The sequence below is a fragment of the Ostrinia furnacalis genome, unplaced genomic scaffold (assembly GCF_004193835.3).
Source record: "Ostrinia furnacalis isolate ACB-3 unplaced genomic scaffold, ASM419383v2 OfSCF0534, whole genome shotgun sequence".
In the NCBI taxonomy this organism is placed as follows: Eukaryota; Metazoa; Arthropoda; class Insecta; order Lepidoptera; family Crambidae; genus Ostrinia; species Ostrinia furnacalis.
Genome location: NW_021130773.1, coordinates 94,371 through 238,549, shown reverse-complemented (window position 1 = coordinate 238,549; position 144,179 = coordinate 94,371). Strand labels below are relative to the sequence as shown.

Genomic DNA, 144,179 nt, shown 5'->3' with positions numbered 1-144,179 from the left:
ACAATATGGACCCAGTTAGGGCACAGCAACTTTAGAAAGAAGGCAGAACGATGATCTTAATTTTCAAAATAAATTACTAATGCACAGATTGTCGTCGTGTTCGAACTTACGCCCGTATTCATAAACGATGCTTGGTTAACTGATGCCACAACGACGTATTCCATTTAGAGCACCCGCCCAAATAGCACCTGCACGAATAGAACCCACACGAATAGCACCTGGCCTATTCCACTTAGAGTCTTAGAACTTTCGATATTTTGGGCAGGCACTATTCGTGGAATTAAAATATTTTTATTTCAATAGGTGCTCTAAGTGGAATAAGTTGCCACAACCACCTTTTTTCTAGAGATCACCCTACGTTTTCCAAATGAAAACATTTTAGGAGGCAATTTTTGTTTCATTAGCCTTTTCTGGAATCATTAATTTAACATTAATCCAAAATTAATAATTTCCAACAAGCAGCTTTTATGCTAGATTACAAATGATATACAGCCAAAGTTCAAGCACCAAGCAGAACTTTGCCTGGGTGCTAACTGGAGCGTGTCTAGATCTAGACCGTCTTTATCCGCAACTTCGGCTGCTACGAAACTTGGCCTGCGACTTGCATAATGCATACTTATGTAGGTAAGTATTGGCCATATTATCTTACATTACATTAGGAGACCTTTAATGCAGGGCCATAATATAGAGGTATTCTGTATTGTACTGATTAGGTACGCCTCATAAAACTGACAAAATAAGATTATAAGAAGAATACTAATATCTATAATGATGTAAAACAACAAAAGAAAGTCCGTAAACGAACTAAAGTCGCTGACATAGCCCAACGGAAATGGGCAGGGCACATGTATTGTAATACATAGTACGCAGAACTGACGGCCGATGGGGCAGCAAGGTTCTGGAGTGGAGGACGCGTACCGGAAAACGCAGCGTGGGACGTCCACCAACAAGGAAGACCGACGACATCATAAAGGTAGCAGGAAGGCGCTGAACACAGGCCGCTACCAATAGATCAACATGGTGTGGCGACTACGTCCCACTTACGCCTCATACCAATTAATTAAAATATACTTAATTGTAATACTTCTTGTACAAACTTAAGATGTAAATGCTTTGTTAGTTATAGCGTGTTAATTTTAGAGCATGGTAATTTTAGTTTCTCACACACCTGCAATTTTAGGATTTTATTGTCGGAGTGTTTAACTCAAATCTTTTTAGTGTTTCGCCTCATGGAAGCAGTGGACGTCCTATGCTGAAAGGATGATGATGATGAAAACAACAAAATTAGTAATAATTGAAGAGACCCACTGTAGTTGAAAGAAACTTTAGCATATTTCCATTCATAGCATAAGCAGTCGATTCTTAGTGTACCTATTGCCAACTAAAAAAGGACTGTGATGAAATGAATAAGTACAGGAAATTGCACCAAAAATGTTATTATCCTGTAATAAAACATTATCTTTGAACATTATTTAATGAAAAGCTACTCTTTAATAATAAATACGCAGCCATTAATTAAATCTGCTCTCTGACGAGGGTGATATTTCAGAGGAATAATTAAGATTCATAAGCTAACTGCATTAATCACCTCTAGGTTAATTAATTTTGGGAATTCTTATTATTCGTACTTCTGTTTGGCATTGAATCTGAGTTGAGGGTATATTATTTTCTTTAATGATTTAAGCATAAAGAGTGAAAGGAGTAATCCTACTCTTAGAAAGAAATACATTAATTTTAATAATTTAAATTACGTTTATTATAGTTATTAACACTGAACTTAGTTTTATGTTAACTTTGAAATAACAGCGCGTCCACATCTCGAAATCCTAGTTATGGCTATTTCGAAAATGCTCACGACTAGATATGGAAAAGAAGAAAAGCAAAGAAATTTATGGAAAAGCAAAGCAAAGATACTATAAAGTAAACGATTATTTAAAAGTGACAAGAGTGCGTGGATTTTACCTGCCTAGCTTGCACTTATTACGTGTCATGAAGTTATAAATTACTGTATTTGATTGAAAAAGAGTCAGACAAAGGTGACTGAGTTTCTTCCACCATTTCTTCTCAGCACCAGCCCATATGTTGTCCCGAAGTGGTGGTAGGGTAAGTTATATTTGGCACGTGTAAAGTGCCCTGGAAAGGGCCTATGTACAGAAAAAACTATTTCATTTTTTTTTTATGCATAACAAGGCAGGTATTTGACCACAATCGCACCTGATGTTAGTGGGATGCGGTCTAGGATGGTACATATCTGCCCTGTAAGTGCCTATTCACTCTCGCCTTGAAAAGGCCCGGATTATAGTTTTCGGGAAAGACAGCAACAGGCAATGAATTCCAGTCCCTAGCTGTTCGCATTATAAAAGAGTCATCGAAACGCTTAGTGCGAGCTGGTGATTTTATTTCAAAGAAATCCAAATTTTTACTCACTCTTAAAATTCTTCTACTGCAACTGCATATTTTTTAAACTACTTACTTGTGCACACAAAATGGTGGCCACACAATGTTAAATGAAAACTGTCTGGAATGTGTTGTAGGACCTGTCCAGCGTAGTGTGGTCTCTAAATCAGGGGACCACACGATTAATTACGAGGGGACAACCGCAAGCTCGGTTCGGATAGGGTGCCCATGCTACGGTGGGAGAGTCCTGTAAAAAATCTACATTTTTAAGTACGGATGATGGAGTCGATATTTTGTTATGCCCGTTTTCACCTTCAATCCCTTTTTAAGTGACCCCCTATGTAAACAAAATTCCTGTTACCATAGGGGTCTCTTAAAAATTAGGGATTGAGGTGAAAACGGCTATTAATCTTATTAATCTGTTCCATGGTATAGTCAACCACACCTCAGATATTTTTGTTGAAAAATGGCATCTATTTTTATTAAAACTGAATGTATAGAATGAGCGGCGTGGTGTACTCGTACATTGTGAAAGCTTGCTTTGACCTACAATAATATACCTCAGGACAATTGCCAGACAATAACCTAATACATACTCATTTTAGCCATTTCTGAGAAGAATCAGCGCAAAAAACTTAACCATTCCCGAAGTGTTCTGCTCCAGGGGCATGCAATTTTGTATCCCAAGTGCAGAAATAGCAGCCTAGTTGACCATCCTAAAATAGCTCACACTAGCACCCTTTCGACGGCAAAAGGTGTTCACAAGCCTTTGAACGCTTTGAGGAGAATCTTTGAAGGGAAGATCGTTTCCGTTCTACAAACAAGCATTTGCAGTTCATGTTTATTTTGCGGTACGGTTACAGGTCGTGTGGGAAACATCAACATTTATTTCTTGGCTTCCACCGCTCTTCCGCTGTAGTGATGGTATAGGACTCGATATATCGATACTTCTTCTTGGTTAGTCTACTTGTGATCACGACTGTAGCGACATAGCTGAAAGTTCAAGCAGTTATCATTACCTACCTACCGTTGGAGCTTCGTCGTTCTCAGTCTCAAATATCGACAACGTCGTGATGATTCCAAGAAGTGACTTTTTGTTGATTCTAAAATAGGTACTATAAATTCGAATAATTCGGAGATTAATCCTTCCATTCGAAGGGTCGACGATCTCGTGAAGGCTGTGGGATGCGATGCGTCTAAAATGAGAGACCCTGTAAAAATTTTAAGGAAGGTATTCGTCCAAATGGACGTCTTTTAGTTTATATCAGCTCTTAATCGTATCATTGCTTCTGAGCAGTAATTACAGTACTGAAAAGAAGCAATACGTATTATGAAACTTAGTCACTAATATATAGTAACAATGTAAGTAATACAATATGTACTAACAAGTCATGAGAATATCAGTCTAGTTACTTTGTTGCCAGTGGGTGAAAGAGCTTCTGCCAAAACTTGAATTTTCTCTCTTATCGATAAAATAACACACATCACTACTGGTCCATAAAACTCCCAGTTTGCACTGTAATGCAATAACTACATAATGGTACAATAGCATTCTGTTACAGCTGCAAGCTGCGAGCTTTGTTGGAAGGTTTATTTGGCACACTTTTATGTTTCTACAAATTAGGTACCTAGTTATTATAAAATGGTTTTAAAATGGCCAACAATATTGTTATAAATAATCAAACAACATTACATAGTATCTCAGTGATACTCTTCTATGTTCTATCATTGGGGGAGGCCTATGTTCAGCAGTGGACGTCCTATGGCTAAAAATGATGATGATGATTCGTCTATGTAAGTAGTACGTGTTACGATTTTGTAGGCATGTACAGTCACGGAATGAAAAGGTTCGTCAGTTTTCAAATTGATTCCTTCAACGAATCGCGAGCACATATTACCTTTTGAAACTATGTTATAGAATAATCTCGAGTTAGAGAAAATAATCTTTAACTGTTCCTCAGTAAAGTTCAAAATTATTCAGATCAAAGTTGTTTGACGATTTATCTTGTCAAGAAGATTATTATGATTGATAAACTAAAACCTTCTTGTTGGTTCAACCTGCCATTATTATTTCTTTTAAATAAAAAAAAACTATTGTCAATTGGTCAATGTCATCATTGCATTGCACTGATGGGATAGAAAAATAAACAAGCAAAACCTTATTCGTTAGCAAACGTCACATTTTTTTAAATGTTAGCAGCACTGTTTCTTGCACTGTTATGTTGGCAGGTTTGACTCTCACAGTACCTAGTGCAAGCGTAAACCGACACTAAGGTGACGAACCTTTTCATTCCGCGACTGTACATTATTAGTATTGCATGAATTAAATTAAAATCTGAATTCATTTAAAAAAATCATCGTCTCTATAGAGTCTATAGAACTAGCGCTTAAATCAGCCAGTGTCTGAGGTATAGATGACCCACGCTGAACTGTCCCGCCAAACTCAATGACAGGGGGGCGCTACCATCGTTCAACTATATGGTTTCCAACATGGCAAAAATCGGAACCAGCGATTCGGTATTGACGGTGGCGCCCCGCTGTCAATGTCATCGATAGGACAGTTCAGTATTTTGGAACTATATGCGACACGGGAAGGGTGACATTGATAGATTTTATGACGTGAAAGAGCATAATTATAAATCTGAAGGAGATCTGAAGCTGAAGTCCCGCTGGCGTTTGGACCTTACAAAAACAGCACGAAAAAGAGCAATTTAATGAGTTTTACTGAGTTTTTTTACAGCCTCCCAAACCTCTCCCCTACTTCAGGCACTAACTCACTTAAGTCCTAGACCCACAGTAAGCACGTTCAATTGTGGTATCCCTTTTTTGAGAGTTGCTGTATTGCTTGTAGGTTGGTTCGTTCGTTCGTTTCAGCCAAATGGCGTCCGCTGCTGGACAAAGGCCTCCCCCAAGGTTTTCCACAATTAACAATCCTGCGCTGCCCGCATCCAGGCTCTTCCCGCGACCTTTACCAGATCGTCGTTGGTAAATTGATGTATTGGTGGAGGCTATTTATTCACTCAAATCTATTTCCAGCCTATTTCCAAATCCAAACATCGAAGCTGAACTTCCTATAGAAAATAACAACAAGAATCTCCAACAAACTTCAATTCTCATAGACTTAGTTCGAACGAACGAAGCGACTCACAGATACAGGGATTAAAGTTTTACGGCAAAGATACGGAGTTTCCGAAGTTCTTTCTTCAGTGGGGCTACTCTGTAATTTATCCGCATTTCCAGCTCTGCTTTCTCCCTTACTCATGAACAATGTTCTTAGGAGCAAAAGAGAACGATAGAGGCAGTTGAAAGGAACTTGTGGACCTACACGTAAGACTTCCTGATTTATTGATGCAATGCGGTACTGGATTGATCTGGATATTCGAATAAGAACTGCTAAGTGGGTCTGAAACCTGAAGAAGTCTTGGGAGTGGATGGATTTCAATCAACACTATCTTATAGTATATGGTATGTTGGAAGGAAATTCAATCAGAGTGTGTCTCATCTGCAGTTTTGACAGCCAATAAAAACCCAACCAGTGAAGGTCAAGTTTGTCCCGGGGGAAAGTTAAACTGTCATGGGACCTGCAACGAAACTAAGACGAGCTATAAGAAGAGCTGGAAGTTAAGGTTTGACTTCCCTCCAGTACAAGCGGATGTGACAAAATAAAGGTTTAGTTAGTAACCTTTAAGAATAAGAAGCTTCGTTTAGTAGATATAGGTACAAGTAAAGTAGTATAGGTTTAAGAGCGTTTACGCCGTTTGGCCCAAAAACAGTACTTTTTCAAACCGTTACAATCATTATCCAGTTACATTACAAATATGTTATAGGCATAAATAAATTAGGCAATTTCGTCGTCTAAATAGTTAGTTGAGAAAATATTCCGATTAGTATAGTATTTAAGAATTATATCAAGATAATTCCACACAGGTTTTCAAATTTCCACTTTAGCGTCAGTTTACAAGCTGAAATTTTTATAAAAATACTGTGTTAACGATATAACAAACATTTATATCCTATAGCATAGGTCCTTAGGCAAATAGTTGATTGAGAAAATTCTTAGATTTAAGCATTTTACAATAAGAAATCACAAATTCAAAGAACGCGAAATACCCAAAAATCAAAGTGATTTTTACACCATTATTCTTCTTTAATTCAACATAAAAATAGCTTAATATAATAAAATAACATCTTCTTTAAAATATTTACTTTGAAACGATATATAATTCATTGTTATTGTTTTGCTATAAACATTTAAAAACTATTAAAAAACGCCGCGCGCGAATCATTTCCAATGATGCCCCTTGAAACGCCGCGCTTCGCGTACGTAAACGCTCATAAGCATCATTTCAGCCACTTGACGTCCATTCCTGAATATAGGTCTCCCCCATTGCTTGTTTACCAACACAAATAAATTGAACCACTTTTTAGTACCAAAGGTTCGATTTCCAAGTGGGACATGGAAATGGAAAAATCACTACACTATTTCACTATTATACTTTCCTTTTGGTCCTGATATTTAGGCTTGAATGTATACCTAATTGATTCTGTTTTCTGCTTCGCAAGGCACAGGTATTCTCAAATTCTCTCTGTAACTCCTAATTTCTAAATTGGTCTCAATTTAAACTTTACAGCGAACTTGTCTCTCATACACAGATAGGTAACGTATAATTACCATACCTAATTGGTTGCTATGTTGTAATTAGTACTTAGTGTAACAAGTTGTTTCTCATTTGGCAAATTGGACGCAAATTGGAGAACTGACATTTGAATAATGTCTACGTACTACATACCTACGTGGAATACAATTTCGTGTAATGTAAAACTGGTATAATATTGAGAATTTTTCATCTTTATTATTAGATCATTTAGTTTTTATTATAAGAGCTATAATTGGTCCAATTTTAAGTCTTATTTATTTGTTTAAAAACTTAATGCACACAAAGAAATTGAATTACAAAACTTAATTCCGTATGGCATTCTCAACCAGAACCATCAAATTGTATGCCAGAATTTAAACTTTAATGACTGGGAATAGAGACGCGAAATGTTTTCTGGATTGCAATTAATAAAAGTGATGTGAACTGCGGAATTATTAACCTTTGGGCCAAACAGAAAATTTGAGTAGGCGATGCCAACACTTAACTGTTTAAACGACCTTAATTTTTTTGAAATTGAGCCTTGATTTTGGCAGCTAAAGTTATAAAATAAATCTCCATCATAGATTTTTAGAAATGTCACTTTTTCTGGGTACACATTTTGTACCCCGTAACAACTTTTGAATATCAAAACTTGATTACATTTTCACTTTATTCAGATACATTTTACGATAATAGGGGTTAAATTACACCACATTCAGCTCATGAATAAGTACTCAGCCTTACGGCACAACACCTGCCTGAAATTTGGCAAAATATCTAGATTCTAGACCTCGTTTTGGGCTTCGTGTTACGCCTTAGTTAGACTTGGGTAAGGCAATATTATGTGTAGGTAGTAATGTTACCTACATTATGTTGAATATAAAATGAATATAACAAACATAGAAAAAAAAACATACGGGTCGAATTAAGAACCTCCTCCTTTTTTGAAGTCGGTTGAAAAACACCCTCCCGTGCCGCTTCCATACCTCAGGCACTGACTGAATTATGTACTAGTATAGTAATACATGTTTCATCATGTCCTCACATTTTCTCGTGACTTGTGAACATGTGAACAAGTTGCCGACGTGCATTAGGCTTGATTAATAACCCCCTTAATTCCATTACGAGTAGTGCGTCAGCCGAGATCAGAGCGAACTATCCATTTGTCTCTTATACAGGGTGTCTCAAATTGAATCACTTTTTTATTTATTTAACAATGTTGAGACAGCATTGAATTGTAAATAGATGCACAGAAGACACACTTTAAACATAATTAATGCCAATTAATTAATAAATTAATTAATGTATGTATTTACAAAAAAAAGTATTTAAGTATGTTTATATCCGTTGTCTAGTACCCATAGTACAAGGTTTGCTTAGTTTGGGACTAGAGGCGCAGTGTAAAATGTCCAAGTATATTTTATTTCTTTATTATTAATTAAATAAACATTTTATTACTACTAAAACATGGTAAAAGCTCATTGGTAATACCTAATGCACATCCACACGACTATAAGAATAGAAAAGGACGACTATGAAAATATTGGGTAGAATGGAGGCTTTAGAAGCTTTTATTATTTCATTAAACGATTTTTTTACGGTTTTATTATAGGAAAAAACTAATTTTGCCATGCAGACCTACGTCGTTACTAAAATTGGAGTGTCTGTTAAAATATATAGCTTTTTATTAAATACTTAAGAAAGTAATCACCCCTCTTAATTCCATTAGTAGGTACGTCAGCCGATATCACACCCCGAACTATCCATTTGTCTCTTATACAGGGTGTCTCAAAGTGACAGCTAAAAGAAAGTAGTACAACACCCGTATTCGTAAAGCAGCAAATCGAACGCACGGCGTTGAATAGAGCTCTTTGTTTGGTTCGTGTGTTATTATATTGTGTCAATACTTATTTTACATAATAATAATTTATCATATGACAGCTCAAGTGTGACATATTTTAGAAAAAAGTTATATCAAAAACAAAAATTCATAATGAACCCTGAAAAATTGCACAATAAATCACTTTTGACCAAAGTATCGCGACAGCTTGACCCCGGGACAAATCGACCCCTGTGACAACTTGACTCCTGCGACAACTCAACCCCTGCGACAACTCGACCCCTTTGACAACTCGATTAAATTACTTTTCACTACTACCTACTTCAAACGGTATCACGACTGCTCGAGCGTTAAGAAAACTTGACCCTTGTGACATGTCGATCTCTATTACAACTCGACACCTATGACTACTCATCACTCACACAAATGCAAAGTTCCGGCTCCGCTTACACCTCGCCACTGTAATGACTACAATCTGGCCTGGCTCACTCCGCGCGGTACAAACTGACGGACTAATTAAAACTCTTGCTTTTTGACCCAGGCTACATCCCCATTATGTACTAGTATAGTAATACATGTTTCATCATGTCCTCACATACAAAAAGCCCGACATTTCTCGTGACTTGTGAACATGTGAACAAGTTGCCGACGTGCATTAGGCTTGATTAATAACCCCCTTAATTCCATTACGAGTAGTGCGTCAGCCGAGATCAGAGCGAACTATCCATTTGTCTCTTATACAGGGTGTCTCAAATTGAATCACTTTTTTATTTATTTAACAATGTTGAGACAGCATTGAATTGTAAATAGATGCACAGAAGACACTATTTAAACATAATTAATGCCAATTACATACTTGGGCAGGGCACATAGTACGCAGAACTGACGGCCGATGGGGCAGCAAGGTTCTGGAGTGGAGGCTACGTACCGGAAAACGCAGCGTGGGACGTCCACCCACAAGGTGGACCGACGACATCATAAAGGTAGCAGGAAGGCGCTGGACGCAGGCCGCTACCAACCGGGAAACATGGAAAACATTGGGGGAGGCCTATGTGCAGCAGTGGACGTCCTATGGCTGAGATGATGATGATGATGAATGCCAATTATAGAAACACTTTCTTACTACTAAAACATGGTAAAAGCACATGGATAGTAACTACTGTAAATGCACATCTACGCGACCATAAGAATAGGAAAGAAATATTGGGTTGGAGTTGGAGGCTTTAGAAGCTTTTATTTTTTTTTTATTTTTTTTTTATCCACAACGAGGAAGCTCTTGGCCTGTATCTCACCTGATGGTAAGTGATGATCAGGCCGAAGTTGGATGCGAGCTTCTCCCGGAATCCTCAATCACTGAGGAACTGGCTATCTTACCACCAACAGCCGGAAAACAACAATGCTATTAACATTGTTGTTATGGCGACAGACTTAGATAAGATGGTGGTAGCTAGCCAGGCGGACTTAGAACAAGCCCTACCACCAACCAAACCGAACAGAAAAATCTGCCCCCACTGGGAATCGAACCCGGGACCTCTGCGTCTGAAGCAGGTGGTCTTACCACTAGACCACAGAGGCGGTTAAAGCTTTTATTATTTCATTAAACGATTTTTTTACGGTTTTATTATAGGAAAAAACTTACAAAAAGTAATTTTTCATGCAGACCTACTTCGTTACTAAAATTGGGGTGTCTTAAAATATATAGCTTTTTATTAAATACTTAAGAAAGTAATCACCCCTCTTAATTCCATTAGTAGGTACGTCAGCCGATATCACACCCCGAACTATCCATTTGTCTCTTATACAGGGTGTCTCAAAGTGACAGCTAAAAGAAAGTAGTACAACACCCGTATTCGTAAACTTGCTTAAGTGAAGCAGCAAATCGAACGCACGGCGTTGAATAGAGCTCTTTGTTTGGTTCGTGTGTCATTATATTATGTCAATACTTATTTTACATAATAATAATTTATTATATGACAGCTCAAGTGTGACATATTTCAGAAAAAAGTTATATCAAAATTAAAAATTCATAATGAAGCCTGAAAAAATGCACAATAAATCACTTTTGACCAAAGTATGGCGACAGCTTGACCCCGGGACAAATCGACCCCTGTGACAACTTGACTCCTGCGACAACTCGACCCCTTTGACAACTCGATTAAATTACTTTTCACTACTACCTACTTCAAACGGTATCACGACTGCTCGAGCGTTAAGAAAACTCGACCCTTGTGACATGTCGATCTCTATTACAACTCGACACCTATGACAACTCATCACTCACACAAATGCAAAGTTCCGGCTCCGCTTACACCTCGCCACTGTAATGACTACAAGTGTTTCGGAAAGATTTAGAAATTAGGTAAAACAGCCCATTTCTTCGTCGAGTTGGACCAAGAAATGGACCGGCTTCCGGTACCGGGAATCGAACCCGAGCCTCCTGGGTGAGAGCCAGGTATCCTAGCCACTAGACCATACCGGAGTTGACAGGATCGGTGAAATTTAGTGTGCTATTCTGAAATTATCGATTTCGTGAGGACTAAGCTGTTCCTAGATAATTCAGATAATTATTTCTACACTACTCGCAAAGTTGACCGAGTATGGTCAACAAACTTTTCCCAAAATATCACATCACATCCAAACCTAACGTTACCCAAATTTTCGTTTCCCAAAACAACGTATCGCAAGTTTTCCGTTAGCAAACCTTTTTTTTAGCAAATAATTGTTTGGTCTTTCTTTTCCCAAACAAGTGATCCTAAATGTTGAATTTCCCAAATTTTTTTGAAAATTAAAGACTAGCGCTCGCCGGCCGCTGCCGCGCCATGTTCACTTCTCTCGCATTATGTATTAATTAAAGGCTATTCAGTACTCAAGTAAGTACTCAAGCAAGTGCTTAAGACCTAAATCAATGTCATCTCAAACTCAAGACTATTAATCAAGGAGCACTAAGCGCAAACGTGAGTAACTCGAAAATTTACGTTGTTCGGAAACTCAATTAAATTGAAGTGTGTGGCACTTTCTGTAGTTGCCCTGTCCCCTTTATTAACGAGTTGTAACTCTATTCCGAGTTTGTCCCTTTGAAATGGGACACTAGTGCTGTTCTGACAGGAAAGGTTTAATTTTGTCGATAGAAGTTGCGATTGTTCTTTGCACTTGCTGTTCGACTAGGTACATACAAATAAAATTCACGTAACTACCTTTGAAGGAAGGCTCGTCGAGAAACGATGAACTAAACTAATGTAGGTTCAGGTAGGTAGGTAAAGGCTAAGTAGGCATACAGAATCTATGTTTTTCTGTGTAGTGACAAAAGTAACAGAGTGTCATTTTGGTTTTGTTTGACGTTGTGATATAAAGAAAGACTTTATTCAGTTTTTGAACAGAAAAAAAAATGGTTTGGAAGGTCGATTATTGCGTTTCTCCAACGTTAGTTTAGTACCAAGATTATGGAGAACTTCAAAAGACTTAAATGACAATATCTTCTCCAACTACCCTTTGTCTCAGACCCTGAGTAGGTAAGTGACATCTTCATCGATATGTCCAGCTTTTGCCAGCATTGTCACATCACTAGTTGATGGCGTCTGATTTGAAGGGTTATTCGGAATACTAAGTTGTGCTAACGATGTTACAGGAAATGTTGACCCAGACTATTTGAGTAGGTTGTTCTGTTGGTCCACCGATACGGATTATGCTGACCTTCGGATTTTCTGTGCATGACAACGCTGAGTAATGTGGATTTAGCAAAAACATACCAGATTTGCATTTGACGTTTGATTTGGGACACTATTCTAGTGAAATAGAGATCATTATAAATAGTGAAAACTTTCAGAAGCATCGCTGGATGAAAACAGCGTGAGAAAAATGCTTTTTAGTGCTCCTTGAAGTGCCGCCTACGTTTAAGGACTCTTTAAAATTAGACGTTTTGGCTCAAAACGTACGTCAAAACGTCTTATTTCATAGAGCTCTACTGGCTCTACTCGTAATAGTTGACTGTCACTTTTTTGTGACAACCAAACATCTCGAGGTTTTTATTTCTACAAAGGCCGACTGCAAGATATTGATAAAACTTGTACACTGTACGAAAGTATGTATATTATGTCTTATTTCTATTATTTTAGTGAATATTGTACATAGGTACGTATGTGCGATAGTGCGATGACAATTTAATTGAATATTTTTGTGAATTAGTAATAATTATAATTGCACAAAAAAGTTTTTTGCCAATTTATACCTATTGGATTATTAGAACAGGTTTTTTTTATTATACCTTTTTGTCCTAGTTGTTCTTAACTCTCTTTATAAAGAAAGTCTTCCAATCTCGCTCGCTTTTTCTGGTATATTCGAAGTATTTTGAAATGCCATTTCTTTTCGCAAACGTAGTGAATTTCCACAAATCACGTATGTCATGATAATTCCCGACTACCCTACAGCTAATGCATAAAATATTCGGCGTGTTCCGGCGAATACTCTTCGCAGTGTGTTCTAATATCGGATCCCCTACGGTTTTCAAATACATACGCTGGGAGAGTAACTGGTACAGTCAGCTGGATAAATCCTCGAATTAATGGTACTCCAATTTCAGTTAAAACAGATTTTTTTTTGCTTGGCAAAAGCCTGTTTAAGGTAGTTTAATATCAATCTAACAAATTTTCAGTTCTTTTTGAAAGTGTGAAGTATAAATTTGAGTCAATCCCTTTCAAGTGATTAGTGACATACCTAGTGAGACATTTTTCAAGGTATAAGGTAATGCAAAAATCTCGAAAATTTCTCGGCCGTTTACGCAACTGGAAAGTATGTGGAGAAACATTACAAACAAATAAATGTACTTACTTATTTATTTAGGATAAATTATGTAGTACAGATTTAATACAAGTATTAATTAGTTCAATCTCGACTTAAACATCTGGAGAAAGTGTATTTTTTCTTTAGTAAAATTGTCCAGAGTTTTTGATCACTAACCAAAAGAGAAAATATCAGTTTTCGCTTCATGTAACTGTACACTCTCTTTTATATTATTTAGCTTATGTAAGTAGCGAATGTGGAACATTTTCCAGAACATTTCCACATAATTATATTTACATAACCAATGCATGTAATGCTAGAGAGTTTTACCAAGGTTTTTTTTTAGTATTTCAGAGTAAGTTATGTGTATATGTACATTCTTGAGATAATGTTATTCCGTGTGTTAGAAGAAAAAGTATGATTTTCATAAATAAATAATTACTGATATTGATTCCTTGATAGAATAATCATATACTTTAGTTGTTTAGTATCTGTGATTTTATTCTGAGAGCGGCGCAGGACCGGTCTTTGTGAAACTCCTTGGGGGGGCCTTTGTCCAGCAGTGGACGTTATTCGGCTGAAACGAACGAACGAACGAAATTTTAAAAGACGAGTAACTTTCCCCGTGATTTTTGATAAACTCATCATTTTGAAGTCAAAAATAACTTTTGATTCGATTGTAATTGACAATTTCATTAAATTTTGATCCCTCGATGTAATTGTAAAAGGCGTCGATTAATTACGTCTTAAAATTTGTTTAATTTGTTTGACTTCCCTTTTGATTAAATTACTTTGGGACGGCAATTCGGAGTTAAACGGTGCAGGAATTTATGATGTTTTGATGGCTAGGCTTGGTGGTTTATGGATTGATATATGCCAGGCTTTTCATTTATGAACTGCAATGCAAGACATCCACCGCCAACATTGGTTTAATTTAAAATACAGTCCATTTTGAAGAAACGGCTTTTCATTTATGAACTGCAAGACATCCACCGCCAACATTGTATGTATGAATATTGTGCAGCGCCCCTAGCTACTTTCAAGAAATAAAATCTTCATAGAATTTTTTGACGTATTCGCTAGCGAGCACACCTAACGTAAACTCATGGTAAGCCCACAGATGTAACATTTTTCACTTTTTTTCCTGCTCGTAGGTACCCATAATGTGTTTCCATTTTCAAAAACAATATCTCCCAAAGCTAAAAGTCTCTTTTCTTTTACACACCCTCGTTTGTCTGGATAAAAACAATTCCCAAAAATATGTCTTCAAGCGACAATGTCCCTGGAGCTCTATTTTCTTGTTAGCTAGAAGGCATTGTTCAAAGGAAACGTAGAAATCCTCCATTTTCCTTAACTTCGTTTGAAGACATAAAAACGATGAAAGGTGATTACGTATCTTCCTACAACCTGACCAGCCCACGACGCATCTGGTGCTGTGGTACAAGTGGTAAGGGAATTCCCAAATAGGTACAAACTTTTTAATAAGTCAGGTTTAGGGAAAAGACGCACAGAAAATCGTCTGATGGTAAGCAAGTCACCGCCACCCATTGACATTCCTAAAGCCAAAGGAGTGATTTAAATTCACTGGCTTATTCGCTATTAGAGTACCTACAATAATATAAGACCGTCATTGTGGAAAACCTTGGGGGAGGCCTTTGTCCATTAGTGAACGTCATTTGGCAGAAACGAACGAATTATAGGACTGCATCCCTTTTTCCCGTGGATGTCGGTCGTTATAGGCGACGTACATATATATAAAGGTAAAAAATAAAGTCTCCCTAATTCGTCTGACCAGGCTTGGGAGTGTAATCGAAATCTTAAATTTCTGTCTGGCAAATTAGAGAAGGAAGGCTCCTGCAGTAGATACTAAATTATGATTATAAATCTAAGTGAAGCCGGATCATCGATTTAAGAAGATTTTTAGCTATGATTGCATAAATGGGAATTCAAATTTAGATAAAAATAAATTCTTGCTCATCTTCTGCAAACGCCACCGCTCATAACACAGCTCCAGCAAATTCCCAATCCCGCTTTGGATTCGGGACACGCATGTTCACGCGAGTTTTGAGAGAACGTTTACTAAGAGAACGTGACCTGCCGAGTGGCTGAGTTTAACCTTGTTTATCGGACTTCCGACAGCCTCTGTCTTAGTCCCGATTTCCACCAAGACGGAGCGGAGAAGAGCGAAGAAGTACCGGGTCGTCAAATTTTTCGGCGGAGCTGTGTGGAGCGGAGAGAAGTGATAAAGATAAAATCTGATTGGTTATTAATATCTACTTCTCTGCTTCGCTCCACTCTGCTCCGCCTTAGTGGAAACAGGCCTTAGTCCACGATCGAGAAAGTGCGGAGTTTTATTTCATAACTAGCTGACCCGGCGAACTTTGTTCCGCCTTAATGGCAATAAATAACGGGATAAAAAGTATCCTATGTCCTTCTCCTGGCTCTAAACTACCTCTCTGACAATTTTCAGCTAAATCGGTTCAGCCGTTCTTGAGTTATAAGCGAAGTAACTAACACGACTTTCTTTTATATATATAGACTAGCTGACCCGGCGAACTTTGTTCCGCCTTAATGGCAATAAATAAGCAGCCTTTTTTTTAAATTTCGAACGGGATAAAAAGTATCCTATGTCCTTCTCCTGGCTCTAAACTACCTCCCTGACAATTTTCAGCTAAATCGGTTTAGCCGTTCTTGAGTTATAAGTGGAGTAACTAACACGACTTTCTTTTATATAATATATATATAGATTTTGACACCTTAAATCAATGTACATATTATTATGTATAGTTTATCGGATTTCCGACAGTCTTGTCTAAGCCCACGTTCGCGAAAGAGCGGAGCTTGGTGCGGAACTCAAGACTGCTTGGAGCGAAACTCAAGACTGAACTCATTTTGAGATCATGCAAAGATATCCAGATACTAGTTTAAGGTTTTCACTAGATATTTTCGATTTTAGACAATTTATTCATAATACTCGTATGTTTCCTATTTGTCGTTATGTCCCATCCCAAAAGGGCCATTTTAAAATAAGTTAGTAAGTAAAGCCCTTCACTTCAGACTAAGTTTTATCACGTGATTGCATTTTTATGAGTAAATATTAGGCATACGACATACATTTGTCTCTCTGAAGTTTTTTACTTTCTAATATTTTATCGAAAATTTCGAATGTAACCGGCATAAGAGTTTCGATTAGCCCAAAACTTACTTGATTGGAGTACCTAATCAATGCCAAAAGAAACCCTATGAGTTGTGTTTCTTGAAAACAAACAAATGTTGACGTCAAACGCTCTGCTTAACGGTGAGTTTCGTTTGTGAATGAACATTGAACACTCACGTAGAATAGAAAGTAAGAAGATACATTTCCAGGAAAACTTTGTCACATGTTAGCAGAAACTTTACTTTGTTTTTCTTTTATCGGCCATTTCCACGGCGAATGGGTCATTTGTCTGGAATAACAAAAGTACGGCTTTTGAAGGAAAAAAAAGAAAGTGTGAATGAAATACTGAATGGTGTATTTGTCTCTGTAATCTCGTTTGGGATGGGAACTTTCAGCCGGAAAGTCCTTGCTTGGGTATTTGGAGTATTTGAAGTAATTTTTTCACAAATTGAGACAGTGTTTGTTAAAATTACGACCACCTATACCTACGAATGGAGTATCTACTAAGAAAGATACGATTCGTTTCTTTTATTTTAAAAGTTTTAACTGCATCTACCTACCTACATCTTTCAGGATACAATACTCGTAATAATTGTCTTTAATAAACTTAAACAAGAAATTTTAGATACTTAGGTAGGTACCTTCTATTCATAGAAACTATTAATTTACCAGAAAACGCAAGTATTTTTAATCAGGTCATTTACTTGTCTACTACAGAAGCACTACCTTTTCTCCTGTCTAATATACCAAACGGGACTATTCCCACCTCTCGTTCCCACCACTGCAACTCCTGTGTACCCAGGATCTACAGCTTGACCGCCATAAAAACCCAACCAATTAAGGTCAAGTTTGTCCCGGGGGAATGTTAAGCTGTCATTGGACCCGCAACGAAATTAATCAGAAGAACATAGGAGGAGTTCGAAATTAAGGTTCGACTTCCCTCCATTGCAAAGCGGATGACAGGTGACAAACAAAGGTTTAAAACCATCAGTAAAGACAATAAATATCAATTAAGGGGGCCTATCTTATGAGCAATTAGCAACTACCTGCCAATTATATTTTTCACAATAAAGTAGTCTAATATACCAGGGGCAATTTAATGGAAAACTAATACTAATAAGGCGCTGGATGCAGGCCGCTACGCAACCGGGTGATGTGAAAGTCATTGGGGGAGGCCTATGTCAGCAGTGGACGTCCTATGACTCAATTGATGATATTGATGAAATAGAAAACCACCCGACCAATTGCTAAACGTATTTAATTTTATATTCAAAACATGTAATTTTATCCTTAGGTCATGAGTCAGCCATTTCATTTTATTTTTCCCTCCCTTATTCCTCCATTTATGTTCTTTGTGAAGTTATAATTAATCATTTTGGGTACAAGTAAAGGGTACTGATAAAGAGTTGACAGTTTCAGATATTTGTTCTGGAATGTTGGGCGTTAAAATGTAAAAGCAATTTGGGATAATCAACTATAAAATACAGCTGTTTTTGAGCAAACAAATGAACTGTTTTTGAGAAAAAATAAATGGAGGTTCCATTTATTTACTCGATTGAAAATAAATAAATGGACTTTACAAAATGTTTTTTTTTGTTAGGAATTAATTGATGTTAAAAATGTTATTTGGTTCAAAATGATTAAATTAAGGAATAATATTAAAGAGCTCCCATTAGTTATACTAATTAAGAGTACCTACGTAATCTTTTAATGATTTTTAAATTAAAGAGTAGCTACTGTTACGTAAGTATTATAATGTTATTTAGTCGTAGTGTAGCAGAGGTTTATGATAATTTATTTATTCCTAACTTATTTTATGAAACTTTAACGTACGATTTTTTCAAAACAATGCTGGTTTATATGTATATCTGTAGTGAACCTGAAACCGGGCGATGTGGAAATCATTGTTGGAGAGATGATGATGAACTTAAAACTGGTACAACAAATGCTACTCGTAGTTTTAAAGTAAAATGTTGAAAACAAACTTAGACAATACTCTTTCATAAGACTTACAAAATTGAAACAATACATCTAGCGCAAACCTCATAATTCCATAACAAAAGAGCGCAGGCAGCAGACACTTCTATGCACTACTAGACGGGGTAAGTTATTGCTACAGAATAGAATGAATTATTATAAGTATTTAAATTATTTGTGGAGAGACTTACGATGGTCGAAGTAGAGGAAATAATCGGTTTTATGAAGCATTTTAAGGCATCGGGACTATCCCCACCTCTCGTTCCCACCACTGCAACTCCTGTGTAGCCAGGATCTACACCGCCACAAAAACCCAACCAATGAAGGTCAAGTTTGTCCCGGGGGAAAGTTAAACTGACATTGGACCCGCAACGAAAGGTTCGCATTTTAAGGCATGTGTGCATTTTTTACGTGACTTGAAGCTATTTCAGTATTTTTTGGCATTTAACCACCACCGACTTCGGATGGGAACAGTTGCGTGCTCTGGGGAGGTGTATTTCTTGTGGTAGGCTTTGTCGTTTTCCCAGGTTCGGGAGGAACACGAGTAACGGAGCACCGAGGTTATTTAGTAGTACCTCTGTCTAACTCAAGACCCCACTTGGTAGGTGCAAATTTAAAGCATTTTTTACACCAAGAAAGAAAAAAGGTAACCACCGCACGCCCGCAATTTTTTTCTGAATGGCATGTCTAATAGAATACTTAGAAGTATATGGAAGGCAGCGGGTGAATGCGCCGCCCTACAGTTTACGCTGTGAGTGTAAGCTCCGAGCTCTTTAGAAGCACGTTAAGATACGGTGCGTTTACAGGAACGTAGAAAACGTGGTTGAGGGATGTTTAGTGATAGAATATCAATAAAAAAATCTATTATTATAGATATTACCCTATTATTACAGAATACTCTAATTGCTTTGATATGATCATAGCTGGAAGTACCAGGGTGCGGGCAGCGTAGGACTAGATGTTGTGGAAATGCTTGTGGGAGCCGTTTTCAGCAGCGGACATCATTTGGCTGAAACGGACGACCGATAAATGGCTTGCGATTCGATGTTAATGGATTGTCATTGATGGTATGTCAAAGAAGACCTGATTATACGATCTCTTTACCCACAACGGAGAAGCTGTTGACCTACACTTAATAGAAAGTTATGATCAGGTCGAAAATGGAAGCAAGGTTGCCCAGGGGACCTTACTTTCAACTGCTAAAACACAACAATGCTGTTGACATTGTTGGTATGGCGACAGACTTAGATAGGTACCATGGTGGTAGCTAGACAGACGGACTTAGGACAAGCTCCATAACAAATCAAACTGACTGAGAAACGATCCCGGTATCTCTGAGTCTAAGATATCTATCCAAAAACCGCTCACTCTCAAGACTATGGCCTCTCCCAAGCCTTAGTAGCCAAGTGTTGACCCCGATAAGTGGATATTGTGTTATAACAGTCCATTCTTGCCCTGATGGGCCAAATTAATACTTGACCCCAAATTTTAGCTGGACCGCGATTATTTCAGCTGAACAGCACTATTTTGATAAGGTGCCATTTAGGGTTTCTGATTTCTCGAACAATTTTTTTTCTCGAGGCCAAAGTCTCGAGTTTTCTCGGGTCTCGAGTCTTTTAATGAAAACTGCTGAAATCGGTTGAAATTTAATAAAAACACAGGTTTTTTTAAACTAATATACCTACCTACTTTTATGCACACCAATCAATATTAGAATTTAGTACCACTTATTTTGGTAAGGAAATAAACAAAAACTAAAATCTTCTTCCATAATTAATTTTTACTAATTATCATAGCAAAAGTCATAAAGTCGTGTGTTCTATAAGGATAAATAACAATAAAAATCTGGAGCTACAATTGAATCACTTGTTTTCCAAAAAACACAAGTACAAATAGCAAACTTACGATAAATAGTTTTTTTTAAGAACAAAAAAACTTTGAATAAATTTTTAAACTTACAGATAACGACTTGAATAAACTTTACGAGGAGGCACGAGTACCTAACCTAACGTCTGTTAGGTGAGGTGACTGTCTAGCTAACATATTTTTCAGTCTTTAAATCAGTCAGATTAAACATACATAATAAATATGGCATACTCATTGGTGAACATTTTTACTTAGTTTCGACTGAGATCATTACTTCTTCTTACATCAAATCAGTGTGCCTACCATGAGTTTACGTTCGGTGTGCTCGCTAGCGACTGCGTAAAAAAATGACATTTAAATGTATGACATATTGTGCAGCGCCCCTAGCGGCTACTTTCAAGAAATAAAATCTTCATAGAATTTTTTGACGTATTCGCTAGCGAGCTCACCTAACGTAAACTCATGGTAGGCACACAGTTAAAAAAGGAAAGACTAGGCCAGTCTAAAAGCAACGTTGACCTATTAAATAATTAAAAACTTACTTTTGTCTAAGAAAATAGGCTTTCAAGAATATTAAAGCTTCAAAATCGAAACTCGAGAATTCTCGAGCTCCAGTAATTTTTTCTCGTCTCGAATGAAGCCAAATTTCTCGAGTTTTCTCGAGTTCGAGAAAGCTCGAGCAGAAACCCTAGTGCCATTGTTGATGTGTAACTTCTAGTTAGAAGTTGCAGTTTCGTTTCACCGTGTGTTCTGGGCCTAAGGGTTCGGCCAAACCAACGCGTGCAGCCTTCGTACGCAATGGCGATGGCGATCAGATGTCGTGTATGAATTTGTAGCGATGACACACCAACGTGTCCTGTCATTGGTCGTGGCGATCAAAGCACGTGCAGTGATCGCCATCGCTGTCGCCATCGCCGACGCGATCTGCACGCGTTGGTTTGGCTGAAGCTTAAGAATTGTCACAGCGCAGAATAAACTAAACTAAACTAAACGCAAACGTGGTCGCCCCAAGCAAACTTGGCGGCGCACTGTAGCAGACGAGGCGAAGAAAATCGGCAAGACCTGGAGCGAGATCAAGCGCGAAGCTCAAGACCGAACGCGATGGAAGACTTTGTGGACGCCCTCTGCCCCATCTAGGGGACATAGGACCTCAAGTCAAGTAAGTCAAGAATAAACTATCTCAGGCGGGACATGAACCCTCTTTCAATAACCGAGTGACTGCTCTATCCACTGGGCTATGGAGTCTTATAGAGACACTGCTAAATCTGTCGAAAATTTCAACTAGATAGTGTGTTAACGAAATTGCTACTTACGATGTGCCAATGTATGAAATTGCTACTTACCTTTCGTTGGTATTGCAGCCACCATTGGTTCAAGTTAAAATCAAGTTTAACAGAAACTAGGACAATCACTGTCAAACTTTATACTATTATTTTCTATTCTAGATCTAAACAGTGTCAAGGGCACTATTGAATATGATTACACAGTTAAACTGACTTATAGTGTAGTTCAAACTAGCCTTGTCCTAGTTTACTGTTACAAACAATGTAGAATAGTACATAGTACTTAGTTTAGTACATCAATGGGGCTTAAAAGTATAGACTAGGAATGTTATGGATATGTAATATGTGTAAGGAATAATATTATACCGATTTCGGTTACGGTTACGGATATTTTTTTATTTCGGATATCCGAAAGTTTCGGTTACGGTTACGGATATCTGTGCTTTAGAATGCAATTTGCAATAGTTGTCCAACACGGTTAGGACAGTAGGATAATTTATGACGATCTGTGACAAACTAAATTTCACGCGGGTGAAGCAGCGGGCAAAAGCTAGTAAAATAATTTTACATTATCCTTCCTACAAAGTTTATTTCATATTATTTCTTTTTGGTGAAATTTTGTTTTTCTGAGTATGAAATTAAAGTAAAAAAATAAATGAAATGTGTTGTAACTAAAATAATGCCGAACCTATGGGAATTATTTATTTCTGTTCTATTTATTCTTCTCAATTATGATAATTTATATACCAAACCACTGAACAAGAATAATCAAAGCATGTAGCACAATCCCATTGACAAAGACGTCACAAAAATTACGCTTTCAAACGAGAACCCAAAAACAACATCGGCGAGTGACTACGGAAATATTTATTAGAGGAAAATGAGCGGAAAATTTGTAGGAAATTACGGGATTAACGAACCGGTAGAGGGCAGGATTATTTTGAGGGTATGTCGCAAAAAGGTACACTTCAAATAAAATTGCGGAACGAATAAAATAGAGCTATAAAACGTTAAAATTGTAGGAGAATGAGGGTCCAATTACTAGTCTATCTGCCGACACGCAAAATATTTGGATAGGGACAACTTCGGTACCTCTAGCATGAACAACGTTCATCTTCGTATCGTTTGCTTACTTATTCGACAAAATTCGATACTCAACCTTCGAATTAAACGATAAACGGATCGTGTTGTTAGTAGCTCCAAAGATTTAGGTATTTACCTTCATAAGATGGGTTTTTGAATAAGATTTAAAATAGGATTTCGCCGGAATTCCTAAAAATATATTCGTATACCCAAAGGTTATTCAATAAATCGTCTATTTTTGGATTTTCGCAATTCAGAAGGGTCGGGTATCACGGGAACATGGTATGACATATCGTGCGCTGTTCTTGTAAGATTTCTTAAATGGACCCTTTGGAGAAAAACTGCTTAAACCATAAAACAGTAATGAATTTTGGGATTAGAGAAATATTTGACTTCGGAGAAAGACTAACGTTTTTAATAAGACAAATTGCGGGGTGAAATAGACGATGAAAAGTATGGCGATTCGCCCGTTTTCATAAACATTACTATGAGGTCTCATAGTAGTCATAGTCTCATTCAACGCTGTGCTGCTTCACATAAACAAGCATCGTTTGTGAATGTAAGAGGTAGAAAACTCTTAAATAATACTTTACCTTTTAAATGACCTTTAGTGACAGACACGCGAGTAAAGCCATGGCCAGAAGGTAATATTATATAACATAGATAACAAAATAAAGCAGAAGCTCATAAAGAAGAAGTGAAAATGTTTTTCTGACATAATTTCGTGAACTTCTAGTTACTGAAATTTCAGTCATTTCTCTCAAGTGATCAAAACTTCGTACTTATATTAAAATTTATAGCAGCGACATTCAGAGTACATTCGAAAGACTTCATTATCAACGTTTTCCAAACAACAGTTAACTGTTAAGTGATCTTGTTCAAGTTCCGAAATTTAAATACAAACAGCAATGAAATAAGATCCTTAATTTTCCTGTTCCTTACTTTTCCAATCAGTATTGTGTAACTTTGTAAAGTGTTCGGAGAAATGCTTGTTGTAGATACGAAATTTCTTTTTGATACAGCCTTTGATGTTTTACATTTCGATATTTAAATTGGATTTTTACAGTCAAGGATTTATTTGTCAGGCTTTAATTACTTTAAGCCTTTTCGGAATATAAGTATTATTTATTTTCTAATATAATATTTACGTAAAATATGAATATAAATGTTTCTGCGGGAATCGAAGCCGCAACCTCTAAAACTCATAAAAATCATTTATTTTGGCAAATAGGCTTCTAAAAAGCATTTTTAGAAAGATAGAAAGAAAGATACATTTATTACAATGGACATAACACAAATACAGGCAATTACATAGACATGACAGTGGCACATAATAAAGGAAGAAAAAAATAAAAACAAGAGTAAAATTTTACACGTCTCAGTATTAACCCTACCACTGCTTCGGGACAATAAAAGGGCCAGTGCTGAAAAGAAGCTGTGCAAGAAACTCAGTCTACTATTGTCAGACTTCTTTTCAAAGGTTTACAGTAGTAGTGCAGTAGGTACGAGAATTACCAGGCTATGTCCAGATCGTCAGAATAGAAAACATTTTCATACCAAAAGCTTTCAAAAATAAATATACAAAGCTCTGCTGCCACACTGAAACGAAACGTTGAGAATTTTAAATGAAAGTTTGCTAAAAAGCATCAAACAAAACCGAGGGCTAATTAAAACAGAATGCTTTGTGCAGCCATGCGAATGTTGGGACGTCATTTACTTCGTCTACGGTCATACTTAATTACAGAAATACAAAGAGAGACAACGTCGTTAAATTAAGTGCCTTTACTTAGCAACTTTAGTAAGTTAGCTTAAGTAAAAAATCTTTGCTGACGTGGTAGGTCCCTATAGTGAATACTTTACTTTTTGTGACCACTTATGTACCGGATTATTCCTACCTCTCTTTCCTACCGCTGCAACTCCTGTGTAGCCAGGATCTATAGCTTGACCGCCAATAAAAACCCAACCAGTGAAGGTCAATTTTGTACTACTTATGTACCTGGAATAACTCAAATAAAGAAATTTGATTTGATTTGATTTGTTAAATAATACATTCGTAGAAGTCATTAATCCTTTGTCTCCTGTGATCCAATTTGCGTTAGAGATTTTGTTTATTTGTGTGCAGACGACGGCATATCGAAGTTCGAAGTATAGTTGTAGCAATTCACGAAGGCGAGTGAGGTTTATATGTGTGGTGGCTCGCTACTGTTCGTTTTTCAAAAGTTTTGACAGACATTACACTATCGTTATGTGCATGTATACGTACACACACAAGTAAAGCTCACTCGCCTTCGTGAGTTGCAAGAACTAAAAGGGTGTAAAGACTGGATTATTAAGTATGTAGCTGTAATAATAATCCCACCAAAAACATTCTGTAAAAAACTAGCCAAGTCTCGATGGACCTGCTTGTTTATCTCTAAAAAGTAATGAAATCTAGACAAAGTCGTGCCAAGTCTATGGTTCCTTACTGCGATTTCTTTATTATTATAGTTAATGTTGTGTGACTTGGCCGTTGAACAATCTTTATTAAGATAATCATACATTATAAATACGCAGCTTTACTTTTGATTTTGTCTGATGTGCTGTCCACTGGACATACTGGCCTCAGGTTTCTTTGGCTCTTAAAATACTTATCTTAAAGAAGAACATAATTAACGTTTCAACAAAAAGAAGTCCACTGCTGGATAAAGGCCTCCCCTAAGAATTTCCACAACGATCAGTCCTGCCCGCATCCAGGTGTTTCCCGCGACCTTCACTAGATCGTCTGTCCATTTATGTAACATACTAACATACTAGACTAACATACGCATTTGTATGTAAAACTTCTCTGTCGAAGTGTAACACAATTAAGGGGTCTGGTAGCCTCTGAAACGTCGGTATACGACACCCTCATGCCAAACTCCTGAAGGTCTTTATGAAGGTCGACGGATATTCAGTGAGTTCAACAAACGAATTTAAATTTACATTGTGGCTTACGTCTAACCACTCGACACTCTGGGTCCTAATTTGTTTTTCCCATTTTAAAGCGTGTAAGTATAATTATACGTTAGACATTTTTATGTGTAATATTTATTAGCTAGAAACAAGGCGTGTAAGTTAGATAATTTTATGGAAAATACTGGCTAGAAACAACGCTGGCTTACAGAAAAATATACACCTATAAATGTCGACTTCGCTTGATCATTGGATCAGAGAAGTTGCCTGGCAAGCAAAAGGTCAAGGGTTCAGCTCCCGCTTGAGGCACGGGACTGTTCCCACCTCTCTTACCAACCGCTGCAACTCCTGTGTATCCAGTATCTACAGCTTGATCGCCAATAAAAACCCAACCGATGAAGGTCAAGTTTGTCTTGGTTTGGCAGCTCTTGGCCTGTATCTTACCTGATGGTAAGTAATGATCAGGCCGAAGGTAGAAGCGAGCTTCACCCGGAATCAAAAGGAACTGGCTATCTTACCTCTAACTGCCGGAACACAACAATGCTGTTAACGTTGTTGTTATGGCGACAGACTTAGGTAAGATGGTGGTAGCTAGTCAGGCGGACTTAAAACAACCCTACCACCAACCAAACTAAACAGAAAAATCTGCCCCCACTGGAAATCAAACCCGGGACCTCTGCGTCTGAAGCACGTGGTCTTACCAATAGACCACAGAGGCGGTTAAAAAATCGAACTGCCTAAGGCGGGAATTGAACCCACGAATTTTATAAATTACTTGCTTTGAGTTTAAAATGGTACATTCTATTGGTTAGCTCACACATTGTAAGTACTAGTTAGCCCGGTTTATTTAGCGAGCACCGTCCAACTTAGTAAAGAGTTTGTGCAAACACACGGTACCATGCAATGTGGTTATCTAGTTTGATTACACACTACGTTCACTAGTTTGTTTGTCAGAAAACTAACGGTATATTTGTTTAAGGTATTTGTTTTTCCGAGCCTATATTTCTAGATTAGTTTTACTGATTGCAATTTTTGGATAGCAAAATACTACACTATTCAGATTTGATCAATATTGAGCTGCTACTATGTTTATATTTGTAGAGATAGTGTTTTGTTTATGACGAAACACTGGCCAGTTTTAACAGTCATTATGTTTCTTAGAATGAGGGTTTTCGCGATTGAAAAATCCGCCAGATGGCAATACGTAGACGCGAGGTCCAAATGCTGCATTGCTGATTGGTGGATTTTGACATATCTGTCAATGTCATGTCAAAAATAACCAATCATGCATTATTTGGACCTCGCGTCTACGTATTGCCATCTTGCGGATTTTTCAATCGCTAAAACCCTAATTAAAAAAGAAACATATTATATGTATATGTCGCCGTAAAATTGTGAATTCTGTCAGATTATAATCTGACGTAGTTAAATTACAATCTAACCTAACCTAACCCACTGTTAGTTTACAATCTAACGNCTGCAATTCACCATTTTTATCGCAGCACGTTACTCTTCAATAGTGACATTTGGAATATGTCATTGGTGGCGCTGCAACTAGTTTTTATAAACTGAGTGAACCACTGGTCTACTTACATTGCTAGAGGGGATTGCCTGTCAGTTCCACTCCTGTTATTTCTGCTCTCTGTGCCTAAGGCGGGAATTGAACCCACGAATTTTATAAATTACTTGCTTTGAGTTTAAAATGGTACATTCTATTGGTTAGCTCACACATTGTAAGTACTACCTAGTTAGCCCAGTTTATTTAGCGAGCACCGTCCAACTTAGTAAAGAGTTTGTGCAAACACACGGTACCATGCAATGTGGTTATCTAGTTTGATTACACACTACGTTCACTAGTTTGTTTGTCAGAAAACTAACGGTATATTTGTTTAAGGTATTTGTTTTTCCGAGCCTATATTTCTAGATTAGTTTTACTGATTGCAGTTTTTGGATAGCAAAATACTACACTATTCAGATTTGATCAATATTGAGCTGCTACTATGTTTATATTTGTAGAGATAGTGTTTTGTTTATGACGAAACACTGGCCAGTTTTAACAGTCATTATGTTTCTTAGAATTAAAAAGAAACATATACACAGAAAAGTTAAGAATTCATTTGTTTTTTAAATCTGCTAAAAAGAACAAATGTTTTTTTATGTTTAAAATACACTAGTCACACAGGCCAGTTAGTATTGCGAATACAGACAGCTCTTTTGGCTCCTTGAGTTGAAAAGAAAAAAGAAGTAAAGAAAGAGAATTTATTACGATGGAACCTAACAAAAAGGCAAACAAATAACACACACACAGGTGGCACAAGTAAAACAAGGAAGGAAACACAATAAAACCTGTCAAGAGCGAGTCGGGTTTGGGCAATGGTTTTGCCTATCAACTTTCGCTTCTAGGTCAAAAGAAATTCCTAAATTCCCTTGCGAGTGTTGACAGACAGATAGACGACGGAGTGTTCCTATTTACCTAGACCCATTTCAGTTGTCTTTTTTTCTTTACGAAATCCTAACAAAAGAAAATTTCATTACGCTAAGAATGTCTGAAATAAACAATATGAAAGTACAGTAGGTACCTACCTAATTTTAATATTTTTTACAGAATTAAAGTATAATTCTGCAGTTTACAAGTAATAAATTAACTAAAAAGGTGCCAAATGCCCGTTTTCACCATCAATCCCTAATTTTTAAGTGACCCTTTTCATAGAAAACGAAATTCCTGTTATGTGTTACTATACTCACATAAAAATTGGGGATTGATGGTAAAAACGGGGCATAAAATCCTCTAATCTCTAAAGTAATCACAATTTTTATAAATTTAAACATACAAGGAGGTAAAGTGCTTCCTTCAGTTTTCATACAAGGCTCTTAAATTATCTAAAAAGGTGTACAATCCAGACCTCGCCCTCCAGTGGCACTCCGTCCCTCATTACCGGAGGATGTCTGGCTCCTTGAACACAGCCCTCGTTATTTTTGGGAGGAAACACTACATTATCAAAGGAAAAACAATTTGGAGATACGGTTACAAACAAGGTATGTAGGTAGGTACTAGGTGAGCAAGGTAGAGTGGAAACGTTCTGACCATGAGTTTACGTTAGGTGTGCTCGCTAGCAACTGCGAAAAGAACATAATGATTATACACTCGACATCAAATAAATCGCACCTCCCGCGACAAGCATTTTCAAACGTATGCATCCCCACTTCCCACCAATATTGGCACCATTTAAAAGCCTAGTTCTAACCTTCATTTCATTAAAGGAAAGGTTTTTACCCCAAAAATGTGTCTTTAGAAGGATCCAGAGTCACTTCTTCAAAAAATAGGTACTTACGGTTGAGCCTACTTTTATGGCTATAAAACTATTAAGTTGGGATTAATCGCTATCCATCTGTTAAAGAGGACACGTGAGATCCTTATTTGATTTTATAACCATAAAAATTGGTCTAATTGATCCCATAGGTGGGCCCAAAGTGAGGTACATATTTTTTCAATTCACATTTATGGTATATGTTAATCATTTATTAAGAAATTAAATGTGTTTTTCTTTAAGGATATTTATTGGGCTTTCAAATAACACCAATATTGTTGGGACACCATGATAGTGTCAGAAGAAAATCGTTAAAGTTCGCGTCGCGGAAGGTGCGGTTTATTTGATGTTGAGTATATTAATGTACTAGCTTTTGCCCGCGGCTTCACCCGCGTGGAATTTAGTTTGTCACAAATCGTCAATTATAGCCTATATGTTAATCTGGGTTATAAACAATAATACTGTAAAGTTTCAACAAAATCCGTTCAGTAGTTTTTGCGTGAAAGAGTAACAAACATCCAGACATCCACACAAACTTTCGCATTTATAATATTAGTAGGATATTAGTAGGATGACAAATTGTACACCTAGTGGCCACTTTCAAGTCTTTCACGTAAACAGACTGCTTTGGTGTTCTCTTCCTAGGATATATTGAAAAGTAGATCGGTTCTTTGTCTTATAATTAGACTAGAACAGTGGTTCTTAACCTTTAAGTCACGAGGGACCATTTACCAAATTTCTGTCTTGTCAGGGACCACTTTTTTTTTCTTCTAAATCCTACGAAAGGGGAGGTCGATTTCTCGCCCACTGTGCGCCGTTTATGTTGTGTTGACTTGACTCATTACGTCACGTCTCTTGTTTATTACGATGTCTTCGTGGACCACTTGGAATGCCTCCAGGGACCACCAGTGGTCCGCGGACCACCGGTTAAGAACCACTGGACTAGAAGAACTTTTTCTTAGTTATAATAATTTAATTGAAACTCAAGTTGAAAAAAGTAATTGTCCAATTTAACTAGATACCGGTGCAAGCTAAATGAACCAGATGGCCATCTTTTCACTCCTGTTGTACCTATTTTTATTTTTTTTTACATGCGTATCTAAGCACAAGGAAGATCGACCACCTCATAAAGGTAGCAGGAAGGCGCTGGATGCAGGTCGCTATACCAACCGGCCAATATGGAAATCAAAGTCAAAGTCAAAGTCAACATTTCTTTATTTGTTTAGACTAATAAATAGTTCTTACAAATCGTCATTTTGCTCTTAAGGAGCCTCTACATGTCTCATAATCTTTTTACCCTACCAGCGCTTCGAGACCAACATTTGGCAAGTGCTGAGAAGAAGCGCCGCAACAAACTCAGTCACCACTGTCTGCCGGTTATTGGGCGAGGTCTATGTTCAGCTATGTCCGTCCTATGGCTGAATTAATGATGATAATGATTAGCGGCTCTTATACACAGTGTGACACTAGGATCATAACATAACCCAAAAGTAAAGAAGTTTTGTTTATCACAAAGATTCATGCTGACTCAACACTTTCAAGCGTCAAGTTCAATTTACTAGAACAACAAAACATCGGCACCTTGAAATAGTATCGCGTTCCTCGCTGAACTTATTAAAACGATCGATTTCTTTAAATAATTGATATGCTAGCCGTGGCAACACGTGGTGAGGCCTCATTGGCTAAAGTTTTGCTGTTACCTAACGATGCTAACTTAAGGTTGACCGCACATTCAACCTGGAAAGGGATGTAGCCGCAACCGCGCCTGGAAAGGGATGTAGCAACTCGAGGCGGTTAGTATTCTTTGTATGAAACTCTACACTGCAACGCACACTTATCCGCAAGATAAAGTAAGCGCCTCGCCTCGCAATTGAGTGCGCGCGTAAGGCGAAGACAGCTCGCGAAAGGCGATACGGTGTTGACACGGGAGTTGATCCCTTTCCGAGTTGATAAGTCTGCTATGAGTTTTAATGTAACCTAACATAAGGCGACACGCGACAGCGACAGACGCGGCGACTAGACCCTGCGGCCGACAATTTCATAATAATATATTTTGTTCAAAAACTACGTACGTACACACTTACGGGACTATTCCCACCTCTCGTTCCCACTGCCGCCACTTCTGTGTAGCTGGCTCTCCTGTGTATATCCTAGGATCTACAGCTTGACCGCCAATAAAACCCCAACCAGCGAAGGTCAAGTTTGTCCCGGGGGGAAGTTATACTGTCATTGGACCCGCAACGAAATTAATCAGAAGAATATTGTTCGAGAGGTTCGAACAGAGTTCGAAGTTAAGGATCGACATCCCTCCATTGCAAAGCGACAGGTGACAAACAAAGGCTTAGTAACGGCATCAGAGTCGTGGAATCGCGAAAAGCAAATAATAAATATGAAATTGGCAAAAATTTGGCGTTTAGTCGTCGAGCTGTCACTGTCGCGTGTCGCCCAGTGTGCGGTGCCCCTAAACTTAGGTATAAAGCCGTAAAATGACAAATTTTAGGTATGTTACGTAAGCATGACTAAGTTCACCTCTATTCGAAAGTTAGTAAAGTATTAGTACGGTAGAATAACTACATACCTAATTAGGTAATTCAATGGTATCAAGTTCGTATTTTGGGGTAAACAGAACAAACCTTTTTTTAATGAAATTAAATATGACATTGAAACTGTTTTATATTTATGTTCATTCAATTACAACATGGGATTCCCAACTTTAATAATAGCTTTACTTATTCCATCATTTAGGAGTACCTAATACAGCATTGACCTTAAAAGTGTAGCAACCTGCACTGTAGCAAATCAAGCAGTGCATACTGCTTTATGAAATACAGTCGGAATTCATTTTGAAGCACTCTAGCTATTTGGCAAGCAACATCTTGCATGCTTCAATTTGCACTACGTATTCACTGAAACCGGAAGGCGACATGCGGAACTGACTTCCGGTGTGAACGAAATAATTTCACAGCTTGGATTTGCAACGGAAGCAGTGCTTAGTGAATTATTATAGCGTTTCTGGATTTGAGCTTTGAAGTTTTGTGTTGCTTTGAAAGCTCTGAAAAAGCTTTTAGGAGAAAATCGGATGAGATTTTTCCGTACACGTTTCAGCATAATAATTATAGTCAAATAGTAAAGAACTGAGAATTATAAAAATTCAAGTATTTTTAGTATTAAAATAACTAGTCAGTCTCGTATAATTTTTTTTTAGCGAATAGAGTAGCTTCTCAAAATTTAAACAAACAACTGAAGAAGTAAGGATTCGAGTCCTGCCTTAGGCAGTTCGATTTTTTCAAGTTGTTTGTTTAAAATTTCAATAATTATGAATATACTCAACATCAAATAAACCGCACCTTCCCCGACGCGAACTTTCACGATTTTCTTCTGACACAATCATGGTGCCCCAACAATATTGGTGTTACTTGAAAGACCAATGAATATCCTTAAAAACACACATTTAATTTCTTAATAAATGATTAACATATACCATAAATGTGACTTGAAAAAATACCTCACTTTGGGCCCACCTATGGGATCAATTAGACCAATTTTTATGGTTATAAAACCAAATAATGATCACACGTGTCCTCTTTAACAGATGGATTGATCCCAATTTAACAGTTTTATAGCCATAAAAGTTGGCTTTAGCGTAACTACCAATTTTTGGAAGAAGTGACTCTGGATCCTTCTAAAGACACATTTTTGGGGTAAAAACCTTTGCTTTAATGAAAATGAAGGTTAGAACTAGGCTTTTAAATGGTGCCAATATTGGTGGGAAGTGGGGATGCATACGTTTGAAAATGCTTGTTGCGGGAGGTGCGATTTATTTGATGTCGAGTGTATTTAATATTTTGAGAATCTTTCCCCAACTATGTAATGTTATTTTCTTCTATTGAGGTTTTATTATGAATTCACTACTTACAAATAATATTAATAGAGAGCTACATAGGTAGGTACATGACATGCATTATATGTATAGGCCTATATTTAAACCGTTCGAGACAGTTATTAAATTCTGCGACGAACGTGACAGTCGCATATGAAACCAATTTCAGTGCACCGCGGCTGCAATATTATTACTGCATAGCCTTCAGCTGTAGCGACACTGAAATGCGGTTTATTGCGACAATTAGAGCCAAAGCACACGATGCGTTGCGGCGGCGGTGCGACGACGGAGCGGTGTCGCTGCGTCGGCTATTATCTACTATATAAAAATAAGTTGGGTTTTCCTCCCTGACGCTATAACTCCAGAACGCACGAACCGATTTCCACGGTTTTGCATTCGTTGGAAAGGTCTCGGGCTCCGTGAGGTTTATAGCAAAGATGTAGTCCACGCGCGCGAAGCCGCGGGCGGAAAGCTAGTAGGTTATAGAAATATCTGTGGCACACGAGCGGCGTCGCTTCGTGTGCTTTGAATTAGAATGTTATTGGTATTTAATTTTTATTTTAGGAATTACAAACAAAATGTTCGTTTGTTCATTGAAACAAATTGGACAAAGGCTCACAAAACAAATTTTCACAACGGCCGGTCCCGCAATCTTCACCAGATTATCTGTATCTCACTCTTGTGTTACTTATACCTATTTATGTTACCTACAGTCAGCGTCAAATATGTAGTTCGTAACACCCAAAGTAGCCAAGAAATTCGCAACACGTCTTTGTTACAAATTGGAATAAGGTTGTCTTGTCAACTTTTTGGCCACTTTGGGTGTCACGAACTATTTGACGCTGACTGTACGAATAAACTGTTATTTTACAGTATTAGCCTGCTTAGTAATCATCTCTCTGTAATTACAACTTGAGTCGTAAAAAGCCTATAATAAAAGATTTAACGACAGAAGTTTCATTAGGCGTAATAATAATATACACGGCATAAGCGAAATGTCGCGCACTGCCGTGTATAATGAAGATATCCCGTTGGGGTTGGCCTAAATGAATGTGTGAAGCGACCATTATTGTTATAATATTTTTTACTACTACTACTCTGCCACTTGATTTTAGCAATCAAGTGGCAGTGGGCGGGGCACATAGCTCGTAGAGACGATGGCCGTTGGGGCAGAAAAGTTCTAGAGTGGCGACCACGGGCTGGAGGACGTAGCGTGGGCAGGCCTCCTACTAGGTGGACCGACGATCTGGTAAAGGTCGCGGGAAGAGCTTGGATGCGGGCAGAGCAGGACCGTTCATTATGGAAAACCTGGGGGAGCCTTTGTTCAGCAGTGGACGACATTTGGCTGAAACGAACGAACCAACTTTCGTTGCGGGTTCAATGACAGTTTAACTTTCCCCCGGGACGAACTTGGCCTTCACTGGTTGGGTTTTTATTGGCGGTCAAGCTGTAGATCCTGGCTGCACAGGAGTTGCAGCGGTGGGAACGAGAGGTGGGGATAATGTAGTCTCGTACGCCGACTTTACATTTTTGTTGCAATTTTGCACCCATGCCAACTATACAGTGTTTAATTAGATTCTGTGGGTGTCAAGATCAAGTAGATAATCATAAGTTAGGTATACAATAAATCAAACCAGTGCAGTTGCGCGCGTCCAATGTTAAAATAATAACTTTAAAAAATAAAAACCGACTTCAAATGCGTGAACACAAATAATATCTATTCAACAAAAAAATAATTGTTCAAATTGGTTTATAATCGGCGGAGATATTGCGTATAAAAAAGTTCATCATCAATTTTCCACCCTTGGGGGTTGTTTTTTTTATTATTAAATTTAAATAGGACCACCCTTGAGGTATTATTACCTATACGCCGAAAAAAGATTTTTTCAAATCGGTTCATAATTGGCGGAGTTATCGCGTAACAAACATAGAAAAAAAAACATACGGGTCGAATTGAGAACCTCCTCCTTTTTTTGAAGTCGGTTGAAAATTAAGAGTAGATAACTTTTGTAGACCTGATGTAACAGTCCTTTCAAGTCTATCCTTCACTGTCACTCACTCCCATATCTAGCTTTGTGTGACAGGGATGGAAACAATCAAACCTTAGGATCGCTTCAGCTTCTCTATTGTTCCACTTGATCTCCAGTAACGAGCCACTCAACCGTCAAAACGAGTCGCTTACACTCATCGACCCGAAGCTGTAATTAAACAGCCTTCCACCACTTTGGTAGACCCCTGCTCTGAACCAGCTACATCATTTACTGGACCAAATTTGAAGGACCAGGAGGTCTTGTTAGACTGGCCACAGCGTTTTATTGGCTGGGTATTCGGTAGATTATAGTTCTTGGATGTGACATCGAGATGTTCTATGATTATATTACTTGTGAAAGAGATTATTTGCCAATATCTGGGCGATGTTTAGTTGGGTAGAGGCTTAATTCGCGCTCTCGCTTGAGTTGGAACTAAAGTTGACGGATGTCTTAACGCATTCATATCAACTTTTGTGTTTGTAGACTGACAGCCAGTGTAACGTTAGCAATGGCGTCCAGTTAGCGCATGGAACTCCAAAACACATAATTTGTATTATACATAGTTGCCATAAAACATCCAACTTAAACTATTGAGGTCTTAATACATTAGGCGCCTTAGAATAGTCTAGAAGAGTAGAGAGATCATTTTAATGTTTAGGTAAAATAACAAACTCGATAAACTGTTGTGGTTTTAGTTGTTTATTATTCTCGACAGTTTAGAAGTCAGATTGATTTAGAATTCACTCAAAATTCATTCCTTAGATACTCTAGTTAGATACAAAACCACGAGACCAGAATTCTTTAAAAAAGTATTAAAAGAAATCACTTAGTTTTGGGATCTCCAAAATATTTTTATGCCTACTATCAAAAATATAAAAACCCTTGGTTCAGTACTGGTCTGACCTCATGCCAAGCTACGACAACCCCGGAAATTATGTGTTCAGACGGATAAAGGGGAAATATGAAAGCCAGCAAGGCTCTATTATGCTGATCCAATAAAGATATGCAAAGTAAACCCGGCGTTTATGTTTCAAATAATTTGAGAGTATTTCGTGAGGTACGAGTAAGTGGTACCAAGTTTACACGCGATAGCCCATCTGATTAGGTATATAAGTATACATTTTTGTTGGAAATAAATACATAGAGATGCAGTGAGTAGAAGCTACAGCTTAGGTATAGCGCTGAGATGCAGGAACTGACAATAGTGGCTGAGTTTCTTGCGCTGCTTCTTCTCAGCACTGGCCCATTTATTGTCCTGAAGCAGTGGTAGGGTTAATACTGGGACGTGTAAAAGTGCTTTTTTAAAGCCTATTTACAGAAATAAATAAAAAAAAGAACAGGTAGGTTTGATCGCAATCACACCTGATGTTAAGGGAGATGCAGTGTTCATAATGGCAAACAGCATAATAAACCTATTTTACCTATTGCACTGTTTTGTCACTTTCTATCAAATGATGACAGCGCCAAGTAGGAACGAGATAAAACAGTGTAATAGTTAAAATAGGTTTATTAAGCTGTTTGCATTATTATGAATAAGGGTATTAGATGGTACATACCTGTCCTGTTCACTCTTACCTTAAATAGGTCTGGATTATAGTGTTCGGGAAAGACAGGGGGAATCCAGTCCCTAGCTGTTCGTATTAACTTCTATGGTAACCCCTGAAGCACATTATTTTGAAGTCTCACTAAGGCTTGACAAAACAAAAACACAATTTTCCGAACCGCTCTACGCCGCAGGCAGGAACCTTCTAAGTTGAGCGTACGCCTGTTGTTTTATTATGTCTTAAATATTCGGGATATTGTTGCCATGTCCAGCAAATTGTAGATAGTCAAGTACAGATAAGTGTCAGTGTTTTTGGCGCAGCTGGACATTTTGTGTTAGGTTCCGGTTAATATCTTAAGGTCTATTTAGTCAATCAACTAAGTGGTGTTTGTCATCAAATAAAATTACTTATTTGTCACGTTTTACTTAGCACTTGGCGCCAGAGCCAGACGCTTTTTGCGAAGACGGAGGAGAGGCTATAATCCTGAAATGGTGACCACACGTTTAAGTGTCATATTTAGAAACTAGCTACTTGCAGTAAAATTAAATAAAAGAATTGAAATTCCAAAAATCTTTATTCTTTCACATACATTTTAGTACTAAGTAGGTATGTGAATTTTTCTGAGTTTTCAAATTAGGTCCCATTATTTTTTTTTGTGTTTGAGCTTTTTCTGATAAAATTAATAAATGCTGTCGCAAATTTTGCTAACTTCACAAGACCGAACGCGATGGAGGACTGTTAGTTGTGGACTCCCTCTGCCCCATCTAGGGGACATAGGACCTTAAGTCAAGTAAGTCAAGTCACACACAGCAAAAAATCTGTTCCTCATAATCCCAGAATAAGACAAGAATCAAACATGAGGATTTGTAGTCATCCAATTACACTGTAGAATCGCATTTGCAGGATCAACAAAGTTGCTAGTTGCTACACTGACTTAATTTAACCCCCTATAGCGATTTCCTCCAAAGTACACTGCACAAATAGCAAAGTGTTAATAATCTCCAGTCCAAACAATGGAACAAAACAAACCGCCATAAAACCGTGAGAGAACTAATTTGGTTTAATTAGAATTCTGACAGAGACATCGTGATAAATAACCGAGCTTAAAACAGGGTCCTCCCTTAATGAAATCTAAATGCTGAGGCGTAGAGTGGGGAGGACAGCCTAACCATTTGAAACTGAAGTCTATCTATCAGTATTAATATAGTAACCAGTCCAGTCCCAGCAGAGTAGAAAATGACCGACTCCACTCTTTCCGTGGATGTTTAAGAGAGAAATATGCGAACATTAGGCCTCTTTATCCCACTTGGAAAGCTTAAGGAGATCTGAGAGTCCCGGGAAAGGATAAAGGATAGTCATAATCCAGGTTTTTAAAACAGGGACACGCGCGATAAAGATTTTCAGTGAAAGACAAAATTTCACGCGGATGAAGTCGCGGACAAAAGCTTGTTAGATAATACCCACTAAAGAAAAAATAAACACAAACTAAAAGAACTTATGTTCACTTCTGCAAAAAATATTAAGGTTCTAATTTTTTCCGTCGCTTCGGCGCAAATATTTGACAAGTGCTAAGAAAAAGCACCGCAATCTTGACTGATCACAGATTGCGTCAGAAAAATAGATGCATGAATCTAAATAGTAATTAATCATACTTACCCGTTTCTTGGTCCGGCGTAATTGTCATGTTTAGTGAAATTTTAATTATAATATCCTTGGTACTATATTACTTATTCTGTGATAATATGTAAGGTGTTCATAAAACCTGACTGGCTGTTCTCTTTATACCTTGACTGAAGCTAAGCCTGCCATTTCTCGCCTTCATACAGACAGTACAATACAAACCACAACTACTATACACAACTGTACACACTTTCAACCGTAACCCATTCACTATAGAGATCAAATTCAACTTTTGCGAGCGCAATAAAAAGTTGGCAGATAGTGTTATGAGGGTAGTTGGAGAAGTGACTTATATCTTTGAAGCGTGTGCGCAAAGCATGGAGATTAGTCTTGTTTATGACGAACTGTCTTGTTATATGGCATGATTTAATTGCGGTGCAATGGAATAATATAAGTTAACTAGCTGTGCCCGCGTGAAAACCCGTTTTCGCAACATTTTTCATTTTTGCTCTGCACCTATTTACTCGTAGCGTGATGGTATATAGCCTATATACTATATAGCCTTCCTCAATAAATGGGCTATCTAACACTGAAAGAATTTTTCAAATCGGACCGGTAGTTCCTGAGATTAGCGCGTTCAAGTAAACAAACAAACTCTCCAGCTTTATAATATTAGTATAGATGACTCTCATTTTTTTACCTTTGAACATTTACTTCGAACTCCTCCTATGTTTTTCTGATTAATTTCGTTGCGGGTCCAATGACAGTTTAACTTTCCCCCGGGACAAATTTGACCTTCACTGGTTGGGTTTTTATTGGCGGCCAAGCTGTAGATCCTGGCTACACAGGAGTTGCAGCGGTGAGAATAGTCTCGTTAATTTTCTTTAAAGAGATCTTTATAGAAATCTTGTTAAATTAGAGAATCACGGTCTCAATGCAACATTTTTTATGAAGTGCCGACCTACATACCTTGACGTGTTCTATAGTAACACGGCCGCAACGTTTGCATGTAACCACGGCTGCTATAATAGTTAAGACTCGTGATTCACTATTTTAATTGTAATGGAACGCAAAAGTTTCTAATCTTATAATTATTTTTATTCGTTGAACTGAAATTACTGAAAATATTATCGAAACTACTAATTGTTACTCGTATTACCATAGGTATTGATATCATAAATACCGACTCCAAAATAGTGCTTTAAATGCTATTATTATGAAATAATTGTGCTAGGAATATAATGGAAACTACCTAAATTATTGTTATTTTGTACTTAATGACGGCGTTTTAATTATAGATACAATCTTTTATAGAGATAGGTACTAGACTATCCAATGGTAATAATACTCTACACAGTACATTTGACCACCTTAGATGCAATGAAATCAATCAATCTCAATATATTTAACTCAAAGCTCACTGACTGACTGACTGACTGACTGACTGACATAGTGATCTATCAACGCACAGCCCAAACCACCTGGACGGATCGGGCTGAAATTTAGCATGCAGGTAGATGTTATGACGTAGTCATCCGCTAAGAAAGGATTTTACGAAACTCCACTCCTGACGGGGTAAAACTGGATCCACGCGTACGAAGTCGCGGGCGGCCGCTAGTATTGTTATATGATTTGAACTTGAAATATGTCATAAATAAATTAGGCCTAATAGAAATACCATTTGTAAAGTTTCAGAGATTAATCTCCCAAACTAAAAACTTTCCCAAATTGTCTGTCAAACTGTTGTACGATACGGATGATTTATGTATATCTCAAACTTTGATCAGTATGAATAGTTTGATAAATTAAAGTACTCTACTTAGAAAGGGTCTGACATTCGCGAAACCTTCGTGAGATTGCGGTGGCGGGCATTACGCCCGTATTCACAAACATTACTATGAGGTCTCACAGTGCGCGTGGACGCACAGGGTGACACATGACCTAATCACAGAGCTCTATTCACAGCATTCGATTTGCTGCTTCACTTAAGCAAGCATCGTTTGTGAATACGGGCTTGTTACGGAGTAGGCAGTTGGTTATTAATTAAAATTTTCTCGGCAGATTCTTTTAATAAAGCACCATTTGGCAAGACACTGCCTTATTGCCTATGCGCCGCATGCTGGGAATGGCTTAAAATATGGCTTTACGTTGAGGTAAGGCTAGAGTGATGTAAAAGTAGAATATCAATTAGAATTATGGAAGTTACTGTAAATTGTAGATTTTTATCCCAAAATCTATGATAAATCATAGATGTTGCTTCTTCACAGCTCTGGCCCATTTATTGACCTACTCCTGAAGCATACTGAGACGGTTTTAAGTGCTTTTTAAAAGTCTACTTGAACTAAAAAATGATGAGCACACTACTGAGTGGGTGACCTCTTGGCAAAATTTTTTTTGTCTTTTTCTGTCCATTTTTTTTTTTGAACTTTATATTAGTTGTCAAATAAATAATATTTTCTGTCTTTCTTTCCTTCACAGTAACTAAATGCAGTTACTGCTTACATTTAGCTGTGTAGGCACTTTTTAGTCAGTATGTGTTATTTCTTTCAGTTTTTTCTTACTAATATTAGTAATGTTTTATTCTCATTTCACTCTTTTAAGTTCTTTTAATATTATTTTAATACCTTAAAGTGCTTAATCTCCTGAATAATTAACGAGAGCATCAGTCAAAAGCGTTTTAAGTCTAATCTTTACCTGTTATCATATTTTCCCTAAAATTCCCTTAATCGCTGCTATTGTATCAACAAATTCTTGTCATCTACCCTAAAGATGATCTAAAACTCATCAGTCCCCAATCTTTACCATTTTCAGATAGATTGCCTACAAAATGCTCCGTTTACATCGCCTTGCTATGAAAATAAGGCTTGAATAAATTGAAATCTTGTCAGCTGGCGATAAAGTGTAAATTAGGTTGAAGGTTGTCTTGATAAAGTTGCCCCAGAGTGATAAGCTTCAGGCAGTTTATTGAAGATGCTACGAAATGATCAAAGACTCTTGTTCCGATATTAAATATGCGATATTGGAACATCTTGATGGCTTTGTTATGGTAATGTAAAAGTATCGTACACAGATACAAAGATATGATAATAATAAATAATAATAATAACTAATAAAGTTTATTTGGACAAAGTGTTACATCTGGTATCTTGTAGTAGGTATTTTTGATTAAAACTTATTTTTTAATTTACATTATGATAATTATATCTTAATATAATTATCTTAATTTATTTACTTATGTAACCACAGAACATAACATAGAACATGTTCTGTATATGTTACTGTAACTGTGCTTTAACAGTCCGATATCTTTTATCTCAGGAATAAAATTGTCATTTCGACATAAAATATTTCCCATAAGAATCTGTCAACAGACCAATTTTATTCTTCAGTCAAAACTTATTCGATAGTTGAAAAATTGACCCTAAATTGGACGTAGTTATGCTACAACGTTCCAACCCACACGCAGGTCGAACTGAGAAAATCGCGTTTTTGAAAATTTGTGGTACGCTTTTTTTTGGTAGCGAGTTGAACTGAGTAGTATGTATCACTTCAACTAAATAAATAAACGTTATTTTATTACATACTTGTCATTAAAATTGACTAATATTTCTCATACAAATTTTGAAAAAAATGTACTTGGAACGTTTTTGCAAAAAGGCTTTTTGTATGAATTAGTTTTTACCTTACTTTGCAAAAACGTTCCAAGTACATTTTTTTTCAAAATTTGTATGATNTTGTCGGCTGGAAAAGGAATTTGTTTACTGTATCTTAAAAACTCATTTGTGTCAAAGAAAATTCGTTAAAACACTGTTTTGGTTAGTTGCTTGAAACGATACTATTTACTAGGTATAGTTCCAAAATACTGAACTGTCCTATGCATGACATTGACAGTGGGGCGCCACCGTCAATACCGGATCGCTGGTTCCGATTTTTGCCATGTTGGAAACCATATAGTTGAACGATGGTAGCGCCCCCCTGTCATTGAGTTTGGTGGGACAGTTCAGCGTGGGTCATCTATTATACCTACTTATTCTCTCTTTATTTCAGAAAATCCCAACCCCAGGCCAACGTGTCTGTCACAAGAGAAACATTTGATAAGAAAGGAGATGTTTTGTTTACACACTTTTACGAGGTTTGTACTTTTATAACATTAGTTCACAAGCTCTGTCACCAATATATCAGTTGGACATCAATATATCAATCAGACCTAACTTTTCCAATCGAATTTACGTCTAGTATTTAAAGTTTACGGTACACTTTTGTCTGATGCACACAATTTATTTACAGATCGCCAACTACGGCCCATCAGACCTGTATAACTTGAAAGTGGATTTTTTACTATCGGATGGTGTAAGATTTTTTATGATAATAATAATAAAAAATAAACCGGTATAAAACAGCTTAAACTCTGAATTTATTTATTTATTTTTATCTAAAACATTAGTGTTTTTCTCATAAACCTGACTTTCAACAGGTATGCCCAGCAAGCTCCATAGAAGGGTCGAGCTTTCATGAAAATAAGCTCTCGTTCGTTGCCGCAAAGCTCGAAGCTAATTCAACCACGGGTTACATATTACCCCTGCGATTTAACCATTCACAGAGCGGTAAGTTTGAATTTAAGGTGTCGAAGGATGTTAAAAAAGTCGAAAGAATCTGTCTACGAACTAACAACTTTAAGGCTGAGTTGCACCATCTAACTTTAACGGTAACTATGACGATAACCGGTGCTTTTTGTATGGAGTTAGAAAGATTTTTGACGTTTTTCAAAGTTAAAGTATGATGGTGCAACCCACCCTAATTAGTTGATTGTATTACTGGTAGAGCCCAAAATATAAGGAGACATGTAAAGTGCCCCTTAAGGGCTACCTTTTTTAACTGTACTTTACGTTCATAAGTGCCACCAGTGGTCAAAATTGAATAAAATAATTTTGATTCGATTTGATTTATCATTAAGTATCTAAAATGGTCATATAAATTAACTATTTTTGGTTTTAGGTGACAAGCTGAATGACGAAGAGACAATGAATGTGACTACCAAGATGTTCATTTACGTTCAAAATGGTAAAACAAAAGAAAACTGGTGAGTTATGTTTACCTTTACCTATGTTTTAATACTTAATAACACCGACCAAATTATATGCCTACTTTTCATTAAACGTATTACGGACCTCAGGAAATTCTAGAAATATAATCGTACCACCTAAACGCCAATAATATTTTGCAAAATTCATGGTTTACCAATGTTTTAATACAAATACAATGATTATGTTGGTTTTATTTTAGAAAAGAAATACGAAACATTACGCAGGAGATATTAGAATCAAAATATTGTTTGATTAGATTTTTTACAGCATTTATTTATTTATCATTTTGTTTTGTTTCACATGTTTTGCATTAATTATAAGTACCTATAATTTTATTTAAGGACAATGGAAGTGACCACTACATTATTACTGGAACCCAAGACTCCAATTTGGCCTCTGATTGTGGGTCTGGTGGCTGGTCTCTTAGTTCTAGCTGCCATCATAGCTGCTTTGTATAAGGTAACCAACTTTATTTTCTTACCTTCATGTTATTGCCTTCAATTTTTATTTCGTTAAGCGGTTATTCTGGTTCAATGGACTCCTGAAAAGAAGGCAGACTCTTCATTTAATAAGGTTCTACTTTGTTTGCGTAGTTGCCACGCTACTAAACTTAGAAACAGATTAAAGAATATAATAGCAATTAGTAAATACAAATGATCCCGTTAACCCCTCGTTACGAGTGGGCTTACCACGATAGTCGAACGGCGGCGGGGATCGAACGCGCGTTCCTCGGATCACTAGTCGGCTAGTTGAACCCTTCACTGTTTTGCTATCGTGGATTCAAATAATACATACGAATTTATTTCAAAATCTCACAGTTATTTCTGCTAATCTTTAAACTTTGAAATATTTCTTCTTCCAGTTCGGGTTCTTCTCTCGCCAAAAGAAGGAAGACCTGAAACAGCTGATTGAAAACCAAGCATCACAAGAAGACCCTGGGAACTCGTCCAACCCTTCAACAGTCGATACCGACAGCACGACAAGAGAACTGCTAGACATTACAGAGTAGACTATCCAGAAGACCTGGGTATCTTAACTTCTATGTCCCTGTGGGTTCTTCTTCGCTCTATCAAAAATTTCGCGACCAATTTATCACAAATGCGATTATTAAAATACTATCTTGAGCTGAAATGAAGATTAAAAAAAAACAAAAAGTTTCGGGAATGTGGAAATTTATTAAGTTGAATAAACTAGTCGATTAAGAGTCAATAGGACTTTCATCTCATGAAACCAAAAAATAAAAGAAATGTTTAGAAAACACTTGTAAATGAAAAAAAAGTGTTTAATTAGGTACATTTCACACGTTTTAGTTTAAAACTAGCGGCCGCCCGCGACATCGTACGCGTGGATCCCGTTTTACCCCCTTAAGGGTGGAGTTTCGTAAAATCCTTTCTTAGCGGATGCCTACATCATAACATCTACCTGCATGCCAAATTTCAGCCCTATCAGTCCAGTGGTTTGGGCTGTGCGTTGATAGATCACTATGTAAGTCAGTCACCTTTAAAAGATTTATAGCAAGCGTACATACGTTGTAATTGTACAATTAGCAACTGGTTGCTAAGATTCGTAATAACCACGGGTATGTGTAAAATGAGAACTTTTCAGGAGGAACAAAATTTACAAAATATTTTTTCTTGAAACGTTTTATGAAAAACCACAAATATGTCATGATGGAGTGGATGTGCATGTTAGGTTTAGTGTGCCTGACGTTTTACCTACTTGAAAAATTGAAAAAACAAATCACATGTAAGGACTGTCAGGCGCACTGAAGGTGCAGTATAGGGTTACAATTATAATTCTGTGATCTCAAGATATACTCAGGCTGGGTTGCACCATCTTACTTGAACTTTGATAAACGTCAAAAATCTGTCAAACTCCATACAAAAAATACCCGTTAACGTCATAGTTACGGTCAAAGTTAGGTGGTGCAACTCAGCCTTAATAATATCGTCAGCAGAACTTCAGGTTAGATGTTTGTAGCTGAATAGCCCTTAATAAAACTACATTACGAAGAATTCCGCCTGAGATTATGCCGTCGTTATTAATTTTATTTGTATTACGATATTTTTAAAAGTGAGAACCAAACACACGATGCGTTGCGGCGGCGGTGCGTTGTCGCTGCGTTATTTTACATACAACTTGATCGAGCTAACTGCGCATTTCACTGGAATGCGTCTCTCCCTCGCACCTCCCCGCGTTAGCCTTAGGCCCAGTTTTTTGATTCATAGTTAAAATAACTAATTGTTAAATTTTGCTACTAATGGTTAAATATTTACAAAATGTTAACGAATAGTTAAAAATGTACTAAAAGTCAAGCTAACCATTGTTCGAAAAACATTTTTTTCTGATATTTAACCACTTGTCATTTGACATCTGTCAAATTTGACCATTGGTTATTTTAACTACGAATCAAAAAACCGGGCCTTAGCCGTTAGGCGATGTGACGTCACGGCTACTAGGTACGCATTTAACTCTATCAAGTTGTACTTTTAGAAATATCTGTGGCAGGCACACGACGACGCCGCACCGCGCTCGTGCTTATGCTCTGGTGAATTAACTTATTCATATCTTCTGTCTTTTCTTCACTATCTTTTCTCTTCTTATAAGTTAAGTCTTTGTGTAAATACTCACCTTATAAAAATAAGTTTAAATTCTTTAATAAATAAATGTTATTTATTAGACGTGTGTTTCATTGTCATTTGCTTTATTGATGCCAAAATTCTGGGAATGATAAAAAAAATATTACGATAATTGAAAATAACATTAATTTGTCTGTGGTATTTGTGTGAGAATAAATTTTGAATAATGAATAAATCTAAAATAATTAATTTTAGACATTGTTTTGTGTAACGTTATTACCATGAGTTTTTTTCTTAATTTGATTCCACCAAAAATGCCAAGGCGAAAACATACAGTGAAAAAGTTATAAGATCTCATGTAGAGACAATCTCGCGTGGCAGGTCACCAATGCGCTGGACCGACCAAGTGAAAGCAGCAGTGGGAGACGGCTTATGTGACTGCACCAGACAGTCTGCCAATAGAGAGAGATGGCGGGAGATTGTGCGGAGAGTTGTATCCGCCTCTACAGCCGATGTGAACAACGCCTCAACGTGACCACGACCGCTCTGCCAAGAGCGTAACGAATAAGAAGAAGAGACAATCTTCATCTATTATATAACTCCTCGCTTAAATCAAGTGACAGTAGGTGGGGCACATACCTCACAGTGCTGATAGCCGCTGGGGCAGAAAGTTCTCGAGTCCGGAAGACGTAGTGTGAGCAGACCCACCACTAAGTGGACCGACGATCTGGTGACGGTAGCGGTAATGCGGGCAGAGTGCAGGAGCGGTTGCTATGGAAATCCTTGGGGGAGGCCTTTGTCCAGCAGTGGACGTCATTTGGCTGAAACCAACGAACGAATTCTCGAGTAAGTCGCGGTAAAAAAATGTGTGACAACGATTTAGCTGAAGTCGAGTGCTCAACTAGCTTTAATATAAATGCTGCAATATCAAATTGCATGGCAAGCTCTTATCTTAGAGAAACGGTCGTGCCAAAACGGATGGGGTTCACTCGTACCATAGTACAGGGAGAGTCAGTAAGTTATCTTTGCTTGCAAATATCTGTCAACATTCCACCAGCGTTCCGATAACTTTTTTATAATGCGAACAACTAGGGACTGGAATTCCCTGGCTGCTGCTGTCTTCCCGAACATTATAATCCGGGCCTTTTCAAGGCGAGAGTGAATAGGCACTTACAGGGCAGATATGTAGGGTAGGTATACCATTCTGCCGCACAATTTATAAACGCAGTAAGTAACACGTGAACAGTTTCGAGAAAAACGCGATCAAAGTTGAAATTTTATTTTGAAGTGTCTACAATTAGTTACGCAAATATTTGTAAAAAAATATATATGGGCTTATAGAGCTAAACTCAAAGTTTATTTTGATATGAGGTTTTTGTATTTTAATTAATATTTTGTATTTAAAATTATTAAAAAACTGTTTATGTTATGGATTAACTAAGTTTTCGTTCGATACTTACTACCCATGAATGCAGTATGATTGTTCCTTACTGCGTTTATCAGTAGTTTTCGTTACTTACGGTACATGTGTTAAATGATTGACTTAAATTTTAGTTCTTACAACGTAATATATGCGCCGTATCTTTACAACTTACTGCATTTATGAGTGGGAGTGTGAATCTACCTAAGCTACGTCCCTTCCAAATTTCAAGTGCCTACGTTTAGCCGCTTAGGCTGTGCGTTGATAAGTCAGTCAGTCAGTTTCTCCTTTTACATATTTAGATTTACAATGGCATACTTTTAAACTAGCAGAATTTCTTTTGGCAAAATTTCATTCTGAATAACATCGATTAGTATAACGTTTAATTAGTAGCACGATTATTTGGTACCATTCCACTTGGCATAATATGCAGATGGCAGAATTTCTGCAATATTGAAAATATTCTGCATAATATCGATTGCATGACGTTTATTTAGTATATCCTGTCCAGGAATGTTGCGGAAAACTAATTGTACTAAGTGTACTGTAACTGAAAACATCATTGATAGAAAGAAAGATACATTTATTACAATGGACATCACATCACACGCAATCTTGTATACCCACTCTTATAAGATACACCATACAAGAATGCATGGTAAATTCAGTGAATCGAATGTACCTACTACTACTATTTCTATTTATTTATATTAACCGGCAGACAGTGGTGACTGAGTTTATTGCGGCGCTTCTTCTCAGCACTTGCCAAATGTTGGTCTCGAAGCGCTGGTAGGGTAAAAAGATTATGAGACATGTAGAGGCTCCTTAAGAGCAAAATGATGATTTGTAAGAACTATTTATTAGTCTAAACAAATAAAGAAATTTTGGCTTTGACTTTGACACACAAATACAGGCAATTACATAGACTCATGACAGTGGCACATAATAATGGAAGAAGAAAAAAATAAATAAAAACAAGAGTAAACTGAGCAGTGCCACCCATTCACCAACAACATGCCAACTGCAACGGGACCCCACTTTAATATAATATGCAGAATGAAATTTTGCCAAAAGAAATTCTGCTATTTTAAAAGTATGCCATTGTAAATTCTGACATAAACATTCTATCAAACGATAATTAATATTTATTAGGTATCTATAATTATACATATTATAAATATTTTTAATTTTTAAAATAATATTGTTTCATTATTATACTTATTTTTTCTAGAATATTGTTATACTTATATTTAAAAAAAATGTATTTATATTAACTACCAAAATAATATTATAACAATTTTCACACATTGGAACGTTTTTGCAAATTAAGTTAAAAGCCACTTTCAAACAAAAAGTCTTTTTAAAAACGTTCCAAGTACATTGGAACATTATTTTTATTTTATTCAGTCCAAAACGAATTAANATTTTGCCAAAATAAATTCTATTTTAAAAGTATGCCATTGTAAATTCGGACATAAACATTCTATCAAACGATAATTAATATTTATTATCTATAATTATACATATACATATTTTTAATTTTTAAAATAACATTGTTTCATTGTTATACTTATTTTTTCTAAAATATTGTTATATGTACTTATATTTTAGAAAAAAAAATTATATTAACTACCAAAATAATATTATAACAATTTTCACACATTGGAACGTTTTTGCAAATTAAGTTATAAGCCACTTTCAAACAAAAAGCCTTTTTAAAAACGTTCCAAGTACATTGGAACATTATTTTTATTTTATTCAGTCCAAAACGAATTAAAAGCATACGATCCAAATGGAATGTCACTTTTTAACATTTAAAATTAGTTATTTGTAAAACGTTCCAAAATGATTGGATCATTATTTTCATTGTATTCAGTCCAAAACGAACTAAAACATAACGTTCCAAATGGAATGTCACATTTTAAGATTTTATTTAGATCTTTTGGATCGTTTTATCATTGGGACCGCTTAATTATTTCATTAATTATTGTCGTAAGAGAGTCAGTGTCTTCAGCACTAGATAGGGTGACCCAAAATACCTAGCTTGGGCTCGAAAACTCAATTTTGACCACCTTGCGGGTTGGAACGTTGTAGCATAACTACGTCCAATTGAAGGTCCTCATTTGCAACATAACTTTTCTATAAAATTCCAAAACAAATTGAGCAATTCAAACATAATTAAATAATATTAGTAAATATTAGGTATTTTTATTTAATTTTAGTACAAGAGTTCAAAATTAATCAACCTTAATCACCACTTAGTGGTTTATTTATTTAGCTACAAAACCCTGCGTCCGATGACAATACGTCATTTCATTACGCCATAAAAAGAATTNAAAAGAATACATTCACATTGTGTACCGACCAAACAATTCAGGGAACCAAGTCAAAGCAAACAAGCCAACTGAAAAGTAGCAGCCCCTATGGCAGAGTAAACAGTAAAAACCAACAAAGCGCCAAACATCAAACAACATTCAACACATAATTTTAATCGATCCGCAATGAAATAGCCAGTATCACTGGAAAACTAACAGTACATCCTACATGCATAATTAACGCCAAGAAATTACCAAGTGTTCACAATGGACGCCATATGGGAGTTCCCATGTGTATTATTACCGAAGACACCATTGGTCGACATGACTTTGAAATAGGTACACGTCAGTGCAAAACTTGTAATGACAATGAAATGTCAATCGATGGAGAGTCCACTACGTTTGAAGTACTAGTGGGAATCAGTCGTGTTTACCGTTCCTTGGGTCTGATTGGTGGGAATAAAGATGTAAACGGAATTACGGAAGTAATTCCGGTTGTTACAGCTGTTATTGATATTGTTTGAGAGAATAATAAAAAGCTTTCAAGGTAAAGAAGAAAAGTTTAAGAACTTAGTGACGCAGTAACTAATTAATTTAAAGATGGGGTTTTTGTAAATGACGGTGTTCTTGCAGATGATGACCAAAGTGAAAGCTCAGGGCCTCGTGTCCGATTTGATGCCAAACATCAAATTGATGCAGGCGGCTGGTCATTTCCTATTCAATTACCACTCAGGTAAATATTTTGTTTCAATTAAAATACGTTGTTGTTACAACCTTTGATTGTGTTTATTTAAACTTAATTATTAAGAGGCACGACCCTTGTTAATCAGAAACACTGTTAGGAAGAGGAAGAAATATTAATTAAAATTACGCTAATGAAGTCAAAATAATGATAAACGAGGGAAAACAATAAATTATTAATTAATGTGAAATTTCTGGAGGAAATGCGTAGATGAAACGATGCGCTAAAATAAAGTATATTATGAAAGGTAACGTCTCCGTAGTTCAGTGGTCCAGATCTCTGACTCATCAAACAAAATGCCATAGATTCAGGACCCATTTCAAGCCAATCAATCAAAAAAGTCAACCATATAGATTGATTTTTTTGATAGAAGATGATCATGAGTACTGAGTGGGTGATGAGTGGTACTTTTGTTAAAAAAATATCTGTGTTGGTATCTTTTGCTGCCAAATAAATATATTTTCGATCTTCTTTCTGTATTCATAATGGTTAAAATTTATAATTCCGTCTTATTTTCCCGTTTTGTGCAAAAACTGAACTGTCAAAATTGTTCCAGACAATTCTGGAATGACAACACTCTTGCGCAAGGTCTATTCCAGTGTCCATGCGTTCCTCATCGTCATCAACTACCTGTGCATGGCCGCCAATATGGCGCAGTACTCCGAAGAAGTCAACGAGTTGACCGCTAATACGATCACGGTGCTGTTTTTCGCACATTCGGTGATCAAGATGCTCTTCTTCGCTGTTAATTCCAAGAGCTTTTACAGGTGAGTATCGCAAAGAAGTGTGCTGGGTCCATTATTGATTTTAGAAAATATTTATTTAATTATTGATAATAGAATACAATATTACTTAATAACAATCGGCGTGAATTCTAAGAGCTTTTACAAGTGAGTACCTACCGCAAGGAAGAGTGTTGGGTCCAACATTGTAAATATACGAAAATACGTACCTATGGTTTTAGAAAAAAAAAGTAGTATTCGGTAAAAGAAATACTCAGGGTTATCAGGAAATAAAACATACAAAAAGTCTTTGGTGTTAAGTGGCAAAGTAAATATCTATTATGGCTAATCAATACTGTCACTTCGGTCCCGTGCTAGTCCAGCAGGTGTCCTCAAGGCTATTTTGCACCTGTACTTACGTATATCAAAGAAAGATAATTATAGGGCTCGGACATAAGAAAAGAGGAACTAAACAAAGACAAAACAATTTTGTTACCTATTTTGTATAATGATACATATTATTGAATAAATCTTTTTATATTTCTTTAATTTGCAACAGTTTTAAATTGATTTTATTTTGACCTACGGCAACGAAACAGTCTGCTTTGATTCTAAAATCTTAATTCATTTCTTTATTTGTTAAGCGCTCGTACCAATCGTATGTTATCCTTACCAGTATCTATGTTACGGCTAAAGATAGGTGTGAACATAAACTTAAGATTAGCCGGCTAAACTTAAGTTTATCTTCGACGAGGTGTTAATGTTAGTTTCTTCTATCTTTAGCCGGCTAAACTTAAGTGTAACCGTAGGCCCTTGGCTGAAAATGTAGAAGGAAATGGAAAAGGAAACAATGTAATAATGTATATTATTTTGACACGAAAACTTTATTAAAAAATAATCACTTTCATTACACATACTTTTATGTACCTATATAGGTATTCAAAATTACAATTATTACAATAACAAAATATTATTTACCTAGTTAAAACAATAAAGTCTGCCAAATCATTAAAATAAAATAATAAGGAACCATTTGGTCATTACAGAATCTTCTGTAGGTATTTAAAATGACAAAATAAAACTTCTTCAGTGTTAATTACTTAAAACAATATCTAGTCACAATTGTTAATATGGCCGGCCTGGCGCGCCCATCGAATACATTTTTAGCCGTTTCGTTTTGGCTAATGTGCACATTAGCCGGCTAAAGGTGGAATATCACGACGCAAACTAACATGTTATCGAACTTTAGCTGCTTCTCGAAGATAAACTTAAGTTTAGCCGGCTAATCTTAAGTTTATGTTCATACATATCTTTAGCCGTAACATCTATAACAAATTCAAAATGAACGCTTCGTAAATCGAATAACATTATTATAAATTCTTCCTCCCTTAGCACTCGTAATGGGAAACCTTTTTAACAGCTTTTACGTGTTCCCCTCACTCTAAAATTAACATCAATCACGCTTGTCAAGGAAAAAACTCTTTTATATTTATTCTGAATCACTTCTTAATGAATCATGAAAGAATAAGTATTGCGGGAACTTTTTAATTCTTAAACTTTTGTAATATTTTACTTAAGTTAACAGCAGCCAGCAGTTCACAAATTAGGAACGTGGACTTTTTAGAAAATTTTAGGTGGAAATTTCCTTGCGTTACGAGATTAAATAATGAACTGAAACAGAGCTAACAACAAAAGCCTTTGATACCATATATTTGAGCTTAGCGTGATAGAAGCGTGACAGCGTGACAGTGGCATGTATCCGCGACGTGAGTACGACAAGCTTTTCGATTCAAAATGAAACACGTTGATTCGTTGTAGCAAAAACACATGACAATACATGTGACACGCTTTATCGTCAATATCTGAGTGCGACCTCCCAGTTTTATTACGCTGCAAGTGCTGAGAGATCGTCAGTCCATCGAGCAAGAGACGTCCCACACAAGTTTGTTGAAACCAGCCCGCTTAGTGTAACGTAGGTGATAGTTTCTTGGTCCATCTTCCCACAGGAATTCAGTGGTGCAATTCCACCAAAGTCACGTTTGACTTTTATTTACTATACCAACACAGTAGCTACTACACTAAAGTAAATATAGCCAGAAAATATTCCAGGAGTAAAATTCAGGTATATATTTTTTTCACCTGTCTTATTTTTCCGCACCCTCCATCATGGCAAGCTGTCCAACTTTCACAAGATACTTAAAGGGACAAGATAGAATCTCTCGACACCTCCTGCGAAGGAATGTCGCAAATAATACGTGGCAGCTCTAAAGGAAATTCATTTCCACCCAATTTTAATTTAACAAGCGAATACAAAGGCCTTTTGAATAGAAAATAATTTTCTCTCGCCTCCTTTTTATCACGGCACGCCAGTGTTACAACGGAGATACGCGGAGTAAACCCATTGTGTTTTAAGCTGAGGGACGGAAGCGGTAAATGTGTGAATGGCCGAAAAAGAATCATGAATTACGTGTTCGTTCGTTTCAGCCAAATGACGTCCACTGCTGGACAAAGGCCTCCCCCAAGGATTTCCATAACGATAGGTCCTGCGCTGCCCGCATCCACGTACTGGGGTACTGGGGGACCTGTCCACACTACGTCTTCCGGCTAGTGCTCGCCACTCAACTTTTGTACTTTAGCGACCATCAGCTCTGCGAGCTATGTGCCCCGCCCACTGTCACTTGATTTTAGCAATTTTGCGGGCTATGTCGGTCATTTTGGTTTTATGACATGTACCTACATGGGTTTCAATTTATCACTACCTGAACCCTTAAGAAGAAAATATCAGTGAACCTACTTCATACTCTTCCGTGCTCGTAGCTATATGAACTTCTACAGAATCTGTGCTATCTTAAAAGCTGCCTTATTTAAGATCTTTTGTAAAGGTGTTGGGGAACGGAATATAATGGAGCCAATGAGCTACAGGGGAAACTTAGTAAACATGGATGCTACACAATTTGAAGTAAAACTTTCGTGCTATTGATTTAAATAAGCAAATACTTACATAATAAACCTGAAGATACTTAGCGAACACAAGTTGTTTTTTTATACAATATAATTTCTCTCGCTGCCGCTCGAAGGCGTTGGACGCAGGCCGCTACCAACCGGGCAACATGGAAAGCATAGGGGGAGGCCTATGTTCAGCAGTGGACGTCCTATGGCTGAGATGATGATGATGTTGACAGATGATGATAATTTCTCTCATCCATATTGATTTTGAACAGATCATAATAATAGCGTGCCCTTTCTCACCAAAAATAAAAATGTATAGCTAGTCTTAATAAAGGACTTTGACTGTACCTAAAACCACAATAATGAATGAACTTTACTTCATACCTTCAATATAAGGTCCAAAATCAAGTTGAGTAGTATTACGAGTAAATTTTAATGCTGTGATAAATAAATTGTTCGTTCGTTTCAGCCAAATGACGTCCACTGCTGGACTAAGGCCTCCCCCAAGGTTTTTCACAATGAACGGTCCCGCGCTGCCCGCATCCAGGTTCTTCCCGCGACCTTTATCAGATCGTCGTTCCACCTAGTAGGAGGCCTACCCACGCTTGATAAAATAAATACCTGGCAATAAATCAAAATACCTGTATTCATTGGGCCTATTGAATTTGTGTATCTTACAGCAAACTCATCTCGCTGTGAAGGTTTTATTTAATTTACTTATGAATATTTTTTGAGTTGTCATTGAAGGGTTAAACGGTTAAAGTGTTCGCAATTTGCCTTTCTTTTTACGCGTCAAAGATGAAAGCTAAATGAACGTTTAATGAATTTTTAAATGAAATTGTTATTAAAGTATCGCTCAAATTAGAAATGGTTCATAATACGACCCAATTTAAATAAAAATGAGATTTAAAATATGGAAGAGTCCTAGAACGCTTATCTTTTTTGAGAATGATAATAAATATTTTTGGATTTTAAAATTAAATGTACTTAAAAATTGTCTTGTATTTTATTGCACACAGTCAAAATGAAGAAAATACCTTTTCAAACTAAACTTAGTGAATTCAATAAAAATATTAAACCAACATAATTTTGTTGTACTGGCCTACTTGTCTTACTTTTAGTGATAATTATGTTTTTTGCAAAATAACATGAATCTAAGAACATTGATAAAATATAAGCTACAGCGATCAAGTCATTGTTTTAACGAATTATTATTGATACTTCTTAAAAACATAGCTCTTCTCTCTGCAGTAGGATAAAAAACAATATGCTTAAAGAGGTCTTTGAATAGTATTACCTGAATGTTTTACAGATTCAAGGGCCGCGTTTTATGGGCTTTCTGCCTGATTGATAAGACCGAGGATGTCGTTTGGTGCAAGATAAGATAGATTTTATGAGGGATGCGGGTTACACGTAGATGACATAAAACGGGCGGTTGTGACTGTCTTCTTTCAATATATTTTACTGTGTACAGTAGGTAATAAATTTTGCACGAGAGTGTGTCAACAAAATAACAGGATGTGGCGCAACGTGATCACAACTTTAACTAAGCGCCGTTTTCTAAAATCAATACCAACGATCTAGCCTTTTTGCACCGCCTTACTTTGTCGGCTGATCCTCTATTTGACTGATTGAGAATATCACCCGGCATTAAGTCTACCACTGTACAATTATTATGAGCAAGATGTTAAATAAATAAAATAAATGAATCTAAAAGGTCCAGGGAAGCACCTGGATGCGGTCAGCGCATGCATGACCGGTCGTGGAAATTCTTGGAGGAGGTCTTTGTTCAGCAATGTTAGACTGAGTTGCGTCACCTAACTTTGACCGTAAAGCTATGACGATAACCGGTGTATTTTGTATGGATTTTGACAGATTTTTGACGTGTGTCAAAGTTATAGTAGGATGGTGCAACCCACCCTTAGTTGATAAGAACAATATTTATTGTCGACGACATTCTGCCATGATCAAAATAGAATAAAACTTGAACCGTCTTTTCTTTCCATGTCGATTGTGTGAAATTAACAACCTTCTGTTTTTACCGTACTTTCGTAGGACGCTCGCAGTATGGAACCAGTCGAACAGTCACCCTCTCTTCACGGAGTCTGACGCCCGGTACCACCAGCTCGCTCTGACGAAGATGAGGAGGCTGTTGTACTTCATCTGTGGGGTCACTGTCTTGGCTGTAATGAGTAAGTAATAGTTTAGGTGATCTGATGGTAGAAAATTTCTACTTACTGCTCTTCTGCGAGGCTTCTACTTAAGTTGTAATTATAATTATATGGCCCCCTTTTTAGGAAAAACGTCCTCTTTTCCGTTCATCTTTATCTAAACTAGATTATTAAATGAAGTCTAATCTTCTATTTAGTACGTAGGCCCTTGCCAGGACGCTTATACACGTCCCAAATATAGCTTGCCCTACCACCACTTTGGGACAACATAATAAGCCATTGTCAGCCTCTTTTTGAATTATCTATCTGTTATTCAGACTTTTCTGCATTCCTGGCGGGCTACCATAATCATCTGCCTAGTGTTATTCTGTTGTCTGCTTTTACACTTTTCCAACTAGTTAGCAAATATCTCACCTTTACCTCAGTAATAATAATAATTCTTATTAATTACATCTATATGTTACAGCAGTGAACGTTTACCTGAAATGATCAAGATGAATTTCATGAAACCATCCCCTACTACCCTTGATATTTTCCAGGTTGGATAACAATCACGTTCTTCGGAGAGTCAGTCCGCATGATTGCCAATAAGGAAACCAATGAGACCCTGACGGAACCAGCTCCGAGGCTGCCTCTGAAGACGTGGTACCCCTTCGATGCTATGAGTGGCACTATGTACGTCGTGGCTTTTGTTTACCAGGTAAGTAAAATGGGACATTTATGAGGAAGAACCTTCGTATGAAACCTTATGAGTCAACACGGATAGCCCTAGGCACTAGTAATATCGATTAGTGAAGTTTGTTCAAGGCTGTATCTAAAAGATAAAGATGGAAGGTTTAAGTACTGGTTTAACAACACCCAGAGGCCTTGGACCTAGAAATCTGGATTTTCTCAGGTTATTTTAAAACGTAAACGAGGAATAAAGAAGCTTTGAAATAGGGATAAGTTTGTATGAAATGACGCATCTGTAACTGTAGGAAATTTCAAATATAGCAAAGATAATATCACTGTTATATTTAAAATTTGCATCTTCCAACGAACTGAACTGAACATTATTTTGACAATATTATTATCGCCAAGGTCGAATTATTTTAAGAATTCGGTCAATAATGAACCCTTTTTCTCAAAATTCGCATTCTCAACAGGTCTACTGGCTGTTCTTCTCCATGGCCATAGCGAACCTCATGGACGTGATGTTCTGCTCCTGGCTCATCTTCGCGTGCGAGCAGTTACAGCATCTGAAGGCCATCATGAAGCCCCTGATGGAGCTCAGTGCTTCTTTGGATACGTACAGACCTAACACCGCTGAGCTGTTCCGTGCTTCTTCTACCGGTGAGGACTTATTCTTCTAGCATTTTGCAGACGAGAAAAATTACTTGGCTTGACCATCAAGTTATAGAATGAGAACTGTCACTTTGTAGCATTCTGATTCTTTTTAATGACCAAAAAATGTTGTGTAATAAAATCACCCAGGTCAATTTTACAATAATTTTGATATGTTATAAAATTTCCCCTCTAATTCTAACATCTTCACTTGATCAACCGTTACCTTGATAATTCATGAGTAATCACGCTTGAGCACCAATGGGTCTATAATCTTCTTTTGATTCTGCCTGATCTGATACATATTACGCGGGTCTAGGATATTTCTTCAGATCTCAGGATTTATCTAGATTCTACATACACCAGGATTGCACTCCCCTTCGTTTTTAAAGTGTAACCAATTCCTTTTTGATACTGCCAGAAAAATCAGAGAAGATGCCAGACACAGTGGACATGGACATCCGTGGCATCTACTCCACGCAGCAGGACTTCGGGATGACCCTTCGAGGAGCTGGTGGTAGACTCCAGAACTTCGGGCAGCCGAACCCTAACAATCCCAATGGATTGACACAGAAGCAAGAGATGCTGGCCAGATCTGCCATCAAGTATTGGGTGGAGAGGCATAAGCACGTCGTGAGGTGAGTGGTTTGGAATGTAGCGCAGGGAAAGATAATACTTACGCCCGTATTCACAAATATTACTATGAGGTCTCACAGTGCGCGTGGACGCACAGGGTGACACATGAACCAATCACAGAGCTCTATTTAACGCTGTGGGTTCGATTTGCTGCTTCACTTAAGCAAGCATCGTTTATGAATACGTGTGTTAGTAAAACAAACTCCATAGTAGGTACTTTGACTTATAATAAAAAATGTCTAATACAAAAGAGCTTAATTAATTCTCTACTCCGAAATTACAGTACTTTGATATTAAAAGGAGACTTTTGAAATGCTATTTTTAGATGTCGGTTATCTAATTTAGAAAGAAAGGAATATTTTTTATTTAGGGCGTGACAAATAAACGAGTTCCATCAAAATTTTTCATAAAATAATCAAATCTACTGGTTGGACTTGAGTCCATTAGTACCTATCGCTTACCAGGTTTAATTTTATGGAGATACTGGTAGACCTCGTTTTTACAAGTTTTTGAGTATACCAATAACATACTACTACCGCNGGTGAGGAGTTATACATCTAGAATTTTGCAGATGATAAAAGTTATATTGCTACAATATAATTAAAGTGTGATTGGAGAACACTTGATAAAATAAAAATAATTTTAATTTTAGAATAATTACTAATATTAACAAATCCTCTTGGGCAAACGTTGCATGCCTTGAAAGTACTATCACAAATTACTAAAAAGTTACTATGCTCACGCTCGAGAATCATTGAGACTTCTTTTTCATTCAGTCCTGCAGGATTCTTCTTATACCTTGAAGAAAATAGCTAGACAGGTTACAGGACATTCTTTGACTCCTGGATGGATTGAAAACCTCACATTATCTTTATTAGGTAGGTAGTAACTATAGTGTAACACATATTGTTTTGATTCTGCCAGAAAAATCAGAGAAGATGCCAGACACAGTGGACATGGACATCCGTGGCATCTACTCCACGCAGCAGGACTTCGGGATGACCCTTCGAGGAGCTGGTGGTAGACTCCAGAACTTCGGGCAGCCGAACCCTAACAATCCCAATGGATTGACACAGAAGCAAGAGATGCTGGCCAGATCTGCCATCAAGTATTGGGTGGAGAGGCATAAGCACGTCGTGAGGTGAGTGGTTTGTAGCGTAGGGAAAGAGAGAACTTACGCCCGTACTCACAAATACTACTATGAGGTCTCACAGTGCACGTGGACGCACAGGGTGACACATGAACCAATCACAGATCTCTATTTAACGTTGTGGGTTCGATTTGCTGCTTCACATAAGCAAGCAACGTTTATGAATACGTGTGTTAGTGACACAAACTCCATAGTAGGTACTTTGACTTGTAATAAAAAATGTCTAATACAAAAGAGCTTAATTAATTAATACTATACTCCGAAATTACAGTACTTTTATATTAAAAGGAGACTAGAAATGCTATTTTTAGATGTCGGTTATCTAATTTAGAAAGAAAGGAATATTTTTTATTTAGGCGTGACAAATAAACGAGTGCCATCAAGATTTTTCATAAAATAATCAACTCTACTGGTTGAACTTGAATCCATTACTTAGTACCTTTCTCGTGCCAGGTGACGATTGAATTATGGAGATACTGGTAGACCTTGTCTTTATAGTTTTTGAGTATACCAATAACATACTACTACCGTTTTGCAATGGAGGGAAGTCGAACCTTAATTTCGAACTCCTCCTATGTTCTTCTGATTAATTTCATTGCGGGTCCAATGACAGTTTAACTTTCCCCCGGGACAAACTTGACCTTCATTGGTTGGGTTTTTGTGGCGGTCAAGCTGTAGATCCTGGCTACACAGGAGTTGCAGTGGTGGGAACGAGAGGTGGGAATAGTCCCGTTACTACAATGTTTTTCATAATCAACTGCCAGTCTCTCTCTCTAATAACCTTACCGATGGTCAAAGTTCCAACTCTAGTGAAGTTCATTCCTGACTCACAATCGATTCAGTTCTGACTTACGGTCACAATCGATTCATGAACTTGTCGTATTAATCGCACCTGGCTTTTCCCTCGAGTTCTCATAATGACGGTGTTTGTATCGATGACACTCGTATCCGATTGGTAAACTTGAAATGAAATCGTAACTTAATTTGAAGTTCACTTTTTTATGTTAGCAATTCGACGTTGGGCTGAGTTTGGTATATTTGACTGAAGTTACATTTCGGGCATTCTTTTTGGCAGTTTTTTAATACCTGTGGGCCTTTGTAATCATTGAAGTCTAGACTGAGTTTTTATAAGTAGGTACAGTCAGCGTCAAATAGTTCGTGACACCCAAAGGAGCGAAAAAGTTCGCAACGCGTCTTTGTTACAATTGATATATTTGACGCTGACTGTACCTAAATATTTAGCTATAATTCTATTTCAGTGATTAAGTACAGTCACCACCAAAAAGTGACACCCAAAGTATCAAAAAGTTGATAACATAACCTTGTTCCAAATGCAATAAAGACGTGNTCCGCTTTGCAATGGAGGGAAGTCGAACCTTAATTTCGAACTCCTCCTATGTTCTTCTGATTAATTTCATTGCGGGTCCAATGACAGTTTAACTTTCCCCCGGGACAAACTTGACCTTCATTGGTTGGGTTTTTGTGGCGGTCAAGCTGTAGATCCTGGCTACACAGGAGTTGCAGTGGTGGGAACGAGAGGTGGGAATAGTCCCGTTACTACAATGTTTTTCATAATCAACTGCCAGTCTCTCTCTCTAATAACCTTACCGATGGTCAAAGTTCCAACTCTAGTGAAGTTCATTCCTGACTCACAATCGATTCAGTTCTGACTTACGGTCACAATCGATTCATGAACTTGTCGTATTAATCGCACTTGGCTTTTCCCTCGAGTTCTCATAATGACGGTGTTTGTATCGATTCACTCGTATCCGATTGGTAAACTTGAAATGAAATCGTAACTTAATTTGAAGTTCACTTTTTTATGTTAGCAATTCGACGTTGGGCTGAGTTTGGTATATTTGACTGAAGTTACATTTCGGGCATTCTTTTTGGCAGTTTTTTAATACCTGTGGGCCTTTGTAATCATTGAAGTCTAGACTGAGTTTTTATAAGTAGGTACAGTCAGCGTCAAATAGTTCGTGACACCCAAAGGAGCGAAAAAGTTCGCAACGCGTCTTTGTTACAATTGGAATAAGGTTGTGTTATCAATTTTTTGTTAACTTTGATATATTTGACGCTGACTGTACCTAAATATTTAGCTATAATTCTATTTCAGTGATTAAGTACAGTCACCACCAAAAAGTGACACCCAAAGTATCAAAAAGTTGATAACATAACCTTGTTCCAAATGCAATAAAGACGTGTTGCGAAATTAGCTACTTTGGGTGTCACGAACTATTTGACGCTGACTGTAATTTGCTGTTCTTTATGCCTACTTTTGGGACTGTAAGAAAGCAAAAAAAAACATTTTTTCAAATGTTTCTTTTTGGTAGAGCTAAGGGAATTCACAAGAATCCCAACAATAAGAACGTCACAAAAAATCTAACACGTTAAAAAGACCAAAGTGAAAATGTCTTAAACTAAATTTCGCGAATTTCTCTTTCCAGTTTCGAATTTCCAAACAAGATCAATTTATTTGTTCGGCCGAAACCGAGGCTTACGCCGAAAACACTTTTCATGTATAATGACGGCGATATTTCAAGACTTCGTAAACAATACAATCTTAACACCAGTCGAAATTTATTTGTGGGTTAGGACTGCTGTTTTTTAGCCGACGGCGCAAAGGAGGGTAATGTGTACTTACTTGCTTACGTAAGTAGTTTTTACTATGTTAAGTAATATGTATTGTATTTTTTTCGTTACTCTATCAATGGCCAAAAAACATGGGTCAAAAGTATTTTTTTGGGTAATTTAATTTAACTTATGGTTTATTTTATGTGTTAGGCGGCAGGCATTTTTATGCTTTTTTATGGATTATAATTTTTAAATCACCCAACTCAGGACTTTTTTTCCAGTTCGACCATTTCAATCAATTTTATCTACCTTCGTAGCGCCAAAACATTTTGGATTCAATCCTTGCAGTCCATTTTACCTAATAAAACTAGTGAAAAAATAATCACTTAAAAACTTACGAGTATAGTCTTGTATTGTTAGAAGTCAACAAATTCGAATCCTTTAGTGATTAGTAAGACAAAGCAGTCTTTTAGTCGATTGTCCTTCGACACTTCATTTGTTTCAAGTCACGTACATCCAATTACGGCTTATATACGTCCAAGTTTAGTACAAAGCTACTCACAGTATGTGGAACGTGAAGCAAAGTGAGGGTAAATCAGACCGGCGCGAGGGAACATTCCACGACTACCCCACGTTCCTCGAAGTCTAACCTACTGAAGGGTTCGCAGAATGAAAATAGTTGTAGTTCATCAGAAATTTTGTTCATATCAAGTAGAATACGAGTGGGAGCATAATTGAATATTGTTCATTAGGTAGGTACTTATCAAATTAGCTGATGTCCTCGGTGTCGTTTTGTGAATTTTGGGATAGCACTGGAAATCGCATGACTCAACTACTAATCCAATGGAGTTACCAATTTACCCAACATTTTTTTTTATTTTAAATTAGGCCTAAAATGTAATTTTACATTTTAATTCCAATTTAATCTTATTCTTAATTAGAAAGAAAAGAGCATGTTATTGTTTGATAGAGTTAACTAATCAATTATTATTCATACAAATAAAAAGCTCTAATTCTCTTCTTCTACTATATTAGTTGAGATAAAGTTATTTAGAAAGTGGTACATAAAAAGAGCTTTTTAAAAGCTTATTTGCAGATAATAAATGACATTTATGACTTTTATTCACCAGACCTTTGTTTGACACCCACTGAAAATCAGTGTCATGACAGCTATGCTGTCAAGATGGCGTTAAGAGGGCGGTTACGTTTTTTTACTATTTAAATTATTTATGTGTTTTTTCTTGCCAATTTTTTTTTTCTTTTTTCTTTGTTTCGTTAAATGACAACCCTATCAGTGATGTATCATTGTCTTACTTTCCCCACCAATTGTGTCTCGGGTTGACGGCATGAATAGAATCAGTGGCTTGTTAAAAACGCGTTCAAATAAATCTTTGACAGACAAAATTACTTTTGAGAAAACCAATGAAAAACGTGATGAAAATTCGCAAAAATAGCATTGAGTTATAATGTACTAATTACTTCAATGAAAAATAGAAACTTGAACAATTCTTCTTAAATGTAACAAACCAATACGAGTAGAACAAGTAGGTATTAACTTTGCTCAGCATTTTTCTAAAAACGAGAAATTGTGAAAAAATAACGAATGCTCGTATATCAAAGTCAAACAAGGTTGATTTGATTTGTATAACGGCGTAAAAATATATTCTCATTCCCTTTTGCGTTTAAGAAAATATACGTGTGTTTGCATTTTTGCAAAAATTATAGTTAAGCGCACAAAGATTTTTCTTGCAGACAAATTCGTGCACAAAGTACAAAGATAATAATAATATTTATACACAGTTTGTGAATACAAAATAATAAAATAATAAAAAATCAGTTACGACAGATGTAGGTAGGTAGGGGAGACGGAGGAGAGTTGTAACAGAGGAGAGTTGTGACATTGTCGATTTTTGAAAACCTAAATCTATCAGCAAGTTCGCAACAGCGCGTATTTGTTAGTTCGAGTTCCTGCAAATCGACAATGTTACAACTTTCCTCGGTCTCCCCTAACCTATTCAAATATCTATACAAAGTAAAAACACTGAAATAAAGACCAAAAATATCTCTCATTTATTTTTACCTCCAAAAATACCAAAAAAACGTTGAAGGTCGCATTGAAAAGAATCAGGCCCTCTTTCAAAGAGATGTCAGCTGAGACCTCTTAGGCTAAGAACTCACGGCGCGATTTTCACCCGCGACCGCGGCGGTTGCGGGCCCGCAGCTGTTGTAGAATGCAGATACTTTTGTAAAAACTAATGCACAACTCACGACGTGGTTTGCGCCCGCGGCGGGCGTGGTTGTATGCGGGTCCCGCGGCACCGGCGGGCGACTAGTAGAATCGCGCGGGCCGCGGTAACCGCAGCCTCGACGGTTTTCGCCCGCGCGCTCTGCGTTCGATCGGCGGGCAACCATTTAGTACCAGTGACTTGGCGCGCAGCGTGATTTTCACCCGTGCGGGTGCGTGTGAAAATCGCCCCGTGAGTTCTTATGGTGCGAACGGGCTCGCGCGACACGCTGGTCATCCTGCTCACCCTGCTCTTGAGTGAGCAGGATGTCGAGTTTGCCGCGCGAGCCCGTTCGCCCAGTCTGGACGCACCATTAGAATAACCGCGCAAATAACCGCTCCCGTGAGTTTTGAAATAAAACCGCAATTCCACAACCGCCGCGGGCGCTGGTGAAAATCGCGCCGTGAGTTCTTAGCCTTACAAAAACATCGAGGATTATACACAATGGATTCGCGGGAAGAGGTTTGTTGAAAAATATCTTTTTGATGTACGAAATTTTCATAGGATTCCTTTATTTGATGTAGAGATATTTGGTAGAGCGTGGCACATAAATCTTTATTGAAAAAACGCTCCTATTACAACTAGACCCTAGTGTTAAGTTTGGTGTGCTTGACAGTACGCCTGAGCAGTATGCACATATAATCATAGTATAATAATGAGTATTTACATAAAGGCTAGTAGTACCAAAGTACCTATGGATTAAAAGTTATGTCAGATTAATAAACATGTGCGCCGCCGTTCAGGTATATACGGCGCGCCGCCGCCGCCGCCGACTATTCAACATTTTGCGAAGAGAAACAAAATAAATTTGGATATTTATAAAGTTAATATTGCCGAGTCTGCTCGTTTGGACAATTTCCACGAACCTGTCGTTATACTCGTCATCACATTCGCAGTTTCCCAGGCTTTCGAAGCGATTATGCAGCTCGTCGTGCTTTGGAGCTGATGGGTGCTGGGTAGAGCGTAGACTATGTCGGAATCTAATATGACGTCAAAAATCCCACGCCGACGCGCCGTCAAAATTCTTACATAATAAAAAAAAATACAAAAACTTGAATTTTGGGCACATTAGAATAATATTTTTTAACCAAGGTAGATAAAGTTAAAAACGGGATTATTTCCAAAAAAACAAAAATTGTCGACAATTACAGCAAGAATTTACCAAGTGTTATACCATTTTGGAATCCTTACTAAATGCGCCAAATTATGACGTCACTTGCCACACTCGCGTAGTACAATTTTTTTTCAGTACAGTCAGTTTAAACTAGACAAAATTTTTATTTTGAAAATTTTTTTGGGAATAATGTATTTTTTTCATCCAAGTTGGAGCAGCTGGTTTTGTAATTTTAATAACAATTTAGAGAAGCATTATTCAGGGTTACATAACAAAAAAAAATTGGAAAAAGTGAAGATTTGTGGCAACACGAGTAAAAAGACTGTCACCTGGAGTAAAAAATTTAGATTTTTTTTAAATGCCCATTATTTTGAAAATATGCCACATAGATATTTTTTTATATTTTTCTGATAACCAGTATAACTTGCCTCAACACCCAGTTCCGGCTTGACGCTACATTACGGGACACCCTGTATAAATCATAAGTAGAAAACACCCAGATCAATACAAACGAATAATTTTGTTTGTGTAAACAACTATTAAGTATTTGTACTATGCGGGAATAGAACCCACGTCCAATCAATATAAATGATAAGTATTATTCGTTACAGGTTAGTGGCATCCATCGGGGACACTTATGGAACCGCTCTGCTGTTCCACATGTTGGTCTCCACCATCACTCTGACTCTCCTGGCTTATCAGGCTACGAAGGTATGGTTTGAATATTCTATTTCAATTAATACATATACCCTAAATGGAATTGAACACGTTGATTTTGATCAAAATGACAATATAGGAGGACACCCTTTATTTTTTTATATGATCTTTAAAAAATACAATAATGCATAACAAGGCAGGTATTTGACCGCAATCGCACCTGTCACCAGTCTAGGATGGTACATAAGTATCTGCCCTGTCGCATCTATTTTAACTGGCATGTTACCAGTATCGTTTATCTGATAACTTTATTAACCATTGTAATACTGTGAGGAAATAATGAAAAAACTGAAATTAAATCCGAATCCATTATTTTCACTAATCCTCTAGTATTATTTTTATGTGTTTTTAGATCAATGGGATAAACGTGTACGCGTTCAGCACAATCGGATACCTCAGCTACACTCTCGGACAAGTGTTTCACTTCTGTATATTCGGAAACCGGCTTATTGAAGAGGTAAGGGATATTTATTTATTTATTTATTTCATTACACATAAATTAATGTAACTAAGGCTGGGTTGTACCATCTTACTTCAGCTGTAACGAACGTTAAAAGTCTGTCAAACTCCATAATAAACAATAGTTAGGGTTAACCCATTTAGCCCTACCGTACCCTATGTGGTACGGTATCTTTTTGAAAATATTTTGAAGTACCAAACTGTTATCAATTTGTAAAAATGATTGTAACAGTAAGCTTAAAGTGATTATTTTACATAAAAAAAATTAAAAATATGTTTTAACAAGTGGTTTCGGAAATATTTATGAAATTCCTCGACAGAAAACAAAAAAAATATTTACAATGTATTTCAGAAGGTATAATTTCTTATTATTTATGGTAAATTATGTTATTTAACAATTTTATTTGAAAAATAGAGTACAAATAGATATCATGACTACAAAAAAAAATATTATTGAGATTATTTTTATACGGTTTATTCCAGTCTAAAATAGGTGTACCGTATAAGGTACAGTAGGTCTATGCATGAGCAAATCGTGCGAAAAAATATAATTTAATTTTTATTATTTTTATTTGTTTTAGACAATTGATACTTCATACTATTGCCACAAATCATGAAAAATTTGATAATTTCAGCAAACATAAAGCAATTTTGGTATTTTTCTACTGCTGTCTTGTCAGATGACCGCTAATGATGATCAGACTGACGAAGATTTAGGCGATAAAGATAGTGTCAATGTAAATAATAACCCTCAGAGTTTTCTTCAATGGATTTGCTAAATTTCCATCGTCGTGTTGCTAAATGCGATTATGGATAGCACTAAATGTAACAAATCAGAAGAAGCCAGGTCTTCTTCAGCTATCCTCACTAACTTCGGAGAAGGTAGGAAAAAAGAACCAAATGTGGTTAGTATCACAGAAAACGTCTTACAAGATATGCCAAGTGTGATACTAGTGATTGTATGATTTTATTTTTATTTTATATCATACAAAAATAAATAAAAACCTTCTTTGAACAACTAGTATGTTTTGCGTGCATATAGACCTACTGTACCCTATATGGTACGGGCTCCCCACGGCCCCCTATTTATGGATTATTTTTTAAAATATTTTTTTCATGATTTTTAGGCTTCCCTTTGTAAGTTTTTGCTGAAAAATCAATTTTTATTTACAAAAATAATTATCGGTCTAAATGGGTTAAAGTTCAGGTGGTGCAACTGAGTTCCTTCTGTATCTATTCTTCAAATGGCAATGCCAGATTCTTTAAGGAAAGTGGCGCCTTTTCAACCGACTTCAAAAAACGGAGGAGGTTCTCAATTCGACCCGTATGCTTTTTTCGATCGATGGCCGCGCGAAAAAAAAATGGCGCTAACTTCCGGCATTGTCTTTTGACAGATATGTCAAATGACAAGTGGTTAAATATCAGAAAAAAATGTTTTTCGAACATAGCTAGACTTTTAGGTCATTTTTAACTATTAGTTTAAATTTTGTTAATATTTAACTATTAGTAGCAATATTTGACAATTAGTTATTTTAACTAGGAATTAAAAAACCGGGCCTTAGAGTTTCTAAATTCGTTCTGTAATACATGGTGATGCAATCTATTTGAGTACTGTGCTGCTACGAATCTGAACTAACTACGACGTATTTCTACGAACATGCTACGACGACTACGATGCTACGGCACCGATCCGGACTTTGCTGTAGCGTTTGTGATTGTTACGACAGTTTACAGTACTTGCAAATTCATCAGTTTTAGTTGCAGTTCCTTATAGATATAAAGTTACTTCTCAGTGCATACCAGGCTTTATTATTAACTTTTAGGGACCTTTTAGACTAAGACTTTATTTTAGAATAAGTATAAAAAAATTGAGTGAATAATCTTAGATATTTTTAGTCAAAAAATACTGTCTGTCTCGCTTTCATGCCTAAACCACTGAACCGATTTTGATGAAATTTGGCATAAAGATTTTGAGTCCCGGGAAAGGACATAGGATAGTTTTTATCCCGGTTTTTGAAACAGGGACGCGCGCGATAAAGTTTTTCTGTGACAGACAAAATGCCACGCGGGCGAAAAGCTAGTAAATAAATAAATATTATAAACTGACGTAATTTATATTTTTATAACCAATAATGCAACTTCTTCGTCACCACCAGAGCTCATCAGTGATGGAAGCAGCCTACTCCTGCCAGTGGTACGACGGCTCTGAAGAAGCCAAGACCTTCGTCCAGATCGTCTGCCAGCAGTGCCAGAAGGCAATGAGCATCTCTGGGGCCAAGTTCTTCACGGTTTCACTGGACCTGTTCGCTTCTGTAAGTATCTATACTTACTAATATTTAAGCCACGATAGCCGAACGGTGAAGGGGTCGGACCGGCTGACTTGTGATCCGGGGAACTCGGGTGGTCCCCGCCATCGCTCGACTATTGTGGTGAGCTCACTCGTGATACAAGCATATTTAGCTTAGTACGAGGGGCTAACGGGACTATTAGTAATTTTACTAATAATCTTAAAAAAAAGATGTTTTTTTTTTATTATTTTTTTAATTCTCGTGTGCCCACATCTTAAGTTTTAAAGAATAAGGCTTATTTTCACAACATTATGTCTATTAAGCGTTGCAGTTACTTGTGAACTAGAAAAATACGTTTTTCTATGAGCGAAGTAAATTACCACGTGTGCCAATTTTGGAACCGCGCGCAGCTAATAAAAAAATTAAATATGAAAAAAAAAATGTTTTATATACGTAAATCGATTAATTTACTAGTCGTTCCTAAAATTTTGGACACTGTTGCAAAGTCACCCTGTATTAGCCTTAAGGTTTAAAAAATACTAGTGGTGACTGAGTTTGTTCAGGCGTTTCTTCTTAGCACTTGCCATAATAAGTTTGTCTCGAATCGCTGGTAGGACCCAGAAGATAAGGAGACATGTAAAGTGCCCCATAAGGGCTATCCCTTTTTTTTTTGACGTTCATGTGCCAAAATAGAAGCCACGATAGCCGAACGGTGAAGGGGTCGGACTGACCGACTCGTGATCCGGGGAACGCGGGTTCGGTCCCCGCCGCCGCTCGACTATTGTGGTGAGCTCACTCGTGACACAAGCATATTTAGCTTAGTACGAGGGGCTAACGGGAGTATTAGTAATTTGTGTAATAACAAATTACTAATAATCTTAAAAAAAAAATACTGGTTAAAATTTAATGAAATATTTTTGATTTTGAATTATTTTACCCGTTTCAGGTACTTGGTGCAGTGGTGACTTATTTCATGGTTTTGGTACAACTGAAGTAGAGGTTTTGTATAAGTTTAAAGAGTGTAAAAGTTTTATAAATAGTTTTTTGTTTTAGATTACATTAGAATAAGGATAGTTTTTTTATAGTTACAACAAGTATTTGTGTAAACAACGCAAATTACTGAAGTTTTGTTTTTTTCATTCGTTTAGGATTTACAAACTTAATTTTATTAGGGATGATTTAAATTAGATTGTTTCTTTTTTGGTGAATAGAGCTATGTAACAATTAAAATTATTTTATTAGAGACAGATATTTATTGTAAACTCATATTTTTTAGACCTTCAAAGTTTCTATTGACATTATTTTTATAATTTTTAGAAAATTCGTTTCACATCATATTAATGGATAGGCATTCACTGTTTGATTTAAATGTTTTATATTAATTAAGATTAATAATAAATACTATACAGGGTATTGATTTCAATCCTCGCCATATTTATTTAGGTGATCTATTATGACTTATATAAACGCATTATCCGCCAAAAAAAAATACAAACGAAAGTGGATTTTTTAGCGAATCGCTCGCTTATCATGTCGGATAGTTTACTGAAGGAAGCCACGTAAAGTAGGTAGTGTAAATAGGTATTTTTCTTTGCCTAACTAAAGTTAAATTTCGTTTAAAATTCTTTTCGAAGTCAATTTTTTTACTGATTCGTGATCAGAATAAGCTACTCAAACCCAACTCCTTAAATGTGACAAGGATTGAAATCAACATCCTGTATACATTTCAGTAATTAAGTAAATAATATGTTATAAGCGGTTTTTGACAAAATATATTACGTTGAATTTAGTGAAATTTTATGTAATGTTGACTTTAGATATTTTATTGTGAAGTAATTATTTTGGGAAATAAACTTTAAGAAATACTTCATTTTTATAAATTAATTAATATTTTTATCCAAAATAGGTAAGTATACCAATACAGTAGTGTGTCTTCTCATAGAATATTAAAAACTCTTTTATTGGTAGGTGATTGCTATAGTAATTAGCCTATACATAGTTATTGGTATATTGGATTGTTAATAAGTAAGAGACAAAAATATTTACTACATTGGACTGCGTATTGCTCAGAAAAAATATTTGTCTCTTTTCCTCCCTTAATAACTTCCATTAGGCTTGTTTCTTTTTATTTTAGGCAAGTTGGTCAATAACTATGTACTTATTGGCTAATTACTATAGCGATCACCCTAATATAAATGCAGAGTTTTTAAACCCTGAGTTCGCGAAAATATGCAAAATGCAAATCCGTCCCTAAATATTTAAATTATACCGGGTGTATTAAACGGAAATGAACAACGACAAACATTTTGGGCTCCCCTAAGAGGTACTTATCTCCCTTTTGGGGAAATGAGGGAGTTTACGGCTCATCGGGCTCGTATATTTTGCTAATGTAATGGAAATTTTGAAATATCGCCTCGAAGGGAGATTCTTCAAACGAAATTATTGTGGGCTTAACAATTATTTATACAGTCAAAAGGACATTAAACTATACATTATTGTTGCAAATTAACACCTATTACAATGATGTTACACTTACAGTGTTTTGCTTGACATGTCGTCATTGTCTACGCACGGACATTGCCCATAGAAAAGCATCCTACTACGCCTAACTACGAAGTTACACACATAATATTGAGGATCTTAAAAACAATTTAGAAATGAAATAATAATCCCACATTTTTTGCAGAATTCATGTTTTTCATTACGATATTTTCATAAGTTAAAATGCTCGTTCATTTTTCTGTGGAAAATTCCGTTTCTATTCGCTGCAAAAACAGTTTATTTTTTATTTTTCTAAGTCTTCACTAAATTGTGACGACGGCACGTCAAGGTAACCACTGCGGGTTCTTGTGCAGTCGTAATAGGGGCGAGTTTGCTATAAAAATGGGTAACCTGATGTGCTGTCGTGTGTACATACTTCAAACATCTGTGGAATAATTTGTAGCGACTTGTAACTCATTTAACAGATATTCTAGAATTCTAGATCTTAATTGTCTCGCCAAAATAACGTCTGCAAAGTTTTAATTATTTGCTTCGTTCATTAGTGCGATGAAATTATTTTATCCTATTTAATTCCATGTCCTTTCGTTTAAATTGTTCGTCTCATAAACAAGTTTCGATGTGTATCTATGTCAAGCATGATCCGTGCCAAAACATTGCAAAAACATTTTCAGTACTTAAACATAATAAACTATAACTTGGCGGCGCACTGTGGCAGGCGAGGCGAAGAAGATCGGCAAGACTTGGAGCGAGATCAAACACGAAGCTCAAGACCGAACGCGATGGAGGACTGTTGTGGACGTCCTCCGCCCCATCTAAGGGACATAGAACCTTAACGTCTGCATTTACAAACATTACTATGAAGTCTCACAGTGCGCGTGGACGCACAGGGTGACACATGAACCAATCACAGAGCTCTATTCAACGCTGTGCGTTCGAATTGCTGCTTCACATAAGCAAGCATCATTTGTGAATACGGGCGTAAGTCAAGTAACTCAAACATGATAAACGATATTATCTCTTTTTTTATAGCAGATATTTTTATTATATAATCCACAGAAGACTGCCTCTAGAATGCTTTCTCTCTCTAAATTTAAGATCATACAATCATCACGATACAAATAAAATAGTAATAATTGTCAAATTACAAACAATAATAACATTTGGCGTTGCTAACAATAACCACTACTTTACTGCCAATAAGAAAGCCCAATATAATATAATAATATTTTTTCCATTGCCGAATAAAATCAAATTTTCATGACGTCACTAAGCAGTCCATGAAAGGTTAATCAAAACATTAAACTTAATAACCCCTTTAACCGGCTTCGTAATATTCCGGAACAGTTTCGAAATCCCGAATGTGCTAAGTTTATTAACGAATTTCCTCTTCATGGTTTAATTAAAATTAATTAAAACTCTGCAATGACTTACGGAATTAACTCCCTCTAGTGATGCATTGGCGGAAGTTCGCGTTCTATGTGCAATCGATAACTCAAGTACAAAATCGATTTTAAATGTAACAAAAGTTCAACTACACGTATCGTGAAAATGACACAAAATTAGAAAACTTTTTGGTCATGTCCACGCAACACCAAACAGCGGCTTTATTTTGATTCCGATATTTAATTTTAATATTGCTAAAAAACACCAACATTAAAAAACAAGTTTAAAACTAAGAAGGACTCTCTCAATTTTCGTGTAATCAATAAAGGTACTTTACTTACTTACCTACTGCCACCTCTCGTTCCCACCGCTGCAACGTCTGTGTAGCCAGGATCTACAGCTTGACCAATAAAACTCAACCAGTGAAGGTCAAGTTTGTCCCGGAGGAATGTGAACAAACACACTTACTTAGCATGCCATAATATCCTTACGGAAAGTAAGTGATGTAACTTTTGAAAATATTTTTATACCCATGATCAAGTTTTAAGTTGTCGATAACGATAGACCAAATTCGAATCGTTACATCACTACGCGAACGTAATAACCCAAATTGATTGCGAACCGTTTAATCTGAGAAATTCTGTGCTGAACGTTGATTTTATTTCAGTAGTTTTATTTTATTTTGCTTAGCAATTTGTTAAGCCTTTTTAATCTTAGTTTGATTAATACTATATTTAAATGTTTGTTCTGGAATTGATATTTATCTGGTTTATCTATCGTAGCTCCTAAAAAGATGAATCGATTTTTTTTATTGAATAGAATTTTAATCAAGTGTTTTCAAAAATATCTACCTCTACGTGTAGTTAGGTAATATTCCCTGCGTTACTAAATGTTGTCAATATCAACGCGTCCAAGCAAATTGCATCCAAGCCAATCTTGCAATAAACTCAAAAAGTACAAGCGCTACAGTTTATTTCCTTCACAAGGCACGATCCAGCTGCATATTTTAATAGAGACAGGCTCACAAAGGCACAAAGGAGGTCTGGCAGAACTCGAGGAACAATAAAAGAGTGCCTCGCAAATGGAACATTACGCTGAGCGATGGCGGACATCGCTGCCTTTCACCTGGGCTGTGGTACAAGTTAGAAAAACTATTTTATAGATATTATTGTACCTATAGGTAGTATATTACAAAGATTTCATCAAGCGGCACATTCTGGCATCAGTAAGTAACCGTTAGTTGCTATTTTGCTACATGTTAAGTAGGTATGGTTAATAATAACTGATTAGCGCACTTAGATTTAAAGTCTTCCAGCGATTTGGCTCACTTTTAGCTTGGTCCTGGATTGAATTTTTCAAATATTTTTTCTTCCGGCAACACTGGGTCCACCTCAATGTTAAATATTAATAAAGACAATAATCTTGACATCCCCCAATTTTGGGGGACGACTGAAAAAAATATCAGGAATTTTGAAGGTTTCCATCCCTCTCTTGCTAAGCGAAATGCCAGCTTGAGCTTCTTCGAAAACAGCGTTAAAGAGAAGCTCAGCAGTTTCAGATATTTATATTTTATACAAATTAGATTTTTAAAATTAATTTAATTCTTTAATTAAAATTAATATGGAAGTCTCGGGCGAACATTTACCTATTAAATATCGATCTTGTCTCTGGATGCCTATCACTTAGACCACCTCAACAAGTGGCTGTAAACGCAACGATAGTACCTACAGGTACTTATTTGTTACTACACTTAAACCTTATGTATAAAGGTTTCAGTTGAGAGGCCCTTTATTGCTGCAAGCTTTATAACCGCAATGGAAATAAACACGTATACTTATTGTGCACTAAAGTTTCATCATCTTACGTTTTTTTATTTCTTTCTATAGTCGGTCTTTCTAAACGAAACCTAAATATGTAGCTTCCAGAAAGCAAAAAATAATAAAGTTTTAAGACTTTCATGTTTTACGACACTATTGTCATATTATATGCTATATGTATAAAAACTGAACCGATCGGTTTATCCTTTTGACACAGACAGATACGCAGAAAAAGAATTTGAAGCTCTTTCGATTAGGTTAAAATTAATAAATACTCCTAGAAAATTTCCTGCATTTTAAAATCATGTCTGATACGATTTTCCCCCCAAAAACGTACGAGATCTCAATTTCATGTTCTTTTTTGGATGACCATCACTGTCCTGTTACATAAAGTAAACAAAATCTGTCCTGTTACTTACTTCCAAGAAAGTTTGCAACATTATAAAAATAATAAACGTACGAGAACTCAATTTGTATGTTCCTTTTTGCATGACAGTCGCTTCTCTATTACATCTAGACATTATGCCTATTTTAAAATTAAAATCATGTCTGATACGATTTCCTGCCCTAAAACGTACGAGATCTTAATTTCTATGCTCTTAGCATGACAATCCCTCTTCTGTTGCAAAAGTAAATAAAAAGCTATACAGAACGTCCTCTTACAAGAAAGACTTCTAAATTTTAAAATCATGTCTAATATGATTTTCACCCAAAACGTACGACAATAACTCAATTTCTACTTGATCTTTTTTGCATGATGCTCCCCTGTTACATACACTAAACAAAAGCTACACTGTATGTACAGTTCGATGACAAACATTTATCACAATGCCTGTGTCGCTTTAGCAAAACAAAGGCAGTAGACTGGAATGGTCCCTCGCCATTGTGCGTCTGCAAACGCCATAGCGTTCTATAGAGGCGTAAAACTAATGGACTATGGATGATGTAGATGGAAGTTTGGGATGGAATGGAAGCAAAAAGTTTGTTATTGAAGCCTCTTTGGGATTGAGGACTATAGTATCATATCAATCATCGCCGTCCTTACATAATGGCAAATTAATATAAATTACACTGCAAGTAAGCCATCAAGGAGTGTCATAAAGCGTTCTCTCTTATTTTTATTCAGTCACTATCTTTTTTAAGTTATTTTATCAAGTAGGTGCTAGTCGTCTTATGCCCGTTTTCACCATCAATCCCTAATTTTTAAATGACCCCTATGAAAACAAAATGCCTGTTATGTGTCACCATAGGGGTCACATAAAAATTAGAGATTGATTGTGAAAACGGGCATTACACTAATATTCTCTCGAGAACTCGCGAGTGTAAACGCAATTACACAATTTTTCATAGATCTTGCGTTCAATGCAATATTTAGCCCCAAACTTTTTCAAATTACTTCAAGAACCGGGAGAGCTAGTTACACAAAAGTTGATTGACCTCATAATAAAATTTCACGTTTCCACCTAATTCTATTTCATTTCTTTTATTTATTCTGGAATTTGAAACACTAATTGATCCAAACAATGCAGTCACTCGTGTCGGACGTATTGAGCATCCTTGAAGGGAGACAAGGTCCCGGAAAAGCAAATATTTTTGCCTGGGAATCTTATTTGCCTTTGTTGTCCCCGATCAAAGTAGCCGGGGGTCACACGATGGGTCACTAGGGTGACAACGATTTCAAAATCTGGAAGGAAATAAAATCATGATTAGAATTTATTATCAAGTGACTCAAGTGAATCTGCATTCGAGAATAGATTAAAGCCTGTTGGTCAACTTATTAGTATTTATTAATAAGTACTTAACAAAATATTCTCATTTAAGATTTGTCTGTCTGTTGAAAGCTTACTCTCTGTGTTTTATTAGGTTATGGGTTCAGTCTTAAAGTTTGCTAAATAAATATGTTTAAAAAGTGGATACTTTTGTTTGTCATCATTTAAAAGGAATATTAAAAATGTATCAAAAGTTTTGACCTTTTCTTCACAAATTAGTTTTGAGTTTCGTTCTTGAAGTAAGGGCATTATATTAAAACAGAGCGCATTGGGTTCAAGTAACTCACAGTTTTTTAAACCCTAAGTAATGTAATAACTAGCCATCATATTTTGGACCTTCTCTACCAGTCTTAAGGTCGTGTCTTCTCTCTTAACTAAAGCATGGGGATCCCAAATCAGGGTCACAATCCGTCAGACCTTACGGCGTCACGTGTCGCCAACGCTCCAGGCGTGAAGGTGCTATTTTTGTCACAACAGATTGAACTTCTTATTACTTGCGCATACCTGCCAAGAATAAAAATGTTACATAAGTAGGTGCTATAACTTTAGGAAGTTATTATTTTAATCTTGGTTTTATTTAGTTTATAACTTTTATCCTTGGATTAAGTTGTTTGAGTTCGACGTGGCCTTAACCAAAACGCGTGCATTGAGGGCACTGATTTCGCAATATTCAATCATGAAGTTAACATTTCTGTTAGAATTTTGGTTGTTTTCTGTGTAGGTTAAATTAAAGTTAAAATTAATTTTAGGCAGGTATTTACTACATAACAGGGCGACAGGGTGCAAAAATAAAATGAGTTTTAAGAGTTTTTTAATTGTAATTCCTATCTGTCATCTCCTCTATGTTTACAAATATGGTCACCCTAACAAGATCGGTTTGCCAAAATCTGCACGTTCCGCAATTGTCCAGGGGTTTTGAATAAAATGCTGTTTTATGAAATAACGTGTGGGTGTGACACGAGACATGTCCAAATATTGTGCCTAGAGAATGGGGCGACAGACGGACTGACTTTTTTATTATTTTCTATTTGAGCTCGTCTTTACTTAAAAACTAACTAACAATGTAACACTAGAGTGTGGTTCTGATATAGTAGGATAGGATCATCCTAGTCTTCCGTTGATAAAAGATGACTAATGCCTGCTTTCACCATCAATCCCTAATTTTTAAGTGACCCTTATGGTGACACATAACAGGAATTTTGTTTGCATAGGGGTCACTTAAAAATAAGGGATTGATGGTGAAAATATTAGGCATTAGTCATCTTTTATCAACGGAAGACTAGGGTGATCCTATCCTACTATGTCATCTACTATCCGCCCGTATTCACAAACGATGCTTGCTTAAGTGAAGCAGAAAATCGAACGCACAGCGTTGAATAGAGCTCTATGATTGGTTCGTGTCACCCTGTGCGTCCACGCGCACTGTGAGACCTCATAGTAATGTTTGTGAATACGGCGTGATTCAATGTCATGATCGCTTCGCTGCGTCTTTCTGTGCGTATTATCTACCTCACTACGTAAAGCAATCAAGTGATAATAATTTAAAAGCAAATGCTTAGACATCTAAAGCATTTATTAAATTCAATAAACAGTGACATGAAGCTAAATGAACTATTAATTTTGTGGAGCAAGAAACATTTATACATCGTGCATGAGCCATAATGAGCGTGAACAGAAAAAATATTGAGTTGAGATACTTTTCCTACTAATATTTTTCCTACTAATATTATAAATGCGAAAGTTTGTATGGATGACTGGATGTTTGTTACTCTTTCACGCTAAAACTACTGAGCGGATTTTGATGAAACTTTACAGTATTGTTGTTTATAACCCAGAATAACATATAGGCTATAATTTATGACGATCTGTGGCAAACTGAATTTCACGCGGGTGAAGCAGTGGGCAAAAGCTAGTATCTAATAAAACGTCGAGTGGGATCAGAAATCTTACTCTAAATTTTATAAATCCGATTCAAGTCTGTCAACAAATACTAGTTCAGATCTTGAGTGCAATAAAGATCATCTTGAGATACAGAAAAATGTCGAGAAAAAAGTTGAGTTACAGAAAGGTTAGGCAAACAAATCGAGTGTCGACCATTTTATTCTATTCGACTAGCATTTTCTGATTTACAATCCAGATATCGTCGGAATAGAAAGATATTTACTCGTGAAAAGTTAAAGGGAAATAAAAAAGAGTACTATGGAGTCCTTTTCTGATTTGAGATCTTAAACTTGAACATGCTCAATCTCTACTAAGAGTAGGCGCACACCGTTGATTTTTCGTCGGCCGATAGTTTAGTCGGGCAGTTGATCAGTATGGGCATGTATGGGAGTGCGCACACTACGCCGATTTGATTTGACCGATTCTTCATACAATTTAAAATCGGGCACAACTATCGGCCAACTAAAAATCAACGGTGTGCGCCTAACTCTAAGACTTAAGTTAATAATAGTTAAGTACAGATGATGGAAGTTAAAGTCATGAATTTACTGTAATCTATACTTAATTTAGGAAAGCCTTAGGCCACATAACATCACCCTGCAGCCAATAAGGGCGGAGCAGTAAACAAAAATGTTGCCAAAACGGGAAATATTATTCAAACTATAACGACAAAGTCACAGTCACTATTTGCTATTTTGCAACTACACCTGTAATTATATATGATATCGACTGTACTTATGTATGATAAGGATCATTAGACTAGCATATGTGTGTTATATTCAAGTTCAGAATAATTAAGGGCAAATACACCCTGATTGGAACTAGAACCCATTTCAAGCTTGACTGCAGAGCAAACAGGGCCTAATACGTGTGTTTTGGTATTTATTTGTATTTGGTATGATTTCGGTATGATTATTATCAGAATTGAACCGAGCGGCTCTTAAGTACCTTAATAACTCGATATAGAGTCTAATTTAGATTAATCATAACAAAAATCTCTATCTAGGTACGTGCCCTCTGAAGTAAGGAATCATTTTTCTTATCATACAAAGGACTTGGTAATCCGATTATTCGGTATGAATGTGTTGTGAATCTATACAATATACTAATATTATAAGATTATCTGTCTGTTACTCTTGAGGTTAATGTCAAAATTGTTACACCAATTTTAATGGTTTTTGGCATGGAGATAGAGAATACATAATAAACGAAATTAGATTATTTTGTCTCAAAATGCCCTTGGAAACGTTGAATAAATAGGCATTTGTGACCTTAAAAATTATTAAATACCTGACAGAGACTACGAGAAATTCTTTCGACAAACTATTGAAATAAATATAAAAAAAGTAAAAAAAAACATGTCAGGTGTAATTTATCGAAGCTGAGGCAAACCTTAATATTTTGTTACATAAATAATAACGAAAATGTTTTGATGAGCCAATCAAATGAAAATAACAAACTGTGATGTAATCCAATAATGTTTCAATAATCCCAGAATGCCACATTATATTATGTAATCCAGTAGGTAATCCATCTCATTAGTTAAAGTTCAGTCTATGTTGTGTACTTATGTACTTACTCGTATATAATACCTACACAATACATACACATGTCATATTTATGCTCATTATTTTTATGTTGTGTAACGCCCCTATTCACAAACATTATTATGAGGTATCACAGTGCGCGTGGACACACAGTATGACACACGAACCAACACAGAGCTCTATTCAACGCTGTGCATTCGACTTGCTGCGTCACTTAAGCAAGCATCGTCTGTGAATACGGGCGATAATTTTCCACTCCCCCAATATTTTCCATAATGATCGGTTGGTACCCGCGTACATTGCAAACATTGTGATAGGGATAGACACATGCGATTTTTGGTTTTACGAAGGTAATACGATAGAAAATAATACAAAGTAATAAAAACCACCGGTTATAGGGGCATTTTTTGGAGAAATTTATCAAATAACCAAAAAAACACGAATTTAAAGGCAGATTTTTTTCAAAAACTATCATTTTTTATTATTTGTTGGCCTTTATTGTATTTTATGTATTTTTTTAGTATCGCCTGTTATTTAGCATTATTACTGTTTTTATTTTATCAGGATATACCGCTTAGTTTAAAAGTTATTACGTTTTCTTTACAATAAGTTATTGGAAGAAAAAAAATTCTATAAAAAATAAAAAAAAATAAAAATTGACCTCTTTTTTATCGATAAAAATAGGTCTAGTTTCATCTATTTTCATATGTACACTTTAACGTGACTCACACTGTATTTTCAAAGAGAAGTCTGTCATAATTACGCGAAAAGCGCAAGTCAATAAAAGCCAGCGGAATAAACGTTCGCCGAAGAGATAATTTTGTATTTTGTTTACCCGAAGAATTGATATTGATTCAGTCTGCTCGGGCCTTGATCAAAACATAACGAGGCACACTGGGAGATAAAATCAACAGCAAAAATACTAGAGTAGTAAAAAAGACTTTGTGAAAATATCGGTTGCATTTATCTAAACTCGCGGCTTCATGCCTGCAAAACAAACTTTATAAGGTCGAGCTAAAGAGCTACTTCAGTGAAATTGTATGTATTCCAGGTGTGATATTGACTATAAAGACATGTATATATGATGGGTTTGGTTCAAAATGGAGTCTAGATTCCAAATGATGAATTTACAGTAACTAATATAAAAGAATAGAAAATAAAAATAAATAAATATATCCATGCATAAGAAATGCTTTCTCTTGTAAGTTACATGTCAAATGTAATTTTACATCATGATCATCATTATTCTGCAATTTTCTGAGCACAATTTTCTGCTTGATATCCATCGAAAACTCACTACCTACGCTAGAAAATTTTAAATGTTCGCCATTTTTACAGCCAGTGTGTCTCAATTCAATCAACCTGTCCAAATACTTACCTGTCCGGTAAAATCAAACCGCCCGGTCGTCCGGTCGGCTGAATCGGCAGCTGTCAATTTCCCGGACAGTCCGTAGTTTGCTCATTTGGAGGCAGGTTAATGAGAATTGACAGCTCATGGAGTAGGGTGGCTGCACCAGTTGTAAACCAGAGGTGGAATTGTGTAAAGCAATCGTAATCATTTGACAGTTCATAACGTACGATTATTCTGTCAAACGCTTTGTTTAACTGACTTTATCGTACGTTATGAACTGTCAAATATTACGATTGCTTTACACAATTCCACCTCTGGAACCAATACTGAACCATTTCTAACCAATTATTAACCTTCTGTTGATTTTTGGTATCCCTGCTTTACTTTACCGATATACTCTCGATCTCTATCTCGAAAAAAGTTCTCGAGTGGCGACCACGGGCCGGAAGACGTAATGTGGGCAGGCCCCCCACTAGGTGGACCGACGATCTGGTGAAGGTCACGCGAGGTGCCTGGATGCGGGCGGCGCGGGACCGGTCCTTGTGGAAATCCTTGAGGGAAGCCTTTGTCCAGCAGCGAACGTCATTTGGTTGAAACGAACGAACTTTACCAATCATAGATAAAAAATATGTAACGCAGCTACATTTAAAAAAATTCCAGAACATCAATCGTTTATACGTTTTAGGCGGCCATTTTAGTAAGTGACGCGTATAATATTAATTACAAATATATATTGGCAATGTTTACGAGCCATATTATTATTTCTATTATTCATTCATTCATTCACATGATGAATACAGCGAGAGGCATTTATTCGTACATTTATGAGATTACCTATTCTGCGAAAGATAGGTTTTGTGAGAAACATTCATTCTGTCGTTCATTCATTAAGTACCTACTTACTTGTTCATATTTTCGTTCTTATGTATGATCAATGGAAGAACGATAATAATGTACCTATTTCTTTTTTCAAGCTACAGTAAGTAAGAATTCACAGATAAAATATGGAAAGTCTGTAGGGTCTAAAATTAAATGTATTTTTTTTATTTATTTATAATTTACCTAATTTTGTATTTTATTACCATCATAAAAGATTTTATAAAGCGAGGTTTAACGAGCAAATACAAACAGAGTTACTTACTTATTTATAACGTTGTTTTGTCTTGAACAAAGCAAAACTAATCTTTCCCGACGAAACACAGGCAAGATTTTAATTAAATTCCTTCACGACTAAATAAGGACTATCCCCGCCTTAAACCTCTAAAAAGGCAGGAAAATGTATTTCCCACATTAGGTACTTTTACCCGACTGCGTAAAAGAGGGTAATGTCTGTATTAACTTATGTAGATTTTATCCACAACGAGGAAACTTTGGCCTGCATCTCGTTCGTTTCAGCCGTAAGACGTCCACTGCTGGACAAAGGCCTCCCCCAAGGATTTCCAAAGACCGGTCCTGCGCCGCTCGCATCCAGGCGCCTCTCCCGCGACTTTCACCAGATCGTCAGTCCACCTAGTGGGAGGCCTACGCTACGTCTTCCGGCTCGTGGTCGCCACTCAAGAACTTTCCTGCCCCAGCGGCCGTCAGCTCTACGAGCTATGTGCCCCGCCCACTGCCACTTGATTTTAGCGATTCTGCGAGCTATGTCGGTCACTCTGGTTCTCCTACGGATCTCCTCATTTCTGATTCGATCACGCAGGGAAACTCCGAGCATAGCACGATCAGACGTGGTCGCTTACTATGGGCCTCATAAGAAGGCTCAAGGTCACCCAAAGGGCCTGCATCTCACCTGATGGAAAGTGATGATCAGGCCGAAGGTATTTTTGTTTCTTTGGGGCGCTCGTAAAAAAAACTCCTGAGCCGTTTCGATGTTATGACTCGCACTGTCACGAAGTTTTCAGATCTCATGTAGAGCCAAGCTTCTAACTCTACACGTTCTAACTCTACAAGGCCTACTTCACAAACTCTACGCCTTTTTCATCCATACTGATTAACAGAAAACTATCGGCCGACTAAAAGTCTGCAGTCTGTGAAGTGTCTTATATTTTCTACACAAATTCTTGAGAAATAAAAAGTTTACTTGGTTTATTATAAAATACTAAGTAATATTATACACTGCCCGCCCGAGGCTTGGAAGACCTCGCAAAAGCGATTGCTTTGCGAAGAGTATATTAAATCTAGAGGAGGTACTGGGGCTTCCCTCAGCGTCTTAGAGGCCGTAGAAAATACGGAATTGAAAGTATTAAGCTCAACACGTGTTACTTAAATAACTTTTAGGGCACAAGTAAGAAAATAAAGAAAGAAATCTTAATTTTTATTTAAGCTTTTAATTTATTCCCATCCCTGGGGGTTGTCCAGCAGTGGACGTCAGTTGGCTGAAAAGAATTTGGAAAAATTATATTTGTAAAGTTTAAGTTATTTAAATTATTAATTACTCGTGAAGATTAATTGTCTTTTCAGTTCACATTCTCTTCCATTGTTATGTTCCATTACCTCTGTCTTTATTTACCTTTTTTGTATTGATTTAATGTCCATAACAATAAATATTTCTTTCTTTCTTTAATAAAATTGCTTTCTACGCTTAGCAACGTTATTTTCAGCTGAATTACTCCAATCAAATTCGTATTCACACAACACTACATTTATTTTGTCCAATGAATTCCGATTAAATCAACGGAGCATTCACACAAATGCTTAGAGCACAATATCGCTTGGTTTCCTCCTTGGAATTCTACAGAAGAATCTCTAAATGAAGCATTGGAATTTGTCCAAGTTGCTCGCGTGGAAACTTACAGAATTCCATTGTGTGCGGTACCAGGTGGTTTTGATTTTGACAATCGNATCCTTGGATTAAGTTGTTTGGGGTCGACGTGGCCTTAAGGTTCGACCCAAACGCGTGCAGCCCGCGTGCACGATTTCCTACAGATTTCTACTGATCGCTATCGCAATATAAAATCATGAAGTTAAAATTTCTGTTAAGTTAGAATTTTGGTTGTTTTCTGTTAAGGTTAAATTAATTTTAGGTAGGTATTTACTACATAACAGGGCGACAGGGATCTAGGGCTTCTTTTGATCTGCAATCCAATACCTACGATTTTGATTAAGCTTGTATCTATAGATCGGTCTATCCACGAAGACGCGCCCCACCAATTTTTAGTCGAGGGAAGCGCGGGGTGCGGGGAGTTTGATCCGAGCAATCCGAGCGTCATTGATCAATTTAGCGTGTACCGATAACACTCAAACATTCGCTGAAGAATGGTGGGGTGCGTCTTTGTGGATGAAACGATCTATAATGCCTATTATTTATTATCTCCTCTATGTTCACAAATATGGTCACCCTAACGAGATCGGTTTGCCAAAATCTGCACGTTCCGCAATTGTCCAGGGGTTTTGAATAAAATGCTGTTATATTATGAAATAACGTGTGGGTGTGACACGAGACATGTCCAAATATTGTGCCTAAAGAATGCGGCGACAGACGGACTGACTTTTTTATTATTTTCTATTTGAGCTCGTCTTTACTTAAAAACTAACTAACAATGTAACATTAGAGTGTGGTTCTGATATAGTAGGATAGGATCATCCTAGTCTTCCGTTGATAAAAGATGACTNAAACGTGCCAGTTGTTGTGGAAAAATGTGTTAATCCAGTCACTTCGTCAGTCCCTAGTTGAGTAGCTTTATTGATGACAATAAGAAATTGTATATAATTTAATTAGTATTTACGTGTGGTTTTTTGGCTATTTTCGGCACATCGTATTAAGCATCTTAAAATATAAAGTTAATCTGCATTTGTGTTAAGTTTTACTCCAAATCGTCAGTCCCTAGAGCGTCAGGCCCTAGCTTTAAACGGCACTTGGGACTAAATTACTAGTTAGAGAATGATGTTTTTTAAATAAATAGTGATAATAACAAAACAACTACATTATGTATATTAACTTATCTATAAATGTTAGGGTTATAAGTTTTATACTTTATTAGAAGTCATATAGGAGTAATGTAGTATGAAAAAATTTAAAATTATAATTTCTCCTAAAATAAAGCATAAAGTGACTGGCCCTTTTAGACATAACATAATTAATTAATAAACTATAATTTACACTAATAAAGTATTCAAAAGCATCTTAAAAAAGTTACGGACAAAATGACGTCGAAAATATACAGATTTTTATGGAATGACCCAAATAGTGACATGAAGCTACATGAACTATTATTTTTTTGGAGCAAGAAACATTTATACATCGTGTCGTGCATGAGCAATATTGAGCATGAACAGAAAAAATATTGAGTTGAGATACTTTTCCTACTAATATTATGAATGCGAAAGTTTGTATGGATGTCTGGATGTTTGTTACTCTTTCGCGCTAAAACTACTATGCGGATTTTGATGAAACTTTACAGTATTGTTGTTTACAACCCAGAATAACATATAGGCTGTAATTTATGACGATCTGTGGCAAACTGAATTTCACGCGGGTGAAGCCGTAGGCAAAAGCTAGTATCTAATAAAACGTCGAGTGGGATCAGAAATCTTACTCTAAATTTTATAAACCCGATTCAAGTCTGTCAACAAATAGTACCTATTCAAGATCTTGAGTGCAATAAAGATCATCTTGAGACACAGAAAAATGTCGAGAAAAAAATTGAGTTACAGAAAAATACTTTTCTTGAGTAAAAATAAGGTTAGGCAAACAAATCGAGTGTCGACCATTTTATTCTATTCGACTAGCATTTTCTGATTTACAATCCAGATAAGTATCGCCGGAATAGAAAGATATTTGCTCATGAAAAGTTAAAGGGAAATGAAAATAAGATTTTCTGATTTGAGATCTTCAACTTGAACATGCTCATTCTCTACTCAAGTCTTAAGATAATAGTTACACAGGATAGAAGTTAAGTTAATGAATTTACTGTAATCTATACTTAATTTAACCCATCTAACAAGAAAAGCCTTAGGCCAATTAATAACATCACCCTGCAGCCAATAGGGGCGGAGCAGTAAAGAAAAATGTTGCAAAAACCGGAAATATTATTATATTTTCACGACACTATAAATTGCTAAATTGCGATATCGACTGTACATTATGTATGAAAACGATCATTAGACCAACATAAAAGTGTGCTATTCCAGGTTCAGAATAATTAAGGGCAAACAGACCCTGATTGGAACTAGAACCCATATCAAGCTTCACTGCAAGAGCAAACAGGGCCTAATACAATACATGTGTGTTTTGGTATTTATTTGTATTTGGTATGATTTCAGTATAATTATTGTCGAAATTGAACCGAGAGGCTCTTTAGTACCTTAATAACTCGATATAGAGTCTAATTTAGCTTAATCATAACAAAAGTCTCTATACAGGGTGTTAGGTAAATGGGTATATGAGCAGACACTAGCCCATGTTAACATGGGCATATAAATGGTATGGTGAAGTTAGAAATTTGATATCATCATTTTAATTTTTTAAATTTTCATACAAAATCAATTTTATAAAATCCGATTTGTATGAAAATTAAAATAATTAAAATGAAGATATCAATTTTCTGACTTCACCATACCATTTATATGCTCATGTTAACATGAGCTAGTGTCGGCTCATATACCCATTTACCTAACACCCTGTATACGTGCCCTCTGAAGTAAGAAATCATTTTTCTTATCATACAAAGAACTTGGTAATCCCATTATTCAGTATGAATGTGTTGTGAATCTATACTAATATTATAAGATTATCTGTCTGTTACTCTTGAGGTTAATGTCAAAATTGTTAAACCAATTTTAATGGTTTTTTCCATGGAGATAGAGAATACATAAACGAAATTAGATTATTTTGGCTCAAAAATCCCTTGAAAGCGTTAAATAAATAGGCATTTTGTGACCTTACACATTAATAAATACCTGACAGAGACTACGAAAAAATATTTCGACAAACTATTGAAATAAATATAAAAAAGTAAAAAAACATGTCAGGTGTAATTTATCGAAGCTGAGGCAAACCCTAATATTTTGTAACATAAATAATAACGAAGTTGTTTTGATGAGCCAATCAAATGAAAATAACAAACTGTGATGTAATCCAATAATATGTTTCAATAATCCCAGAATGCCACATTATATTATGTAATCCAGTAGGTAATCCATCTCATTAGTTAAAGTTCAGTCTATGTTGTGTACATAATTATGTACTTACTCGTATACACAATACACACACATGTCATATTTATGCTCATTATTTTTATGTTGTATAACGCCCCTATTCACAAACATTATTATGAGATATCTATCACAGTGCGCGTGGACACACAGTATGACACACGAACCAACACAGAGCTCTATTCAACGCTGTGCATTCGATTTGCTGCGTCACTTAAGCAAGCATGCATCGTTTGTGAATACGGGCGATAATTTTCCACTCCCCCAATATTTTCCTTAATGATCGGTTGGTAGCCGCGTACATCCAGCGCCTTAGGATAGGCATAATTATGTTCAGCAGTGGACGTCCTATGGCTGATATGATGATGATGATTATGATGAACTTTCCACTATTGTTTATAACCTTGCCATCCAGCGTGGCAATGTGGCCAGCCTTCTTTGCACCTTCTCCCAATGGAGCGATTTGAATGATTTTTTTTTATTTATAAAGCTTGTACACACTTATTTTAATTTGTACTTTTTTTTTTAATTTAGGATTAGTTTAGTTCAGTTAAGTTAATATATTACTTATTTAGTTGTAAAAAAAATACCATGAACTTTTTAGGTACTATTTTTTTTCTTCCTTTCTTTTCTTTATAATTGAATATTAATCATACATATTTTCAAAGAGGAGCCTGTCATAATTACGCGAAAAGCGCAAGTCAATAAAAGCCAGCGGAATAAACGTTCGCCGAAGAGATAATTTTGTATTTTGTTTACCCGAAGAATTGATATTGATTCAGTCTGCTCGGGCCTTGATCAAAACATAACGAGGCACACTGGGAGATAAAATCAACAGCAAAAATACTAGAGTAGTAAAAAAGACTTTGTGGAAATATCGGTTGCATTATCTAAACTCGCGGCTTCATGCCTGCAAAACAAACTTTATAAGGTCGAGCTAAAGAGCTACTTCAGTGAAATTGTATGTATTCCAGTAGGCCTAAGATGCGCGCCGTGATAGGCGGTTATCACGCCATTTTATCGATTTTGCCCATACAAATTGACGTCGATAAAAGTTATCACGGCGCGCATCTTAGGCCTACGGCCTACAGGTGTGATATTGACTATGAAGACATGTATATGATGGGCTTGGTTCAAAATGGAGTCTAGATTCCAATTAACTATTAATCTTTCTGAAGAATTTTGCCGAATATGATGAATTTACAGTAACTAACATAAAAGAAAAGAAAATAAAAATAAATAAATATATCCATGCATAAGAAATGCTTTCTCTTGTAAGTTACATGTCAAATGTAATTTTACATCATGATCATCATTATTCTGCAATTTTCTGAGCACAATTTTCTGCTGTATTGATATCCATCAAAAACTCACTGCTTTGCTTACGTATCAAAAGTAAAATGTTCGCCACAAAAACTTCACTTTTTTACATCTAAGCAAAAAAAAAAATGCTTGCCACTCTTACAGTCAGTGTGTCTCAATTCAATCAGCTTGTCCAAATTCTTACCTGTCCGGTAAAATCAAACCGCCCGGTCGTCCGGTCGGCTGAATCGGCAGCTGTCAATTTCCCGGACAGTCCGTAGTTTGCTCATTTGGAGGCAGGTTAATGAGAATTGACAGCTCATGGAGTAGGGTGGCTGCACCAATTGTAAACCAGGAACCAATACTGAAACATTTCTAACCAATATAATTATTAACCTTCTGTGGGCTGAGTGTGAGTTTTTGAACGTTTCCCGCTTGGCGCGCTGTACAATCCGTCATACATGAAATGTTATTTTTTGACGCACTCACTAGTGAGCGCGTTTGATGAAAGCTCACACTCAGCCCTCTGTTGATTTTTGGTATCCCTGCTTTACTTCACCGATATACTCTCAATCTCGAATCTCGAAAAAAATTCTCAAGTGGCGACCTCGTACCGGAAGATGTAATGTGGGCAGGCCCTCCACTAGGTGGACCGACGATCTGGTGAAGGTCACGCGAGGTACCTGAATGCGGGCGGCGCGGGACCGGTCCTTGTGGAAATCCTTGAGGGAACCCTTTGTCCAGCAGCGAACGTCATTTGGCTGAAACGAACGAACTTTACCAATCATAGATAAAAAAATATGTAACGCAGCTACATTTAAAAAAAAATCAGAACATCAATCGTTTATACGTTTTGGGCGGCCATTTTAGTAAGTGACGCGTAAAATATTAATTACAAATATACAGTTTACGAGCCATACCATATTATTATTTCTATTATTCATTCATTCATTCACATGATGAATACAGCGAGAGGCATTAATTCGTACATTTATGAGATTACCTATTCTGATAAAGATAGTCTTTGTGAGAAACATTCATTCTGTCGTTCATTCAACTACCTACTTACTTGTTCATATTTTCGTTCTTATGTATGATCAATGGAATGGCTTGAAATTCACAGTCATGTAAATGCTTTAGGGTCAAAATGTATTTTTATTTATTTATAATTAATTTAATTTTGTATTTTATTACCATCTTATTTCATGTTAAATAAATCGTTTAACGAGAAAATACAAACAGACAGAGTTACTTACTTATTTATAACGTTGTATTAATTATTTTGTCTTGAACAAAGCAAAACTAATTTTCTCCAGCGAAACACAAGCAAGATTTTAATGAAATTCCTTCACGACTAAATAAGGACTATCCCCGCCTTAAACCTCTAAAAAGGCAGGAAAATGTATTTCCCACATTAGGTACTTTTACCCGACTGCGTAAAAGAGGGTAATGTCTGTATTAACTTATGTAGAATTTATCCACAACGAGGAAACTTTGGCCTGCATCTCGTTCGTTTCAGCCGTAAGACGTCCACTGCTGGACAAAGGCCTCCCCCAAGGATTTCCAAAGACCGGTCCTGCGCCGCTCGCATCCAGGCGCCTCTCCCGCGACTTTCACCAGATCGTCAGTCCACCTAGTGGGAGGCCTACGCTACGTCTTCCGGCTCGTGGTCGCCACTCAAGAACTTTCCTGCCCCAGCGGCCGTCAGCTCTACGAGCTATGTGCCCCGCCCACTGCCACTTGATTTTAGCGATTCTGCGAGCTATGTCGGTCACTCTGGTTCTCCTACGGATCTCCTCATTTCTGATTCGATCACGCAGGGAAACTCCGAGCATAGCACGCTCAGACGTGGTCGCTTACTATGGGCCTCATAAGAAGGCTCAAGGTCACCCAAAGGGCCTGCATCTCACCTGATGGAAAGTGATGATCAGGCCGAAGGTATTTTTGTTTCTTTGGGGCGCTCGTAAAAAAAACTCCTGAGCCTTTTCGATGTTATGACTCGCACTGTCACGAAGTTTTCAGATCTCATGTAGAGCCAAGCTTCTAACTCTACACTTTCTAACTCTACAAGGCCTACTTCACAAACTCTACGCCTTTTTCATCCATACTGATTAACAGAAAACTATCAGCTGACTAAAAGTCTGTGGTCTGCGAAATATCTTACATTTTCTACACAAATTCTTGAGAAATAATAATTTTACCTGGTTTATTATAAAATACTAAGTAATATTATACACTGCCCGCCCGAGGCTTGGAAGACCTCGCAGAAGCGATTGCTTTGCGAAGAGTTTATTAAATCTAGAGGAGATACTGGGGTTTCCCTCAGCGCGGTCTTAGAGGCCGTTGAAATACGGAATTGAAAGTTTTAAGCCCACCACGTGTAACTTATATAAGTTTTAGAGCACAAGTAAGAAATAAATCTTAATTTTTATTTAAGCATCTTATTACCATCCCTGGGGTAATTTTTATTTAAGCATTTTATTTCCATCCTTGGGGGCTTTTATCCAGCAGTGGACGTCATTTGGCTGAAAAGAATTTGGAAAAAAAATATTTGTAGATAACGTATAATAGGGTAGGTATGTGTTACAGTCAAAACTCTCAATCAGTAAAAAACACTTTTGACTGATTATTCCACTTAAAAGTGTTTTTGACCGATTATGAGTTTTGACTGTAACATATTATTGTAAGTGGGTAGGTACATCAAATGAAACGACTTGTGAACATCAATAGGTTTTATTTCTGTATGACGTTGCTTGAACTTAAATTGGCGACTGTATTGTTGTAGGATAGGATAGATATCTAAATATTATAACTCAAAGGTGACTGACTGACTGACTGACATAGTTATCTATCAATGCACAGCCCAAACCACTGAACGGATCGGACTGAAATTTGGCATGCAGGTAGATGTTATGACGTAGGCATCCGCTAAGAAAGGATTTTACGAAACTCCACCCCTAAGGTTAGGGGGTAAAACGGGATCCACGCGTACGAAGTCACGGGCGGCCGCTAGTAGTAAATAAGTATACAAACTGAACATTTTACTTTCCCCATAAAAGATTTCCCACGAAATTATAGAAAGCAAAGTTATTTTCAGCTGAATTACTTCAATCAAATTCGTATTCACACAACACTACATTTATTTTGTCCAATGAATTCCGATTAAATCAACGGAGCATTCACACAAATGCTTAGAGCACAATATCGCTTGGTTTCCTCCTTGGAATTCTACAGAAGAATCTCTAAATGAAGCATTGGAATTTGTCCAAGTTGCTCGCGTGGAAACTTACAGAATTCCATTGTGTGCGGTACCACATGGTTTTGAATTTGACAATCANGACAATCGCTACAACTAGGTAAGATCTGGCAAACGTACCGCTTATTCACAGTCAAATTGTTGTCGACGGTGTAAACAACTAAGTTACCTAATTTTCTCCAATTTTACTGTCATATTTTCCGATAGTTAGGCTGGATGGCACCATCTTACTTTGACTTTAACAAACGTCAAAAATCTGTCAAACTCCATACAAAATTCTCCGGTTATCGTTATAGGTAGTTACGGTCAAAGTTAGGTGGTGCAACTCAGCCTTAGTAGTTAAAATACCAGCTGTCATTCGGGGAATTGTAAAATTTCTAATCCCCTGAAGTAGTACAGGTACCAAAAAAAAATTACATGTACAGTCAACATTACATCATCCTTGTATCAAATTTTCAGTGTAGCTCCCAGGTAATCACTACATAAAATGACAATGTTTAGCTTAACAGTTTCCAGTCAAAATGTAGAGTCGGCTGTTTGGTGTAGTGGTTCGTAAAATGGCCAAGGATATTTAAACAGGGTGGAATTGTGTAATGCCACTTGGAGGGAAAGCACTCTTAATACTGTAGATAGCACATTTTACTCAAAGAAAACATTATTTTATTTTTGAAAAGTAAGAGAACTGCATTTAAAGATTTCCGATTTTTTTTAGAAAATTCACCACCATACCATACAATTTTCTGTAAATAATTAAAATAATTTAAGATTTCATGATTTTCCTTTTATTTGATTTATCAAGTTTGTTAGAGAGATTAATCATCCTTATACTTAACCCTAACGATCGATGCAATAAAAATATGGGGTATAATTTTCAACAGTGTGCCTACCATGAGTTGACGTTAGGTGAGCTCGCTAGCGAATACGTCAAAAAATTATATGAAGATTTTATTTCTTGAAAGTAGCCGCTAGGGGCGCTGCACAATATGTCATACATTTAAATGTCATTTTTTTATGCAGTCGCTAGCGAGCACACCTAACGTAAACTCATGGTAGGCACACAGATTTTAGTTATTTCGATTCTCGAGTGTGGTAAGCTTTTTGGAAATATTTGAATGTAGTTCTATTTCTTTTCAAAAGTAAAGGAATATTTCTTTGAGTTTTTCTATCAACAGTATTAGGAGTACTTTCCCTCCAGGTGGCATTACAAAATTCCACCCTGTATTATTTAAATAGCAGTCCTGCCCGCAATATCGTCCCGTACACACCCTCAATACCTTGCAATATCGTAAATTATTTATAGACAGACGGCAGATCTGTGTAATGAAATTTCGAATTCATCAGTCAATTGGGAATCGCTTTAGTAAATTAAGAGGATTATCGGAGAATCTCGTCGACTACCCGAAATAATATTTGATCGTGTCTCAAGGGAGCTTTCAGGGACAAAGAAATCTACGAATGTATTTTGGAGATAGTTTGAACTTTATTGACGCTTGAAAAAAGTCGTGTCGACAAAAAAAACTTTTTACAACAGCATTTGAAAAACTTAGCAACACATTTTGCGATTCATTTTTATAGGGTAATTCCAGGATACATGCCCCACTGGGATAGGTGCCGCGATTTTAAGTACACTATGTTACAAGCAACTTAGCCTAAAGTTATAGTACGTATAATAGAAAGGGACCTCCCCGTACCACTTTTCGCCTCGCAAACCATCAAAGAGTGCGTTCGTTTAGCCAGTGAGAGCAAAAATCTTCCGCGGCCAGACCTTAGCGAGCGTCGAAATAATATTGGTAAGAATTTTTTAAGGGATATTTTTTTTGTCAGCTGTAAAATGAAGCAGATTTTTATAGAATTTGATAGACTATCTTATAAATTATACGGGATAGATATGTTTAATTCGATTTTTAGTGTTATTATATTTTTTATTAAAAACGGCACCTATCCTATGCTAAAAGAATAGTTGCCTAATTTTTTTTGGGTATAGATGCCCTTAGGGCCATGTCCCATGCACCTAGGGGCATCTATCCTAACCTGCTCTTTTTGTCACAGGTAGCAAGTAAGAAGAAAAAAAGCATGTAGTACGGCTAACCTTAGGAAAGTAATAAATAGGGTGCCCTTCTGATCGAATTACCTTTTTACCCGACTGCGTTAGAAGCAGTAGTATTATTTTTAATAAAAAATATTAAATTTCATTTTTAATTCATTTAATAACAAACAATCTTAAATAATAATACTTGGCTTATTTGATTTCAAAATGCATTTGATCCTTAGAATTCAAAAACTGTATTAACGAGTCATCTATCCCTGCATCAGGCATCTATCCTTTGAAACAATCATACAGTGAGTCTTCTATCCCCCACATTAGGCGTCTATCCCACTTTTTAGAGGTCAATTAAAATGGTATTTACTCAGAATCGGTATAATTTAAACTAAAATAATTATAGTAATATCATAGACGAAAGACCAAAGTTTACAGATACTAAGGTCAAATTGTTGATAAAAACTTACTGACTGAGTTACAGAGCTGTTTCAAAAAGTGGGGCATCTATCCTGGACTTACCCTATTATCTATACCTACTTCTATACTAATATTATAAATGCGAAAGTAACTCTGTCTGTCTGTCTTGCTTTAACGCCTAAGCCGCTTAACCGATTTTGATGTTTGGTATAGAGATAGTTTGAGTCTCGGGAAAGGACATAGGATAGTTTTTATCCCGGCTTTTGAAACAGGGACGCACTATAAAGTTTTTCTGTGACAGACAAAATTCCACGCGGGCGAAGCCGCGGGCGGAAAGCTCATTATAAGGAGGAAAGATTTGATTAATTTTGTTTGTATTTGGCTCCGATACGACTGGACCGATATGAAAAAATCTTTCACCATTAGAATACAAAAATATTTTTTTTTGCGTTATTTGTGTAGTATATTTACAGACTATGAAAAAAAAAAATAGAGAGCTCCGTCTTCATCTCTCTGTTCTTTACAAAATAGACAGGGGAAGACGTGCCCTTCCGGTACCGGGAATCGAACCCGAGCCTCCTGGGTGAGAGCCAGGTATCCTAGCCACTAGACCATACCGGAGTTAACAGGAGTGGTGAAATTTCTTGTCCTATTTCAAAATATCATCTGTTGATATTCGTGTTATTCACAAAGCTGTTTTTAGGAGTCTTTTAGTAACTTGGCCCATTTTCAGCTTGGTCCACGGGCCAAGTTGAGATTTTTAATATTTTTTTCTATCGGCAACTGGGCCCTCTAGATTTTTAGATTCTAGAGTAGATTTTTGTTAATTTGGTATGTATTAATAAAACGTGCATCGGTCACATAAAGACGGTAGCAGTTTATTTAAAAACAATCCGAGCGCCTGCTTCCGTAAAGCACCTTTAGGGATGTAACGAATATTCGCATTCGCATATTTTTGTGAATTCGTAATTTATTCGCAAGATATGATGTGAATATACAGGGTGATTGTTGTATAGTATAAACAAGTGCTACAACATATTTATTTGTATGGGTCTGGGTGTTTTCTTTCTTAAATGTAAGTATTTACAAAAAAAGTATTTAAGTAAGTTTATATCCGTTGCCTGGTGCCCATAGTATAAGCTTTGCTTAGTTCGGGACTAGATGGCGCAGTGTAAAATGTCAAGGGAAATTTTTTCATTTTTATCATCTTCATCATCATCATCTTTTCAGCCATAGCTGAAGCTGCTGAACATAGGCCTCCCCCAATGATTTCCACAACGGCCGGTAGCGGCCTGCATCCAGCGCCTTCCTGCTAACTTTATGAGGTCGTCGGTCCATCTTGTGGGTGAACATCCTGTGCTCTGTATTTAACGTGGCTTATCTGAAACAGTCTGTTATTTATATTTAATGGTTATTTACGATCGATGCTTTGATGGAGGATTAAAATTAATTAATCTTTTAAAGCGATCTGTCTGGAGATCTTATCCCTGTCTAGACTGTTGTTTTGCTTACTTATTAAAATGTTACTACGACCTTGTTTGTTTGAAGCGGTTTTATTTAGCTTGCCCTGTTTAAACTAAATAATATTACTGAAAAAATGGAGGTCTATTTTTTGCCGAAATAATCAGATTGGTTTAAGGAATGAGGTGATATAAAGTTTTTGTTGTCAAATCATCTGTTTAACTATTTATCCCAACATACCGATACCGGGCTCAAAGGTCGTAAAGGACAAAATACCGAAAATGAGTTTTTTATACAGTTGTACTCAGAATTTAATTCTCTATCGATCTGTATATTTAGTTTGTCGAAATTCTCAAAAAAAGTGCCTTTACGACCCATCATATTTGATAAGCTAAACAGAATTCATCGTGAAAATTGGGATGTAAATACCATTTCATTTTTTAGTACAGTTAGCATGGTAGTAAAGAACAAGTAAACACAAAGCTACTTTATGTAGGCAGATGTAGTTTAAATTATTTTTCTTTTGCTCTTTATTTAATTTTCTTTTCCATTTTAATTTTTTTCCTTTTTAACCGTGTTCAAAAAAAGGAGGAGGTTCTCAATTCGAGTGTATGTTTTTTTCTGTATTTTATGATCGCGTCATTTCGGAATTATGTCATCCCGTATGACTACACTCTGTTGTATAGCTGCCACTTTATACCCCAATTTATGGAAAGCTATACTTTATTGACCCATACTAATAAACCGATCCAGACAATAACAATATCCTTAACCGAGCTATAAATACGGCACCATTTTCGCACATTCCCAACAATATCCATTACCAGTAATGACGCAGAAAGTTATTGCGAGAATTTTCTTTATGTGATGTTATAATACATCAACTTGACGTCAGTTTGTCAGGCAATGTAATTATAGGGGGTGTCACCCCCACAAGCTGGGTAGGGGAGACCGAGGACAGTTGTCACAGAGGTGGGACGCATCATAACGTGTTCAGTAATTATATTCGTCAATTACCTACAAGTAATTCAGAAAAAGTAGATACAGATAATTTGTAACTAAGTATTTAATTATATTCTTATCTGCTTAATTTACTTATCCAGACTTCAAATTACAAATTTCGTTCCAATTTCGTAAATTACTTATTATTTTCATAAAACTGTGTCATAATGACATAACGGGTAGATTATAGGGGAGACTGATGAGAGTTGGAACTCTCAGTTGTGACATTGCCGATTTTTAGAAAGCTACTATCAGCGAGCTCGCAAAAGTGCGTATTTGTTTGCTCGAGACGAACTAAAAAACGCGCACTGTCACGAGCTCACTTAGTAGATGTCTGCCGTTTGGTGTAGTGGTTCAGAACGGACTACTATGCCGAGAGGTCCCGGGTCCGATTGATGAATTTTAATTTCTGTGACGGGTCTGGGTGTATGAATATTAAGTATGTAATTAAAAGAAAAAAGGTTTTAAGTATGTTTATATCCGTTGTCTAGTACCCATAGTACAAGCTTTGCTTAGTTTGGGGCTAGAGGCGCAGTGTAAAATGTCCAAGGATATTTATTTATTTATTTTATAATAAGTTAAAATCGACAATACCACAACTCTCCTCTGTTACAACTCTCCTCGGTCTCCCCTATAATCTACCGATTATGTTGGAGCCTATGAAAATATGGCGTCATTATGACGGAGTTTTATGAAAATAATGAGTAATTTATGTAATTGGAAAGACGGTTAGTCTGGATGAGTTAATAAGACTAAAATAGTAATAATTATCTGTATCTACTTTTTCTGAAATAAGTAGGTACTTGTAAATGACGAACACAGTAATTACTGAACACGTTAGCGCTCATGCACACGACGCCGCCACCGCGCCGTCGCCGCGCCCCTACACTGTTCATACGCGCCGAGTAAAACCGGCGCGTATGAACAGTGTAGCGGACGGAAGGTTATGTTTTTTAAACGGGCGCGGCGGCGGCGCGGCAGCGGTGTTCACGCGGCGCGTACAAACAGTGCAAAGGCGCGGCGGCGGCATCGCGTGCAGGAGCGCGAGTGATACACGTGGATACACCATCATAAAATATGTACGAGTACCTTAGTAAGTTATTATTTATTTTTAATATTATGTTGTTAGACATAGCTATTGAACATTACTATGAGGTCTCGCGTGTGGACGCACAGGGTCCCAAAAACCTATAATACTTGAGTGGCGGAGTGACACACACAAACCAATCACAGAGCTCTATTCAACGCTGTGCGTTCGACATCGCATCGCGTTGCTGCTTCACTTAAGCAGGCATCGTTTGTGAATAGGTACGGGTGTTAGAGCGCTTTCACATTAGGGCGTAAGAATCGCGACAGCGGCATTTTTATAATGTGAAAGCATGCATCCACTGTCACATATAGGGTTTCTGATTTCTCGACCTATTTTTTTTCTCGAGTTTCGGGAATTCTCGAGGCGAAAGTCTCGAGTTTTCTCGGGTCTCGAGTCTTTAAATTAAAACTGTTGAAATCTGTTGAAATTTAATTAAAACACAGGTTTTTTAATCTAATATACCTACTTTAATGCACAACAATCGATATTAGAATTTAGTACCACTTATTTTGGTAAGAAAACAAACAAAAAATGAAATCTTCTTTCATAATTAATATTAACTAATAATCATAACTTAGTTATTAACTAAAGGAACAAAAGTCATAAAGTCGCGTGTAATTTAAGGATAAATAAAAATTAAAAATCTGGAGCTACAATTGAATCACTTGTTTTCCAAAGGACACAAGTCCAAATAGCAAAATTACGATAAATAGTTTTTTTTTATAAACAAAAAAACATTTTTTATTTATTTTTTAAAATTTCTTTATGATAACGACTTGAATAAACTTTACGAGGAGGCACGAGTACCTAACCTAACAGACAGTTAACAAATTTTTCGGTCTTTAAATCACTCAGAGTTAAACATACATAATAAATAGGTATAGCATACTCGTAGGTAAACATTATTACTTAGTTTCGATTGAGATCATTAATTGCAAATCAAATCAGTAAAAAAAGGAAGACTAGGCCAGCCTAAAAGCAACGTTAACCTATTAAATAATTAAAAACTTACTTTTGTCTAAGAAAACAGGCTTTCAAGACTATTAAAGCTTCAAAATCGAAACTCGAGAATTCTCGAGCTCCGGTAATTTTTTTCTCGTCTCGAGTGAAGCCAAATTTCTCGAGTTTTCTCGAGTTCGAGAAGGCTCGAGCAGAAACCCTAGTCACATAGTATAAATTAAATAAATAATTTTCGGCAGCGCGTCTGTTGCGCGTTTGTCGCGCTGCTAAATCGCCTAAGAGCAGGCGCACACCGTTGATTTTTAGTTGGCCGATAGTTGTACCCGATTTTAAATTGAATGAAGAATTGGCCAAATCGAATCGGCGTTGTGTGCGCACTCCCATACATGCCCATACTGATCAACTGCCCGACTAAACTATCGGCCGACGAAAAATCAACGGTGTGCGCCTACTCTAAATGTGAAAGCGCTCCTAGGTTCCTTTTAATAGCACTTACAAAAAAGTAATTTGATTGGGGAAGTAGATTAATAAATAAAGCAAACATCAAACAAAAGGGGACTAATACTTTATTAAGTGAAGGGTTTGAAATATGTAACTGTTTCTACTGAAATGTTTTGTTAACAATATAACAAAGCCCAAAACAATTGCTTTTAGTTCCACAAACAAGTCGATTTTAATTAATGTTAAAATTGTCGAGCTCATCTGACCGCTGTTAAGCTGAGGTAAGCTGGTTCATGAATAGGGGTCTTCCTAGTTAAAAATAGCATTTTAACGCCCGTATTCACAAACGATGCTTGCTTAAGTGAAGCAGCAAATCGAACGCACAGCGTTGAATAGAGCACTGTGATTGGTTCGTGTGTCACCCTGTGTACGTACACGCGCACTGTGAGACCTCATAGTAATGTTTGTGAATACGTGCGTCATTTGGCTGAATGATAACTTAATGTTCGGTTGGAAAATATATTTTTACCCGACTGCGCCAGAAGGAGGGTTATGTTTTTATAGCTTTTTATTAAAAAAGCTATTGTGGCTTTTTTGCTGTTAAAAAGGTTTCAAGAACTTTTGCGAAGCCTCCGGCCTAAATGTACTTTTTACCCGCTTTTAATTAAAAAACATTTATTGTAGCTTTTTTTATGCATAACATTTATTCCTGTTAAAAAGGTGAGTAAATTGATCATCTAATAAAGATGGAACTAGAAGGGAGTCTATCCTCGAATTGGCTTAAACTCCCCTTAATTTCTTCTAATATTTTTTCTCACTACATGGAGTTGCAGTATAGTTGTTGCAATTCACGAAGGCGATTGAGCTTTAGGTACATGTGTGGTGGCTCGCTACTGTTCGTTTTTCAAAAGACACATTGCACTATCGTTATGTGCATGTACACGTATACACACAAGTAAAGCTCACTCGCCTTAGTGAGTTGCAAGAACTATAGTGGGAATGAGAAGTGGGAATAGTCCCTAGGACCTCTATTTTGGAAGTTAATAATGGTATGATATCGAGTCACTTCACTGAAGTAGAATTTTGTTCTCTGAACGAGCCTTTTGCACCTTCATCCCTTGTGGCTTCATATGGCTGGCAATGAAGTTATTAAATAAATTATCTGAACGAGAAAACAATGGTTCTTGTAATAGGCTATCGAAAAAACGTTTTACCCTGCGCTTCAATGTTTTTGTAGTAGAAACGCTCGGTCCTCGTGGCCCGACATAATTTTGCTCTAAGTCTGGAGAATTAGTGTGGTTTAAATTACAAAGGTAAGCGTTCGTTCGCTCGTTTCAGCCAAATGACGTCCACTGCTGGGTTTCCATAATAACCGGTCCTGCGCTGCCCACAAACAGGTTCATCAGTCGACCTAGTGGGGGGACTGCCCACGCTACGTCTTCCAGGCCGTGGTTGCCACTCGCGCTTTTCTGCCCTAACAGCCATCTCAGCTCTACGAGCTTTATAAGAGAGCGTAAGTAGTTGTTTTTTTTTCTTTATTTCATTACACATAGATAGGTAAACATCATGTTTGTCATCAACTCGTAGATTTTATGAGTAGTCGCTTATGACTACTCATAAAATCTAAATAATAATAATCTTGTGAAATAGCATAATAATTGAAGCTACGGTTTCCGAAGCACGGAGTTATTTTCTTCAAGCATGAAGAAAACTTTTAAAATTTTTGCGATCAAGATCTCTAGAACAAGAAAGTCCCTCTCTAATGTCACTTTATTTATTTAGAATTTGTTTACCTTTTGCCGACACCAACTTTCTGCCAAATTGGTGGTAGTTTGTTTGTAACCAGATGATTTAGACTCAGATCTTTGTATATAAATTCCGATAACTGGAAGGATTGAAATTTCTTATCGTTTAATCTTTTAATGACATTTAATCCACGTACAACAAGAATAATTCAGCACAAAGCAAAATCTATAAAGATTTCAAACTAATTAATAATTATTTTGTAACGCCGCTTCCTCTTTTTCCCCGTACCACCAGTCAATACTCTATGCCTGGGGCATTATTGCCAATATCGGTAGGCAGCGTCCGCGGGGATTACCTGTCCATATTGAGTGTAGTAAACAGTTCTAGTGAACCCTTACGCTATGCTGTATATGCGACTGTTGTATGATTGTTTTGACATGAATATAGTAGCTAAATTACTATTGTAGGGGAGACTGGGGTGAGTTGTAACAGTGCGCGTTTTTGGTTTAAGTCTCGAGCTAACAAAATAATACGCGCTGTTCTGAGCTCGCTGAAGATAGGTTTCCAAAAATCTACAATGTCACAACCCTCCTTAGTTACAACTCTCCTCGGTCTCCCCTACTTACTTGTAGTAATTAAAATTTTCTAGCGTTAAGAGTCACATCTCAAACTACTTACGTTTTGAATAACTTGAAAAATCGTATTTCGTATGGCAGAGAACAGTTGCCCGGCAAGCGAAAGGTCTGTGAAACCAAACTGTGGAATGGAATGTCGTCTGCGGTGCCGGTGTTTCCGAACAGATACGACCTGCAAGCTTTCAAGAAGAGAGCGTATCTTCACCTTAAAGGCCGGCAACGCACCTGTAACGCCCCTGGGTCTGCGGGTGTCTATGGGCGACGGTAATCACTTACTATCAGGTGATCCGTTTGTTCGTTTGCCTTGTCACATAAAAAATAAGAATAGAGCTCTGTGATTGGTCCGTGTGTCACCCTGTGCGTCCACGCGCACTGTGAAACCTCATAATAGAATGTTTATGAATAGGTACGTCAGACACTTTTCCATTGTTATTTTAGTTAGTGGGATGAAACAGTCTCTATCTGTTTTACTACCCTTTCCTATAACGTATTTTATAAGACGTGTCGTTTATTATGATTCTGTCCTACCTCAGGGCACTGTTCTGAGACCGTACAGTCTGCCAAGAAAAAGTTCAAAAATATTTTTCTTTTGCTTCATTATCATCATCTTTTGCTTCATTTCAGTATCATTTTTGAGGCAAATGGAAGAGTAAGGTACCTACCTGCATTCCCTACGCTGGCCAGGAGGGTTGAATATATAACATACTAGCTGACCCGGCGAACTTTGTTCCGCCTTAATGGCAATAAATAAGCAGACTTTTTTTAATTTCGAACGAGATAAAAAGTATCCTATGTCCTTCTCCTGGCTCTAAACTACCTCCCTGACAATTTTCAGCTAAATCGGTTCAGCCGTTCTTGAGTTATAAGTGGAGTAACTAACACGACTTTCTTTTATATACATATGTTACAGGAAATGTATGAATTCTAGGAATTGTATACTATTCCTAGGAAATGTATACAATTCCGAAGCTATTTAGGAAATGTATAAAATATTGCTTCAGAGATTTTTTAATACGCACATATCCTAGGAAATGTATACTTTTCCTAGGAATTTTATAGAATTCCAATATTGTATTAGGAAATGTATAAAACTAAGCGGCACAAGCGCGGCCGCGTGATCAGATGCCCCTCGGTAGGTACGCTTAAAATTTCATTTAGCCAAACCACATTGGCCGATAGGTACTTTTAACTCACAATTATTATTGTTTAGCCTGACAGTTGTTATCGCACTATTATACTTTGGCCGAAAAAAAATATTTGCCTATTGGCATCCTTTCTTTCGGCATCACGTATATTACGCTGAACTGAAGTATTGGAAATCTCTAATTTTAACATCTTTTTTATTAAATTTATTGGCATGAAGGTTTTAATATTTCTGTAGCTGGATAACAAAGTCTCGGTTAGGTTAGGTTAGACTTGCGACCTTACACATACACAGCTGCCGCGGCACGGCAGCGCCATTCAAGTTTCGGAGAAAAAAAATGGCGTAATAAAAATCATTTTGTGTAAAAAAAAATTAGGCTTATTTGTGTGCCATAGACAACTAGGCGTGCAAAAAATTTGCCGATTCGATAGAGACCCCGCGTAATCGGACGATGCAATATCCTCCCCTCGCACCGTATGTCCACGCGTATTCATTGAAATCTTAATTACATTTCCGATTGCTGTTTAGGAAATGTGCAAATTTCCTAGGAAATGTGTCTAATATAATTTACATCACACATTTCCGGGTGATTTTAGGACTTATACACAATTCCTAGGAATTGTATACAATGACGGATTTCATACATTTCCTGTAACATATATATAGACTAGCTGACCCGGCGAACTTTGTTCCGCCTTAATGGCAATAAATAAGCAGACTTTTTTTATTTCGAACGGGATAAAAAGTATCCTATGTCCTTCTCCTGGCTCTAAACTACCTCTCTGACAATTTTCAGCTAAATCGGTTCAGCCGTTCTTGAGTTATAAGTGGAGTAACTAACACGACTTTCTTTTATATATATAGATTGAGTAGGAAGTTAAGTGTTTGACTTATTTTTGTAATGCCCTTTAAGTCTGGCTAAGTTCAATTTATATCCTTAGATAAATATTATTTATTACAAAGGTTAGGACATTAGAAGTGTGTAAATAACTTTGTAACACTAACATAATATAGTAAAAGCAAGAAGTGTACCCTATCTTGACATACGTCAGTTATCGGTGGGCTGAGTGTGAGTTTACATCAAATGTTACAAAAAATGTATGAAAATTTTAGTTTTTGAACTTCTCCCGCTAGGGGCGCTGTACAATCCGTCATACATTCAATGTATTTTGTGAGTGGCACAAAGTGAGCACGTTTGATGTTAACTCACACTAGACACACGGTACAGCGCCGATTCCATAATAGGTCTGACTTCGATAAAATGTGTGACGTGAAGTGCCAAACTGCGGAAAATGGCGGAGGATATACATGATTATGCATGAATTATATTTTGTGTTTCTATCATTATTCAGGCAGTTAAAATACTGCACAGTATTAATTACACCACCGTTTTTTTCTACTTTCCATCATACATAGTTTATTGTCTTTACAATGCAAATAGGTGAAGAACACAAGTGCGTGCGTCAATGCTCGCTCGTGAGTGTCCTGTCGATTAAATATCACAGTATATGCCGTCGCGCGTGTTTTGTTTTCGATGCAAACTCGCGGAGATGAACAGTCGGTGGTGACACCTTAAGTAGCCAATAAGTTCGCAACACGTCTTTGTTACAACTGAAATAAGGTTGTGTTATCAACTATATGGACACTTTGGGTGTCGCGAACTATTGACGCTGACTGTACACATGTTTTGATTTATTACAATGTCCGCCCGAGGCTTGGCAGTGGGCAGTTCCCTTCCTTTTGTCAGCTTGCAAAATATGACAGCGGCTGAGAAACTATGTATTTACTTTTTTATTTATCCACGTCAATAGATGTCTGTGAAATTGGATTTTTGTCGGTTTTTGGTGAAGCAAGGTTATTGTTCGCAAGATCTACGATGAAGGATGAAAATATTATATTGTACACATTATTCTGAACCTATCTACTGGCGCCCAATGCACTGAAAGATGTAATGTAGGTAGACCTCACACTCGTTGGACCGACGACCTGTAGAGGACCGGACGCTATGGAAATCTTTGGTATATTGGTCTAACCGAGGATGTCCTCCGGCTGAGAAGAAGAATATTCTGGTAGCATTCTTTTTGGTCTAAATTTTGATGATAAAAAGGTTACCTAACTTTTTGAAAAAAAAAAACAACTTTTAAAAAACAATAGGTACCAGAAAAGTTTGTGTTATTTGAAAAATATTATAGTTGTTGCAATTCACGAAGGCGAGTGAGTTTTATTATGTGTGGTGGCTCGCTACTGTTCGTTTTTCAAAAGTTTTGTTACAAAGTTTATTTTATTACACTATCGTTATGTGCGTGTACACGTACACACACAAGTATAGCTCACTCGCCTTTGTGAGTTGCAAGAACTACGAGTTTATCTAACTCATACTTACAGTTAATTAAGTACTCAAATAACTGGAATACCTATCCTACAATAAGGACCCGAACAATTTGAGAGCATTGTTGTGAATATTTGAAACTACAACGCGTGCGGTGTATAGGTATTTGTGCATTGTGTGAAATCCAACTGAATTTCAGTTTGCATACAAAATTCGATACAATAGTAGAATCATCCAGTAGACTCGCTTAACTAACATAACGTAAATTAATAGTAAGCTCGATTATCTTACATATCTATTACTGTATATCAATACTATCTATACTAATATTATAAATGCGAAAGTAACTCTGTCTGTCTGTAAACCACTGAACCGATTTTGATGAAATTTGACATAGAGATAGTTTGAGTCCCAGGAAAGGACATAGGATAGTTTTTATCTCGATTTTTGAAACAGGGACGCGCGCGATAAAGTTTTTCTGTGAGAGGCAAAATTCCAATCGGGCGAAGCCGCGGGCGGAAAGCTAGTAGTAGTACTATAACGTCCGTTTTCACAAATAATGCTTGCTTAAGTAAAGCCAAAAAATCGAACGCACATTGTGGAATAGAGCTCTGTGATTGGTTCGTGTGTCACCCTGTGCGTCCCCGCGCACCGTGAGACCTCATAGTAATGCCTCCCAAGCCTCTACACAACGTCCCGATTTTTTTTTCTGGGTCTCTTACCGCCCCTCTTTAAGCCTGCAGCGCCCACAAGGGGGCGTTATCGCCCACTTTGGGAAAGACTGCACTAGTTGGACGGACGCCGCGCTGTGGTGCAATTTTTGTTCAAAGTCCACTAGCAGGGCGGCGATGGATGCAAGCCGCTTCCAAACAGTCAGGAAATCATTGGGGATGCCTTGCTTACAGTGGACGTCCTGTGGCTGAAATGATGATGATGACTGTCTATAGATTGCATTATTAGGCTCTTAACCATCTTCGTTAAAGAACGAGATTACTACATTAACATCAGTTGTGGTCATTCAGTGCACCTTTTCACTGTAAGTTTATAACATTGGATATTGAACTCTGTTGTATCTAACAAATAAAGTTGCAAACTCGGAAAATACAGGCTAAAACCTTTACAGGACTTACCTACCACGTGAAGAGCTTTTAGTTTGTATTCTGTACATTTAAGATTAAAAATCTATTTGAGGACATAAAATGTATAGAATTGTATCTACAGGGTGTTAGGTAAATGGGTATATGAGCCGACACTAGCCCATGTTAACATGGGCATATAAATGGTATGGTGAAGTCAGAAATTTGATATCATCATTTTATTTTTTTTAATTATCATATAAAATAAATTTTATAAAATCCGATTTGTATGAAAATTAAAATAATTAAAATGAAGATATCAATTTTCTGACTTCACCATACCATTTATATGGCCATGTTAACATGGGCTAGTGTCGGCTCATATACCCATTTACCTAACACCCTGTATATCTATAAAAGCGAAAGGCCACTGACTGACTCACTCAATCATCACGAAATCTCAGAAACTACAAGTGCTAGAAGTCTCAAATTTTGCATGGGGGTTCCTTTTAGAACGTAGGTGCTCACTAAGACGGGATTTTCCAAAATTCAACCCCTGACGGGGTAAAACGGTATCCACGTGTATGAAGTCGCGGCGGCCGCTAGTAACAATATAAAGTTAAAATTGAGTTTATTTAAAATCACAACTATCCATAAGTAGGTACGTTAAATAAATCGATTAGATAGGTAATATTAAAAATACAAGAGCCTCTATGTATTTATAATTATGTATTCTATTTATATTCAAGAGACCTAGTAAGGAATTATATCCCATCCTAAAGGAAATGAAATGGGAGGAATCGTGTATGTAGATTGTAGATAGAACCTATTGTTTGAGAGAGATTTATGTCAAACTGAGGTATTCAGATATTACAAAAGATCTGTTCATGTGTCAGACCCAGACCGATGAAGACATCCCGTTTTTTGCAGGAAGTTTGCAGGATATATAGATCGTTTCATCCACGAAGACGCGCCCCACCATTCTTCCGCTAATGTTTGAGTGTTATCAGTACACGCTAAATTATCAATGAGTGCACACGCTCACTACAATAATGACGCTTTGATTGCTCGGATCAAACTCCCCGCACCCCGCGCTTCCCTCGACCAAAATGGTGGGGCGCGTCTTCGTGGATGAAACGATCTATTAGTACACGTGTTTTAAGTTCTTACAGTGTCCCGCATTAAAACCATTCTGTTCGAATTTGTAATTCTACTTTCAAACACATTTGTGTGTTCAAAAGTCAGTCGGTATCCTGCAAAACTTGATTACAGTGGAAACGAACCTCCTCGTGTATATTCCAGTTAGTGCAAACGTTCGACAAAACAATTTTATCAAAGGCTTTCCCAAAGAAATTCAAGCGGCCCCATTATGAGAAGCGACGACGTCATTTTAAATTTCCGATTCAAGAGGCCATCTCTATTAAAGCGTTGGATTGCAAGCGGCGGCACGCAGACTAGTGTTGGGATTATGTTCATATTATCGATATCGACAGTTTTTTTAATATTTTATTTTCAGCATAGATAAATTCATGAGCGATTGACCACCAGAAACAGCCGCTCCGTTAAAACAGAGTTTATGTTAGTAGACTAGTGTTGGGATTATATTGATATCGATAGTATTTTTTAAAATAATTTATTTCACCTTAATTAAATACGTAATCGATAGTTAGAACTGAGTTTATCGGTATTTGTGGGCTTTTCCTTTGGGGGTCATACAAAATTTGCATAACGTGAGCAACCATTTCAGTAAATGTAGAGTGTTACATAACAGTAATGTTTGGAGTTTAAATCCAGCGGGAGGTAATGAAACATACGTGGAAGGTTTATTTAGTAAACAACAATACGTATGGTATTAATCAGAATTAGGTAATGTTTTTTGTTTTGGGACAATAAACAGTTTTTGATGTTATTTGTAAACCAAATAAATTAATATCCAAATATTTAATAGGAGATATTAAGAATCAGTACTTATTTAAATATTAATAAAGCTTTCCGCCCGCAGCTTCGCCCGCGTGGAATTATGTCTGTCACAGTCAAACCTTTATCGCGCGCGTCGCCCTGTTTCAAAAACCGGGATAAAAACTATCCTATGTCCTTTCCCGGGACTCAAACTATCTCTATGCCAAATTTCATCAAAATCAGTTTAGTGGTTTAGGCGTGAAAGCGAGACAGACAGACAGACCGACAGACAGAGTTACTTACGCATTTATAATATTAGTACAGATGTATAGAAGTAGGTATAGATATTAGTATAGATTATACCATATTATTATTGACTACTGGCAACACTAGTCAAAGCCTCGGCGAGCATTGAATATCTTGTAGAGAAAAACGTATATTTTGATCTTTGTACTGAAGTAGGTACGAGTCGATTAGCTTCTGTCCATAATCGTATTTTAAAATAAGGCCTCAGCCTCGAGTTTAGCGGGCAGCGGGGCGGGAGCGGCGGCGGCGCGGGAGCGAGGCGGGCAACGCAGACCCGTTCTCGAAACAAGCGGGCAGCTCGCGCGGCGCTTTAGCGGCGAAGTGTTCGGGGTTGTGTTGTCGAGATATTTGTTTTTATTCGCAAACGAAATGTCTGAACAACGGCGACAATTTTATTTCGATTCAAATTTATTCCTAACGCTCGATTTATTGTGGGCAAAAGAAGGAGTGCGCTGCCCGCTCGTTGCCCGCTCCCGCGCCGCTGTTTTCGAGAACCGGTCTATTTGATTTTACGCATAAGATCCTGCCGCTCCCGCGCCGCTACCGCCGCCGCCCCGCTGCCCGCTAAATTCGAGGCTGAGGCCTAAAAGTTTTTCAATTTGATTTTCACTGTAGTTTGAAGGTTTTAAACTTATTGGGTAATTTAATCAACAATTTCCTAAATTAAAACCTAATCTTTAATAAACTAGCTTTTGCCACATATCGTCATAAATTATTATAGCTTTTATGTTATTCTGGGCTATAAACAATAGTATTGTAAAGTTTCAACATAATCCATTCAGTAGTTTTTGCGTGAAAGAGTAACAAACATCCATCCAGACATCCAAATTTTCACATTTATAATATTAGTAGGATAAGAGGCTGAAAAGATTACCCTCTTATTTATTAAAGACCTAGATAAGGTCCTTATAGCTGTCCATTAATTACTTCTTTTAAGGTTCTCTTCTCAGGGCCAGTTGAGTTGCGAACTTTTTGGCTTTTACTGTGTCACGAACTGTATCTGATACAAAATCGCAAGCTTCTGCATGCTATAAAACCAAAGTTAATCAAATTTTAATGACTGTTTCTCAATATACCCGTATTTATATGACTGAACCATAAAGCCAGAGTCAATAAAACCTAATGGTAGTCCCGTACAATACAGAGAGTATTAGGTATTTCAATTGCCTGCGGGTTCAGAGGCAAGGCTCCAATATCCGGTCGCAGGTAGGGTTACCATGCAGAAAAATAGAAAGGACAAAAATACCCACCTATTAAAATCATAAAAAATCATTTTTGTTTATATCTAATGAAAATAGGCCTATTATATATAAGACTTGCAAAATAATAATAAAATAATATACATACCTCCACAAAATTACAGCTCTCTAGTGCCAACAGTTTCCAAGCGAAACCTCGGACAGACAAACAGACATATCGAAACTAAAACTCTTACTATCTTCTGCTCACTACTTTGTCATCATCAGATTCAAATTTTATTTATAACTTTTTCTTTTTTTTCTTTATTTCTGTGTACCCATTCACATGTAAATAATTTATTTTTTAGTGTAGCAATTATTTTTTAGTGTAGCAATAAAAAATTTTCATTTTCATTTTCATTTTCATCATAAATTTGGTCTGTCACTGAAATGATTTATTCGTGCAATTTTCTTAAATAAAAACACTACTTATTTTATTTATTACGGTATACCAACAACATTACATTGATAAAAGATAAACTGGAAAGCGACACCAGACGACAAAATCGCTAACATAGGTTCTTCATGCACTTTTTCTTCCTGTTGGTACCCTTTAAGTTAAAATATTTTTACGACAGTCTGTATTTTTATAGTCTTCAATGTCTACTTTTAACTGCACAAAAAGTGATTGCTTTCATTTCAGCCGCTGAAAGACTTATCTCCAAGTTTAAATTCTAGATAAAGTTCTACAGAAAACAAGAAGTTGTGACAAGCGAAAACCAACCAATGGTCAAAAGTTCTATGTGGCGGTAAAAATTCCGCTCATATCCGGAAAATTCTAGTTAGTTGGTCATCCTCGTCACAACCCTCTTAGTGGTGCGGGAACAGACTGATTGCATGCTGAAGTGTCGGGAGTCGGGACATAGAGGTAGTGTGGGTGACTTTGAATATTTGAATTGCATGTAATACGAGTACTATCTATGTACCTACTGAGTTTGAGACTATGTTGTGAATATGTGATTTCTAATGTAAGGAATTAAACAATCAAGACTCAGTCTTATTATGTGCTATCAGAAACACAGAATCGAATTTCTTTTCGCTCTAAAGCTTGTAATGTCCTAACCAAAATAGTACGACCTACTTTCCAAAAAAATATTTGATACCATAAAAAACACCTTTACCTATCTTGTCTTTTCCTCTTCGGTCTTTATTTTATTTTATTTATTTAATAGGACAACCAACAAGACATAACACTAGAAGACGATCAATATTTACAACGTATTTAAACTTAATCTAAGTGCTGCCTTAATTATAGGTTGTGGACTTATACTCGTATTTTCGGGCTGTAATTGTGGAAGTAAATATTTAACTTTTGTCGAAATTTCAAGGTTTATCTTATGAACCGTAAGCGTTGAGATACCCGGACTAACACCTGTATTCACAAATATTACTATGAGATCTCACAGTGCACGTGGACGCACAGGCTAACACGTGAACCAATCACAGAGCTTTATTCAACGCGGTGCGTTTGATTTGCTGCTTCACTAAAGCAAGCATCGTTTGTGAATACGGGCGAATTAATAGTGGATGCAACGAAACCCAAAAAATGCTAAAAACTGAATTAGCTTTCAATCTACTCCATTTTTTTTTCTAACGTTCATTAAGCTCAGACTTTATTTGTTTTAACCTCAACGAGGAATTTCTTGGCCTGCAAATCAAAATATCCACTGCTGAACATAGGCCTCCCCCAATGACTTCCACATCACACGGCTGGTAGCGGCCTGCATCCAGCGCCTTCGTGCTACCTTTATCAGGTCGTCGGTCCACCTTGTGGGTGGACGTCTCACGCTGCCGTTCCTTGCTGCCCCATCGCCGTCAGTTCTGCGTACTGCGAAAATATTCAAGTAAAATCTCATTAAAAATTTTACCTCACCATCCTACCATAATTTCCTCATTACATCTTCCATCATCCTATCAATTAATTTAATCGCAAACATGAAAGCAACGAGTTAAAGTGAGAGAGAATGTTTCCGGCGGGGGACAACGCAATATCCTGTTCGTTTCGGTGTTCGAGTGAACGCCGGGCTTTATATTCTAATGTGAACATGGTTTTATAAACTCTAGCAGTATAATAATTATCTAGATTGTCTATTTATGTTGCTTTAGTTAATAATATAGGCATCTAATTAGGTAATATTTCTGATTAACACATTGACAAATTTCTGATATAAAAATCAAGATAATGCCCGTTTTCACCCCCATGGTAACACATAACAGGAATTTTGTTTTCATAGGGGTCACTTAAACAATTAGGGATTGATGGTGAAAACGGGCAAGTCTTTATAGCCTAATTTCTTATTGATCTTTTCTCTATCGGTCTTTTTTGATGATGAAATTTTTTTTTTCTAATCATAGTTTACATTTATGATAAATCACACGCAATACTACTTACTTCATGAAATACTACAGTGTGCTTGATGCAGTGAGCTTGATATGCCATGTCTGTAGAATCTGAAATCCATACGGACGAATAAGACAACTTTTTAAGAAAGAGTAAAATTGGTCACTCGAGCAAAGGGCTTGTCAAATCGTGTGAGGACCATTGTGATAAACCAAACCAAGGACCAATTGGGTCGAGTGTCTAACTGCCTATACTTATTGCCCATCGTGCATTCACTGCCTTACAATATAGCTAGGTCTGTATTATGTAAAACGGTCTAAGGCTATCTATCCACTGAAACGGAGTGGAGGTGAAGCGGTGAGAGAGGTACAATCCATTAAAATTTCATAAATGTCCGCTCCTCTTCAGTAGACACTTGTGTGTTACTAGTTTAAAAATTCATTCAAAACTGGGAACCGGAGTGAGGAAGCGTAGAGAGGAGAAACGAGCACGAGCGAACTAATCGCCCATTGCTGGGAGCCCAAATGACTTGTCGCCTGCTTACTTTCAAGCTCAGTATAGAAAACAACAATCAAATCCGTATACTTTTTCGGTGCGCTCCGCTACATATGTATTTCTGCAACTCCACTCCAGAGAATTAACGTTCTTTTTTTAACATATCAAAATTATTCTTTGTTTTCTTACCTGTTTGTTGATATCTCTAGTTGTCACGGTTAAGCTACTGTGAAGCATTTATAGATGAGGCCGCTGTGTACAAATAGGCCGTGCCGTACCCGACGTTACGGCCAACGTATAGCCGGGTTAGGTTGCGCGCCGTGATAAAATCTTGTCGATGACTTTAGACGACAAACATAATATGGGCTTATCACGTAAAATCGATAAAAAGGCGCGATAAACGTTTATCGCGACGCGCATCCGAGGCCTGCAGGTGTCAAGTTATCGCGTCATAGGTCGATAAGTTCTCGATCCACTCCACTACCTATGGACAGGTCAGACACAGTCCGCAACTCCGCTCCGTCTATTTGGCGGTGGACAGGCAGCTTTATACATTCCCTTAAAATCGGTTTGCAGCGCCGGTAGAGGTGGAGGCGTAACGGAATACGCGCTCGGAATTAATTGATTTCGGAAATTGAACTTTGTTTTACTAATAAAAGTGTTGGATTTGAGTTTTTNCCTGGAAATAGTAAACAATACATTATTTACATGTATAGTTTTAATAATACATTTGAATAAATCACTTTATCAATGGGTATATAAACCAAAAAAATTACATCTAATGGTCTTTAAGCCATCAATTTCAGTCTCGTGTTTACTAAAAAATCAAATACGACGTAAAGAGTTATTTTTAGGTCCAATATAATGGGTCGTATAAACCACCGAGTGCCTTTTTTAAGGACGTAACTCCAAGCTAACTTTAAAACTACTGAAGATACCCATTTTTTAAATATCTAGACTTTTTCATCGCAAGAATTGAAAAATGTTTTCTCTTGGTCATTTTTTTATAACTTCTCAAATAAAAAAGTTACGATTTTTTTATTAAAAAAAAAAACGTTTTTTGGCTCTCCTGAAAAGTAGGGTTTTGGTTTATACGACAATTGAACCTGAAGGTATCGATATGTATTTCTGCAACTCCACTCCAGAGAATTAACGTTCTTTTTTTAACATATCAAAATTATTCTCTGTTTTCTTACCTGTTTGTTGATATCTCTAGTTGTCAAGGTTAAGCTACTGTGAAGCATTTATAGATGAGGTCGCTGTGTACAAATAGGCCGCGCCGTACCCGACGTTACGGCCAACGTACAGCCGGGTTAGGTTGCGCGCCGTGATAAAATCTTGTCGATGATTTTAGACGACAAATATAATATGGGCTTATCACGTAAAATCGATAAAAAGGCGAGATAAACGTTTAAACGCGACGCGCATCCCAGGCCTGCAGGTGTCAAGTTATCGCGTCATAGGTCGATAAGTTCTCGTTCCACTCCACTACCTATGGACAGGTCAGACACAGTCCGCAACTCCGCTCCGTCTATTTGGCGGTGGACAGGCAGCTTTATACATTCCCTTAAAATCGGTTTGCAGCGCCGGTAGAGGTGGAGGCGTAACGGAATACGCGCTCGGAATTAATTGATTTCGGAAATTGAACTTTGTTTTACTAATAAAAGTGTTGGATTTGAGTTTTCTTGGTGTTTTTTCTTTCTTGTGTAGTAGTATGAAGGCTGATGAAAGAAAGAAAGCTTGTTTCAAGAGAAATGGTAAGCTCATGACTGAGTCTTATGTCTTAGGTTTTTTAAAACTTTGTGATTATTGTGAGTCATTGTGTTTTGCAAATAGGTAAATCTTTTATCAAATGTCAATGGTAGACTGCATGATTATTGCACAAAAACTTTAAAAAATATTTTTAATTTCGAATTCAAATTCACTAGGAAAGTTTTCGCCAACCCGCTCCTACCTACGCACATATTTAGAATACAATTTGTTTCTCTACCCACGTCACGGCACAAAATTGTATTTACATACCGAGCCAACACCTCCCCAAGGCAGCAGATTGCGCTCATCCTAAATTCAATCAGGTGAGAATACGGGCCTTTTCAAATACTTGTACTACATTACTATCTAGGTAAAGAAGGGAACTTAATTAAATTCTTAGTAAATCTAGAGGTCTGGGTAGGAATAGCCAGTTATTATAGTTTCTGAGGCTTTTGTGATGAAAGATTTATTAGAAAGTGAATTATTATACTGACTCCATAATCTTCTTTTGTTTAACTACAATACATGTGAGTACAATGTTCCTTTGAAGTTTTAATGACTGCACAACCATTGTGTCAGACTTTAAATGCTGTTATAAGGGTTTTAGGTGATTTAATTGAGCTGACGACGGCTTCCAAATTTCTGAATCATTTACCTCTATTTTTCTTCGGTCAATTTTGAAGAAAAGTACACGTCCTAATATTGGTTCAACGCACTATGAAATAGAGTATGTTCATCATCATCATCATCATTTCAGTCATAGGACGTCCACTGCTGAACATAGGCCTCCCCTAATGATTTCCACAATGGCCTGTTCGTGGCGGCCTGCATCCAGCGCCTTCCCGCTACCTTTATGAAGTCGTCTAGGATAGAGTATGTTATTCAGAAAGTATTGCCAGTCATCTTTAGGTATCTACAGTTTGCAGTCTGTAAGCTTTTATTAACACCCTATATTTATAAACTACTTGTCGTAAACTAACTAGGTAATATACAGGGTGGAATTTTGTAATGCCACCTGAAGGGAAAGTACCCTTAATACTGTAAATAAAAGATTTTACTCAAATAAAACATTCCTTCATTTTTGAAAAGAAAAAGAACTGCATTCAAAGAATTCCGAAAAATATCCGAAAATTCTCCACCATAGTATAACATTTTCTGTTAATAATTAAAACAATTTAAGATTTCATGGTTTTCCTTTCATTTAATTTATCAAGTTTGTTAGAGAGATTTCATCCTTATACTTAACCCTAACGATCGATGCAATAAAAATACAGGATGTATTTTTTAACAGAAATTAGTTGGTTCGATTCCCGGGTGTGGCAAGCAAATTTTTGGAAATCTTCGAATGCAGTTCTATTTCTTTTCAAAAATAAAGGAATGTTTTCTTTGAGTAAAATTTTCTATCTACAATATTAAGAGTACCTACTTTCCCTCCAGGTGGCATTTCAAAATTCCACCCTGTATAAAATATAAGTGATGTCAACTACGACTATCGACAACTATGGCTGTATAACGCTGTTTTAAGAGACGTTTAAACATACCCATGTGCCAACAAAGAATAATCCGCCCTGAATAAAGCATCGTGCGCCTTCTTCCGCCCACGAGACAAAGCTGGAACAATGGGCTCTAACTAGCGCGGTCTTTAGGGCAAGTCTAAACGAGGGGCTTAATGAAGGTATGGCCAAGTAGGAATTCATTAAAAAATAATAGACTTAGATTTTTTTTTCTAATAATAAAACAGTATTTTCATTGAATTGATTTTTTTTTCTCTTGATAAAGCGGTAGTTTCGTAGAGTTGGGCTCTCTCGCTTGACTGAACATGTTGAAAGTTCTATTCCCAGCCCAATAACAGTGAATTTTTAAAAAAATATTGAAATCTATTTTGAAAAGTAGGTAAACTTTTCTTAGGCTGGTTTGAATCTTTTTTAAAAGGTGCGACTGAAAGCTTTGAACATTTTTATTGATTGCCCAAACTAGGATTCGAACCCACACTGCAGCTTTAAAATTAATATAGCCTAACCTACAAGGAGATGCTATGCCAATAGAGGCATCGATCCGATGGTAAACTTTTTGAACAGAAGTCCTCAATAACGTAGCATTAAGTCACTCAGCAAGCACTAGAATATTTAATGCACTTGTGAGTACCACTTGAAAAGTGCATTTCATAAATAGACGAAGTATAAAAAGATGGTTTTTATGCTATAGATGTTGCGAACCCACAAAGATAGTAGGTACAGTTCGCTGAGCTTTGCATTCGTGTGAGTACACATGAATAGTGTAGGTGTAGTTTTTATTACCGCTTTTTGGCAATCTATTTGAGGCGCAAGATCTCTGTCGCACTTCATCTCTTGTACTGGCAGCAGCGTGACGTGTTTAATTCTTAGTAGGTTTTTGACTGACTCCCACTCGACATGGGGCACACTGAAAACCAGCGTCGTGGCCTTCCTCACAGGGGGCCACGGCATATGCTGAGTGGGGTCCCATTGCGATGGACATCGTTGTGCATCGTTGTGACATCTGTATAAATCAACAATTGAGACGTAGTTTACTTGGCACAAAAAAGTATAAGGCTGATTTGTACCATCTAACTTTGAACGTAAATGTAACGATAACCGGTATTTTTTGTATTGAGTTTGACAGATTTTTGACGTTTGTTAAAGTTAAAGGTGGCACAGTCACTGCTCAGTTTACTTTCTCTTCCATTATATGTTTTATGTCACCTCTGTCTTATTTGCTTTTTTTATTTACATTTTTTGTCTTTTGTGATGTCCATGGCAATAAATGTTTCTTTCTTTCTTTCTTTTTTTTTGTGTTAAAATTTTTCATATAATTTTTTTGCGAATTTTTAAAGCTTTTTTGTCTGATTCTACTTTTCGTGATCACTAACACAAATGCAAAGCTTAGCTTACGCCTCGTGAACTGTACCTACCTACGTAGCATATTATCTAATACCTCTACATAATAGTGCTTCATAGCTATCATTTGATATTCATGAAGCCTTATAAGGTTCAAATTACAATCCCGTCGGTAAACTATATCGGATAATATCGCTATAATTGGGGGTAAATTAGATTCCCGCTACGCTTTGAAATTATCCGCTCTTGTACTAAATGCAGATTATACTAAAGCTGGATAGAGCTAATATTGAAACTGTTTCAGCTCAAAATGCTATTTTGCAGTTCCTGATTTATGCGAAAATGCATAATCCTGTTCAATAAATTGAATCTGTCGTCGCCATCATAATATGCCACGATTTTCACATCGCCCAATTAGTAGCGACCTGTATAACCTGTATTGTATCCAGCGCCTTCTTGCTATCTCCATAAAAAATAAAAGACATAATAATTAAACGAATAGTATACTGAAAAATGGCTATATTTATTTTATAACTATTATTTATTTTCAGCTAAATAAATCTCGATTCGACTCGGTGTTTCTTTACGAGATCGAATCAGAAATGAGGAGATCCGTAAACAAACTAAAGTCGCTGACTTAGCTTGACGGATTAGCACGCTGAAGTGGCAACGGGCAGGGCACATAATACGCAGGACTGATGGCCGATGGAGCAGCAAGGTTCTGGAGTGGAGGCCGCGTCCCGAAAAACGCAGCGTGTGACGTCCACTCACAAGGTGGATCGACGACATCATAAAGGTAGCAGGATGGCGCTGGACGCAGGCCGCTACCAACCGGGCAACATGGAAAGCATTTGGGAAGGCTTATGTTCAGCAGTGGACGTCTTATGGCTGAGATGAGGATGATGATGAAATAAAACTCAATAATAAAATTGTTCACAACGTTTTATTGCACCGTGTAACCTTTGTATAACAATTGTTATCAAGACCGTCTTAAATACAGTGCGACACTGCAAAATGTACACTTTTGGCCACACTTATTACTTAAAAGATAATTTAATAATTTAGTTACAACGATGACAACAACCAGAGTCCTTTTCGACACAGCGGCTGCAGCGCTGCCTTAACTCTACACGTCTACATAAAAATAATAAAGCGCTGTTTTTTCAACTACAACAAAAAATTCATTATGTAAAATTCTTTCATTTTAATATTGAAAATTATTTAGTTGTATACTTACAAATTACTGATGAAAATAGACTGCTGTTTTTCTATTAGACTAGACGCAGATCACCGATTTTTAGTTGGCCGATAGTTGTGCCTGATTTTTAATTGTATGAAGAATCGGCCAAATCAAATCGTTGTAATGTGTGCACTTCCATCCATGGCCATGCTGATCAACTACCCGACTAAACTATCGGCCGACGAATAATCGATGGTCTGCGCCTAGGCTTATAGTTGTTGCAATTCACGAAGGCGAGTGAGCTTTACATGTGTGGTGGCTCGCTACTGTTAGTTTTTCAAAAGTTTTGACAGACATTACACTATCGTTATGTGCATGTACACGTACACACACAAGTAAAGCTCACTTGCCTTCGTGAGTTGCAAGAACTATACACAGAATACATGTTTACAGTTGAGTTATAGCGATAGTAACAGATGACAATCACCTGTATCCAATACCAATACTCGTATTTTATCTTCATTTTGCTTAGATTACGCACGTCGCACACTGACGCGTGTCTCAAGCGGACGGCATTCGCGCTTGCAGTGGTTTAGAATGGTCTACGACGCTTCGCGCGCATCGTGTCCGTGAATTTGGTCTATGTGTGCGTTATCTGAACGTAATTTGTATGAAGATTGTCTTCTGCTCCTATCTATTTTATGTCTTGGCCTGCAAGCTAAATTCAGCTAAAAAATTTCCGATACCCGTATAGTCCAGTCAAATTAGACATGAACCCTGCATTAATTCGCATACAGCTGAAAATTGGTACGAATGTTCGGAGCACTATTATGAATTAACTGTGAAAAGTCCCCATCGATCCGACATGTGGTAAAAAAAAATTAAAGGTCAAATTTAAAAAATACGGGTTTTTGAGATTTTCAGCTAAACGGTAAGTTTTATCACAAAAATATGTATGACAAGGTTTAAGACCATACAATTGGATGGATTGGATTTATGTGTAAGACCGTTATGAAGAAAACACTTTTTTGACTCTTCGGATCATCGAATCTCAGAAACGCTGACTCTTAGGAGAAAGTGTATAGACAATTTTGATATATAATTGTATGGTCTTAAACCTTGTCATACATATTTTTGTGATAAAACTTACCGTTTGGCTGAAAATCTCAAAAACCTGTATTTTTTAAGTTTGACCTTGAATTTTTTTTAGCACATGTCGGATCGATGGGGACTTTTCACAGTTAATTCATAATGGTGCTCCGAACATTCGTACCAATTTTCAGCTGTATGCGAATTATTGCAGGGTTCATGTCTAATTTGACTGGACTAGTAGTAGGTTACTTACTTTACAACTATAACTACCTATTGTTACTATAACAATACAATATTATTTTTACAAGATAACTTAAATACACTTCTCTCATTTACCCAACTGCATAAAAGAGGGTTCGAAAATATTTAACATCACTTTCTAAGCTACCTATATCTAAGCAACAAAATTTAAGAATCATAGCTGATGCTATTTTTATAAATGAAAAGTTTTAAACTATATTTACATTTAATAGAGGAAGCTCATAGAAGAAGCACAACACAGAGTAAGTAATTTTTACTATAGATTTATCGATTTTCTATAATATTGATCTATGTGACTCTATACAATGTTTAATTTCGAGCAAGTAATGTATTATGAAGTCTATGGCATTTCATTAGATATTTTTTAATCTTACCCAAGATTAATTAGAAAATTTGGGGTTTATATTCACTAACATTAGTATTATTTTTACAATATTATGTGTATTTTACTTAATAACTTAAGAAAAAGATTTAGTTTTGTAAAAGACATTTGGCAATTTTCACATAATTATTTTTTTCACATAAGAACCCAAGTTATTTATATTTTCAGTTTAGAAGATCGTTTTGGAAACATACTAATCACCTAATCTATAAAAGGGAAAATTTGAAAACTTAATTTATAGTAGAAAAGTGTAAAATTACCCTGGAAAAGAATAAATCCTTCCAAATGGTTAAAATTTAAAGCTTAGAATATTGTTAGAAGTAAATGACTTTGAAATGTACATTGGACTTATATTCATAAGCAATACGAAGTCTTAAAATAATTGAGTAGTAGATGAAACTTTTTTGGCAAGATTAAATTATTTTACTAAAATATTTCATTTGATTAAAATGGCAACCAACAATTTACATTACAAACTTATTTCATACAAATTGCAGACAAAAATTACATTACACAAAAATCTTTTATTACGGTTTCATACCTGACTTCTTTAGAAGTGCGTGATACTTTTAATAAATCAAAAAAATAATTTCCATAATACGCGAAAGATTTCATAATATTGAACGTTCCACAAAATTTTCATTTATAATTTGCAACATTTACCAAAACTTTAATCTATCTTCACTTATTATCCAAAACATCAAAAAGTGTATCAGTCCATTATACGCTTGTTCGATAAGATATTTCTTTAAGAACAGTTATTAAGGAAACCCTACAATTTTCACTTTTTGATACTGCTTTCCAATGGTCTTAATATCCATCTATCATTGTTCAATACATTATCTAATGCAACGCTTATCTTTTTGTCCACACCATCATTTTAAGAGTACACAAAGAAAACTCAGTATTTTGCAAAAGTTCTAGAAACTAGTGCTAAGCAACCACGCAACGGTTCTCATGAGACCCTGCCCCACCACCGGTCGAGGAGTCTGGAGGAGGCTCTGCGTTCCTCCCCCCACCACTCCACTCCAATGCATCTATCATCTCCATAAGTTCTTTGAAAACTGCTATAACCCTCCAATTGTATTTGGCAGAACACTCCACGTAGCCGCACTTCCAGTGCTTTCGAACCAGATTGACGATGTTACGACGCTTCTCCCTGGAGTCACCACAAGCGCTTTCAGCGATTGCTAGCTGCTGCAGACCGCTAGCAGCAGAAGGAGTGTTACTGCACAGCAAATCCTGCTTATTACCCACAACCAGAACGGGCACGTTTCTCATGTCTCTGCTCTCTACCATCTGGTCTCGCAGCGTTCTGATGTACTGGAAAGTCTCCACATTCGATAAGTCAAAGACAAGGATGTATGCTGTGGCATTCCGAAGACCATAAAAGCGGTAGTGGGCCCATTCATAGTACGAGTTGATGGGGAAGTAAGGGATGACAGGTACATCAGTGATCTTCACTTCGTACAGGTGCTCGTTGATGATCACCGAAGGGTAAAAGGTGTGCTTTCTGTCAGTCGGCAGGTAATCTTCTGAGAAATCGCTCCACACGAATTGCTGTGGACAAAGAAGCAATTTAGAGACTCATTAACTAAATCTAATTTTAGGTAGACTAAATTGGGGTTAATTAAAACAATAGGCAGTTTAATTAAGCGTCTAGACCTAATTACGGGAGCATTAGGATTTTACTCCGCTCTCGCTGAAATATGGACTTTTGTTAATATTATTTTAATTAATTCTGTTCGCAATTTTATGGAACTAAAGTAAAAGTTCGGGGTTGACATATAAAACTTTTGATGAAAATTTTTGCTCAACCTTGTTGAAAGTTAGATGTTTTCCAAAAAGGAAAATTGACTTTTTTTACATTGAACCCAATTAAAACCTGGATCGTCCAATTAAACTTTGCGATACAAATTGCTGAAACATGTTTCGTAGGGACTATTTTTGAAACGGTTGCTGTCTGTTTTACTAATTAGACGTTTGTTTATTCGTAAATAAGCTCAAATTTTCATTGATATATATAGCCCATCAAGTAATGATATTTATACGAGTATATCTGTAAAAATGTTTTACATACAAACACCGAGGTCGTCGGTTCTTTGAACTCTATACCCTATACCTATGTAATACGAAGTTTGCCAACACGTGTTATATTTTCGAAAACCACAATATAATTATATTCTACGTTTCGTCGCTTCGGCTTACTAAGTAGGTACTGTTATTATTTGTCTGGTATATTTAATATCGCTATTATGTTGAAGGAATGAAATTAATTAAATAATCTAAAAACTAAACTGTTGGCTTAAAAATCTGGAAAAATTCACAATAATTATAGTACTTTTTATGAACTTTCCAGGAAAACTATAACGGTTAAGATAGAAAAGTTAGTTAGAGTAATAGTAGTTTAAGTCATGTATTACAAAAGTTCATATCTAATAAAAATTCCTTAGAAGAAAATGTTAAAAGTGACTTTAGATGAAGTAATTGCTTGCTTCTGAAATATATTGTGTTAACACGGACTACAACGGAACCCTACACTGCGCGTGGCACGACACACACTTGGCCAATTTTTTTGTTTTTAGTTGCGATTTTTGACAAACTGTTAGAACTTTTTGGACAATAATTATAATTCCGTAATTTTGAGCAGGACTTTGATTTCCGCGCTTAACCTCTATCAGTTGTCCTTTACAACAATCATACACCTACTGCCTTAATTACTTCAATCTCTCCCGTCTTCCCAAGCTACAAGGTTCAAATTCGTATATAAATTAACCAGCTGGGCTACTCCTAAACGCAGCTGTTCGACTAGTTTCTGGTATATCTGTCACCGTCGCTCATGCTGACATCTCGCTTCGCGTGAGAGCGATGGCAACATTCTAAACTTCGGAAAACGTTTTTCGAAGTAACCCCACTGAATAAGCTGACGTGTCAGTTAGATTAGTCTGAGGAGCTAACTGGCTCGGGGATCCGAACCCATTAAGGCCAGTCTTGACAGATTAGCAGTTGTTTAGCCTCCATTTGCGAGCTAATCTGACCTTTAACTCGCAGCTGAGAGAGCTATTTGTTGTACAGCTTAGCTAATCACATTGTTTTGTGATCCTTTGATTTAAAGTATAGACTTTAGTTTAAGTTTAGAATATATAACTTTGCGTTTTTACTAAAACCTCCATGGTGTGATGGTTAGAAAGTTGGACTACGTTAGATTTGTGAGTACTGGGTTTGACCAATTCACATGTGGGGCAGAAATTGAATAATCACATTATTTTCCCAACTTTATGGTACGACCGACACATTTGAAAACACTAATGTAAGTAAATATACCGCAACACAAACTACTTTGCATTTTGGGTCCCTGTGGACTAATCAAATACATGAAAACTATGAAAAATAAATATACATAATAACTAGATTACGGTATGCAATACAGCATTGGGAATTGAATAAAAATACTTGACTTTGTCCTTGAATATTTTAGAAAAGAATAGGTATGGTCTTTTACACCCTTATGGGCTTGTATACCTACTACTTGTATTACATAACAAAACTAACGCCCACCTATTTCTATGGAAAATCATTGAGGTGGCTAATATATTCATGGAATATCTGATAGCACAGAGTTGAAAATCCATGGGAATAGTCTATGGGTATTAGATTTGTAAGTACCTATTGCCAAAGGTTCAGTCCCTTCCTTTGAGCAGTTCTGAATGAGAAACGGCAAGTTGTGGTAACATTCTATTTAGGTACCTCCTTATAAAAGCAAAATATCACTCACTGATTAATCACGATATCTCAGTAACTGTAACACCTACAAACTTGGTTCCTTATATTTTATAAGGTGTAGACATCCGCTAAGAACGAATTTTACGAAACTCCACCCATAAGGGGGTAAAACGGGGTCCACGCGTTCGAAGTCGCCTACCTCTATTTCATTTCGTTAATGAATTGGAAATTGGAACCATGTGTGCGTACTCACGAGTTTAAACTAGTAAATTAGATAAATGAGATCTAATTTGATTTCCGATCGTGTTTGACCGAGGAAACGATTTAGAAGTGTTCACTAATTGATTATAAAGTTGAGTTTGTGGTGAGTGGAAGTTTCATTATAAAAGTATAAATTGACTAGCGGCCGCCCGCGACTTCGTACGCGTGGATCCCGTTTTATTCCATTATGGGTTGAATTTTGCAAAATCCCGTCTTAGTTAGTACCTACGCGCCACAGATGGGAGGAAGCTTTGCTTGGCTTGAGAATAGATAGCACAGTGTTAACTGTCGAAGTACCTATTAAACATAGTAGAATATATAGTGTCTACTATGTATTTAATTATTTATTCGTATTTATGATGACAGTCGGCAGTCGTCAGTCGTCAGTCGTCAGCAACTATAGCAAAACATTTTAAAAGCCTTATAATGTACTAACTATATTGTATGTGTATTGAAACTCATCCATTATTATGAATAAAATCTATTTCTAGAATCAGTTTTCTAATTTCCCTGCAAAACGTATAGCGGGCAAATATTAATATTTTTCATATAGAAACATGAAAAACATATTAATATTGCGTCCATGGATGGAATGATGAGATGGGATATAATATGTATTGTGTACAATTCCCTTAATATTATATATCTGTTGCCAGTTTAGTTACGAATATGTAGGAATGAAAATAAGATGGTTTTCATGGCTTCGATCGAAGGCAGTCGTCGGTTTTTGGTTTTTATCTATTTTTTATTATCCTAGAAATACGGTGGCAATTGAAATTACGTTCAACTATTAAGACGTTTTATTCCTGCTATAATTTCACTTTAATGAACTAGCCAGAAGTTAGTTTATTTCAGCTAGAAACTGCACCGTTTAGCAGTAAAGTTCATAATTGGAGACTGAAAATTAAATTCATCTGCAGTGCAGAACAAAATCAAATTAATTTCGGAGGCGTTGGGGTATCAATATATTGTTTAGTGTTGTTGAGATATCGATAAAGTCAGTACACCATGGCGCTTGCAACAGTGCCGAAATATCGGAAACCCAAAATTAAGGTACATGGTAGCAATCCCGTCATTAATATTAATTAAAATCAGTAGAGTTTATTTTAGAAGACGTGGGCAAGTGTTATTTTTCTATTGTTGTGAAACGGTATTGTTTGCGTAGAATAGGTACATTTTGTCGAAAAGGCTATGGAGCATAGCCCTAGGGAAATGCGCAGTGTTGGTTTTATTTTCAGGCAGGCAATAGATCGAGGTAGCGAGCGAGGAGGTACATAAAACTTTTGCATATTCTCGACATAAAAGCATAATCCCATAACTATTATAGATTACAGTTACAGGAATTTATTGTAGTACGTTTTGGTTGATGTGTGCTATTGTTTTTTTTTCTACTAAGGCCCCAGTTTGAAACCGGTTTGAAATGGTCGCGTCATGTGTGGTCTCTCAACGGAAGATGAGATGCAACTCAAAAGTAACTAGAAGTTGCAGTTTCGTTGCAATTGCGTTTCACCGTGTATTCTGGGCCTTAGTAATACGAATTGAAATGTTGCTCTTATTGATACTCCTGACTTTGAAGCGTCCTTAATTCTGTTCTTAGGTACACACGTTATGCTCTCTTCGCTACGCAGCAGCCAGTAGCTCAGAACATTTAGTCATTTATCGATAGATTTTATCGCCACCGCACAACACTATATCAAACCAAATTAATATCGTGGCGCCAGATATAAAACATTTCGCTCCATTGGTCCGCTCAGATAGCTCGCAGCTTTTTAGGTTCAAAATTAATTGGAAACGCACGAATAAAGACTCAATTTCAGCTATTTTGTGCTATTTCGACGATGTATCGATGTGTTACTGAATGATTTTTTTGAATAAGACATTTCATAGTTTTAAAATGATCCAATTTCAATGTTGATGTTTTCAGCTTTGATTACTGTTTATGAGGTTTTTTTTGTGCCTTTTACAATATTGATATTTTAGTGAATAATTTTTGCGTTAGTGTATTTTGTAGAGTTCTGATTTTTTACGTTAATTTGGTTACATTTTAATATTTTGTTGATCTCAGCTATGTAATTTTGATGCCTTTGCTCACTTGGATTTTAGTCTGGACGACGAAAGTGAAACGACCATGCTACAAATTTTGACTATAGTGTAAAGTTAGACCGAGTTTCACTACCAAATTTTACCCGTAGTTTTAGCGATAACCGGTGTATTTTGTATGGAGTTTGATAGATTATTGACGTTTGTTAAAGTCAAAGTAATATAAAATGGCAACCTAGCCTTAGAAGATTGGCTCTACATGAGATCTGATAACTTTTTCATAGGGCGAGCCATAAAGTTAGTTGGTCTTAGCAACATTTTAGGTACATTAAAATGTTTTCGGTCTGACAATCGAAGGCTGGGATGCACCATCTTACTTCAACTGAGACAAACGTCAAATATCTGTCAAAATCCATACAAAAAAACGGTTATAATTATAGTTACGGTTAAAGTAAGGTGGTGCAACTCAGCCTAAAACTGAACTTTCAGGAACCTGACAAACTTATAACAGATTTATAAATCCTAGCTAGGTAGGTACCTCATAATTCGATACATGCACTAACCACTGGCTATAAAAGGTACCTCTATGTTCAACCGCTAACCGGTTATGGAAGCTAAATGAATTAAAGCCGACTAGTGAATATTTCAGAACCAATTACTAACAACTATCACTAACAACCTACGATATGTTATATCCTTTCACTAAAACAACAGGCATTCTGCCCATGAATATCCCAGAAATGTATTCCAATATTTTACCTACGTAATACCAGGTGTTCAGATTTGCGCGAAAAAATCCGATCCTATTTTGTTCTGTGGAAATCATTCGACATTCTGTCCCAAAAACATTGATGTTACTCGCCTGGAATACAGAAGCGCATGGTTTTTGACTGTGGAATTTTAGGTAGGTACGTTTTTTATTTGAACTGGTGAGAGAAATACGAAATCGTTCAACATTTTCAGATACTTAAATGTAGCTAGTCTGATTTTTGTTTTTATTTTTTAGAATTTTAACTGTTTGAGAGTTATAAAGACATTCTAAGTACTCTACTCTACTCTACAAACTGTGCAAGTGTAATTATGTATTTTTCTTCATTGTAGATATCGGTGCGTCACAGTTTTATTTAAATAAAATGTGATTGTAAAATCCTCACTATTCTGTCACATTATTTTTGATATTTATCAATAACTTTGTAAGCAATATCTCAATCAGCACACGCTAGTAGTAATAAATAATAATAAGTATTTGAATAAGACGCAAAAATATTATTTTTAAACGAACAATAAAACAATAAAATACTTTAGACGTGTCAAAATTTTCAAACACCCTCTATACCCCGACGTCCTGTTAACGGCCTCAGCGTAATTCGAGATGACATTCCCCTAATTTCGGGTACAGGGACGTATTAGGTCCGGGATAATTACGTGTCCAACATGAATAAAAAGGGTTCCGTAGGTTATTATACGGTTAATTCGCGTGGTTTGCGGTCAGAGAGGGTTTTAGGAATAAGAACTTGATTAAAATGGTTGTGGTCAGCTAAGGGATGGAGTTTTGAAAGGGAATTAATTGTGAATTTTATATGATCTCAGTATAAATTGGTTCTTTTATAAGTATTGTGACACTCTAACATACTTTTTTACATACTTAAATTTATGTATCTACTTCTTAAAACACAGTTATACTTTGAATGCCATTATAGGCTTTCAAAGCTATAGGCTAGGCTTATTTTGTTATTTCTGCTTGTGGCTTCGTATGTTACATTTCAGTCACATAAAAGCTTATTATACTTATTTGGCTAACCAACTTATTTCTCAGAAGTTATCTTAAGGTTCTGTTTTAATATTTTGAGAACATAATCTTACGCCCGTATTCACAAACATTACTATGAGGTCTCAAAGTGCGCGTGGACGCACAGGGCAGGGTGACATATGAAGTAATATGAACCAATCAAAGAGCTCTATTCAACGCTGTGCGTTCGATTTGCTGCTTCACTTATGCAAGCATCGTTTGTGAATACGGGCGTAAGTCTTCTAAATAGTTAGGTTTGCTGATAAAAACTATAGCCAAGTAAAACCTTCACTCAGATCTCACTCCCAATTAACTAACATTATGCTTGAATTTATGATTAGGAACAATTCGTGGTTGTGATTAGGAACATCTTCTAAGCTTCAAAAAACCAACGCGTGCCATGTCGCCATCGCCGATGCAATCATAGGCCAATGGCAGGTCGCACGTCCTGTTATTCGAATATGATCGGATCGGCAATGGCGATCTGCACGCGTTGGTTTGGTTGAAGCTTAAAATACTATGGGATCAATATCAACAGCAAAAACATGTGGTTGAAAATACATACATCAACATTACCTGTATAATACTAGTCTTGCCCACGGCTGGGGCGCCCAAGAGCACCACTTTGATGAGGTCCAGGCTGTCGGGACTTGGCTCCACGCTGGGAGCCCCCCCAACCGTCAGGGTGCCTGCGCCCCCCCTCTCCAGGTAATCCAAGTCCAGTTCTGTAACAAGAGAGTTACCAATAAATACCAAAGGTAGTTCAATGCCCGTTTTTTCCATCAATCCCTAATTTTTAAGTGACCCCTATGAAAACAAAATTCATGATGTGTTACCGAAACGCTAGGGGTCACTTAAAAATTAGGGATTGATGGTGAAAACGGGCATAAGATACTTGAATTGTAATAATTGAATTAGAATTCAGGAATAAGATGACGAAAAAAAAAAAAAAAACCGGCCAAGTGCGAGTCGGGCTCGCGCACAAAGGGTTCCGTAGCAGNTCGTGGTTATGATTCGGAACATAAAACCAACCATCCAGCCATCGCCGATGCGATCATATTCGAATGACAGGACGCGCGACCTGTTAATTGATCGCGCGTCCTGCCATTGGCCTATGATTGCGTCGGCGATGGCGATCTGCACGCGTTGGTTTGGTTGAAGCTTTACATACTATGGGATCAATAGCGACAGCAAAAACATTTGGTTGAAAATACATCAACATTACCTGTATAATACTAGTCTTGCCCACGGCTGGGGCGCCCAAGAGCACCACTTTGATGAGGTCGAGGCTGTCGGGACTTGGCTCCACGCTGGGAGCCCCCCCAACCGTCAGGGTGCCTGCGCCCCCCCTCTCCAGGTAGTCCAGGTCCAATTCTGGAACAAGACAGTTACTATTCAATACTAAAGGTAGTTTATTGCCCGTTTTTTCCATCAATCCCAAATTTTTAAGTGTATACTTGAATTGTAATAATTGAATTAGAATTCAGGAATAAGAGAGGGTTGTTTCGTTTTACAATACCATCGGCCGTTAAATATCAGTGTAATTCAAAAGCTGATCCGAAGCACTAAGTTTGTGATTGATATTCAAACTCACATTTTCTAGGCATTTACAAAAAAGTAAATGTACTAGTGAATATTTATACGTTACCGGTACGATTGTACCCATAAAGTACTTGTATTATTAGCTTTGCTTAGTTTGGGATTAGATGTCGCGGTGTAAAATGTCCAATGTTATTGCTATAAACAGATGTTAGTCAATTTAGAGGACCCAGATATTACACCGCTTACTTGGTCCGATATTGGATACGAAATCTTTTTAAAGAAATGTCCAATAGTTATAATGAACTAGAGACCAAAAATCTAGCCCCTTAACCTTAAACCTATCCAGAAGTTTGGACTGCACCCAAGAATAGCTGTGTCAATTTAATATTTTCTTCAATTTACCTCACCTTTATTTTGTACGTAAAACTTTCTAATAGTACTATAAATCTGTTTTAAGTAGTTTTTATCTACCTTTATCAAACACCAAATTTGTAAAACCATCTTAATAATTGACGGGCTCTTTGTAAAGGCACAACTTTCTACTAAGGGTGGTTGGTATAGCCCAACTTTCTGACTATCATGAACTACAACTTTAAGCACTTAGAATTTTCTTTGAGCAACTACCTACTTCATTATTTCTTTATAAAATATTGTTTTACAAAAGAGGATAGTCGCTTTAATAGTGCAGCTTTCAAGACAAGCATTTGATCTTGTTTTCTTTTGACTTCAGTAATGTATCAAATTAGATTAAATAATGGAGATGTACAAAGCTAAATTCTTTATCCAATGCATTAATACTTAATATCTTGATCAATTTATTATTTTATAAGGGTGGGTAAACGTCGAACGATATAGTAGTGAAATTATGATAAATGCGAAAGGGAATTGCGTAACGGATCCGGGCCCATTCCCGGAAAAATCTCTAAAAGTTTCCCGGAAAATTTTCTAATTCAGAAAACAAAGAGCGTTATTCTTCCATGAGATTTTTATTACTAGCAAATTCCTTTGATATTGACCTGCAATTATTGAGGGTCATATGACAGTTTGACTTTTCACCGGCACAAACATGACCTTAATTGGTTGGGTTTTCATTGGCGGTCAAGCTGTTGATCCTGGTTACACAGGAGTTGCAGCGGTGGGAACGAGAGATGGGAATAGTCCTGCAAAATTTGGACAACACTACCTCTGTCCAGGTAGCTAAAGGTTCGTTCGTTCGTTTCAGCCGAAAGACGTCCACTGCTGGATAAAGGCCTCCCCCAAGGATTTCCACAAAGACCGGTCCTGCGCCGCTCGCATACAGGCACCTCCCGCGACCTTCACCATGTCGTCGGTCCACCTAGTGGGAGGCCTGCCCACGCTACGAATTCCGTCTCGTGGTCGCCACTCAAGAACTTTCCTGCCCCAGCGGCCATCAGCTCTACGAGCTATGTGCCCCGCCCGACCACTTGATTTTAGTGATTCTGCTGGCTATGTTAGTCAGTCACAGCTAGAGGTATCAATATAAAATAGATCCTGTGTTGTAGTTCGACCTCTAGTCCGACCTGTAGTTTTTTCTTATCTTTTCTTTACTGTATGTTACTTTCATAAGTGCCACCAGTGGTCAAAATTGAATAAAATATTTCTGATTTGATTTGATGTAAACATACTTCGACTCTATTTTGACTCAAGTAGGTATCCACGTGTATGAATTTAATTTCAGCCACAACTAGGAGTTTCAAGATTTAATTTGAGAAACAATTAACAAGGACTTCCAGGAAATTTTAATCAATCCGCTTTTCTGTTTAGAGGATTATATCAGCTAAGTATTTACAATTACTTAACTAAGTACTAGTATTTAATTTTCTGCTCTTCAATAGGCACCGTTCAAACTGTTATTTTCTCGAAAATCTTTTTGTAAGTTTGGCAATTTCTTGATAAATTTTAAAGATTCTACTCATTTAATATTGGCATTGAAGTGCCCGTATAAAAAAAAACTTGTAGCTTATTATGGTATGTTTATCAAATTAGGCGGCCATATTCTAAAAACTTAAAATATCACAATTAAAATACCTCAACATACAGAGTAAGAGACATCTTAATTTGAACCCAACCACACAATATTACATGCAAATTGACTCTCTACCTATATTGAGTTTCTTATCACCCTGTATACAATTAGAACTACGTTTTCCTCGTAAGATCCATTAAGACGAAGCCTACTTAATTTGGTACATTACCTCTTGTATTAGGGTAGGAAAGCAATACTGGGAACGATAAACAAAAGGTATTTTAGTAAAGGAGCTTACCTTGGACTAGTTTTTACTCACATCTTCTTATTTAATAAAGCTTAGATAGAAAGCGCATGAAAATGGAGGTAACTTTTAAGCTGGGTTGTACCATCTTACTTTAACTTTGACAACGTCAAAAATCTGTCAAACTTCATACAAAAAGCACCGGTTATCGTCATAGGTAGTTGCCGTTAATGTTAGGTGGTGCAACTCAGCTTGGTCCACTTGAAACCTCAAATCCGTTTTATTATTTTAATTAAGTAAAATGTCTTATTAAATAACAAATAATAATATTTTATAACTATAAAACTCTCCCACTTTCGAAAAAATTACCTATAATTGTATATTTTTCACAATGTTTTGACATATTAAGATTTTTGCCTCACTTTAGACGAAGCGTTTGTTTAAATAATATCCATCTAGGCTTTATAATTTACTTATACGTAATTTGTACTTTCATGTTTTGTAAGACTGAAACTAATGAATGCGGGTTCTGACAAGTTTTGATCAAACTTAACTGTATGTTCACCGTCGTCTGTAACTATGTCAAAGGTTTTTGGAAAGATAATACTCTTGAGACATTGATACAGTTTCATCAAAGACTTGATGTACGACTACACAAGCTGTGATAAAATAGCTTATTGTATCAAACATGGACTCATGTTTTCAGTGTTTTTGGTTGTCAGTCAGTCTGCTTGTCCCTACCCAAGTAGTCTTTGATGTAAATTGAATTAAATTGCATTGAATAATTATTTATTTAACTCATTAAACTCATTTATTTTTGCAAGTAAACACTTTTATACGTTCCAGGCCCAGTATTAACCCTACCACTGCTTCGACACAATAAAATGGGCCAGTGCTGAAAAGAAGCAGCGCAAGAAACTCAGTCGCTATTGCCAGCCTCTTTTTTAGTCCATCAATTTAACTTTTTTAAGGGTAAAGAAGAAATTGTACCTATAATTTTTGAGGTGAAATTAGCTACTTGAAACATTTTCAATTATGATAAAGTTGATCAAATATAAATAACACTGAAAGATAAGATATTTTTTTCTGAAATAATACAGTCCTCTGCCAGAACTCAGCTAAAAAAATATTTTTTATATTTCCAGCTAGGATGTCTGCTAAAAGAAATTGCCGAGAGCGACGCGGCAATTAACTTAGGAGTGCCTCTTGAGGTAATTGCCGCTTTTTAATATTTCATAGCCGATAGTGCCTCGTATTTATTCCTAGCTCGAGATGACTTACAGGTAAGAATTTATTACATTGATCATGAACCTATTCTTATAAAAATGTATAAGTATTTTAGTGTAATCAACTGTTGGCGAATCTATTGAAAAATTGAAATATAAATAAAGACTCGATAACGGTAAAAAGTTTAAAGCTGTGTTGCACCATCTTACTTTGATTTTAACAAACGTCAGAAAGCTGTCAAACTCCATACAAAAAACACCGGTTAGTTAAGGACAAAGTTAGGTGGTGCAACAACAAAATAAAAAAATATTCCTCAGAAATCTAAAGGACCTACTAATAAAAAAATGCTACTGCAGCCTAAACAAGTACTTCAGTGACTTAAACTTAAATTAAAAATATTATTGTATCCGTTACACGTTGATTACTAAATCAATCATTTAATTGCTAAGCCCAAATGGGTAACATGATGTACCTACTGGATAATACGATAACCACATCTTGTAAACATTCATGAAATGCAATAAACACATTTTGACTTTTGACTCAGCCTAAGTTCTTTGTGAGATGAGTCGAGGCAATCTGTCAAAATCGCAGGTGTAATCTCATATTATGCTAATGTATCAAAGATAGGTACGATTAAAAAATTGTTAAACCTTCTTCTTTTTCGAAGTCGGTCAAAAATCGCAATGGTTGACGGAAGAAATAATCGGATAATTATTACTATTATATTAATCTATAAACTGTATGATTTACAAAATAAAGAAAATAAAATGCAAAATGAACATAATATGGCGTCTTTGAACAACTCTATCTGCATTATAATCCAGCTAGGGTTTAGTTAGTGTGATGAGTCCGAGAAAGTTAAAAATAATTGTTAACTCGATCCCTAGGATCCTGCTCTTGGCTAGTTTTTAACTAGATCTCAGGATCTCGGTTAAAAACTAACCAAGAGCTGGACGTTGGCAATTAAATTACGGGAAAGTACGCTGCTTGAGGTAAAATTAAAATGTAGCTGCTTTTTAAATTTTGTAGCACTATTTTTAGCCCTGCCATAAATGATGTCGCATACAACTTTACTTACTCTGGACCAAAAGGAAAAAGCCGAAAAAGGGTCGGTTAGAAGATCTTCAATATTATCTACCTAGCTTTATGAAATGAAGACTAAATTAATTTCAGGATATTATAAATGTAAAATAAGTTTTTTTGATATGGTTTGTTTCATAGAGCCTTCATCATCATCATCTCAGCCACAGGACGTCCACTGCTAAACATAGGCCTCCCCCAATGCCTACCATGTTGCCCGGTTGGTAGCGGCATAGAGCCTTACCCGACCTTATTCTTTCTGCCCAGTGTAATATCTAGCTATCGTGATGCACATCCGTCAAAATCCGTCTCGTAGTAGGTATTTGGGTCAAGGAATACCAAACATAGATCCTTGCAAACTTCCGCGTTTATTGTTATAGGATTATCCCTACTAATATTATAAATGCGAAAGTAACTCTGTCAGTCTGTCTGTTACGTTTTCTTGCCTAAACTGGTTTTGTTGTATGGTATAGAGATAGTTTGAGTCCCGGGAAAGGACATAGGATAGTTTTTATACCTGCTAATATTATAAATGCGAAAGTAACTCTATCTGTCCGTGACTCTTTAATGCCTAAACCACTGAACCGATTTTTTTGTTTGGCATAGAGATACATAGTTTGAGTCCCGGGAAAAGACATGGATAGTTTTTTTTTTTTGCTAATATTATAAATGCGAAAGTAGCTCTATCTGTCCGTGACTCTTTAATGCCTAAACCACTGAACCGATTTTTTTGTTTGGCATAGAGATACATAGTTTGAGTCCCGGGAAAAGACATGGATAGTTTTTATCCCTGCTAATATTATAAATGCGAAAGTAACTCTGTCTGTTAATCTTTAATCCCTACAGCACTAAACCTATTTTGACGTTTTGTATATGAGTCCCGGGAAAGGACATAGGATAGTTTTTATACCGGTTTTTGAAGCAGTGACGCGCGCGATAAAGTTTTCTGTGACAGACAAAATTTCGCGAAAAGCCGCGGGCAAAAGCTAGTATTTTGTTATCATTATTATAATAACTTACCCAATATTTTGTTTTGCTTCGTACAGTTCCCTCTGCCATTGTTATCGTCCTCTCTGTCGTGTTTAGACGAGTGGTCCAATCTGTTCATTTCAGGTCCACAACTTCACTCCAAGTTGATGATTTTTTGACTAAACTCATTATATTGATGTATTGTCCACCTTTTTTCACTTTTGAGACTAATTTGTTATACTTTTTGACTGTTTATCATCACTAATTCATAAATATTACGCGGCCACTGTTATTTGAATAATCTCTACATAATTATGACAAAGTTTTATGCTTCTATCTGTAAATTTTTTCAGACACCAAACACTATTTCGGAATAATTTAAATATACTCAAGTTGATAACTTCTTAAACCGTTTAAAACTAAATTATGAACACTATTCTTATTTTTTAAAAGTCCACTTACTATTGTTTTAGAACTATTTACACTATTGCCTACTCCACAGAGTCCAAACTCCAAGCACTAACTTCTTTAAAAGTTTTATTTTATAACGAGGTTTAAACTTTTTTTAACAGCGCGAACCTCTTTTCGCGTGAAAATGGCGGGAAATTTTGGCGCGACACGTACGCTCTCTCCCGGCGCACAGAGTATACTGAGCATTGAGTGAGCAAGGCAAAGACATCCCGCGTTCAGCCCGTTAATCCGGCGTGCATGTATCATTCGCGGGATTACAATCCACAACGTATCTTTCGTATACGTAGACAGGTGCGGTATTAAGGGTGTCGCTTTCGATATAATGGGGATGCGACGTTGTTATTGTGTCGGTTTTTATTCCTGTTTTTATACGCAAGTTAAAATAAGTTCCAGATTTTTTTTTAAAGAAAAAGGTAAGATTTCTATGGATAAAATTATATTAGACTTGTTGATTATAATAAACATTATAATTATCTACTTATGATAAATTCAATAAAAAATTAAATGGCCAAGAACATTTTAAAAATAAAATTTTATAAGTTTACTTATTCATAACTTTATTAAATTTCTTAACTCTAAGAAATCGCTTTAAGCAATTTTTGTAAATGTGTATTAACTTTAGATTATTATTAACTTAGGTTCTTTATTTATTATTACACAATATACTTGCGTGTATTGGTTTTCATTTAAAAATTGTTTACAACAAAACCCACTTTAAAGATAAAAGAGATCCAATAAAATCTTACGGCCAAGACTAAAACGACCCTTACTGTAACGGGCAGTCATTTCACCTGTCATGGTGACATAAGATGTAACCATAAAGGATCTTATTTCTGTTTATTGAAATTTGATGGTCTATTTCGCAACGAATTCGCATTTACAGCTTAGCACTTACTCTATTTATAGCATAGTATTCGTGCAACTTTGTAAGTCAAACAAGATGGCTAGAAGCTTAATTACAGTGTATACTTAACTAATAGAATTATAGTTAAATAGTTCAGGCCACAAACTCTCTAAACTTTAGGCTCAAATGGTCAAATTGTTACAGGGTCTTCGATTTTAGAACTGCTGTATTATATTTTTATCGATTGATACCGTTAAATAAAGTCACGAATAAACGACAGTACCTCAAGTTAAGAATAGTGGTGTATTATCTCGTTGTAATACAAGATATTTTACAATAAAAATGTATATGTTGATATTCTATCGACTGTACATAAGGTGCGAAAAGGGTGAAATAATAATTCTGTACAAATTACTGGTACGTGTCGCCGCTTATTATATAAAAAAGTACGTCAGTAAGCATCAGCATTATAATATCATATCTTATAATTATTTATGCAAGAATTTTGTATCTAGTTTAGAATCCATCGCACTAATGTTTACTTGGAATTATGTATCTATCTTCACAGCCTCTATCAAAATAGGCCACTATTAACGCACAACCTAAATAAATGGCCGCTAACATCAATCAACCAACTAAAAGAGGAAATAATAGTCACAACACAACACATCACGTCCACAGCATTTCTAAATCCCCCGGGATAACCGAAACCCGGGACGTAAGGGATATACACGGATCGGGATTGTGGTTATGGTCACATCCCTACTGCCGCAGATTAGCGTTGTTTGTCGCATACGAGTGTGTGATGTGCTGTATTTGAAAAAAGAAACGAGAATGCTTTTTTATTTGAAAAAGTCGGTAAATCGGTGGTGTTACGTATTGAGTGAGCATTGTATTTGCAAAGAAAAGCGGAATATCTACATAAATGGGACGTTTTAGAAGTTATGAATACAGAGGCAGTAGCCATTATCTTTAGCCCTAAGCTGTTCATAGTGTAACGATGGGTACATTAGGAGTAAAATATAGCCACACGTTACGAAAAATACCATTCAACATGCGTTGAATATCAATATCCAAGAGGTACTTTATTGGTAAACGTGGCGATTGTATTTATAGTGAGAATTATTACTCATCAAAATAAAATAATTATGTAATTACTTATTTCTCTATCTCAATCTGTAGAAGTAAAGGACTATATTTAGAAGTTATAATTCAAAATCAACTCAATTCAACAAGATAAGAAATCCGATAACCGCCTGCTAATTCTGTAAATTAACTTGTTGATAGTTTCCATATAAAAAAATCCATAAGTCTTAAAATAGCGATCACAGTAGGTATCTTTGATAGGCAAAACAATCGAAATTCATACAGTCTCCAATCTACCCAAATTGGTAGTAGGTACCTGCTTAGTGCCTAACAGATTGTGCAATTCTAATGCCCGAATGCGCAGTGTGCACAATTTGCCTCTGACAGAGAAATGCTTTGGGATCTCTGAAATTTGGGATTGCTGGATGCGTTGGTTACATTTGTGAGCTAACTGGGAATTGTACAGTTAGCGTCAAATAACACCGGTCAACAAAAAGAAATATTTTTTTTGCACATGGATTTTACTTATTATTCTGATTTAATATGTATAAAGCAAATTTGTATAAAAAAGTGCGATTACAAATTGAAAATATTTGCTTTTTAAGAAGTTATAGCGGTTTGAATTTTCCATTTTCATAGTAGAATGTCTAAAGACGTCACATTCTCATTGGGAAACATTTACAAATTCAGAACATTTTTTGTTGTTATTCTTATTTTTCTAGGTATTCAAGTAATGAAAATAAGCTATGCATAACCCGTGCGCAAAAATACTATATACCTACAGTTGTAATTCGTGACACTCAAAGTAGCCAAAAAGTTCGCAACACGTCTTTGTTACAATGGAATAAGGTTATGTTGTCCACTTTTTGGCTACTTTAGGTGTCACGAACTATTTGATGCTGACTGTACCTAGAGATGATACCACATTGAACTAAATACAGTACGTTATCTCTTTGTAATACGAGCTATTTTGCATCAAAATGTATAGTCGGATGTGCTGACTAGGTACGTTACAACAGCATAGAGTGATTATTTTGAGTATGAGTATGGTTTTTGTAGAAGATAGAAAAGGACAACTAAAAATTCTATGTAAAACGAATTAATACTTATGCCTAAAAAACCCCCAATTTTCATATTAATTTTACATGTGGGACAAAGTAGGGCGATTCGCCAAGTAGAAAAACTCTTGGCGTTAAGTAATACTAATTTTGAGTTTCATCAACTGGACACACGTTTGTCCAGTCTCTTGTGTGTCTCGTGTGTCGAGTTGGTGAATTAAAAAGTATCTAAATAAATTAACTATTAATCAAATACGTAATAAAAAGATAAACATTTGACTACATTACGTACAAAAAATTCACTGCAAAATAGTTGAGCCGCTGTTAACTTTCAAAAGCAATTTTTTCGCCTTTGCGCGTTAAAAATGGCTTATAAAAAACTTAAACTACATTCCCGTCCCGGAGTCCCGGTAATCCGTGCCTATTCCCGCGGGACTCGTAAAAAAGAAAAAACCAATCGGCAAGTGAAAAACTGGGTAATGTGTATAGTAGAATTAGAGCACAGAATTCCGTATAAAAGAGAAACAGTTTTTATGGACGCAATATAAAGTTTCGCAATGAAATTTACGTTCGTAATAGGTGTTCTCAGTTCCCAGGATTTTTTCTAAGACAGAAATATTCCCGGTAACGTTCCCAGTTCCCATATTATAATTGATATTGATGATGATGAATAATGACGATAAAATTATTTCTATTTATGAAAAAAAAAACTAAACCTACGAACTAGGAGACAACTATTCAACAGTTTATGATCTAATATTCCTAAATCCCGCTAAAAAATGGAAGATAATGTATTTCTTTTATTTTAAATAAGTAATCTTCATTTTTTAAATTAGATAAATCATTTTGACAAACAAGGAACCCAAAAACACTTATTTCTCCCCCATAAACGGGGCGTAAACCTTAATGTTTTGAGTCGCATAAAATCAAAATAGTCCCTTGCTCCCTCTCTATCTTTAAAGGGCTATTTATGGCCTCCAGAGAGGGGGGGCCTAATCATGGGGGTTCAAATATCGGTGTATTGGCAATAATTGATGTTTGGGCGTAGTTAAGTATGTATGAGATTCAGTATGAACTAGTAATTGTCAATCTATCTACAGTCATCAACTAACGAGAAAATTCTAACCTAACATTAACGGTAACTATGACGATAACTGGTGCTTTTTGTATGGAGTTGTCAGATTTTTGACGTTTGTTAAAGTAAGATGGTGCAACCCAGCTTAAGTATTTCACCAAAGTAATCATTGCGTTTTTTTCTAAATAACTATAAAAAATGTAAACTTATCACAGTTTGTCATTATGTACCTACCTACAGCAGACGACAGCTCATCAAGGNATTTCAGGTAAGTAATATCGTCAATTTCACACAATTCATTTATTCTAAATGTATATTTTCGTTTTTAAATTTATTAAACCCTTAATCATTATTAAAATATCCTAACTCGATCCATAAAACCTTATCCCGAAATAGGGGACATGAGTTCACGAACTTAGAATCAGAGCAAAATTTTATCACGAAACAGGATCCAAACAAGAGGTGCACAGAACAATTAATATTAAAAAAAGTTCAAACTATATAACTATAATTTATGTATTAAGTTACTGTCGAAAGACCATAGTTTAGCATACAAAAGCTTTCATACTGATATCATGCTTGGTTATTTTTTAATAAAATGTTAAAGTCGTAAGTGCCTTAATATACCGAAGTAGGGGGCACTTACCTTAAATACTGTGGCATCTTATGTACCCCATCCTCCAAAAATGGTAGGCACATACTTCTTCTTCTTTTCGTGTCGACAACAAACCTACACAGTGTCAGCCCAAAACTCCGCCACAAGAGTGGCGTTGTCAGTAGCACTCATCAAATTCTCCTGAGTGCAGTTGCTTGGGCACTCAGGGCACATACGTAATTTTAAGCTTTGTCGTTTTACCTAAGTACTCCGTAATGATAAAACTTACGTGTATACGAAATATGCGATGTTCACTTATGAAACGTGGGTTATTCTCAAACAATTCTTCTAACCCAACTCAAAACGTCATTTTTCGTTCTTCTCCCGTATTTATGGGTTTTTAATGGCGCTAGTCACTCCGAGGGTAAACAAATCCACTAATCTTCCTCCGGGAACCGGGAACGTTCCAGAACTCGAAAATGTTATATTTGAGTTCACTGATTGATTTATTTATTATTCACATCATTTGAACACAAGGTTGTTTTGAAAACGTATTTTTCACGTTGAACTGTAAATATTTTGTTGGTTTGCCGCACGTACCATTTTTATGTTCTTTGTTAATAGGTACAAAAAAGTCTTGAAAATCGTATTTTCTTTTGGCTAGAAAAGAAATAGAAAAAAATTCGTAACATAATAATGTTTCTTGTACGTGTGTTGCTAAAATTATAATTTTCAGGATTTTTAAAGTAGGTACAGATAGATTACACAAACCGACTAAGGTTTCGAGAACTACTGCAAAATTTATTTTATATTTAGATGAGAAGTTTTTGGCTAATCCCATAAATATTGGCAGACTTGGGTTAATCCTATATTATAATCACCGTGTGAGCTTTAGGCAGAGCACAAAGCTTAAAATCTCATTATTTCACATTTTCCCCTTTAAAATGAAAACTATATTAATGTACACGACGTCCACGAGGTCCGTTGAAAGCTTTATAATAATTACAAAGTTTTTAATTAATTTCCTGCCATAATAGTTTCCTTTCATAGCATGACTGTGCTATTTTTCTACCTTATAATTAACTTTTATCACACACTTGTGGCTTTCACAAAAAAGCTGGGCGCTAAAACTTCTCGTTTCTCCCTGGTACCCTAAAAAGGGGAAATTCATTAGCGTTTCCCGCGAACGCAAACATTTTATATTGCTCGGTACCTACGTTTGTGGGCAGAAAGAATTTGGAAATAGAGATTGGCAAAAATGCAAACAAGATTGCACTTTTTTTACTCTATTTCGAACTGTGCAGTGTGCAATCCGAATAAAATGGAAAATAGAATTTGAGTGCTTTTTCTACAGTTTTATTAGCATAGGAATTCCATGAAGATTTGTATGAATAAATAAGAGCTCGTTCTCACTATAATTCAATTTTACGGGATTCAGTAAGTAATGCAGGATCCCGATCAAAACTGGACTGTCGTGTGAACACACACTATGTAGTATGTCTGGGTTGCACCATCTTACTTTAACTTTGACAAAGTCAAAAATCTGTCAAATTCCATACAAAAAACACCGGTTATCGTCAAAGTTACGGTCAAAGTTAGGTGGTGCAACTCAGCCATTGTGTGTTTGAAATTCGAATTACATATTCGAACGGATCGGTTCTTTGCGGAACACTGCAAACGGGGTTATCGTGTGAACGTTAATATTAAAACACGTACTAGTAAACGGGATCCTGCAAAAGACGGGATGTCTCCGTGAGAACAAGCCCTAACAGTTATGTTGGCGACAGATCTGGTAACACCGATGCTAGGCCATGGTCTATGGTCTGCAGCCTAGCAACGGTGTTAGCCATCTTGTTTTCGCTATAATTCTGTTGCTTTGCTTCTAAGGCTGATTTGCACCACCTTATTTTAACTGTAGCAATAACAATGACCGGTGCTTTTTGTATGGAGTTTGACAGATTTTTGACGTTTGTCAAAGTTAAAGTAAGATGGTGCAACTCAGCCTAAGTGATCTGAAATACAGTTTTGTATTTTAAGTTAAGCATTTTCCATTTCTGTAGCTAACAAGTTATTAATACGATGCCCTTTGGGCTGTTGTCGCCTGGTATTTTAAAAAGCCATTCAGCTATTTAAAAATAAATCACTAGATCAAGGACAGTGACGTCACTATTTGGGTCTATGAGTACTGCCTAAACAATCCCCCAGGGAAATAAACAAAAAACGCCAATCTTCCGTAGGTAACCGAAGTTGATTTATTACTCGAATCACGAGGGAGTGAGCCTATAACGACATAAGTGATTGAAAAGTATTTGAACGGTGATTTGGCGTTTTGACAAAGGACGAGGAAAACGCATTACCGATTTAAACGGTAAAAAAGGTTGGAATGGAAACGTTTTGTACAAGTATTATTGTGTGGAGATCTCTATTATAAAAAATATGGACATAATTGGATACCAGACCGAATATACCTACAGAAAATTCAACTTAGAAACGAAGTTATTCTGGAACTAAAAGACTTACACCCGTATTCACAAACAAAACTTGTTTAAGTGAAGCAGCAAATCGAACACACAGCATTGAATAGAGCTCTGTGATTGGTTAGCGTGTGACCCTGTGCGTCCACGCGCACTGTGAGGCCTAATAGTAATGTTTGTAAATACGGGCGTTAGATGCTATAATGAATTGAAAGATAGTTCTTTGAAATAGAATCTGAAGAAAATAACGAATAATGCTAATGAAGACGAGTAATTTTTCAATTACCGCGGTAAATAATGAAAGTAGGGGAGACCGGGGCTGAAAGTGCCGGGGGTAAATTGTTCCGATGCAAAATATCTCGACAACAGAAAGAATTAGATATGTGATCGTATTATTCCGTATAATGCCTAACAGTTGGCCACATGCGACATAATACGATCACATAATATCTAATTCTTTCTGTTGTCGAGATATTTTGCATCGGAACAATTTACCCCCGGCACTTTCAGCCCCGGTCTCCCCTAAGTATCCTGTCCGATACTTAAAATGTGGATTATGAATTTAATATTTGTGTTGTTACTTATTTAAAAAATAAAATATTGTACCACCATGTTTTAAGCAAATAAAAATAAAATTAAATAAAAAAATATTTTTCAAAAACAAGCTTTTAATGCTCTAAAAAGAATAAAATAAAACAAACCCATCAACTTATTACTTTACTCAATTTATATGANTCTACTATATAAAAATAAGTCGGGTTTTTCTCCCTGACGCTATAACTCCAGAACGCACGAACCGATTTCCACGGTTTTGCATTCGTTGGAAAGGTCTCGGGCTCCGTGAGGTTTATAGCAAAGAAAATTCAGGAAAAATTTCAACAGAAAAGCGGGAAGGGGGTAAAACGGGATCCACGCGTACGAAGTCGCGGGCGGCCGCTAGTCTACTATATAAAAATAAGTCGGGTTTTCCTCCCTGACGCTATAACTCCAGAACGCACGAACCGATTTCCACGGTTTTGCATTCGTTGGAAAGGTCTCGGGCTCCGTGAGGTTTATAGCAAAGAAAATTCGGGAAAAGGGGGTAAAACGGGATCCACGCGTACGAAGTCGCGGGCGGCCGCTAGTATTTTATAACGATAAAACTCTCCCACTTTCGAAAAAATTACCTATAATTGTACATTTTTCACAATGTTTTGACATAAGATTTTTGCCTCACTTTAGACGAAGCGTTTGTTTAAATAATATCCATCTAGGCTTTATAATTTAACTTATACGTAATTTGTACTTTCATGTTTTGTAAGACTGAAACTAATGAATGGGTTCTGAAAGTTTTGATCAAACTTAACTGTATGTTCACCGTCGTCTGTAACTATGTCAAAGGTTTTTGGAAAGATAATATTCTTGAAAGTGGAAGATAAAATAGTTTCATCTTTCATCAAAGACTTGATGTACGACTACACAAGCTGTGCTGAATGAAAAATAGCTCAATATGGATGTGTTTTCATTATATTTGGTACTTAACTAGCACATCATTTTTTTGTTACAACTTGTCCAGTGCTTAAACTGCTTACTATAAGTTTTTGAAGAAAAGAAGTCCGTGTAATAGAAAAAAAATACATATTTAGTTAGGTTTTAAGGTGTAGCTATAGGTCTACTTATTGGGGTTTACCTGTAATTTTTTGGGATGTACTAC

At 36.6% G+C, this 144,179-nt stretch overlaps 3 protein-coding genes and 2 non-coding genes across 5 annotated transcripts; 2 read left to right on the top strand and 3 right to left on the bottom strand.

Annotated features, from left to right (window-relative positions):
- Positions 1-11,281: 11,281 nt before the first annotated feature.
- TRNAE-CUC (transfer RNA glutamic acid (anticodon CUC)) lies at positions 11,282-11,353 on the bottom strand. Its single transcript has one exon. It is a non-coding gene; the product is annotated as a tRNA-Glu (tRNA).
- Positions 11,354-42,374: 31,021 nt separating this feature from the next.
- Positions 42,375-44,666, top strand: LOC114366094 (integrin alpha-PS3-like). Its single transcript, XM_028322881.1, has 6 exons — positions 42,375-42,461; positions 42,617-42,679; positions 42,804-42,933; positions 43,325-43,409; positions 43,755-43,872; positions 44,276-44,666. The coding sequence occupies exons 4-6, from the start codon at positions 43,351-43,353 to the stop codon at positions 44,420-44,422; spliced, it is 324 nt and encodes a 107-aa protein (XP_028178682.1). The 5' UTR covers positions 42,375-42,461; positions 42,617-42,679; positions 42,804-42,933; positions 43,325-43,350; the 3' UTR covers positions 44,423-44,666.
- A 5,390-nt stretch (positions 44,667-50,056) lies between these two features.
- Orco (odorant receptor co-receptor) lies at positions 50,057-70,052 on the top strand. Its single transcript, XM_028322874.1, has 11 exons — positions 50,057-50,274; positions 50,361-50,460; positions 51,026-51,236; positions 56,196-56,332; positions 56,851-57,011; positions 57,457-57,643; positions 58,056-58,272; positions 66,005-66,104; positions 66,463-66,567; positions 68,726-68,881; positions 69,804-70,052. Exons 2-11 carry the CDS (start codon positions 50,361-50,363, stop codon positions 69,852-69,854), a joined length of 1,425 nt encoding a protein of 474 aa, XP_028178675.1. The 5' UTR covers positions 50,057-50,274; the 3' UTR covers positions 69,855-70,052.
- A 24,830-nt stretch (positions 70,053-94,882) lies between these two features.
- Positions 94,883-94,954, bottom strand: TRNAE-CUC (transfer RNA glutamic acid (anticodon CUC)). The gene has a single exon. It is a non-coding gene; the product is annotated as a tRNA-Glu (tRNA).
- A 25,753-nt stretch (positions 94,955-120,707) lies between these two features.
- LOC114366095 (ras-like protein family member 10B) lies at positions 120,708-135,138 on the bottom strand. The gene is made up of 3 exons (XM_028322883.1): positions 134,935-135,138; positions 128,408-128,556; positions 120,708-121,578 (listed from the first exon to the last, which is right to left on the bottom strand). The coding sequence occupies exons 1-3, from the start codon at positions 135,020-135,022 to the stop codon at positions 120,952-120,954; spliced, it is 864 nt and encodes a 287-aa protein (XP_028178684.1). The 5' UTR covers positions 135,023-135,138; the 3' UTR covers positions 120,708-120,951.
- Between the last annotated feature and the right edge of the window lie 9,041 nt (positions 135,139-144,179).

Bases quoted from the DNA above. Each gene is read 5' to 3' on its own strand.
- LOC114366094 (XM_028322881.1), top strand. From the start codon at position 43,351: ATGAATGTGACTACCAAGATGTTCATTTACGTTCAAAATGGTAAAACA. The intron at 43,410-43,754 runs GTGAGTTATGTT...ATTTTATTTAAG, and splicing joins GGTAAAACAAAAGAAAACTG to GACAATGGAAGTGACCACTA. The intron at 43,873-44,275 runs GTAACCAACTTT...TTCTTCTTCCAG, and splicing joins TCATAGCTGCTTTGTATAAG to TTCGGGTTCTTCTCTCGCCA.
- Orco (XM_028322874.1), top strand. From the start codon at position 50,361: ATGATGACCAAAGTGAAAGCTCAGGGCCTCGTGTCCGATTTGATGCCA. The intron at 56,333-56,850 runs GTAAGTAATAGT...GATATTTTCCAG, and splicing joins CACTGTCTTGGCTGTAATGA to GTTGGATAACAATCACGTTC. The intron at 68,882-69,803 runs GTAAGTATCTAT...TACCCGTTTCAG, and splicing joins CACTGGACCTGTTCGCTTCT to GTACTTGGTGCAGTGGTGAC.
- LOC114366095 (XM_028322883.1), bottom strand. From the start codon at position 135,022: ATGAACAGATTGGACCACTCGTCTAAACACGACAGAGAGGACGATAAC. The intron at 128,557-134,934 runs GTAAGTTATTAT...CTCTTGTTACAG, and splicing joins GAAGCAAAACAAAATATTGG to AACTGGACTTGGATTACCTG. The intron at 121,579-128,407 runs GTAATGTTGATG...CTTTGTCCACAG, and splicing joins GCAAGACTAGTATTATACAG to CAATTCGTGTGGAGCGATTT.